General features: G+C 42.8%; 2 protein-coding genes and 1 long non-coding RNA gene across 6 annotated transcripts; all 3 read right to left on the bottom strand.

The window, feature by feature from the left end:
- Positions 1-15207: 15207 nt before the first annotated feature.
- Positions 15208-63784, bottom strand: LOC147465181 (uncharacterized). 3 transcript variants are annotated; one of them, XR_015188969.1, is made up of 3 exons: positions 63454-63784; positions 63226-63320; positions 15208-15432 (listed from the first exon to the last, which is right to left on the bottom strand). It is a non-coding gene; the product is annotated as an uncharacterized LOC147465181 (long non-coding RNA). The 3 variants fall into 3 exon arrangements; XR_015188974.1 differs by lacking the exon at positions 15208-15432 and adding an exon at positions 15439-17903; XR_015188975.1 differs by lacking the exon at positions 15208-15432 and adding an exon at positions 17943-18180.
- A 155-nt stretch (positions 63785-63939) lies between these two features.
- LOC147465182 (pentatricopeptide repeat-containing protein At1g11290, chloroplastic-like) lies at positions 63940-66390 on the bottom strand. The gene has a single exon (XM_086518723.1). It carries the CDS (start codon positions 66189-66191, stop codon positions 64161-64163), a length of 2031 nt encoding a protein of 676 aa, XP_086374849.1. The 5' UTR covers positions 66192-66390; the 3' UTR covers positions 63940-64160.
- Positions 66391-89870: 23480 nt separating this feature from the next.
- Positions 89871-101980, bottom strand: LOC147465183 (uncharacterized). Of its 2 annotated transcripts, XM_086518742.1 has the most exons (17): positions 101686-101980; positions 101515-101553; positions 97826-97830; positions 97744-97766; positions 97605-97649; positions 97254-97524; positions 97057-97153; positions 96813-96890; positions 96600-96662; positions 96284-96337; positions 95971-96039; positions 94408-95897; positions 91843-94331; positions 91724-91746; positions 91597-91656; positions 91053-91361; positions 89871-90856 (listed from the first exon to the last, which is right to left on the bottom strand). In XM_086518742.1, exons 1-17 carry the CDS (start codon positions 101963-101965, stop codon positions 90807-90809), a joined length of 5445 nt encoding a protein of 1814 aa, XP_086374868.1. In that variant the 5' UTR covers positions 101966-101980; the 3' UTR covers positions 89871-90806. The 2 variants fall into 2 exon arrangements, with proteins under 2 accessions (XP_086374868.1, XP_086374867.1); XM_086518741.1 differs by lacking the exon at positions 89871-90856 and having other exon boundaries at positions 91261-94331; positions 94408-95888; positions 97744-97830; positions 101686-101825.
- Between the last annotated feature and the right edge of the window lie 42199 nt (positions 101981-144179).

Genomic DNA, 144179 nt, shown 5'->3' on the forward strand with positions numbered 1-144179 from the left:
ATTTTCCATGTGCATGTGGATCCTTTTGGTGGTGGTGGGGGGGGGGCTATTTTGGCTCAATAAAATGGAAGAACCAATTACCCTGTGTGCTTTGCGAGTCGAAGATTCAGTAAGGCAAAACAAGGGTATTCAAAAAAGTAAAGAGAGGCAATGGGAATAGTGTTCAGTGCCACAAAATTCATACATTATTTACTTGAAAAGATCTTTCACTTCTATATTGATCATCAGGCTTTGCTTTTATAAGGTTTTCATGAGAGGAAGCTTAATCAAATGGATTATGTTCCATTTGGAATTTGACTTTAAGATATTTCATAAGCCGAGCAAGACTCACTATGGTGCAGACTTTCTATCAAGAAGCATGGAAGGTATCTCATTGGCTTCATTTAGAAATGAACCAGTGGATGCTGAATTATTTTAGCTAATGACTATGGAGAATCATGTCAGATTGAGAGTGACAACATGTGTACAATTTCTTGCAATATGGTGCAATGCTAGATGACTAGTCATAGTTGAGTAAGAAGGCCCTCATTCTAAGAAGCCTGAAGTTTACTTTCATAGTGGGATCTTTTTATAGGTTAGGTATTAATGGAGTTCTAAGAAGCTGTGTACCAATGCAAGGTAGGATGCAAGTATTTACTAAAGCTCCACTGGAGCTCAAGATGACACTTTCCCACTGACATTTTATAAAAGAAGATTCTTGAAGCCAGTTTAGGGTGGCAATGTAAGATATCAAATGCGAGAGCCTTTTGCAAGGCATGTGACATTTGCTAGGTAGAGAATGGGTAGGCCAACATAGCAGGCATGACACCTCTGACCACTATTCAACCCTTAAGAATATTTATGAAGTTGGGTTTGAATTTCATGGGGCCCGCTTTCAAGAAAGTTACACCCAAAAAGAATAAGTATATAGTCAAGGCAACATGCTATGTCAATGAATGTGTGGAAGTGAAAGCACTCTCGAACAATACAGCCAAGTTCACAACCTTGTTCATATATGAGCATATCACATGTCGATATAGTTGTCCTATCAAGATAGTTTTGATTTTGAAGAAAAGACTGGATGAATTTCTACAGCTAGATGAAATCAAGCAGAGAGAGATGTTGGAATAGGAGGTAGTCCAACAAATAAGAAAATACTAGCATGACAACAAGTGCTAGGTGAAAACGTTCTAGAAAGGAGATCTTTTTTGTTATATCAGTTTAATTTAGGATACAAATAACTCAACCTGAATATAGTATGGTGAGGACCCTATGAGATTGATTGGGTGTTTTCCACTGAACATTGAGATTGAAGGAATTAATTGCTACGTAGGACATTATAATTATGTGCACCTTCAAAGATTTTTTATCGTTGTAAAAACAACCCATAAATATCCATGCAAAAATACAGGAGTCTGCAACAAAGTCCATTCTGGCATGTAGTAAAGCTTCCTATATACAATTTTTTATGTGTAAGATGACCCATGCATTGAATCATTACAAATTGAGATAGTAATTATGTGTATCTTGAAATATTTTCATGTTATTATAGTTGCCAAAGTAGCTTATAAATTTCCACGCAAAGATACAAGGATTTGAAACTCATCCCATTCTCGCCTACATTACTATCTGTAAAATCTCCTTGCATACCATAATTTGGATAACAAGAGATCCATGACTTGAAACATGTATCAACCTACATTGTTGCATTGTTCTTTGCATACACCTTTAAATCTCACTCCCCATAAAAATAAATATATAAGTAGTTATGCGAGAATATATAAGTATGCGGGAAACAATGCTAGAGAGAATATATGCTACTAGAGAGATTAAAATTGGAGAGAAAGTGACCAAAAATGTTAGTCTTATGGCTAATGCACAAAAACTGATGATTCAAGGGTGGGCAACCCCCCCTTGAGTTGCTTGACCTCCCTTGAAAATCCCTTAACCAAGAAAATTGGAGAAAAAGTGAAAAAATAAGGCACCCAGCTTGTAAGTGAAAACCAGTGGCTTGGCGCATCATACAAGAATACCCTAGACCAAGCGCCACCAAGATACACACTATATGACATAACAAAAAAGACACGTGTCCTTCTACAATCCCACAAGCCAAGATACATCAACATAGCTACCATCATATGGAGTCTTTGGTTTACTCAAAAACCCTGAAGTTTTGCCTAGCTAACAATGGGCTTTTGGTAAGATAAAGATAAAGCAAATCTTGATGATCAACATAGAAGTGAAAGAGATTTTCTAGCAAATAATGTCTGAACTTTGTGACATTGAACACCATTCCCAGTGCCTCTCTTTCCATTGTTGAGTACCTTGGTTTTGCCTTACTGAATCTCTGATTGGCAAAGTACACATGATAATCAGTTCTTCCATTTGGTTGAGCCAAAATAGCCCCCGTCTCCATACCATAAAATCTATAGGCACATGGAAAATGATATCCCAGTTTCAGTATCAAAGAATCAACTTTATGCTATGGCTCAAAGACTGGAAATTGGCTTGACATTCAGGAGTCTAGATAAATTTGACTCCTTTTTGGGTTAGTTCAAATAATGAAATGGCCTTCCTTGCAAACATATGAATAAACTTCCTAAAATTTGATGTATCCTAGAAATGATTTGAGTTTGGACACATTCATTTTTGAGCTAGTTCATATAACTGAATGGCCTTCATTGCAAACATATGCATCTTTAAGAATTGATATCCTAGAAACAAATTAATTCTAGACACATTCGGTGGCACTAGCGTGCTTGACACTTCAAATATTATCTTCAACCATCTTGATACCATTTTTGGATACAACATGTCCCCGTAGTAGTTGCCCCTTCTAGACCATGAATACTAACTTAAACGGTTTCATATAGATCCTCTTCTCTCTGCATCTTTGGAATATCATCTCCAAAAATATGAGATGGATCTCTTTGGACGAGAAGATTGTGAAATCATCCAGAGAATTTACTAGGAACTTGTGCAAGGACTCACTAAGAAGGTTTCCATCATTCATCGCTAAAAAGGTTGCTGGAGCATCACACACACACACACACACACACACCCCAAATGGCACTACCAGATACATGAATGCTTCCCATTCAATAATGAACGTTGTTTTTTATTGATATTTAGGTGCCATCTTCAATTGATTATATCGACAACACCCATCCAGAAATCTATTCATCTTATGTCCAACTATCTCATCCAACATCATGCCTGTAAAGGGTAGTCAAAATGGGTCTTTAATTGTCTCTTTAATCACTCTTTAGTTCATAAATTTTGTTTCTAAATTTGATTTATTTGATAAATTGAGTCGGTTGTTTGGGGTTCAAATGCTCAATAATAAAGCTTTATCTTGGCCCCATTATACACACTAATTATTTATGATCTTAGGGATGGATCAACTATTATCCAAAATATTTTGCACAAGAATTTTCACACATAGCAATGTAGGCTACATTGGGAAAGTTATATGTTGCATTGATCATGGTGAGATCATCTCAATCTTTGAAGGTTCATGTAATCAATGATATAATGGTGAAAAATTGATCACAATATAAGGTATGAATCAATTGTGATATAAAACACTATCTATAGAGAGTTTGTGAGATGCACGCTCTGATTGGGCTAGAAGTTTTTCTTATTTTATAACGTGGAAGCTGTTTTCTTTTTGTCACCATACAAAAAAAAAACCCTCACCTATTTAGCCAATAGGAACATTCTTAAGCAAAAATTTGTGAAGTTTGCATAGCTAATAATATGGAACAAAGACCAATATTGACACATGTTTCTGTATTAAAAATTAAAAGGTTTTCTAATGGCTTCCAAAAAATTAAAAGGTATTTCGAAGATTCCCTCAATAACAAAAACAATGCGCTAGTCTATAGCACATAGTAATGAGCAATGACGAAGCACGTAGATTTGCAACAGTATTAGCTAGGAAGGATGGATACACCATTGAGAAAGAGAGAGAGAGAGAGAGAGAGAGAGAGAGAGAGAGAGAGAGAGAGAGAGAGAGAGGACACTTTAAAGAGAAAAAATGCTAAAGGGAAAATAAAAGAGAAGAGAAACACCTCTTTATATGGACACAAAAGTCTTTTGACTTTCCGATTTCATTTGTCTTTTCATTTCCTAAACTCACCCTTCATTTATGCACTTAATATGTTTCGAAAGAATTTTATTTTTTTGAGATTGGGGAGACCTAATAACACATGTTTGTGTATTAAATATTACTTAAAGCATTGCAATTGATAGTTTATAGTAATATGCTCTTGATGAAAAAATAACAGCTTATCTTAGATTTTTATAAAGTACTTTGATAAGTAATCAATGATTTCCATAAGATATCATTGATGAGATCTTGTTTTGGTTAAATTTTTGTTCATAGACAATTGTACTCTCCTTAACTTAAAATTTATCTGTGCTTCAATGTATGGCTCATATGTATGTGAGAAATAATTTTATTAATGGATTTTGAAATATAAGCTGTTCTAGAAGCAATCATTACACAATGATGAGAAGCTGAGAGAGAGAGAGAGAGAGAGAGAGGATAATGGTCTTGGTTTTTTCAATCTCAAGATTTACCATTAAAGCAAACAAGGATTTGAAGGAACGCACTTAAAACCATCATTACCTTATCTTCAAAGCTAAAAAACCAACAAACACTAAGGCCTTTGCCATTGGCAGGCTAAAAATGTGGATTAGTTGTGATGAAAACTACTCAAGATAAGAAGGTTCTACAAATCACACATAGCTATATATAGATGATGATAGGCTTGCTAGATGACCATACTTTTTTATGTTCCATGCACCATTCTACATTTTTTTGAAGCCAAGAAGCATAAGAAATTTTATATCGCTTTCACTGACATACATTATTATTTTCTAATGTTATGCTTTCAAGAGTAACAAATTAGCTTTAAAAAATATTTCATGAATATTTATAGTTTCTAAAAATTGGATGGACCTTACATACCATGCCAAATAGTATCAAGTGGATTAAAGGTAAGATAAGTATAACATATATAATCCAATTTATTTAAGTATTTCATTGTTTAAATTTATATATCTTATCATTATTTAATAAAAATGTTATTTTAGCAATCAAGCTACAACTCAAATTATGTATTATGTGGATTGCTATGTTATTTACCCATTTGTTGTGTATTTGTACAACACCAAAGAAACAACAAAATTTCGTGATAGATAACATATGTAAATATAGCGAGCTTGAAGTTGGGATAAGTTGTGAGAGCTACAAACATTTTTTTCTCATTCAAGTTTTCATTTGTTGAAAAATGTGGTGTCACAAATATACCTTATCTATCGCATCTATACCACAAAATCATCTTTTGGTTTCCTCTTATGATGCTTTTTATTGTAGCATTTCATTACTAAGCTTAGATTTGATTACTAAGTTTTTATTAGTTCATTTACGTTGGTAGATGAAGATTTTGGATCAAATAGTTTTTTAGATTACGCGATGACTTTCATTTTGAACTATTTATCTTACCAAAATAAAACTTTTTCCGTAATGTATAGTAGAGACACATGTCAAAAAGTAAAATTTAAAATGACTTTTTAATAGAAACATAACTCATAGACTTAATCTACTAAGGAATAAATATCTTTTTTGTAATTTGTACATTATGTTTTTGTAACCTTTCTTCCTCCTTTGTATTCATCCCTTTAGTTGTAGCTTGATAAAAACTCTCAGACTTGAAAGATACCAACAAAGGGTTTTCTAGCTTACACACAAATACATTATGATTATGTTTCTTCGGTTCTTTATTTTGTCTATCTACGGATAAAAGAGAGAGAGATGAAGTAAATGTAACAATATCATATTTATGTGCACATTAGGTACCCTTTTGTTGACATATCTCAAGTTATAGAGTTTGTATCTAGATGACTCATGCAAAGAGGTAAAAATGCTTGGAAAATTATGAGACCAAAATTACAAGAACATTTCTTAGTAAATTAAGTCCATGAATCTATGGCCCTACTAAAAATTCACATTATATTGTATCTTGCTGTTAAATTTGTGGATGACAGATTAACAACTCATGATCTCAGTTCTGGCGATGTTGTGGACTGTATAAGCTCACTTTGTATGACAAGTGTGGGTAGAATTTTTCAAATGCAGTTGTGGATTCAAAAATTGTTTCAGATGCAAAACTTGACATGCATGTTTTAGGCATCTGAATTTTGCCAGTTTACTAGCGTTTAGAAAAATTTGATATGGTTGCTTCTTTGCCGCCTATTGAAACACCTTCTAAGAATGCTTGTGAAGTATGTATTTTGGGTAAGATGCGACATCCAAAGTTTCCAAAGGATGGTTCAGTAAGGGCTACATGCAGGTTACAACTTGTACATAATGATGTTTGTGGGCATATGCAAACTCATCCTTGGGTAATTACGTATAATTTGTGACTTTTATTGGTGACTACTCTAGGCATACATAGATGTATCCACTTAAAGCTAAGCCCGAGAAATTCATGTGCTTCAAGAATGTAAGGTCTCTCGCACCCTTGCAAAGGGGTTTCCCATGTAAAAGATTAATATCAGTCCATTTTGTTCATAAATAAAAAGTTTTTCTTTTTGGCAGTTTTTCCACCCTTGATGTACTAATGATGAATATATTGATGTGAGCTTTTCAAAAATGAAATTTTTACTTTTTTGTCACTTTTATCCAAATATAGTAAGTTTTGAGGTGCTTACACCCACCTAGACACGACCGTCTTGTCAAAATCTACCTTGTCTTGAATTTCCATAAAATAGCTACCTCCTCTAACACTACTAAATATAGCAGGTATGTGCATTTGACACCTTAACTTGTCATCCTCAAGCTTGTCTTTTAATAACAACTTTCAAAATTAAATTCTGATAAGCTAAGCTCACTCTAGATAATTAATTTTCATCGTAGTGTTAATAAATTAATTCCTAAGTCTAAGGTATGTATGTGTATGCATGTGCATGGGTATGTATGTGCATGTGTATGTATGTCCATGGATACCCAAAAATGACCCATAGCCATCTCTTATAGAATAAATGACTATGAGCATGGGGGCACTACATGAGGTGTATCACACAAAAGAATAAAGAGGGACACCTCTAATGACTAAGTGGGAGCTTGTGACACCTCTACACATGCTTCAAGAGGGGCCGAGCTAGGGAGGGATGGGGCTGATTTGGGCAACAAGACACCTCCGAATCTCTATATAAAGGGCATTCCCACTTAGTTTTACACACACTTGAACACATGCCCTTGGGAGAAGGGAGCTCTGCTGTCTGTGGCAAACAACTTGGTGACTACCGCATCGAAGCTTTGAGAGATCAATAACTCCAAAGCACATTTAAGTCATGTAAATCTATTATTTAATCAAGTTATTATCAATCTCTTTTCTCAATTGGAATCCTTTCCAATTGCTACCATATTAATATTCGATTGGAATCTTTTCCAATTACTACCATATTATTATTCAATTGGAATCCTTTCCAATTGCTACTCTATTATCAAATGCTATACTCTTATTTACCTATCCTCAAGTGGAAATCAACCGTCATTATACCTATTTTATGGTAATCTCTACATTACAAAGAACAAAAAGTGGTGACATTGAATTCTGAAAGTTGTTGTGAGTTGCTTGTGAGGTGGAAGATCTTTGGAGTGAGTTTCACTTCAGCTTGACCAGCTAGACATCATACGCATATGATGTCTAAAGGAAATGATATCACAACATATCAACGTGTTTATCATCACAAAACAATCTTAGAGACCGAGTTTCATCCAATTTGGAGCACCGCGTATGATGTCTCAAGTCAAGATCTGAAAGTCCAATTGCATATTTGACCACACAAAAGGTTTGGAAATAATAATTTAAGCCTGTTTGCAAAATCTCATCTCATTCGGACACATATCTTTGAATTTAAGAAGATTTTGCAATTCCAAGAAGGTAAAAGAAGTGGTGAATTTGTGCAATTTTGACATCCAATTTTTTGAGCACATATTCTTGTTGTAGTCATCAAGGAACACCTTGGGTAGAAGCAGAAGTGAAATCTGAGCCAAAAGACATCATACGTGTATGAAGACTTTTAGGCTAGATCTTGACCAAATCAGACATCTGAGTATACCACAATGTCCTAAGGCATAAAAGAAGTCCCTAGCCAAAATTTCATTGCATTTGGAGCACATTTGAGCTAAAAAGTGCCAAAAGACAAAAATTGGGCAAGGTTCATGCTTATATTGATCATAACTTGCACAGAAAGTGTTGAAATTGAATTCTGGAAGTTGTTGAGAGTTGCTTGAGTGATAAGGAGTCTTTGGGATAGAAGTCACTTCATTTTGCCACAAAAGACATCATACGCGTATGATGTCTCAAGTGTCAAATTAAAGACCAAAACTCACATCTATGCTTACAAAAGTGTTTTCCATCACAAAATAGGCCTAGAGACCAAGTTTCATTCAATTTGAATCACTTTTAGCTCAGTTAACCTCCCAGGGAAGTGGCAAGCAACCAAATAGAAAAAGGAGTGATAGACCTGACTGTTTTGACCATAACTTGAGCTCCCGATATCGAATTAAAATTTTTCTTTTTCCCAAAAAGAAACTCAAGAGTAGCTCTACAACATTAAGTGTGACACCTGAACAACAATCAAAGACCTTTTGAGTCATTCATTGTTGGTCAGTGCTCAAAAAAATGTCGCTTAAGGCCTTAAAATGCATCCAGAAGTTAGGGGTGTCTAAAAGTGACAATTTGAGAGAATCGTAAGGAAATGGTCGCGGTTTTGGACATAGTTTTGATTCTTTCCTAATCAAAGCACTTGAACGCATTGGAATAAGACTGCTTACATCAAGCTAGAGCTGTTAAGCTCAAAAATCATGTCTACTTTAGATTCAAACTCAGCTTATGCAAGCTTCGGGATCCCAACGATAGAGGAGCATCCGCCCATAATGGATCTTTCAAACTTGCAGTTTATAAAGACCAATTTTGTTGAGAGAGTTTGGATTACAGATCATGAGAGTGAAGGACTGTATAAATATATTGTTGGCTATGAGGTCAACCTTAATAAGTACTTAGAGCCATACCCAGAGGAGTTGACGGATTACAAGCTCTTACATATCTATACATACGGAGTCGACTGTCAATGGAAATCTATAGTTGTTGACAAGTATGGAAGAGAATACAAAGTTGTAGGAAGCACAAATATTGCATTAGAAACATGTGGATATTTGGTCAATGAAGGACCACAGATATCCCCACCAAACACGAGGATTCCTATAAGAGTTCCAAAAAGGGAGCCACCTGGATTTCCTCCTAGAGTGATAATGAGAGATGGAATGATCACAGAGATGGCAAACATGCCTCCTCAAGTGAATCTCCCTAATGGACCAATCTCCAACAAAAATGACCAATCCCTTTGAAGTAGAACCTACGCATAGTAGAAGGCCTGAAATGAGAGAAGGATTGGGAGAGTCTATGGTTAGACTTGTAGACAATCAGCGAGTTAGACCGTCCCAAGTCTAGAATTGGGTAAACACGTTATACTCCAGAGATAAAGATCCAAGAGATCACGTAGCGGCTTTCAAAAGAGTAATTAGAGCAAAGGAAGTTTCAGATTTTGCGACACAGTTTGCGGGATTTGGACTGACTCTGGAAGATGATGCAGCTACATGGTTTCACTTAGTGGAAAGACGCAATTTTGAGACTCTAGACGAGCTGTTTGAGGAATTCATCAAAAATTCTTGCAGAAAGACATAGCTCACAATACGGTCTCACAAATTCACAGATTTAAGCAGAAAGAGGGTGAATTAGTACGCAAGGTGACATTACGGCTGAAGAGATGTGTCAAGTTCTATCCAAGAATAGAACTACTTACGTAGTCGCAATTGATGCCGATCTTTATCCATGAGACATGAGGGTCTTCAGAAGGATCTGCATATGATAAGGAACTTGACACTAAACGAATTGATGAAAGAAGTTCTTTATTTGGTGGATAACTGTGAGGAATATAAAGAAAAATATTGTAAGAGTCAAGAGAATAATACATCCTCTCAACACAGTGATTCACAGATGATCGAGTCCATTGCAAATCCAACGGCACCTATCGATCAAGAAAAGTTTATCGACAACTTGGACAAGAGGTTAACTCCTCTTGTAAGGTCTGATTCACAGGATCCTAAGTGGTGCAAAATTGAGATAAAATGTACAGATCATACGAGCTAAGAGTGCTACTATAGCATGGAATATGCTAGGGAGAGATATGTACAACCTATTCTAGTAGCACCTACTCCACTTAGATACGTTATGGGGAATACGCCAGGTCTAGTAGGAGTTTTGAGACCATAGCCTATCTTAGGACAATAACCTCCACTGTCAGGTACTAGAATGCCAGTAGACACGAGATACACGTCCATGATGGAAGCATCTAATAAAAAAGTGCTAGTACCAACTACAATGTATTATATCAACCAAAGCAAGTACTGCCCTTCGAAGCGACAGAGACGAGAGAAACACATGGAGTGGTGAGACCAGTGCGACCTCCACCTTTGTGTTTCGACTTGAAGAAAGAAGGTATGAGATGGACAAAAGGACATTACCATTCATTGTGGATAGAGTCTTAGCTAGGTTAGAGTCTGTTTATAACCAAGAGGAAATGCAAGAAGAAGCTCCTCAACCAAAGAAAGATTGTCACAAAAGCCGTGACAACCAATTGGTCAAACAATGTCCTTAGACGGAGATTACTCAAGTAAATGCCTATTGTCTTGAATGTGGCATGATCACTTGATCCCCAACTTTCCAAAAAATCCAAATCAAGTCATGAAGATCACAACAAATGTCTCAGGAATTGTTCAACTAACCGGTAGCTCAGAAAACAAAAATGCCGTACCAATTCAAGTAGTTACGCGAGCGCAGGCTCAAAAGGAAGCTGATGAGAATCCACTGACAAAGAAAACAGAAATCGATGTGAAGAAATGTTCTAGAAAATGACTCCAACAGCCCAAGCTTTACTAGAACCACCAGTTGAAAAAACTGAGGATGTGATCCTTGTCCCACCTAGACCAGTAATCCCACCAAACTACAGGAACAAATAGAGCCAGATTCCAGTCACGAGCACGAACCATTGCTCAAGGATCCAACATCAAAACCAAGGATAGTATTGAATACCATGGATAACTCTCATGAGGGATTTCACCTAGCTATATCAGAGGGTTGTGAATAAAATAGATGGTCTTGACGAGCTGTGGAAACAAGTCAAAGAGGCCAATGATGCCAGTGAGCTAAGCAGACGAGCAAACAAGTCTGGTGATGGAAGTGGAGTGTTTCTTCCAACAATAGAGGACTTTAAGGCTAGTTCTCAAGTGAATCTAGAAGTGCAATCGTATTGGGGAGATAAAGGATATGTAAAGTCTATGGACAGTCAACCCCATTCGTTAAGAAAACTACTATCCTATACGGGAGAGCACGAGGCCAAGTTAGATGTTATTACAATCCCATCACAGAGACTGTCTTCCAACAAGGTCATTGATTCAAAAGGGTTAATAGATATTCTATCTACCCCAGTCACCTGTATGATAACGTTAGCCGAGTTACTCAAAATAAGACCAAACATGTGGACTACTATGAAAAAATGCATAGAGAAATTTGGTATAAAAAACCCAATGACTCAAATCAAGGAAGGATTCAAAGAGCTTGAAATGCCTCAGCTAAACACTAGGCCAGTTCCATTAAACAAGGTAGGTGAGTACTATGAGGGAGAAGATAGGAACACCACTCCTCCTGTGGAATTTCAAGGTGTAAAAATCATGGCAATCCTTGAGAGTGGAGCTGGTGTTGCCATCACAAGAAAAGAGATCTGAAAACAATGGGAAAAATCATCATTGAGATCCATATAAATGAAATTACAACTAGCTGATGGATATATGAAGAAACCCCTAGGGATCCTAGAGAAGTTAGTTGTCACTTCTTGCAGCATTGAGTCTGAGCATACCTTTACTATTGTTGATTTCGGCATGAAGAATAATTACGACATAATATTGGTAAGACCATTCATGCGGCAACTGAATATGGTCCAAGATTGGGACTACGACCACATTTACCTGAGGCACATGGAAACCACAACAAGGATAAACTTGCAAGGCCATAGTTACAAGAACGTGAACCAAACCTTGTAGAAGAGTTCGATTCAGCTACTTTAGCTGCATCAAAAATTCCATCATGGTTGGGTAAGCCAAAAGAACTATGGATGTTTGGAGCTTCGCACTGCGAAAGCTTAAAGCAAGAGGAATGCATCCTAGAAAGGGCATCCAAGATAAGAATTATATCGTCGAACCATTTCTTGAAGAAACATTAGAGCCACTAGAATGGGAACACATCTTGGCTATTTTGGATGTGTGCACTATGATTGATGGTCCCACAACAAAGTTTTGCGATAAAGATGGCTTTGATGTCGCTCCTTACTTTGTAGTGAGTGTGATCCAGGAAAACAAAGAGAACCAGGCATCAACAAGTTCTCAAGATAAAAAGCAAACAAAGGAATGTCATGAATCAAAAGATGAGTTCTATGACTCCATAGAACACTTGGAGCTTCAAGAAGATGGCGACAACGAAAATCCGGACACTAATGCACGGTTTTATGATTATCCAGATCAAAGACCCAAGAACTAATGTCACCGCTACAAGACTAAAGTGCATCCGAAGAGGATTCCAAAAATCCTCGATGGTGACGCAACCGCAACAAGCATCCTCATACATGGCTCCTATATAGGAAGAAAAGACTCAACCAAGAATAAGACAGCCATGGCAACGGGGTAACAATGCACTAATCCATTGGCTAGAAAATTCCTTCTAGAAATTGCCATCCAAGAGCAAACAAACATTAACTTTCCAATGTATAAATGGTTGGTTTTCTTGATTCAATTAGAGGTTTCCATTTGATTTCCCCCTTTTTTGTGAAATTCAAAGATCTATCTAAAAGTTCTCCTTACTAGTATAAAAGACAGTTATGAGTCATTTTTCAACTGCCTGATACGCATGTATTTGATCACCAAGTAGGTTCCATCACCATCACTATAGTATCAAATTTATCATAGGAGACCTCTTTAGTATCTATAAAACATCATAAAGCTAGATGAAAATCAAGACCTTGAATTTCATTCCTTCAAAAAATGATAGTACGCGAGCCCGTTATTAAAAACAGGCATTGTGCCCCACCACAAGAACCAATACCATTCATCATCAAGTCTATCACCGTAATGCTTATGATGAGTTGGTTCGAATAAGTTCAATTTTTCCAAATTTTCACCAATCTTTACATATTGGCAACAAAAAGCTTTGTCAATCTAATCATGATTTTCTGGATATCAAGTAAATATTCATAAGTTGTTGAGACAGGCTTTCTTTGAAGAGAAACATTCTAATGTAAAAACCTTCTAGATTTATCTATGCAGACTACCCTGGAGTAGGAATGTTCCTCATCAATGAAAAATGGTCCTATAAGAATGTGAGCTAGGGAAAATAATTTGAAATCCCATCTCACAAGTCAAATAGCTATGCATGGTTGAAAAGGCCTATAACCTCCATAGGGATAACCAAGTGAAATATCACCAGAAAACTACCACAATGGGAGCCTCTAAATCATCCAATTTTTTTCAAAGTCTGTAGTGGCAAACCATCTTCCGACGTATCAATGCTCAAATAGAAAGAAGTCAGCTTTCATCCACCTCTAGAGCAGGAGTTCTAAATACTATGCAGGATGTAATTAACACTAGTTTGGTACTAAAAAGAACACTAAGTGTCCTTTTTTCACGAATTTGAATAAAATGGTACATGAAATCGAAAAAAAAAATCTCAAAAAATGCTTTTGCAAACTTATAAAATGTTATTAAAAGTACTCATAAAAATTATAATCGCTCACTTTCGATCACAACCTCAATTGTAACTACTCATGAAAAGAACCTACGCAAAATAGCACTCAATATTTCACTAAAACTTGTACTCTAGACTAAGAAAAAAATGAGCAAGGTGCATGCAATAATATGTAGTAACTACTTATAAATGTGTTTCATATTTTTGCAATTTTCATGTGATAAAAATATCGTTTGCGACTAGAATTAAATGAAAATCGTGTGGGTCAAATATGCAACGTTTACAAATTCAATTATTCACACAAAACATTTAGTTAATCTAAATTTACAATGTCTTCGGATGCATATATACTTGATCTATGACTCCATTAGATATGGTGATACTTTTTGATGGTTATGCAAGCTACATGTGGTGATTTATGTCATATCCCAAAACCTGTGCATGTTGTAATTTTGACTTTTTATTTATCAAAGATAGACCTTAAAATAAAGTCCACTTTTGGATTTTGGTCCATATTGGGGGATTTATATACACACTTACATTAGTTTTTCATAACAATGGTTTTTTGCAAGAAATTATGCAGTATGATTTTTTTTAGATGAGCTTAAATCACAAGATACCTATGAGTTTGAAACCTTGAAATGCTTAGTTGATGGGTATTAACCGATAGACACGTTATAGAATTTAGGTTTTTCTCCATAACCTTATCATCTTAATGAAAGAGGTCTTGAAATATCAAAATTTCCCTCTTTGTCATCATTTTTAAGATTTTGGTTTTTTTTATTATAACAAAAATCTAATCCCATAACTAAGTTAAGAAAGCTCAATTTCTTGCTATAGCAAGTTTTTTCTTATCCATACACCTTGAAATCTATGCAAAATCTTCTTTGGATGAGAACTTATATCGAATTTATGAAAATTTTATTAAAACTCCACTAAATTTCTATGAGTTTTTCATCTTAAAACTTATCATCATAATCTTAATTTGGTATTAATTTTGACAAAAGTAAAATTTGGCTATGTTCTTCACCTCATAACTGACCTAAGGTATGAACGTGACCTATAAATGTTTTTTCTAGATTCACCAAATAATTATGACAACTTGCAAGAAAAACAGGACACTTCAATGTCTCAAGACACTTGAGTGTCCGATTACATAACTAGTGTTAAGATATACAAGTTAGGAGAAAGCATCTTCAAGCAATGTTGTGAGATACCATCCAAGTGATGAACTAATCATCGACTTACAAAAAAAAAAGGGTCTAATAGGCACTAGCCTTTCCCATGCAAAACGTGACAAGGGAGATCTCGTTATTTGTGCAATCCCATATTATGTAACTCACAAAAAAATGTCAAATCAGAAAGAATCAATCGAGTGAAATTCATCACAACACAATAACCCAGAGTATAAACCAATGTCATCCATACATTACAACCCACGAAAGAGCTTCAGAAAAAAAATTTAACCAGAGATTTGGATATCAGATTTAATACATCATTAAAGTCTTTGAAACAATTTATATAATAGTAATGGTAAAAAGAACCAGTAAATGTATCAGTTCAGGGCCCACTGTTTGTTCAGATTCTGCCAACCAAGAAAAAGCAATCTCATAGTTAGAACTGACTGTTGAGCAGTAATTCAAAAAAAAGTGAAAAGTCATGCAATGTACACACCAAGTAATGCTCCGTTAGCTATTAAATAACCCTAAGTTTCAGCCAAAGACTACCATAAATTGCACTATATAGCCCATCATTTCGTGAAAAGCCTCAGCAAGTCGTTGTATGTCAGGGCTTAAGAAGATAGAAAAATATCTTTTGCCAGAGATTTGTAAAAGATGGGCATATGGCATCTTGTAACAGCATTAAGCATTGGGAGAATCATCCTTTCAAATCTTACTATGAGTTGTTTTAGAATCAGACTAAATTTTTCAAAAATAGCTTAACCCAATCCCAGAATCGAACTTTACCAATGACAATCTTGTAACCATTAGCCAATAATCAGTTTTCAAAAAATAGAACAGGAGGTCAAAAAATCAACCTAAGATGAGGAAGCTTCCATATCAACAGTTACCGTGTTTGTCTAGTAGAATCGGCAATAGATGGTAGACCACCACAAACTCTTACCTTTTTGTCAAGAACTCAATAGCACACTGTTTGTGAGAGAACAGTCCCAACGCGGGACTTTTCCAAGTGCAAGTCGTCAGAGATTAAGACTCAGTGCCCTGATACTAAAGCACCCCTTCCCAATAAAGGTAGGTAATGACAAAGGCAACAAAGTCTAAGGTGAGGTTCCCATAAAAAGAGGGTAAGCACCTATCGCAAGCTAAACTCCATAATGTTTATCAAATAGTAGAGGAGTTTTTCATAAGCCAAATAACCAAATAAGGTCAGAGTAACGCCCAGATAAGCCAATATCAAGTCGATGAGAGTATTACAATCATACATGAGACCATGCCAACTACTATACTTAAGAGCTCTAGTGCTGGTAAAGCTTATGTCAAGCCTTTTGAGTCCGTTAAGACAAAACGTGTTGGTTAAGATATGAATTTCCTCAAAGGCTAAGACGATATCTAGGAAGAATATAAGATTAGATAAAGTATGCCAAACTAGATATTAATTGCTGCTTTGGCACATCTTTTACTTTTCTTCTGTACGAATGTTGCGGGTACAATGTTTACCTTGTCCCTTTTTCAAATAAAATTAAAGTTTAAAACCCCAAGAAAGGGATTAAGTAAAGTGACGGAGAAGTTATGAAATTAAGCCAAAGAACATAAAAATCTCCGTTCTTGCTCAAATCTTGAACCATGGGTTGGTTCATTTTTTAGAAAGTTGGGATAAATGGATGGAAGTTTATTTTAAAAACCCCTATTTTGTTACCGCTTAATGGGTCATCTATGTATCTAGAAGTATGTAAAAGAAGCCGAGTTTTTGGAGAGAATATTTATCAGCCATAATCTTTATAAATCTATCATACTCAAAATAAGCGAGGTAAGATTGCACATAGTGGGAGAGCAAGAGAACCCCATTGGGATACAATTACATTGTCTAAAACAACGACCACCAAATTGCACAAAGCAATCCCAAGATATACTCCCACCAAGTCCCTTCTTCATGAAAGTGTTTCGGAGGTTACTGATTCGATCTTTTTATCCATTTGGATTTCTTAACAAGTGAAATTTTGGAATATCCTTAGAGCCTGACCTTATCAAAGGTCATTCTGATAATCTCTAATAGGATGATAATCTCTAATAGGATGTTATAAGTCCCCCATAAGGAAAATGTTCACATAGCATTGGGTAATGCCGGCAGTAAAAAGATAAAAGATTTGTTTTAGGAGATTAAAAGTCACTTCATTAAAGTTTTTGATAAGCCAAAAGAAAATGGTATCACTTTCAGAAAATCTTTGCATATTTTTTATTTCTCAGCTCAAAAGTAGTTCGAACTCAAAAAGAATGAGACTAAGGCAATATGTGATATCCTCTGTTATTTTGTGTAAATCCCATTACACGCATCCGAAATCCATTGAACTTGTGTATGGATTTTGAGGGTTGGAAAGCAGACAAGTAGTTTTGTAGTGTCCAAATAGTGACCACTCTTTTTGCAGAAATTGGTGATTAAAATTGACATCATTGTTGGCTGTGGTGAAAGAGAGACAAATTTTAGACCCAAGAGTCTATCATGAGCACCTAACCAAGTAAGTTTTTTACACATAATAGTAGGGCCATTGGAAGCCTTATCAAATCTCACACTAAACCTTTTCAATGAAAGGTTTTGTAAAAAGCTACAACTCTGAATCAACCCAAGAACTATTGGCAGAAAGCCAATGTGGAGAAAGTGAAGTAACTTTGTAAAGAAAATATTTTCTACAACTTTAGACGAGTCAGTAGGACTGCAGACTCCAGTAAAATTATCCAATCGGTTATTGCAAAGAGGTGCAGATTCTTTGGAAAATTTGAAATATGACTTAAATTATTTAGCAATAATCCTTCTTGCCTTCACATTATCGACAGTCGTAAATTACAAGAGCAGACATGTTCACCAAAGCTTTCAAACTTTCTGCAAAAAAATATATACTTTATGCGAGTGCACTCAAGAATAACACCTTTTCTCAAAAATCAATGTTATTAACAAAGTTTTTAATAGGATTGAGATAGGTCCATCCCATCAAAATATTGTTGCAAAGATCATGGTTACCAAAGAAACTTTCCCACAATATACGACTAGAACGAGATAAATGCAAAAGATCGTTCTACTAGCAACAATGTACAAAAACCATATTTTTGTTGCTTGTAGCTTTAGATATACTTCTTTTTCTGCATGGCTCAAAATGTACCTACAATCATATCAAAATCACATGTTCTAACTAAATGACTCCTCCCTCTTCCTCTAGTGAAGCTCCTAGTTTTTCCTCTATTGCTACCAGAAGAAGATCCTAGGATTAAAGAAGAAGTGAAAGTGTTGCCGGGTGAGGTGAGAGAGCTAGGCCTTTTCAAGGAGGGAGTGGCCTCTTTTTTAATGTAGCCGGCTTGGACACTCCAAGTGAGAAATCAATAGCAACACACGAACAAAAACTTCAAAATCACTGAACTTTAATAGAAAGAGAGCGAGAGAGTCGACACGGCCCGGCGGAGTATTGGCCCCAAAGATTGGCGCCCCTTTCGGTATTTCTTTTTATATTTGAGCAAAGTACAACTTCCCGCGGGCGCTCGCTCTCAGACTCTGCGTCCAGATGCTTTGAGAAGTGAGCCCCCTCGAGTCACTTATAAACATTACAAGGGGAGCTAAAAGCAGAGCCCCAAAAGCATGAAACTCAAAAGCAATTGAGTCCCAAAAGCAACTGTTCCCAAAATCTGCCAGTAAAAGCATCCAACGCAAAAAGCGGAAATCCGTACAGTTCTGCCACGTCAGCATGTCAACGCGAACAGCGAAAATCCGTATTGTCTACCATGTCTGCATGTCAACGCAAACTACGGAGTTCCGTATTGCTGCCACGTCAGCATGTCAGCGCAAATTGCGAGTTCCGTATTGCTGCCCCGTCAGCATGTCAATGCGAACTGCGGAATTCTATATCGTTGACACAAGGCACTCTGCCACGTCAACTTGTCCATGCCCGCGGGTGGTCATGCCACGTCATCAGTTTGTGACATTCAACACAAGACACTAGTAGAAAGTTTCACTCCTTTGTAGTTAGCATAAGTGGTCAGGAAGATGCTAAGCTCCTCATATTTTGGCTCTTCAAAAATATCTAGCATAAGCTTCTGAAATAATTAAAGGCAATATGTGCAACTATCAAGGTATGGGCTTGTCCACCAAGCCATGAGCAGAAGAGTGAGAGCTCAAACTCACTAGGTTTATCTGAAAGAGGAGTTCCAAGTGGTTAAGAATGTACCACATTGCGTGGTCAAACCACATAATGCTCGACTTACATCTAGCTTTAGGGTCCAAGAGCTTGTAGACACATTTCAAGTAAGCCCTGAATACATTCCAAATTGATTTCATATAGTAGTTAGGGTTGCTTTTTGCAAATTCCATCATTTTCTTTGTTCTAATGTAGAGTATTGCATTAGAGGCACATTAGAGTTTTTCAAGTAGAGATTAAAGGGTGCCTTAATAAGTTTGCCCTTATCAAAAAATAATCCTCTTTTCAACACTTAAGTCTGCATTCTTCAACAGTCACGGTAGGAAGAGTGGCAAGAAACACATAGGTTTCACTAAGGATCAGAGCGGAGTAGGCTTTATTAGGTAAAATTTGAGTTGGTGATCAACTTCAAAGGATTCCATCTCAATTTGCCTTCCATGTAGAAACGGGAAAACTTTAGAAACCTTTGGAACCATTTCCAACAAAAGTAAACTCATTAAGAGTACAAAGATTGTTTGGAATCCTTTGACGACCTCCAAGGCCACTGTATCCCTGCAAAAGAGTCCTCTTATTTTGAGACAATGGGGGTGGCCGATGTAGAAACAAAAGCCGGATTAAGTCCACAGTTTTTTCAAGAAATTTGCCAATTTAGTAAGGGAAGACTCTCCCAACGAAAAAACCAGCATAGTACAATGAGGCTACATCAAGAGATGGGAGGAGGGAAAAGCCACACAGGTGGACGGTAGTGCCATCTGAGCACACCCTGGACCATGGTGAAGAAAGGCCCAGAGCGCCAGAGTCAAAGGAAAGCCTCTCTACGCTCTCGCATGCGGTTGGAGCTGCCCTGGAGTCTCTCAAACTGTCCCCTGAGAGTATGGATCAGCTCTAGCCAAAGATCTCGAACTGTCTCTACTTGTGGTACAGGGTGAGCCTCAAAGATGCTGAATCAGCGGGCCCGCCACATGAACCAGAGTGTCAGGCCGCAGACGAGCTCCCAACACTCCTCTCTCACTGCACCACTCCTGTGGAGTAAGCGCTGTAGCAGGCTGGAGTGTAGGTCGACCCCCTTGCATCACTATCATCCTGTTGGTGGAGGATTGCTCAAACTGTAGTGTCGGGCCCATGAGAGTGGACCAAGCAACTGCCCCCCAAGTGTATTGCCGTGCTGTAGAAGAGCTGGCATCAGCAGAAGGACACGAAGCCAAACCTGTTGTGCCATAGGACAGTCCCAAAGACAATGACGTTGACTCTCCACACGATGGTCACAAGCTGCGCATGCTGCCGAGAGACCACTATGTATAAGCCAGCTCCCCACTGTTGTAGCTCTATGTGCAACCAGCCACTGGAAAAAAGTGACTCGCCGCGGTTGTCTGGCGTCCCACAACCTCGCCCAAATAGCTGACAAGAACTCAACTATGAGACCCTCCTCCTGTCAATGAGGTGCTACAGCAAGACGAGCCTCTCTCCGTGCTGCCAATATGTGACGCCTCAGTCGAACAGTGTCCTGAAAGAAAGGGACACCTGGATGGTCGGCTGAGGCGAAAGGGTCCCTCCAAAACCACTCTACAAGATCCCACTGCACTCGTGCCAGTGGACAGCTCTCCCAAGCCCACAGCCTCCAGTGGCTAGTCTCAAGAGCTGCTGGGTCAAGATCTATGACACAAGTCCTCCCACAGATGCCCACAACTCGGATCTTCTAAAAACAGCACTCTGCCACCTGTGAGGCCTCTACTGAAACTCGATGTAAATGACCCTCACCCTGTAGCTCGAAAAACAGGGAGGATACAGTCTCTGAGCAAGCCCAAACTGCGATGAGGACCTCCAGTTGCGTGAAGGCTCCCATCCATTTGGGCCCTCCAGACTTGAGAGGTGTGAGCCACTCAGCTGGTACTGCCTCTATGATGTCCCGACACATGCTCTGCACCCCTCTCATGCCCTGTAGATGGATGCTCTGAAGCTCCTCTGACAAGCCTGAGAACTGTAGCCAGTCACCTAAAGTGCGTGTTGGACCCTCTGTCATGGGACCCCAAGAAACATGAGGCCTACTACCAACCAAGTGGCCTCTCAGAGTGCTAACCATGGGGTTCCAAACAAGGGCTCTCTCAGGCGCTCCTCCGTCCAAGTAGGCTGGTGCTGCTCCAGGCCTCTCTGCAGCTGCTCCCAAGAGCGGAGCAGACTCACAGCAAAACGGTCCTCTAGTCTCCTGCTCAGGCCAACTCTGCGTATCTCTGTGAAAATCCATCTGGTCGAAGGTCTCCAAGAGCCTCCAACCTGAGGCACTCTAGCACTAAGCCACTGAAGCAAAAACTCCTTCCAAGGCTCCTCCCCTAGAAGCAATCCTTTGATAACAAACTTCCCAAGAAGGGCTTTGTTCTGCTGTGTTGGGTCTATGATCCCCAACCCCCCCTAAGAAGAAGGTAGAGTGATGACCTGCCAGGCAACTTTGGCCCAGGCTATCTAAGTGTCGCGCCCTGACCAAAAGGAAATTCCTGATCAGTCTCTCTACCTGGCTGATGCAGGAACTCGAAAAGATCCAACAAGATGTGATGTAGCACATAGTAGCTAACACCTGGTTGGCCACTACAACTCTGCCTGCCAGAGAAAGTCGTGCGGAGCTCCAATGTAACAGCTTCCTCCTGATGGTCAGGAGGAGGGGAGCAATCTGCTGCTCAGGAGACAAGTCCAAGCCAACCTGACAGCCCAAGTATTGAATTGTAGTCCCTGGGAGAATCCATTTGAAACCCTCACCTGGCAGCCAATCAGGCACAGGAGCACTACCAACCGAGAAAGGCATTGTCTTTCTCCAGTTGATCAGTACGTTGATGCACAACAAAAAGTCTCAAGAACCTGCTCACACCTGTGAAGGTTGGCCTCCTGGCCCTCCAAGTACAAAGCTGAGTCGTTTGCAAACTCAGCATCCAGTAGCTCGTCGCCTCGAATAGGGAGCGCTAAGCCATGTAGACCAACCTGCTGTGAAACCAAAAATCTGCTCATCGCCTCAGCATAGGACAGAAAGAGGAAGGGGGCAAGAGGGCAGCCCTGTTTGACCGAACGTGTGAGCATGAAACGATCACCTCTACCACCTGCCAAAAGTACCTAACTGTGTGTCCGTCTGTAAAGAGCTGACACACCTCTAATCCAGGCATCTGAGAAGCCCATCCTACGTAGAGTGCCCTCCAAAAAGTCCCAATCAACTCTATCGTAGGCCTTCTCAAAAACGAGAAGAAGTATCACCAGATCCTCACCACGGAGGCGCGCGAGCGCAGATGCCTCCCAAAAAGTAAAGATGTTGTCAAGGATACTACGCTCCTTGACAAAATCTGTCCGTGTCCCATGTATAATGCTCTCTAGAAGTGGCTCAATCCTCAAACTCAGAGCCTTGGCAAGAATTTTGTAGGCTCACTTGAGGATGATGATGGGCCGCCATTGTCGAATCTCATCCAAGGAGCCACCCTCCTTGGGAATGAGGTAAATTAGGCCCTCACTGATGTTGTAAAGCATCTCTCCTATATGTAGAATGTACTGAAAAGCGTTGCAGAGATCTGAGCCAAGCAAGTCCCAAGTTGTCAGGCATCTCTCCTGTGTGTCGGATGTACTGAAAAGCGATACAGAGATCTAAGCCAAGCAAGTCCCAGTACTCTAAGAAAAAGTTGGGAGTCAAACCATCCTCACCTGGACAGCTACCAGGGCAAAGTGCTCTGAAGGCCGCGTGGAGCTCCTCTAGCTGAAGAGGCACCTCAAGCCTCTGGCACATCTCCTCAGTCACAAGACAAGGCATCTGTGTCCAAACCTGCTCTCTGCATGCATCCTAACGCTCTGACTGAGGCTCTGTTGACAGCAGGTCACGGTAATAGTCAGTAGCAACTGCACGCATGTCCTCTGGCTCTGAAGCAACTGACTTGTCAGGCCTCCTCAATTGGCGGACCCTGGCACGCGCATGTCGGGGTCCCACTGTCTCAAAGAAATCCCCTGTCACTCTCTCACCCACCTAGGTCCACTCAGATGCCTGTCGATAAAAAGCAAACTCATGGCGCCTCTCCTCTGTGTTGGTGAGCTCCTAGCGAGCTTGCTGCAACTGCTCCTCCAACCAGGGACTGTCTAGATGCTGCTCCTGCATCCTCTGCAAGGAAGAAATGCCCCGTCGGAGACACTGCCCCTCCTCTCTCGCTGCAGCCAGGCAAGCCGTAGACTCCTGAAGAAATAGCCGACTAAGTTGAGCAAGTCCAAAGGCCACTCTGTCAGCAAGAGAGTCCTGCATGTCTAAGCACTCTGTCCAAAGAGCCACCACTCGCTCTCTGAGCGCAGAGTCCAGCAAGACCCTCTCGAGGATGCGTAGCATCGTGCTCCCCCTCCTCTCTCTATCTGTCACTATGAGGATCACTGGTGCATGGTCCGAAAAAGAAGTCCCAGCCAGAATATAAATCGTCCCACCCAAGTCACAGAAGTGGTCACTAGTGAAGAAGCGATCTATCCAAGATAGATTCACTCCTCCCACTCCGCAGTCCGAACAAGAGAAGGCCAAGCTGTCTAGGGGCCTCACAAAGCTAGAATGATGCCACACATCTGAAACACGTAGTCCTACATAACCTCTCCCAAGCTGCCAACTCAACTCCATGCACAGTAGTATGGCTACCTCCAATCCTGTATGAGGAGTCCTCCAACATGTTGAAGTCACCCCCAATGCACCATTGCTCTGCCTACGGCAGAGACTCTACAATGTGAGACCAAAACTCTGCACGTCCACTTGCCACATTGGGCACATAGATGTTCAAGAAGCCCAAGAGACAACCTTGAACCTGCATAGTGATCCACTGAGCCCTGCCATGCACAATAATCCCTCTGTCCAAAATGGCCTCTTGCCAAGAGTCCGCAATAGTCATACATACCCCTCCCTGGATGCCACCAAGTCCAAATGCAGCTGACCAAAATGTCTCATACCGCCCACGCAAAAGCTAACTACAGCGTCTAATGCGGCTCTCACACAAATGATGCTCCTGTAGCATAAGAAGGTCAATCTCTCCTCCAACAAGGCATAGCTGAAGCTCCTGATGCAGCCAGCCCCTCTTGCGCTAAAACTGGGTCCACCTAATCCCTGCACATTCCATGAGACGATCCTCGTGGGGAGCGAGAGAGAACTGATGCCGTAGCAACAGCTAACCGTGCTATCTTTGAGACAGGCTTGGATGGGCAGTAATCCGCATCCGAGCGTCCCCGAGATAGGCGTGACTGCAAAGAGTGTCTAGCCCAAGCCCAAGAACAAGCCGTGCGCAAGGTAACCTCCTCTATCCAGAAGTCCTCATGTATGTGTACATAGCATGGCAGGCTCTGCGTGTCAGCAAAGAAGTGAACCACAATGTGTCTACATCCTACTGAGTCTAGAGGTGTCAATGAAAACTTGGCCAACGGCCACAACCAAGTTTGTAACCCCTAGGTCTCCCATGGGATGTATGAACTCAAGGGCCTGTGTTTGCAGCCACTCCAGCCACAACCAAGTTTGTAACCCCTAGGTCTCCCATGGGATGTATGAACTCAAGGGCCTGTGTTTGCAGCCACTCCAACACTAAGTCTAAAGTCCACTCAGGCTGGTCCCTGCAACATAGGGGAAAAGAGAAGCCAACCGCTGAGTCCAGGGCCTCTATCCCTCTAGCTGCAAGGAACAGTACATGAACTCTGAAGCAAGCTGCCTCAAAGTCTAGTGAGGGATCACCAAGAAACCGTGTAAAGTCGTAGACAAAGAAATCCCGACGACGACGAATGTCGAAGCTTGTCAGTGCACGAGTAACTATTGCAAAGGGGGACGTCTGCACCAGACGGGGGGTTCACAAGAAAGGTTGTCCCTCTCTCGCCAAGCAACTCGTGGCAAAAGCGCTGCCAGAGATCTCCTGGCAGCCAAGGATGGTCTTGCCCCCTGGGACGGCTGCGGGGAAGGAGCGGGAGGAGATGTGGAAGCAGGGGGGCTCGTGAGAGAAAGAGGAGAGGGGGGTTGGGGAGCGGCAGAGGGAGGGCGGCGAGGTGGAGGGAGGAGGCGGGGGGGAGGAGCGGAGGGGAACTCGGGAGGAGGAGGGACTGTCGGAGGTGAGACTGAGGTGGAGGGTGGAGCAGGGACCTCGTCCTGCTGAAGAGGGTCGAATCGGTTCCCTGTGGGAACCGACTGCTGCTGGACTGGAGCCTGGAGACCACTCTGAGTGCTAGGCTGGCGTGGTGGCCCCTGTCGACGTCAAGCACAAACCTGCTGCCATCCCTCCTCTGCTTGAGCCCCAGGCTCGGAGGGTAGCTCTACCTGCGTACCCTGTGACTGTCTGCTACTGTTGGCCAGCCCTTGAAGGCTGGGGCGGAGCCTGCAGTGTAGGTCAGCGCCTCCTCCGTGGACAGGCCTTCGCAAGATGGCCCATCTTGCGAAGGCCCATCTGACAACAAATAAAACACTGATTCGGAAGGCCCGAATACTCCACGCTCTAAGGGAACCAACCTCCACTCTCTCGAGGTAGTAGCATGACCTTCGAGAGAGCGTGGGTGTCCTGAACCAGAACACGTACTATGGGGATGCCGGCTGCCTTAGCAACAACAAAGGCTATCGTGCAAGGTGTCTCCAGGACAGTCCCAATCGCTGAGCCTATCCTGGAAAGGAGCGGAAGATACTCCCTCCACAAGCCGGGGAAGCAGACTGAGATGGGCAGGTCTGCCTCCTCGACAAGAACGTCAGTAGCTGGGTGGAGACCGTGGCACCACTGTCGAAAGTGTGCTCAAACTGCTCAGATGGCCAGGGGGCTCATCACGATGACCTTGGACACCATCTCGCGAGTCTCAAACTTTATCTGGTAGTAGCCACGTCCAAGAAGCTGAACATCGAGGATCTTGCCCATCTCTGCGAGAAGGCGGGCCTGAAGGAGATAGCGAACCTCCCTTCTGTTGGGTCTGGTGCCAAGAATCTTGCAGATAACATAGGTGGCCTGAAGGCACGCCACCTCTGCATCTAAGCTCGCTTGCTCTGTCGGCGAGAGAGCAAGTCGGATGGTGGGTTCTCTGGGGTCGGGCGAGGGGGTTGCTGTGGAGTCCCTCTATGGTGGAGCATAATCCTCCATCTATGTCTGTTGCTGCAAGGGCGAACGCAGGGGAGTCGAAGGCGTCGAAGCGAACGAAGTGAGTCGGTGCTGCTCTGAACCAGCTCCGACAAAGACACGAGGTGGAGGTGGGGGAATGTGGGCAGGCTGCGGACAGTGCGAGGAGGGGAAAGTGAGAAGCGGGCGGTCAACTCAGGCAACACGCGCGAAGGGCTGGCAACTCAGGGCAGCGAGGGGCTGAGGCGGGACAGGGCAGCGCGAGGGGGAGTTGAAGGCGATGGCGAGAGCACGCCTGAGCAGCAACAACGAGCGTTTGTGTTTCCTTTCGGTATTTCTTTATCATTAATCATTGCAAAGTACAACTCTCGAGGAACCTCTGCTCTCAAACTATGCGTCCAAATGCTCTCAGAATGAGGTCCCAAGGGCTCTTATAAACACTACATGGGATATCCAAGAGCAGAGCCCCAAAAGTAATCAGTTCAAAAGCACTTTAACCCAAAAGCTATGGTCCTTAAAAGCTAGTGCTGGAGATTCCCAAAAGGAGCCAGCGTAATTCGCGGAAATCCCTACAGCTTGTCACGTGGCACCTGCAACGTAAATCACAAAAATTATGTACGGCTCTGCCACGTTAGCATCCGTACGATCTGCCACGTCAACATGTCAACGCATTTTACGAAAATCCCTTTCAAGGTTCAAGCTTCTGTCTTTTAGGGTTTTGGACCCCACGACCGGTGCTTCATAAATCCAGTCCATTCCTCTTGTCCACTTGGCCATTTCTCTACTAAATGGTCATGCCACATCATCACTTTGTGACATATCCCCCTCTTGAAAGAATTGTTATCACCCTCGATTATGCATGCAAAATCAGACATGAGCCATAAAGCAGTTCAATAGACGCTGACTCTAAGTACCGACGCACTAGACGACACAAATCCAGCACTTGCACAAAGACGGCAATCACTAAACATCAAATCACATAGAATCCATCGAGATCTAGGGCAATGACTCCTAGCAACATGTTTAGCAATTGCATCTAGATCCACACCGGACCTCATTGATGTTGGATTAACTAATTCTTTTTGCAATCATGTCCATAGAATCTCAAGATCAAAATGCTGCAGTCGTTTCGTCTTTCAAACCTGCAACATGTTTAGCAATCGCATCTAGATCCACACCGGACCTTATTGATGTCGGATTAACTAATTCTTATTGCGATCATGTCCATAGAATCTCAAGACCAAAATGCTGCAGTCATTTCGTCTTTCAAACCTGCACTCAACACAATCACATGAGTGAGCACACAAAAATGAAATTCATTTTCGAAAATTCTCATATCGAAGTACTTCTTTCATAAAGTCATCCAACAGTATATTGTCAACCCATCAGTATCCCTAAAATCCAAAGGAAAATCAGCGACTTTATTCCATTTGGGTAACTTGTGACAAAGGAACGGAGTGACTCCCCTCTTGTGCAGTCCCGTCTGCACCACATTCAACCCTGCTGATCTCCGGGGATCTCTCGGAATAGTCAATTCGTCGGAACCTTCAAATGTGCTACCATCTGATTTTTTTTCCAGAATCTCGTGATGTGTTGTCATCCGGTTCCCCTAATTCATTCTTTTAGCACTGAATTTTGATGAGTATGGAAGCATGTGTGTGCCAAATGGAATTTGAGCCACTCGACAAGTCACTTACAACTTTATAAGTTGGTCGGAACTAGGGAATTAACTCAAAAGAGGCAAACTGGACACATGGCAGTAGGAGAGCAACGTGCAGGTCAACACACACACTCCAGACTCTCATCCCAAGAGGGGGCGCCCAAAAATGAGAGAGGAGGCTGAAATTTACTCATAAGTGACCTACAGAGTGTGTGTGAGTAGTGGGTACAGGTTCACAGCTGCAATGAAAAGCTTGCCTTCTCCTTTGTCTCATGTAGCGCTATGATTTGCTCTCGCGCATCTCTCTCTCCCCTTTTCACATATCGTAATGCCCCACTAGTTGGGCTACTCACATGATCATGTACAGTTTTGGGGGTTTATGCGCGTTTGCCAAGGCAGCTGAACAGAAACCAAACGCGTGTACAGGGTTTTAGACACCCAACAGTGAAAAAACAGAGAATTACAGCACAATGAAATTATGAAATTGACTTGCACCTCACCGAAAAGCTTCCAATATGCAAGGGAAAGTGTGTACTTTTTGACCTACTGAGGTTTTGGCGCCGCTAGAATTTTGTAGGGTGAGTTGAGAATGGTGATGGGTCGCCACTCCCGAATCTCTTCCTACTCTCCGGTCAAAGCGAGAGAAAGACAAGTTGTCTGGGAGCCGCACAAAGCCTGTATGCTACCAAACATCAAAAACCCTCAAGGTCATACATAGACGCTCCCAAGCTGCCAACTCAGCCCCGTGCACAGTAGCATGACTACCTCTGATCCTGTCTGAGGGGTCCTCTAATATATTGAAGTCTCCCCCAACACTCTACATGCGGCAAAGACTCTATGATATGTGACCAAAACTCTGCTCGTGCATTTGCCACATTGGACGCATATATGTTCAGGAAACCCATGAGGCAACCCTGGACCTGCATAGTAATTCATTGAGCCTTGCCTGGCACAATAATATCTCTATCCACAATGGCCTGCTGCCATGAGTCCGCAATAATCATACATATCCCTCCTTGGATACCACTAGGTCCAAATGCAGCTGACCAAAATGTCTCATAGCGACCACGCAAAATCTGACCACATCGTCTAATGCAGCTCTCACAGAGATGATGCTCCTGAAGAATAAGAATATCAGGAAACCCATGTATGTTCAGAAAACCCATGAGGCAACCCTGGACCTGCATAGTAATTCATTGAGCCTTGCCTGGCACAGTAATATCTCTGTCCACAATGGCCTGCTGCCATGAGTCCGCAATAATCATACATATCCCTCCCTGGATACCACTAGGTCCAAATGCAACTGACCAAAATGTCTCATAGCGACCACGCACAATCTGACCACATTGTCTAATGCGGCTCTCACAGAGATGATGCTCCTGAAGAATAAGAATATCAATCATACCACCCACAAGGCATCGCTAAAGCTTTTGACCCAAGCGACCCCGGTGACGCTGAAACTGGGGTTCACCTAATCCCTGCAGATTCCATGAGACAATCCTCATGGAATCAGTGAGAGAAAACTGATGCTGCAACCGTAGCCAACCTCGCTATCTTCGAGGCCAGCTTGGATGGGGAGTAATCCGCATCCGAGCGACCCCGAGATAGTCGTGACTGTAGAGACTGTCCAACCCAGGCCCAAGAAGAGCATGCCATTCTCCGGGCTACCTCCTCTGCCCAAGAGTCCTTATGTACATATACATAGCATGGTGGACTCTACGTGTCAGCAAAAAAGTGTACCACAATGTGCCTACATCCAGCTGTGTCCAGAGGTGTCACCGAGAACTCAGCCAACCGCCGCAGAGTCTGTACCAAATCTGTCACCCCCAAGTCTCTCGTGTGATGAGAGAACTAGAGAGCCTGACCCTGAAGCCAGTCCATCACTAAGTCTAGAGTCCACTCAGACTAGTCCCTGCCACACAAAGGAAAAGAGAAACCAACCGTTGTGTCCAAGAACACATGGACTCTGAAGCAAGCCGCCTCAAAGTTTGAAGAGGAGTCGCCGACGAAGCGTGTGAAGTCGTAGGCGAAGAAGTCCCACCGGCGACAGATGTCGAAGCTCGTCAGTCCTCACGACAAAAGGTGACGTCTGCACCAAAAGGGTGGTCCACAGGAAAGTCTGCTCTTCTCTCGCCACGCGGCTCGTGGCAAACACCTTACCAAGAGACCTCCTAGCAGACGATGAAGGTCATGTCCCCTGAGCGAGCAGTGAGGCAGGAGCAAGAGGGTGATGGAGCAAGGGGTCTAGTGGGTGGAATGGGTAGGGAGGGGGTGGTAACGGGGGAGGGGGGGGGGGGGGGGGGGGGGGGGGGGGGGGGGAGATGGAGGCTGGAGGAAGGGGCGGGGCGATGGGTAGCAAGGGGGGAGGAGGGTTTGTCAGTGGCGAAGCTGAGGTGGAGGGGATATCTGTGGGATCGTCCTGCTGTAAGGGGTCGAAACAGTTTTCTGTGGGAACCCACTACTGCTGGTCTGGTGTAGGACGACCACCAAGGGAACCAAACTGGTGTGGTGGCCCCTCGCAACGCCGACCACGGACCTGCTGCCAGCCCTCCTCTGCCTGGGCACCAGGCTCGGAAGGGCAACCTACTTGAGCTCCTTGTGTCTCTCAGAGGCCTGCTGTGTTTGGCCTGCCTTAGGGGGTCTATGTCGAAGGTCTGGGCCTCCTCCGTGGACATGCCTTCGCTAGATGGCCCATCTGTCGACAAATGAAGCACTGATTCAGGAGGCCGGAATACTCCACATTCTGACGGAGCCAACCACCACTCACCCGAGGTAGTAAAACGACCTTCGGGAGGGTGTGGGTATCTCGAACCAAAACACGTACTGTAGGTATGCCAACTGCCTTGGCAGCTATAGAAGCTGTCGTGCGAGGTGTCATCTCTAAACAAATCCTAGAAAGGAGCGGGAGGTACTCTCTCCTCAGGCCTAGGAAGCATACTGAGATGGGAAGGTCTGCCTCCTCGACAAGAACATCGGTAGCCAGATCAAATCTATGGCGCCACTGCCGAAAATGAGTTGCCAATGACCTCATGTTTGGTAGTGGTGCCATACATCTGATCCGGCTACCGATGTTCTTGTCGAGGAGGCAGACCTCCTTATTTTAGTCTGCTTCCCAGGCCTGAGGAGAGAGTACCTCCCGCTCCTTTCCAGCATTGGTTCAGAGATTGGGACTGTCTTTGAGACACCTCGCACGACAGCTTCTGTAGCTGCCAAGGCAACTGGCACACCTACAGTACGCGTTCTGGTTCGAGACACCCATACCCTCCCAAAGGTCTCTTAACTACCTCGAGTGAGTGGTGGTTGGCTTCGTCAGAATGTGGAGTATTCGGGCCTCCCAAATCAGTACTTCATTTGTCGACAGATGGGCCATCTAGCAAGGCCTATCCACGGAGGAGGCCCAGAACTTCGGCACATACCCCCTAAGGCAGGCTAGACACAGCAAGCCTCTGAGAGCTCAGGCAAGTTGCTCTTCCGAGCCTGGTGCCCAGGCAGAGGAGGGCTAGCAACAGGTCTGTGGTCGGCGTCGCCAGGGACCACGCCAATTTGGCTCCCCTGGTGGTCGTCCTACACCAGGCCAGCAAACAATGGGTTCCCACAAGAAACCGTTTCAATACCTTACAACGGGAGGAGCCCACAGATACCCCCTCCACCTCAGCTTCGCCACCAACAGCCCCTCCTCTCCCCATGCCACCCACTGCCCCGTCCCCTCCCCCCCCCCCCCCCTTCTCCGTTACCGCCCCTCCCCTCCCATTCCACCCACTGCTCCATCACCCTCTCCCACTCCTGCCTCACAGCCCGCTCAGGAGACAGGACCTTCATCGTCTGCTAGAAAGTCCCTTGGCAGCACTTTTGCCATGTGCCGCCTGGCGAAAGAGGAGCAAACTTTCTTGCAGACCCCCCTTCTAGTGCAGACGTCACCTTTTGTCGCAATCCCCCAAGGACCGACGAGCTTCGACAGCCGTCGCCGGTGGGACTTCTTTGCCTACGACTTCGCACGCTTCCTCAGTGACTCCTCTCCAAACTTTGAGGCAGCTTGCTTCAGAGTCCATGTGTTGGTCCTTGCAACTAGAGGGACAGAGGCCTTGGACACAGCAATTGGTTTCTCTTTCCCACTATGTGGCAGGGACCAATCTGAGTGGACTCTGGACTCAGTGATGGACTGCCTTCAGGGTCAGGCTCTCGAGTTCTCTTATCACACGGGAGACTTGGGACTGACAGATTTGATACACATTTCGTGACCGTTGGCCGAGTTCTCATTAACACCTCCAGACACAGCAGGATGTAGGCACACTGTGGTACACTTTTTTGTTGACACACAGAGTCCACCATGCTATGTATATGTACATGAGGACTCTGGGGCAGAGGATGTAGCCCGACGAACGACACGCTCTTCTTGGGCCTGGGTTGGACAGTCTCTACAGTCACGACTATCTCAGGGTCACTCAAATGCAGATTACTCTCCATCCAAGCCGGTCTCGAAGATAGCGCGGTTGGCTCCTGTTGTAACATCAGTTTTCTCTCACTGATTCCATGAGGATCGTCTCATGAAATATGAAGAGATTAGGTGGACCCCAGTTTCAGCGTCACCGGGATCGCTTGCGTCAGGAGCTTCAGCGATGTCTTGTGAATGGTATGATTGATATTCTTATTCTTCAGGAGCATCAGCTCTGTGAGAGCCGCATTAGACGATGTGGTCAAATTTTGCGTGGTCGTTATGAGACATTTTGTTCAGTTGCATTTGGGCCTAGAGGCATTCAGGGAGGGGTAACTATTGCACTCATGGCAGCACGCCATTGTGGGCAGAGGTACTAATGTGCCAGGCAGGGCCCAGTGGATTATTATGCAGGTTCAGGGTTGCCTTATGGGCTTCCTGAACATCTATGCGCCCAATGTGGCAAATGCACAAGCTGAATTTTGGTCACATATTGTAGAGTCCTTGTGCATGCAGAGCAGTGCTTTGTTGGGAGAGACTTCAACATGTTGGAGGACCCCTCAAACAAGATTGGAGATAGCCATGCTACTGTACACGGTGTTGAGTTGGCTGCTTGGGAGCGTCTATGTATCACATTGACAGTTTCTGATGTTTTGCAGCATACAGATTTTGTGCGCCCCCAAACAGCTTGTCCTTCTCTCGCTCTGACCGTAGAGTAGGAGGAGTGAATCTATCTCAGATAGATCACTTCTATGCCAGTGATCACATCTATGATATAGGTGGATCTGTTTGCATTCTGGCAGGGACTACATTTTCTGACCATGCGCCAATGATTCTCACCGAGACAAAGAGACAGAGGAGTGGGAGTATGTCACCAGCGTGTGACTACTATCTATCGTTTTTGTTGATTTCTTTCTTATTATTTATTTACTTTCACTTTTTGGAAACACCCCTCGGGAAATCTAACTGCCCTGCATTGCATAGCTAGTGTGGAACTGTTCAGAGGAGTCCAGGCCTCAGGGCAAGAGAGCACTAAGGTTGGACAAGGACTATGGTTAGCCAAAGTGGAATCCTTTGCTACAGAGGCTACATTTCAATTCTGGGTGTGGCTGCAATGTACAAAGGGGGTCAGATGACCTAGAAAGATACAATGGCAGCATCTCCTAAAATTTAGGGAACTGCTATTTTGGGACCTGAAAATGTGTTTGCGTCATTACCTCCGGAATGACGAGGGGAACATTTTATTACTCTACCGTGAAGTCAACTGGGCAACCGGTCGGGAGATTTTTAGGCGGCAACCCCGAAACGGGAAATAGGCTATAAATGTGCCTAGTGGCACATTTCTGTGCACTTTCCTCATGCATGAAGAAGTGGCGCTGAATTTGAAGGAGGGAGGGGCTCATTTGCAGTTTTTTGCCACAGGTTAAGAGCTATGGAGTGCTTCCTTTCCCTCTTATGTACAGTGTGGTGCCAGGAGTGATGCCCTGTACGCTACGCACTGCCCTCTCTCTCCCCTATGGCGGTATGTTATGCCCCTCTAGTGGGCTTTTCAATTGACCAATGTACAGTTGCGTGGGTTCCTGCACGATTGCCGAGGCAAGAGCCTCTTGCACAGGTACTAGATTAGCTAGCGGCTAATCCCCCGCAGGTACAGGTGATTCGGAGAGGTTTCACGTCCGAAATCTCGTCCGATTCAAAGGGCAAGTAGCCCTACAGGTGCGGGAGCTCGAGGACTTGCTATGGATGCGACCAGCACGCAAAACGGAGCTCGAAACAGTAAATTACAGCCTGCTGCAGGTTTAGGGTTTTGGCCTTAAACGGACCCTAATACCCCCAGAAGGTTCGGGGACGCGAGGGGACCGTTGTACAGGTGATCTGGCGCATTTTCGGGGGTGAAAACACAGAATTCAGCGTGCTGCAGATTCTCGCCAGGTTTTGCAAAGTGCCTATATGCGTCGGGAAAGTCATTCAATGCGTGGGAATACTGACTGTGAAGGGTCCTAGTACCGTTATGCTGCCGAAATCGGGCCGGAACAATTGAAATTCACCCAAGCATGTGCGGGGCAGCTTGTAGGGAACCATAGCTTTTATTCCCTCTTTTACACAATAAAGAAATACCGAAAGGGGCGCCTAAGTTAGGGGCCAATCTGGTGCGGTCTTCTCATACAGGTGCATTCTAGCAGCCTGTATCCCTTTCCCCTTTGTTGTGTTTTGAAAGTACAGGTAAAGTGGGCGACAAATTAAATGGGTGAAAGCAAATAAGGTTTAAGTCTAAGGTCTACCGCCCTTTTTGAAAGTAAAGGCCAGTTTCATGGTTCCATCGCCGGGATTAAATCACTTTTTCCCATAGAAGTGAGCCTTGGTCAGGTTGGGCTTGAAGACACAGGGGATCATAGACCAGACACAAGGAATTGCAATTATGGCTAACAGACCAGATGATGTGACTGAAGAGGTTTCTTCTTCACAGGGTCAACAGACACATGAAGTGGGTGAGTCTTCAAGACCACCACAGACGGATGATGATATATTCAAGACCCAATTGGCTACGCTGTGGCTATGTTCACACAAGTAATGCAGAACCCGAGGTTTTTAGCCTTTCTGCAACCTTCTCTTCCGTCTCAGCAAATTGGGTCACTGGATCATATTCAAAAGCCTATTAAGGCTCGAGCACAGGTGATTCATACTGCAGAGTCAATGGAAACACCTGTACACTTGACGGAGAACATGCAGTCTCCACAACCTGCGCCTAAGGTGTAAGAACAGGTGGCTGAGATGCCAGTCTTTCAAGCTGTACCAGTTCAGCCAGCCACTTTTCAGCAGTCTATAGCTGGTTCTAATGGGCAGGGAAGCAACCTACAGGCTATGCAACAAGTCTTCCCACCACCTTCAGTACACCCTGGCTATTTTGGAGGTGGATCGGTATTCTAGAGCATGGCTGGTCATGCACCTAGAAATCAGTTTTACACGCCAAGAACAGTGTTCGGGGGTGCTCAAACGATGATGCCTAACCCCATGTATGGTGTCACAGGCATGCTACCAGGGTTTCAAAGCACTCACGGCCAATTTGGGATGCCACCAGCAAATTTTGGTATGGCTGGAATTACAAATCAGCAGCCAAATATGGCATTTCCAGGTCAACTTAATTGCCGTCAGGGATCACAAATGAACCCTAACAGTGTTCCCATGTTTCAGTCACTTCCATATGACAACTTAACGCCGCTGGAGAGGCCAACTCCGTACAAAGAAGGTGGCAAAGGTGTGACATTCACGACCTTTACAGGGTTTGATGACAGGAAGAAGGCTCTCTCATTTCTCCAGCAGTTTGACAAGGCCTATGCCGGGGGAAACTTTACAGAGGCTTCAAAGGTCCGCAAGGCAGCCACTTTCTTGACAGGGAATGCGGGACAATGGTGGACAACTTTATTGCTTCAAGGGCAAGCTCCGTCCACATGGATTTACTTCAAGCAGATTTTTGCAGCAGCATGGTTATCTGATGACTTTGAAGCAGATGTCATGACAGAATGGCACCAGCTTAATGCTGCCACTTGCAAGAATCTAGATGACTACAATCGGAAGTTTTGGAAAGCTCTACTTCCAGTAACTTCCTATAGGTTTGTGCCATTGACAGAACAGATTGAAAAATACTGTTGTGGCCTACCCAAAGGATTGAGAAAGTACTGTACGAAGACCAAAGTCACTACTTTGACGCAGCTCATCGAGGTAGCAAACACTGACAATGGTTTGCTCAAGGGAGAAGATTTTGAATTCAATACTGGCGTCAAGGAAGGATCAGCGAAGAAGCACGTTCCCAATGAGGTTCCTAAAGGGACTCGAGAGCCAGCCAATGCAGGGAAAGGCAAAGCTACGGCTGAATCAGAAAAGGAACCAGCAAAGAAATGGAAAAGACGTTTTCCTCGCAAGTCGGAAGAGCAAAAGAAGGTCTTGAGGTCAGAGAACAAATGCTTTATCTGTGAGCAGCCTGGCCACATTGCTTACAATTGTCCTACAAAGAAAAGGCCAGCTGATTCTGAATACAAGGAGGACAAGAAAGGAAAGAAGCCCATGGCTAGTCTAGTGCCAGATATGGTGGGCGACAAGCCAAATTCAGATGCAAGTGAGCTTTGCAGAGCATGGGGAAAGGTCAGGGATCAAACAGTGCTTATCGTCTTTGATCCAAGTGCCAAAGCCAACTTCATTTCCCCAGAATTGGCTTCAAAGTTGGAAATAAGACCTGAAGAGATGGGGTATACAGCAGAGGCAGGTTTGGCATGTCCTGGCCATACAGAGGCGGTGACACCCATCATCGGAAAGTTGTGCCTACATATCCAGTCCTATGTAGATGCTGAAGAATTTTACATCATGCCACTGGACAGATGTGATGTGTTGGTAGGTATTCCTTGGTTGTTTCGTGTACAGGGAATCATGGATGCCTACGACAAAAAGATCACTGTACAGAGCAGGGGAAAGACTCACATTCTGGATGTAAATCTTAAAGGAGAGTCTATTACCACTGTATCAGCTTCTGCTATTACTTCTGTAATGAAAAGGCATCTTTCTGCGTACTTGGTTTTTGCAAGTGAAGTGTTAGATTGTGATGAATCAAATTTATATGTGTTAGATAAGGAAAGGTCAATGTTTTTACAACAGTATTGTGACTGTTTTTCCGATTCATTACCGTCTCAATTACCGCCAGAGAGACCCGAGGACCATGCGATAGATTTGGTGCCAGGCAATAGCCCACCAAATAAGCCTCCGTACAGGGTTAGTGCGGCTCAACAAAAAGAGATAATGGGCCGAGTACAGGACCTGTTAGAAAAGGGGCTGATTCAACCCAGTTCATCTCCATTCTGTTCTCCAGTGTTGTTGGTGCAGAAAAAGGATGGCTCATGGCGTATGTGCATCGACTACCGTGCACTGAACAAGAATACCATCAAGAATAGGTTTCCTATACCTAGAATTGATGATATTCTAGACAAATTAGGAGCAGCTATGTTTAGCAGGATAGATCTAAAGAGTGGGTACCATCAAATCCGCATTAGATCAGAGGATGTACACAAGACTGCTTTTAGAACAACGTTTGGCCTTTATGAATTTTTAGTGATGCCCTTTGGTCTCACAAATGCTCCTGCTACGTTCAATAGGATGATGGACAGAATTTTCCGTCCACACCAGCAGTTTGTTGGTACATTCTTTGATGACATGATAGTCTCCTCAAAGAATGAAGAGGAGCATAGGCATCACTTGACCATTGTGTTCAAAGAGCTACGCAGTCATAGGTTGCTCATCAATGCAAAGAAAAGTGAATTTTTTTATGGAAGAGATTCACTTTCTGGGACACATTGTCTCAAAGGATGGTGTCAGAATGGATCCTGCTAAAGTTGAAGTGATCAAGTCATGGCCAGATTTGAAGACGGTGCACGATGTCCGAAGTTTCTTGGGACTATGCTCCTATTACAGAAGGTTTATCCGAAATTTCGCTGAGATTGCTTCACCTTTACATGCTCTTCAATAGAAGGCAGTCACCTTTAGATGGACACAGAAAGAGATTTCAGCTTTTAATCTCTTAAAGGAAAAGATGACTTCAGATCCAATCATTGTGTTGCCAGATCTTAGGAAGTCATTTGTGGTCCAGTGTGACGCCTGCGGTAGTAGCATTGGTGCAGTGCTAATGCAAGATGGCAGGGTAGTAGCCTATGAGAGTAGAATCTTGCAAGGGCCAGAAAAGACTATGCAAGTCTATGAAAAAGGACTGCAGACCGTGATTCATGCGCTCTTAAGTTAGAAACACTACCTGCTAGGTGCAGACTTTGTTGTCCAAATGGACCATCAGACCTTGCGACACTTCTTGACACAAGCAAAGTTATCTGAGAAGCATATGCGATGGGCAAATATCTTGTCCATGTTGCACTTTCAGATTGTGCATGTGAAAGGCAAGAAGAACGTTGTGGCTGATGCCTTGTCAAGGAAGCCACAAATTTCAGCTGTGTCAATTCCTTATCATCATGAACTTGATGATATGAGGGAACAGTATGCAAATGATGAAGATTTTGCAAGGGTCTTCGAGCAGCTAATGGATGGACAACGTCATGAACACTATCTTCTCAAAGATGGGTTCATGATGATGCATGGCAGATTGTGTGTCACAAAACCATTGCGACGCAAAGTTATGGAAGAGAGTCATGTCCCACCGTATGCAGGGCATCGTGGTATCGATGCTACAGTTAAAGCGGTTGAGACATTCTTCTACTGGCCTACATTGAGAAGAGATGTGGATGCCTTTGTGCGAGAATGCCTAATATGCTATAAGGTCAATTTTGACAGGCAAAAGGCACCAGGGTTATTGCAACCACTACCTATTCCAGATAAACCATGGGAAAGTATTGCTATGGATTTTATCTTTGATCTTCCGAAAACGCAGACAGGAAACGATGGTATTTGGACCATCATTTGCAGATTCAGCAAGCAGGCTCATTTTATTCCTGTCAGGAAGAAGATAAAGCCAGATCAGATGGCACGCTTGTTTATGAGCAATATTTTCAAGTATCATGGCATCCCACAGTCGATTGTTAGCGACCGTGATCCACGAATGACAAGTTTGTTCTGGAGAGGCTTGTTTGAGAATATGGGCACAACGCTCAAATTCTCTTCGTCATTTCATCCTCAAACAGATGGGTAGTCAGAAGAGGCAAATTCTAATGTCCTAGATCTACTGAAGTGCTATGTGTCAGAGCATAAAGGAAAGTGGGAGCAATATTTGCCATTGGTGGAGTATGCATACAATAATACAGTGCATTCATCAACTTGCAAGGCACCTTTTGAGATAGTTGAAGGTGGCAAGAAAGTTCCTCCCATACTGCATACAAAGGACAAGATATTTGAAGCAGATAAGTATGTTCAGGACATGGATGAAATGTACAAGAAGGTCAAAGTGGCCTTAGAAAAGACTCAGGCAAAGCAAAAGAAAGCAGCTGATCGTCACCGTCGTGAAGTGGTATTTTCACTTGGTGATTGGGTGCTTCTACGCTTTGAAAAGGCAAGGTTAAAGAAGATGAAGGGCAACGAAAGACTATTTCCAAAGCTCAGTATGCGTTACTATGGGCCTTTTCAAGTGTGCGACACAATCAGTGATGTTGCATATAGGCTGAAATTGCCTGACAGTTGCAAGATTCACAATGCATTTCATGTGAGTCTTCTCAGACCCTACGTGGGTGATGTGCCAGAGGATATGCCAGTTGAAGATCAGCCAGAAGTCGAGGAACTTGACGAGATCTTGGTCCCGGAACAGATTTTGGCACATAAAGAAAGAAAAGTGAAAGGCAAGGTTGCTAGGCGTTACTTGGTAAAGTTCAGAAACTATCCACCAATGGATGCTAAGTGGATGGAAGAAGGTGAACATGCAGAGTCACCAACTGTGTTATCACTTTACCTTGAAGCCTTCGATTTGCAACCTACCTTGACCCCTTGAGTTTCAAAGCTACATGGATTGTCAATGTGCCAATGGCTTCTGAAACAAATGATGTACATGGTATTTAAAGTGAGCTCAAATCAAGTACATGTTACATGAATGTTAGAGCTGTACAGATTGTCAGTTTGGCAATTGCTCTTATGGAATGTCCAAAAGTTTGGTTAGTGCTATAGAAGTGAGTATTTCTTGTCAGTTTGTCAAGGATACAGTAATTGCTTCTATTAAAGGGTACATGTGTAACTGCATTCTTAAACTGTCGGTTTGGGTATGCTCAAAAGTGTTATTGGGCGCAACGTGTACTATAAGATCGTGGCAAAAGTGTAGCTACCATTTTGTCATTGGAAAGTTAGTGACTCAAAGCAATGGCAGAGTGCGAATCTACCACTATGTCATTGGGACAGGGTTCACACGCAGGCAATACATGTGTCGACAAGGTGTTGAATACACCAGGGTTGACAATGAGCATGTATGTGTCGTACATGTGTCGATAGGTGTTGAATACATCAGTGTTGACTATGAGCATGTACGACATAGATGCAAACGAGGACGTTTGAGATTTCAAGAGGGGGGTATGTCACCAGCGTGTGACTACTATCTATCCTTTTTGTTGATTTCTTTCTTATTATTTATTTACTTTCACTTTTTGGAAACACCCCTCGGGAAATCTAACTGCCCTGCATTGCATAGCTAGTGTGGAACTGTTCAGAGGAGTCCAGGCCTCAGGGCAAGAGAGCACTAAGGTTGGACAAGGACTATGGTTAGCCAGAGTGGGGTCATTAACTAGCCAAAGTGGAATCCTTTGCTACAGAGGCTACATTTCAATTCTGGGTGTGGCTGCAGTGTACAAAGGGGGTCAGATGACCTAGAAAGATACAATGGCAGCATCTCCTAAAATTTAGGGAACTGCTATTTTGGGACTTGAAAATGTGTTTGCGTCATTACCTCCGGAATGACAAGGGGAACATTTTATTACTCTGCCGTGAAGTCAACTGGGCAACCGGTTGGGAGATTTTTAGGCGGCAACCCCGAAACGGGAAATAGGCTGTAAATGTGCCAAGTGGCACATTTCTGTGCACTTTCCTCATGCATGAAGAAGTGGCGCTGAATTTGAAGGAGGGAGGGGCTCATTTGCAGTTTTTTGTCACAGGTTAAGAGCTATGGAGTGCTTCCTTTCCCTCTTATATACAGTGCGGTGCCAAGAGTGATGCCCTGCACGCTACGAACTACCCTCTCTCTCCCCTATGGCAGTATGTTATGCCCCTCTAGTGGGCTTTTCAATTCACCAATGTATAGTTGTGTGGGTTCATGCGCGATTTCCGAGGCAAGAGCCTCTTGCACAGGTACTGGATTAGCTAGCGGCTAATCCCCTGCAGGTACAGGTGATTCGGAGAGGTTTCACGTCCAAAATCTCGTCCGATTCAAAGGGCAAGTAGCCCTACAGGTGCGGGAGCTCGAGGACTTGCTACGAATGCGACCAGCACGCAAAACGGAGCTCGAAACAGTAAATTACAGCCTGCTGCAGGTTTAGGGTTTTGGCCTTAAACGGACCCTAATACCCCCAGGAGGTTCGGGGACGCGAGGGGACCGCTGTACAGAAGATCTGGCGCATTTTCGGGGCTGAAAACACAGAATTCAGCGTGCTGCAGATTCTCGCCAGGTTTTGCAAAGTGCCCGTATGCGTCGGGAAAGTCGTTCAATGCGTGGGAATACTGACTGTGAAGGGTCCTAATACCGTTATGCTGCCGAAATCGGGCCGGAACAGTTGAAATTCAGCCAAGCTTGTGCGGGGCAGCTTGTAGGGAACCACAGCATTTATTCCCTCTTTTAAAAAATAAAGAAATACCGAAAGGGGCGCCTAAGTTAGGGGCCAATCTGGTGTCGGTCTTCTCATACAGGTGCATTCTAGCAGCCTGTATCCCTTTCCCCTTTGTTGTGTCTTGAAAGTACAAGTAAAGTGGGCGACAAATTAAATGGGTGAAAGCAAATAAGGTTTAAGTCTAAGGTCTACCGCCCTTTTTGAAAGTACAGGCCGCTTTCAGAGTACAATGCTACGCATCCCTGAGAAGGTCTTGCTGGATCCAGAGCTCAACGAGCGGGTGGTAGCACTTTAGACAGAGAGTTTGGACACCAGGACACCTCTGTTGGTAGAGTGGCCTCTGGACTCGCTGTGCTTAGTCCCTTCTTCCTCCAGGAGTCTGCAGCTCGTTTGGCTGTAGCCAGGGATGAGGAGAAGCGTCTCGGACACGGCATTGTTTCCTTGTAGAGGTTGTAGGAGCACCACCCAAACAGTCCTTGGTTGGAGGAGCAAATGCAGCAAACTTGACAGGAGTTGGCTAGCATTGAGAAGCAGCGTCATGAGTTTGCCTTCCATTAGCAGGCATCTCAATGGACGCAGGTGGGTGACAGAGTTACTGGGAGTTCTTTGAGTCGATGTGGCCCCGCCATGCGCACATCAGTGTCAGCCAGTTGAGGAGACCCGACGGGTCAGTTGCTTTAGAGACTAAGGATATGCATGCAGTTCGTACTGACTTTTATCGTGATCTGTTGTCAGTTGAGCCTCAATCAGAGAATCAAGATACATGCAGAGAACAGGTTTGGACGCAGATGCCTAGCCTTGTTACGGAGGAGATGCGTCAAAGACTAGAGCTTCCTCTCCAGCTAGAGGAGCTCCATGAGGCCCTCACAGCACTCCCCAAAGGTAGTTGTCCAAGGGAGGATGGTTCGCATCTTTGCAGCGCCTATCAGTACATCTTGCATACTAGCGAGATGCCTGATAGCATGAGTGAGGGCTTGATCTACCTTATTCCCAAGGAAGAAGGTAGATGTCAAAAATAGGGAAAATAGGTCTATGCACTGGAAACTGATCCTGATGGAATCTGATGGATTCTGATGGTAATGCTGATGATCATGTTGTGTGCAACCAGAGGATATGCATCTACTCTTAAGTGTCTGGACATGCACGATCTGCGAACAGACTCACAAAAGTGCCAGAACACTTCCTATTTTAGACTGGTTGAAACTGAATTGAACCCATGTCATGAAGTAGCTTGTCCACGTACACATAGGGTTAGATGTGTCACGTGACAATGGTACTCCAGCCATGTCTTTTTCTAGCCGTGTTTTGCAGCTTGGCACCCAATTACGCAAATCGGATGCGAAGCGCAAAGAGGCTTTTATTTTCTGGTTGGACAACTATATCAAGTTTGATGTCAAAGTCCTCGATCCCATCGATCTCAACAAGGCGATAGCGATTGCTCTTGCACAAGAGATGAAGCACAATAAGGGAAAGCCTAAGGAGAACAAGACTCCGTAAAGTACCTCTCAGACCTCTCAAAACCCTCAGAACGGTAAGAACGGTAAGAATGGTAACTCTTCTAACCAATCTTCCTCTAGTCCAACTCACACAATGAATCTAAGGGTAAAGCTAACACAATTGCTAAACCTAAGCTCACTCCAGATGAAAAAGAAGCACAAGGAATTTAAGGAGGATACATCACGTCAAAAGAACAAGGCATTTATTCTAAGGAAGGTCAATGTTATCATTGTCACGTCAAGGGTCACATAAAAAGAACATGTCCTAAGATTGAATCTAATGAATCTAAAGAACCCACAGAACCCACATCCTCTGTTAGTGCCATAAATGAGAACACTAGTGTGACCCAAGTTTCTCATGATCCTCCCATTGATGAGTCTCTCATTAAGTGTTATGGTCATGTGAAGGGTCAACGTTTTGTCATATTGTTTGATCCAGGGAGTATGCATGATGTGATTAGTGAGACTCTTGTAGAAAGAGCCCGCTTGGAGGTTAGCAAGACATCTCCTTTCGAGGTGTCGGGCTTCGCTCCCAGTATGGACTCTCTCATCACGCAAGAGTGCCTTGATGTGTTGTTCACTGTTCAACAGGCGTCCTTCCGCGGAAAATTTGTAGTATCTCCTCTTTCAGGATGTGATATGCTTTTAGGCATTCAATGGTTTTGTGAGCATAACCCTCTCATTGATTGGGCAGCCAATACTTTCACTTTCAATGCCAGAATTGACTCTCCCATTGTCATTCATGGGAAGGAAGTTGTTCATTCTTCATCTCTCATTTCTAATGTGCACGCGAAGCTTGAAAAGAATCAGGAGAAGGAGACTCTCTCAATCTTGTCTTCTCCAAAGCACGACACGCATGATTTGCATGATATAGATATGATTATTCACAAGCATGATGATTTGCAGGATAAAGATGTGATTGTTCACAAGGATGATGGTTTAATTGATGCTTTTGCTAGTGACGCTAACCTCATTGCAGATTCAATCAATCATGAAGAACCAATCTTGGCTCGAGTCAAGATCTAAGGAACCCTCTCAGGAAGTATTGTGTATGCGCATGATTAGTCAGTACGCATTGTTGGAGTGTTTCATTCATGACAGTTTCCTGTATTTTAGTCACCGTCTCCCTTTTCATAGGCATGCCATATTGTACGATGAACACGATTCACTCATGAATGAGCACGGATGTATTCGGATTACTCATGAAAAGATGAAATGTTTGCATTCAAGGAATTCACATTCCATGACTCTTCCTTGGCATGACACAATATCCGAAAGAGTACAAGAAGGATTGAGCATCAAGCATTGGCATTTCCATTGTGATTTGCCAAAGTTGATAGATTTAGATCTGAAAGGACAAGTTTCAATTCTAATTTTTGTGTGATGAACGGTTTGGCACTCGGTCACTTTGTTCATCTGCATTGCATGCACAGTTTTTTCGAAAGGATAGTCTTTTTCCAGTCACTCTACATAGAATGGGTATGTTCATGTTTTTGTGTTGGCACTGGTTTCAGGAATTTTCCTCCTGGGAGATTCTTGATGAAGGTGGACCTACGTCCATAACGCAGTTGAACCATTGAAGCAACCTCAGATGACTTTGTGTCGCTTTCGGCGTGGCCCAAAGAAGCAAGCGTGGCAGACCTTTATGAAGTTCAAGTATCGCACGACCCACACATCAGAGTGGGCCGGCGAAGAGTCCTTCCCAAGATTCATCTTGACGCTGTTGGCGATCTCCCTCGACACCATACAGTTCGGCACCAATACCTCACTTTAAAAAGGAGGGTATGTCACGTGCACATCTAATCCTATGTGCATGTGGACAAGCTACTTCATGACAAGGGTTCAGTTAGCTTAGGAAGTGTTCTGGCACCTTTGTGAGTCTGTTCGTAGACCGTGTATGTCCAAACACTTAAGAGTAGTTGCATTTCCTCTGGTAGCACACAGCATGATCATCAGATTATAGTCAGTACCCATCAGGAGCATTTTACAGTGCATAGAACCCATTTTCCCTATTTTAGCCATTTTTCACTTATTATTAAGTGACTTTGTAGGGCAATTTTGCAAGTGACTATATAAGGAAAGCTAGCGCTAGCACTTTCTGGCAGAAGAGGCAGCAGAGACCAAGTGTCTGAATGTGCACCTTCTCAGCAAGACCCGACAGGAACTCCTAGCGTTTTTCAGCCACCAAGACAGCCTAAAGTTTTCAGCAACTGCAGATCAGCCCCAGCGTTTTGCAGATTGCAAATCAGCCTGGCGCTAGCAAATTGCAGCAGAATCCCTAGCGTTTTTGCAGCGGACAACAGATCAGCCTAGCGTTTTTGCAACTTGCAGATCACCTAGCGTTTTGCAGATTCCCGGCGATAGAATATCCATTTGCATCAGCGTTTCCAATTTTCAGCAGTCAGACTCCGCACCACAGCCCCCAAACCTTGTAGATCTCACCTTCCTGCAGATCCTCGCCGCACGGTTAGATCAGCCAGCATTTGCAGATTCAGCCCGCTATTTGCAGATTTCAGCATCTGCGTTTTCAGCGCATCGTCTTCGCGTCGTCATCACCGCCGTCGTCACCGACATAGAGTCAAAATTCAATAGATACAAGATTTGCAGATTTCAGCCCTTAGCGTTTTCAAATTTCAGCCTGTCGCCGTCCTCATTGTCGTCGACATCGTCGGCAAATCCATTGCATTTAGACCATTGTACCAGATTTGTGCAATCAATAGCATAGACCTCTCTCGCCACAGAGAGTCGGGCCTTGGAGGAGGGTTTGACAACATTCTGGTGTCGTATTCTCTTCTCTCTCTATCTCTCAGTCTCAACACCTTCATTCACAGTGTTTGTCCACTTTGTTTGTGATCATTTGCACTCTCTCACTAAGAAACGGAAGGCTCTCCCTTCCGTAAGTAAAAGGAAACCTTGAGCACAGTTCGAAGCACTCATCTTGAGCAAAGTTCAACATTCACTTCCGCTGCACCTTACATCTAGAGTTAGAATCGACACGGCCCGGCGTAGTTCCATGGCCAAAGAGATTGGCCCCGAAGACTGGCGCCCTTTTCGGTATTTCTTTATTATATTAATGCTTGAGCAAAGTACAACACCCGAGGGGTCCTCTACTACCACGTGGCATCTGTCAGCGTGAAATCGGGGTGCAATCTGCCACGTCATCTTGCTATGTCCACGGGTGGTTATGCCACGTCATCATTTTGTGGCATACCCCCCTCTTGAAAGAATTGTGATCGCCCTCGATTACACCTGTAAAATCAAACATAAGCCATAAACTAGTTCGGTAGACACTGAACTCTAAGTACCGATGCACTAGACGACACAAATCCAACACTTGTACAAAGATGACAGTCACATCACATCACATTCTAATCATATCACATAGAGTCTAGGACCGTGATTCCTAGCAACGTATTAAGCAATCGCATCTAGATCCGCACCGTACCTCACCGATGTCGAATTTACTAATCGCATATTGCGATCACGTCCATAAATTTCGTTATGATCTAGGACCATGATTCCTGGCAACGTATTTAGCAATCGCATCTAGATCTATCCAAGATCTCACTGATGTCGGATTAACTAATCCCATATTGCGATCATGTCCATAGATTTCTCGAGACCGAAATGCTGTACTCATTTGGTCAATCATTCCATGTGCACTCAAGCACTGTTGTGTGCGAGTAATCATTTCTGGAGATCCCAATCCATCAATCACACACTGAGTTCATACTGAACAGAGTGGTTCAATCATTCAGTTCTAGCTGTGTGGTCATCTCATCCCGCAGGAACTCTTGATGCGTTCAATTCCATTGAATCATTCGTGATTCAAAATTCATGATTCGTTATCAGGTTCATTCGGGAGCTGTCATTGCTCCAAAATCATCATCATCATTGATTTCACCTGTTATCTACACACAAATAGCAAGTTCTTCCAAAAAACATTAAGTTCATATATAATTCAGATTCATCTTCGGAAATCCCTATTTCAAAGCTCTTCATTCACACACTTAGTTCATATTGAACACTGTTTCAATCATCTAGTCATCTCATCTATCCAGAAGTCTTGATCCACCTACATCCCCGTGTAGCCATCTCATCCCGTAGTAACTCTTGATGCGCTCACAAAAGTATCTAGTCATCTCATTCATGTGAGAATCTTTATGCACTAAAATCATCATCATTCATTCAAAGTTCTCAAATCGTGATGGGTTCATTACGGAGCTGTCATCGCTCCCAATTTGTCATTATCTTATTTTTTATTTCACCTGCAAAACAGGTAAAATGTTAAGCCAATGGTTCACCTCGTTGCAAAAGAGTCGAGGTCAAGTTCCATGTTTCCAAATGCTTTCATATACATGTTCCTCGCTCCTACTAGTTATCTGCACACAGACAACAAGATATCAGTATCCCTTTCAGTTTCCTTTCCAAAATCTGTTTTGGAGTGAGTATCTCCTCGCCTTGTAATATCTCCTCTGAGAGGTGTTATCTCTGTCAGATTTTCCACGAGAACCCATGTGTAATCTGGGATTCTTTACGGCTTATGTCTTGTAAGACAAAGCGATGAAGACGGGAGTGTGCCCAGTGCGAAGTAAGGTGGGAGTGGCTACTAAGTCCGGGGTCGGGGCACAAAGATTATATATATACCTAGATGAATCTAGGATAAGCCCACATTCACCCTTAAAGAACTTTCCAAAGTGCCCAAGTGCTATATCTGCTCTTTGATAGGACCAATATGCTTTGAGAAAAGCACACCCTGATGCTCTGATACCACTATCATAGGCTTGGGCATCCCAAGTCGAGAATCTCGCACGACACACAAGAGAATCACTTAAAATACTTCACAACTTTAGCGTTAGAATCGACACGGCCCAGCGTAGTTTTGTGCCCAAAGAGATTGGCCCCAAAGACTGGCGCCCCTTTTGGTATTTCTTTATTATATTAATGCTTGAGCAAAGTACAACACCCGAGGGGTCCTCGGCTCTCAGACTCTACGTCCAGATGCTCTGAAGAGTGAGGCCCCAATGGGTTTATTTATTCATACGAGGGATGCCCAAAAGCAGAGCCCCAAAAGCTTCCAAACTTAAAAGCAAAAAGTCCCAAAAGCATCTCGTCAAAAACCTGCCAGAAAAAGCACTCAACGCAATTTACAAAAATCCGTACTGGCTGCCACGTCAGACCTGTCAGCGCAAATCCAGGAATTTCGTACTTGTGCCATCTGTCAGCGTGAAATCCACGTGCAATCTGCCACGTCATCCTGCTTTGTCCACGGGTGGTCATGCCACGTCATCATTTTGTGACAGAATCTCTTACAAAGGACATTTCTCCAGCTATTCAGACTCTGAAGACTACCAACGATCTATGGTTCAAGCTCGTTGGAATGTTCGATCGGGATTATACAATGCGACAAGTCACCCTTCTTGGACAGTTATTTGCCATCCAGTTTCCACGAGGAAGTTCCATGCAATCGTTTCTTATGAGGGCTAAAGTTATTCATGATCAACTATCAGCTATGAAAAGTGCACTGACGAGTACTCAGTTAGCTGCTTTGGTTCTCACAAAGTTACATGAGGCGTATGAAACAGTGTCTAGGACACTTTGGCTAATAGTCACAAAGGAAAAGCTCGAATTTGAAAATCTCAGCTCTTTTCTCATTGAGGAGGAAGTCATGTTGATAACTCAATGCATTTCAGATTTCTCAGAAAGGTAAGAAAGCACTTGCTACTTCAGATTCCAGAAAGAAGACCAAGAATAGTTGTTACAATTGTGGAAAGCGTGATCATTTGGCTAAGGATTGCAGACTCAAAGGCAAAGACAAAGATTCTACAAAGAACAAAGGTAAAAGCAAGCATCATGAGAAAAGCAATGATAGTGACTCATGGAAGGACAGCAAAGAGGTTGTTGGTGTAGTGGAGTCTACATTGGCAAGGTCTCCCGCCTTTGAGTCACATGGAGATAGGTGTCGCCATCAACTTCAGCCAAAGAGAGGCTTGTGAGTAGCAGAGAGGGGCAAGAAGTGCTCCATATAATTAATTTCGACCCTTGTGTTGGAGTTCAAGTTATCGGTGCTTGAACCCGTAGGTTGGAGTTCAAAGCACATACATCTGGCAGGGAACTAATCAGACATATCTAAAACACTGTGGATGAGTGCACCAATCCATTGTTGTTGGTCGGATCATGGATAGGATGTGTTCCACAGTTCATTATCTTAGAGTATTACTTTTGGACGTGATGTGTTCACAATTCACGAATGGGAATTCTTGGATGTAGTGTGGTCTACAGTTCAAATTTTCTAAAAAGGCAACCAATGCTCAAGATGGCATTATTCTAAGGTACAAAGTTGAGGGTTCCGAGGTGTATCTAGTATGACCGGTGTTGCTGGGGTGTCCATGGTAGCTTCTTCATCAACTTGGTTTCACTATGTATGTCCACTATGAGCTGCACAGAGGGTGTTAGAGAGTTTTGGCATCTCAAGTGAACTGCCCAGGCCCCAATGTGAACCCATTATTTATTTTGGCTTTAAGGTATTTATTTTACTTATTTGTCAAAGTCTCAGTAGGGCAATTTACTAAGGTTGCTATATATGCAACCCCTTGCCTCCATTGTACTACACACTCAGTTATTCATTGCCAAGATTGATTGGTTCAGGAGACTCTCTCTCTCTCTCTCTCTCTCTCTCTCTCTCTCTCTCTCTCTCTCTCTCTCTCTCTCTCTCTCTCTCTGTGTGTGTCTGTGTGTGTGTGTGTGTGTGTGTGTTATGTCCCGCTCACAGGAGAGGGGATCTAGCAGAGATGCCGTCAGGATGGGCATCCAGTGTCCGGGCGGACGTAGTGTAAACACGGCCAGTGTGGCCGGCCATTATTATAAAAGGGAGGCCAAGGCCTCATTTGCACTTATCGACCCCCACTGGCAAAGTGCCAGCGGTTAGCCCGCGAGGCTAGGAGTGCGCGAGGTCACCTCGAGGAGGTGAGGCTGGGTGGTATGGGACGCTCGGTCTTACAGGTGCACGCCTACGTCCTCGGACGTTGGCCCCAGCACGGGGGAGCCGCCGGATGGTGGCTATGGTCGGGTGGTTCGTCCGACGCGTGTCTGTAGGCGGTCCGTGTGGTCGGGAGATCCTATCTCCTCGTTCATTTCATGGTATCAGAGCCGGCTTGGCTGCACGAAGGACTGTGTGCTGTAATAGGACTAATTTTTGAAGTTCTAAAAGTCGAAAAAAAATGGAGTAGGGTATATCTTTTGTTTAGCACGATTTGGAAGATTGTTGAATAGTCTATTAAATAGAGCTTATATAAATGAGTTTGAGATATTAAGAGAAAACATATATTATTTTTTTAAATAATACACTAAAGACGTATTTGATAAAGATTAATGAATAACAGATAGTCTATCTATGAACAGTAAAATTGAGATTTTTATTAATATCAATGTTTTATATTTATGTGTTTTAGCTTAAAATGCATGGATAGGCTTAAAATAAGTTGTAAAAGTAGTGGAGACCCAAAAATAGAGGTTTTAAGAGTCGCGACCTAAAAGTTGCGTTTTTAGCCAAACAGAGACGTTTTTCGAAATTCTGTTCGCGTTGCCTTGTAGACCAGACCTATTCCCGTCATTTTGAGTACCTCGATTGCTTTGTTCTGAGTTCGTTTGTAAAAGTTATGATGAAAACAAACAGAAGGCAGCAGCAGTGTAGTATACACAGGGACAGACAGACATACAACATTATACAGTTCTCCCTGCTATCAACCAGGAAGTGGATTGTTTTTTCATGGTAGAGTATTGCAATTGAGATTATGAAGATATATAATTATGTTTTTTTACTTTGATTATCATGTTGAATTGGTTGCACGAGTATGTTCTTTTGGCTATTTTGTAAGCGATGCATAAATCAGTGTTTGAAACAGGATCTGTGCAAAGTGTCATGATAGAAATCTAACCTTTACGGATCGCTTAGCGATCACGTTCTTGTATTATTCTCGCAGGTATACTTGGTGCGAAAATCGTGCAGGCTTTTCGAGGAAAAGAAGGATAAAAGCACGACGGGTGGTGCGTTTGGGGATCATTCACCGATCTCCTCTTCTGCGAGTGCGAGTGCGAGTGAGACGTTGCATGCAAGCGAACTAAAGCTCGGGGGTGGTCGAGAGGTTCGAGTTCCGTACAACGGAGTGCGCCCATATTCAATTGCTCTTCTGTTGTATCAAAACTCTACAAAAATCCATCAATACAAAGATCTCTTTCTCTATCTTTTGCTGCCTATCTCTATTATTATGTTCCTGTGACATGTGCACACCTACAGACTGATTTAAGTCGGATAATTACCATCTCATGCAATTTTTTATGAATTAACCGTTTACTCGATTGTTTTCTTCTCATGAACATGTTTGCAGGCGAAATTTGATGTGCTTTTTGCTGATTTTTGATAAAATTCGGTAATTCGGCAAGCAGGAATGCTGAAAAATGGAATTTTTCAATGAATTCTATTGATTTTTGACATAAATTGGAGGATTACCTATTAAATCGCTGGTTTTAGATTAAAACTCGGCATACTGTATCCTTTTGAACTACCTCTCTCTGTAAGTCTCTCTGTGCGAAGCATAGAGAGAGAGAGAGAGAGAGAGAGAGAGAGAGAGAGAGAGAGAGAGAGAGAAGTACCTCTCTCTCTGTAGCAGTGACTTTCTCTGTGAGCATGGGAGATAGTGGTGGCGATTTTTTTTGCCCAAGCGTAAGGGTCCGAGTTGGCTCCAGCAAGGCACAAAATCGCAGGCTTGGCACACGCCCGCACACGCTTGTGAGTAAGCGGCAGATTTGCCACGCGTCAAACTCTCTTTTTTTCCTCCACGCATGCCCTCTGCTCGTTCTCGTTATTCTAGCGCTGGGCGTTTTTTTTTTCTTTTTTACGCTACCAAGTGACTTATTAACTTATTAAAAGGCCAGGCCATTTTTAAGTGGAGACACCTTGATTTTTTTTAAAGGTCAATGTGAAACCTGTGTTGTATTAAACTCACTTACAGAGACTGGGTTTTCTTGTAGAGAAACTCATTTTGAGCTCTTTACTTCTCTCTACTGCTCCTCCCTCTCACTTGCTCGCGCTCCCACCATCCCCTGCTCGCGTTCAGAAGCTCACGCCAACGAGTGGAGCTCCTCGAACTTCACTTTTTCGCAACCGAAAAGTGTCACCAGCCAGTGGCAATTCCATTTTTGTTTATTTTCTCTTTCTTTGGGGAATTTCGTTTGTTTTACCTTTTGGAAACACCCTCTGGAAATCTAACTACCCTGCATTGTATAGCCAGTGTGGAACTGTTGAGAGAGAGTCCAGGCCTGAGGGCTAAAGAGCACTAAGGTTGGACAAGGACTATGGTTAGCCAAAGTGGGGTCATTGGCCAGCCAAAGCGGAATCCTTTGCTACATAGGCTACATTTCAGTTCTAGGTGTGGCTGCAGTGTACAAAGAGGGTCAGATGACCTAGAAGAATGTAATGGCAGAAACTCCTAAATTTTAGGGACTGCTATTTTTGGACGGCAAAATGTCTTCGCGTCATTACGTGCAGTTTGACATGGGGATCATTTTGTTACTCTGTGGCCAAGTCAACAAAGGCTGCAGGTAATACTTCAAGAGAAGGCAAAAACGTGATTTTCAGCTGTGAGCTCGTTTTTGAGTGCTGTCACAGGTGGGAGAGCTTCAATGGAGTGCTGGCTTACCCTCTATGTACAGTGACATGACTTGCACACCTCTCACTGCTCTCTCTCTCCCCTATTCTTTATGGTGATGCCCCTCTAGTGGACTCATCAGATTGACCATGTACAGTCTTGTGGTTTGATGCTCTATTGTTGAGGCAAGAGCCCCTTGAACAGGAACAGGAGTAGCTAACTGCTACTCCAAAGCAGGGAAACGAGAGGGTGATAACCTCTCAAGTAAACACACAAAAATCAGCACTGTTTTATTGCTGATTTTGGGTTGTTTTGGGACTGTTTTGTGCTCGGAATCATGCCAGAATCAAGGGGCACGTAGTCCAAGGCATTGGGAACAGTGCAGGGACAGTTGACAGCTGAAATTAGGTCAAAAACAGGTCCTAACCAGCCAGATGCATTGGGAACAGTGCCCAATTGTCACAGAACACTTCTGGGAAGTGTTGGGGCTCAAAACAAGTGAAAAACCAGAAATTCCAGCGAGCTGAAATTGCTCTTTTTGAGTTGGAATCAGAGGGTTTTTGTCAGTTGAATCAAGTTCCAGTGTTGGGAATTGTTTGGGGTCAATTTTGGAGCCGTTGTGCTGCCAAAATTTAGCCAAAACAGGTGTTGTATTGCTTGATATAGATTAGGATTCCCGGAACTCTGATTTTTGCAGGTTTGGGGCTGTTTCGATGCCCTAAATCCTTCCAGATTCAAGGGGCAACTAGTCCAAGGTGCATGGAACAGTGCAGGGGCTACAGGGAGCTAAAAACAGAGAAAAACCAGTCAATAACCAGAAATTACAGAGGCTCGTTATGCTCTGTTTTGGTCAATTAAAGGTGGATTCCCTACTTGCAGACTGTTTTGGGCAGGGTTCTGCACAGTTATGCTGCCCAAATTCCTCCAAACAGGATAGAAACTGCGGGATACAGGTTAAGAACTGCGGGATACAGGTTTAGTGCTATAAGCACTCTTTGTACTTCCTCTTAACTGTAAAAGAATAAAGAAATACCGAAAGGGCCGCCTATTTAGGGGCCAATCTAGTGTCTGACTCGCATACAGATGCATTCTAGCATCTGTATCCCATTCCCCTCTCTTGTGTCATTATAGCACAAGTAGAATAGACGACTAATAATGGGTGAAAGCCCTTTTTGAAGTTAACAGAAGTGCAAAAAAGGTCCGGTTTTGCATGAAAATTCCAGTTTTTCACACTTCGCCATGGATGTCTCCAGCTCAGATGTGCAGCGTGACGATGCACCAGGTAATATCCAAATTCCATTCACGCATGCTCTTTATACATGGATTACAAGTACTTTGCAAAGTTTCGACCGGCGTGTCACCGCTTTGGAAAACGCGAATGTTCAGACGAATCTTCGCTTGGCCTCTCTCGAAGGGGTCGTATAGGGACTCAGTTCCCGACTTTCTACTCTCGAAAATATGGCTCAGCGACGACTGCGCGTATTTCCGAGGTAGAAACCCATCTCCAGCAATTACGGATGCAGATTACTGCTTTTGGGCGTTCGCAAGGTGGTCCGACTGCCACAATTCCGTACAAAGCGAAAGAGTGTACAGAACTAGCCATAAATAACTGGCTACACCAGTGGACCACATACTTTGATCTCCATGGGGAGCATGATGATCGGAGGATTCAGACAATTCCTCTCTATCTGCGCAGTAAGGCGCTTACCTGGTGGCGTGACATGACAGAGAAGCCTACGACATGGGCTGATTTTTGTGTGAAATTCAAGAGGGATTTCGCCAAAATGGACCCTTTGAAAGCGTATGCCAAACTGCAGAGTCTTTCGATGAAAACTCTGTCTTTTGATAAATATACGACAGCTTTCAAAGAGGCGCTCACCTTCTGTAAGGTGGATTCTACGCACGCCGTGCACATGTACTTGCTGGGCTTACATGTAGATTACCGTTGGGCCTTAATTAAGGATAAAGCCCCGACTGATGTCGAGGATGTAGTGGCAAAGGCCAGGACGTTCCATTTGATAAATGGAGCGCATTATGAGAAGAAAAGAATTGTAGACCATCAATCCGGTGAGGGTGCTTCGAGGAAGCGACCCCGATTCCAGCATAAGTCCAAATCACCGCCGAGATCTTCTCAGGAGAAGAAGAAAGCCAGAAATGCTTCAGTTGCTGATGCAGTGAAGAAAGGGGCTTGCTTCAGATGTGGCCAGACGGGTCACCAAATCACGCATTGCCCCAAGAAGAAGAAGACGCGGAAACCGCAAGGCCGTCCGGTTCAAATCCACGAGATCTCAAGTAACTCTGATGTTGTTCAAGTTGAAATCCATCATTTAGCGCACAGTTCATGCACTAATTGTACTTTTAGCACCAAAGTGTTTGATAAGCACGATCTTCTCCGTTTCCCAGGGAAGATCAATGGTCACGACGTGACCGTACTCCTTGATAATGGAAGCTCACACAATTTTGTGGATGCAAAATTGGTGCAGAAACTAAGCCTGCGGCCGCGGGACAGTGACCATGAGTATCGCGTAAAGATGACTCGTGGCGTGGATACGGATGTATGGAATCGGATGGTTCCAGACTTGTCACTCGAGCTGGCTGATTACAAAGAGAACCTGGATTTCCACATCATGCGCCTGGACAGAGCAGATGTTATTTTAGGAATTCCATGGTTTTATGATAAACGAGACTCATTGTATATAGACTATGTACATCACTCTCTTGTTTTTGTCAAGCAGAACATGCCTCATGTATCTATGTCGCTTTGTAATCAGAAGTCTGTAAATAATGGTTTTGCAATACCAGTTGTTACTGCTTTGGAAATGTATAAAGAAATAAAGTCTTTTGATGTTGACTTTTATCAATGTGTACCATCTGCCTGGTTTGATTCATTAGTGCTTGGTACTTCTGTCACTGAATTTCGTAAAAATGTTTCATGTTCTTCTGTTGAACTTGGGGATTCCGACGAATCCAACCTTATCCGAGAAATCATGACTGATTTCAAGGATGTTTTTCCTGATGATCTACCTCTTGGCTTGCCGCCTTCGAGAGGAGTAGATCATGGCATTGAGTTGGTGGCCGGTAGTCAGCCCTTCTCAAAACAACCCTATCGGTTTAGTAAAACCGAGGAGGAGGACGAGATTCAGCGACAGCTGAAGGATTATCTCGACAGGGGTTTTGTTCGGCCTAGCAAATCTCCGTGGGGAGCGCCAGTGTTACTTTCTCGAAAGAAGGATAACACTATGCGCTTCTGCGTGGATTACAAGGGGTTGAATAAGCTCACTGTCAAGAACAAGTATCCGCTCCCGCGCATGGACGATCTGATAGATCGGCTCCATGGAGTGTTGTATTTTACGAAGATAGACCTGCGATCAGGCTATCATCAGATACGGATCAAACTGGAAGATATTCCTAAGACAGGCTTCCATACGCGTTATGGTCACTATGAGTTTTTGGTCTTGCCTTTTGGTTTGACCAATGCTCCAGCTACGTTCCAGCAGATGATGAATGATCTGCTGAGACCATTTTTAGGCAACTTCGTTGTTCTATTTCTCGATGATATCTTGATCTACAGCCGAAGTTTGTCTGAGCACCTAGTGCATATACGCACTGTTCTCGAAGTACTGAGAACTGAGAAGCTTTACGCTAAGGCTTCGAAATGTGAGTTCTTTAAAAAAGAGCTTCTGTACTTGGGTCACATCATTACTAGCGATGGAATTCGCGTTGACCCTGAAAAATTGGATTATGTGCAAAATTGGCCCATTCTGAAGAATGTACGCCAAGTAAAGTCCTTTTTAGTCTTTACTGGATTCTTTCGCAAGTTTATCAAGGATTACTCTAAAGTTGCTGCTCCGCTTACGCAACTTTTAAAAGGAGGGGTGAAAGGGCCGAAGACTTCGGGTCCTCATCGTAAAGGTAATCCCCCTGTTGTCTAGAATGAGCGTCTCGACGAGAGCTTTCGGACATTAAAGCACTTGGTGACTACTACGCCAATATTACACATTGCGGATCCTAGCAAACCGTTTGTGGTTGAAACGGATGCTAGTGATTATGCTATTGGTGCGGCGTTATACCAGGATGGACGTCCTGTTGCGTTTGAAAGTAAGAAGCTTTCTGACGCTGAGATGCGTTATCCAACGCACGAGAAGGAGCTTTACGCCGTAGTCCACGCCCTAAGGAAATGGCGGCACTACTTGTATGACTCTACGTTTGTTGCATGGACAGATCATCATTCCTTGCGCTATATCTGTGATCAGGGTGATCTCAGAGGCCGGAAGGCTAGATGGGTTGAGCTTATGCAAGAGTTTTGACTTTGAGATCCGTTATAGAAAAGGATCCAGCAATCGAGTTGCCGATGCGCTCAGCAGGATTCCCGAGGTCAATGCCTTGTCTATGGCTGAAATCTCGACGGATTTCTATCTCTCTCCGAGGGCTATGTCGTTCTGATGGCCATTTTGGCAAGATATGGAACGAGGTCGAAGCAGGGCATGACTAGCATACAGGCTTGGGTGGTCCGGAGACCCAAGTGAGTCGTGCTGGAGAGACGAGACAGCGACAATATTCCATTAGAGGTGGACTATTGTTCAGAAATGGTAAAGTCTATGTGCCGGAAATCGATGAGATTCGACAAAGGATTTTGTGCGAATGCCACGATGTTCCTAGCGTTGGGCACCCAGGCATCCAAAGAACTTTGGCTTTGGTCCAGCGATATTTCTATTGGCCAAGAATGCGCTCTTACATAAAGAGCTATGTGAAGAGATGCGCTCAGTGTCAAGTCAATAAGGCAGAGCGCCTTAGGAAAGCTGGCCTGCTACACCCATTGGAAATCCCAGATGCCAAGTGGCAGAGTATTTCCATGGATTTCATCGTTGGTTTGCCAAATACTAGTCGGGGCAATGACGCTATTTGGGTTGTGGTCGACAGACTCACAAAAATGGCGAAGTTTATACCAACGAAGTCGACAGTAAAAAGCCATGAGTTGGCGGTTTTATTTGTCGATCAGCTTTATAAGTTGTATGGTCTCCCAGAAGATATCGTCAGTGATCGAGATACTAAGTTCACTGGCCGATTTTGGCGAGATGTCTTTGCTCATCTTCAGACGAAGTTGAGTATGTCGTCTTCTGACCATCCCGAGTCCGACGGACAAACTGAGAGGATGAATCAGACGTTAGAAGACATGTTGAGAGCCTATGTCTCTCACAGGCAATCTGACTGGGAAAGGTATCTTCCACCGTTAGAGTTTGCCTATAATAGTAGCAAGCATTCTGCTACTGGATTTAGCCCATTCATGCTGATGTATGGATTCGAGCCTAAATCCCCAATTGCTATTGGCTTAGAGAAAGTCAAGGAACGCCAAGCTCGTGATTTCCTGTATGACATGCAGGAGATGCTCGAATTGGCTAAGGATAGTATAAGAACGGCTCGTGATCGAGTCACTACTTATGCTAATCAAAAGAGATCTCCAAGGACTCTAGATGTGGGACAATGGGTCTATCTGAAGATACCCAAGGATTCCAAGACTATGCGAACAGGAAAGCCTTATAAGCTTTCAGCTAGATATTGTGGTCCATTCTTGATCACAAAGAAAATTGGCCAAGTTGCCTACAAACTGGCTCTTCCTTCGGATGTTAGTGTACATCCAGTGTTTCATGTCAGCCGCCTTAAAGCAAAATTGGGCGAAGCCGACGTTGTGGTGCCTATCGAGGAAAATGTCTGGGAAGATATGCAAACTGAGTATATTCCTCGAGAACCAGAAGCAGTTTTGGATCATTGTACCCGTCATTCGCGCCAAAAGGCTTATGACGAGTATTTAATTAAATGGAAGGGTCAATCTGAAAGGTTTGCTACTTGGGAACCTGTTAGAGCTTTAAAGGCTCAGTATCCCCACTTCATTGATGAGAACATCAATGGTTCTTAAGGGGGGAAGTATTTTATGTCCCGCTCACAGGAGAGGGGATCTAGCAGAGATGCCGTCGAGATGGGCGTCCAGTGTCCGGGCGGACGTAGTGTGAACACGGCCAGTGTGGCCGGCCATTATTATAAAAGGGAGGCCAAGGCCTCATTTGCAGTCATCAACCCCCACTGGCAGAGTGCCAGTGGTTAGCCCGCGAGGCTAGGAGTGCGCGAGGTCACCTCGAGGAGGTGAGGCCGGGTGGTATGGGACGCTCGATCTTACAGGTGCACACCTACGTCCTCGGACGCTGGCCCCAGCACGGGGGAGCAGCCGGATGGTGGCTATGGTTGGGTGGTTCGTCCGACGCATGTCTGTAGGCGGTCCGTGTGGTCGGGAGATCCTATCTCCTCGTTCGTCTCTCTCTCTCTCTCTCTCTCTCTCTCTCTCTCTCTCTCTCTCTCTCTCTCTCTCTCTCCTTGGTCTCTACACTTCCGTATCGTCAACTTTGACAACTCAACCATTGCGTTTTAAAAATTAAAACGCTCTAAAAAATTGTTGGCGAAGGAGCCCTGTTTTTCCCTCCGCCTCAAAACGCTCTAGAAAACTGTTGCAGAAGGATCCCCGTTCTCTCAACACACACTGCGAAACAGCTTCCAAAGGAGCACCTTCTTCATTGAGTGTCTCAAAACGCTACTATAACTACACCTTTTTGAGTAGCTTCTCAAAACGTAGTAGAAAAACGTTGTCACCAGGAGTCCTCTTTGCATTGCGTTTCAAAATGCAGCTCTTTTGGGCAGGAAATGCAACCAATTTTCCACAACGTTTCGAAACGCACATTGCACCTCCTCACGTTGCTAAGCTCAAGCCTCCTTTCCTTGCCATGCCACTACTCTCCCACGATCAAAGAGCCAAGGGCTTTGATACCACGTCAAAGTCGATGCAGAAGCATAGAGAGAGAATGCACAAGAGAAAGAGAGATTGCTCGAACCAACCCACCACAAAGTAGATGATTATACAATGAGAGTAGGTGCTACCATTATACTACCTTGGGGACCTTAAGTTACCCACCACAAAGTAGATGATTATACAATGAGAGTAGGTGCTACCTTTATACTACCTTGGGGACCTTAAGTTACCCACCACAAAGTAGATGATTATACAATGAGAGTAGGTCTACCTTTATACTACCTTGGGACCTTAAGTTTACCCCCTCAGGATTTTCCAACCCAATACCATGTCATTTAAGTAAAACAAGACCATCCGAGAGATTTGACTACGACATGAACAGTCCAGAGGGAAATAGAGCGGGCTTCTCATACCCTACTGCTAGACTTTTCACTCTCTACCCACTTATGCATGCCATACTACAACCCCGGTTTGGTAAGGGATGAAGTAGCTAGTCTTTTGCATAAAATGGTTGTTACCCCTCCGCATATAGCTCCCACACCCTTTAGAGCTCCATCCCACACATATTTACACACCCACAAGTTACTCTATTTGATTTTGTATCAGATTTATTTTCAACCGCATTTGTCCTTTTTTCTAGGTTCCTAGAGCGCACACATCTACATTGTTCTATTTCATATTGGCCTCTTGAAGCCATTAATATCAACACAAAAGGTAAGCTCCAATAGTTTTTCTTTTTTTTGATATCCAGAGTGGAATGTAACCACAAATGAACCAAACTTATCCCATAGCTCAGTTTCGGCCACCATGTGATGTTAATAAAATCTCTCTCTCTCTCTCTCTCTCTCTCTCTCTCTCTCTCTCTCTCTCTCTCTCTCTCTCTCTCTCTCTCTGTGTGTGTGTGTGTGTGTGTGTGTGTGTGTGTGTGTGTGTGTAACAGACTTGGACACTCCAAGTCAAGAATCTACCGCAACAGCACAAATAACCACTTCAAAACAATTCACAGTTCACAATTGATTCGACACTGGCCCGGCGGGGTTCCGTGCCTAGAGTTATTGGCCCCAAAGACTGGCGCCCCTTTCGGTATTTCTTTTTGCATGGCTTTGCTTTTATCTACGCAATTGGAGAGTGAGAAAGAGCTCTCTTGCTTTATTTTCATAAAAGCATAAAGAGAGAGAGAGAGAGAGAGAGAGAGAGAGAGAGAGAGAGAGAGAAAGAACCTTTTGGCTTTATTTTCAAAGCTTTTAAATTTTCAGCTTTTGAAGCTTTTGGGGCTCTCCTTTTAGCACCCCTTGTACTCTTTAAATATGCGAGCAGGGCTCTCACAACTCAGAGCATCCGGACGCAGAGTCTGAGTGTGAGCGCCTGCCCGCACTCTTGTACTTCGAACTCAGATTAATACAAAAAGAAATACCGAAAGGGGCGCCAGTCTTTGGGGCCAATAACTCTAGGCACAGAACTCCGCCAGGCCAATGTTGAATCAATTGTGAACTGTGAACTGTTTTGAAGTGGTTATTTGTGCTGTCGCGGTAGATTCTCGACTTGGAGTGTCCAAGTCTGTTACACTCTGCCCCCCTTCCAGTACTCACTGGATGCACCCTCTCTGACTCTTACACAGTCCGAGATCACCACGCTCATCCGCCAGGACTTGACTCAGCTAGACACCAGGAGGACATGGATACAACCAGTACAGGAGCTGGGCACGAAGATGGCTTCCTACAGAGAGCATCTTCTCCAGCTTACGAAGGACGGTTTTGTGACGAGGCCTAGATACATGGACACCCACTTGTCTCATGGGATACGATGTGCTATTGGCCAAATACACACATCTTCACACCAGCTGCGAATCGAGACTGGGAGATACAACGGAGTACCACCCAAGGCCAGGACATGCCCCCTGTGTGACATGGAGCCTGAGACAAAGTTGCACTACACATGCCACTGTCCCGTCTACTACGAGATACGAGGCCGCTTCCACTGCTTGTTCAGAGAGGGATTTGAACCACTCTCCAGAGTCATGCGGTACGAGGATCAGAGATGCCTGGGTTTGTTTTTGCTCGAGGTGTGCAGACACAGCGAGAGCCTGACGAGAGGACAGGCTAGGCAGTCTCAGAGGCAGATCACAGACTTCCTCAGAGCAGACATTGGACACCCGGAGGAGCTACCAACACAACAGAGCTCGTCGCCTTACACCACAGGCACACTAATCGATCGAGCGACGGAGATGGGGAGATCCAGACGCCCACGACTACGGAGGACTACACAGCATCGGCGGAGGCTGCATAAGAGGATCCGGATCACTTTGGCCTAACATGCACAACACCTGGTCAGACTACTGACCATGGAGGAGATTGATGAGATCCGCCAACGACCAATGCTGGATCTCTTGTGATTTAGATTTTAGCTATCCCAGCTAGCTGCATAGTTCACACCTAGCAATTTAGGATTCCATAGCATAGTATTTTTATTTTGTCATTTTTGTTACTTTTCTACTCTGACTTTGTATCAATCCACCACATTGTAACTTTGTGGTCTCATAGATCACTTTGGCCTCTTGAAGACGTTAATATAACATTTCATTTTCATTTCTCTCTCATGTGTCATTTCTATATTACTGGATACAAAAATCCCTAGAGATGCTAGAAAATGCCTGCCATGTGCCTCAACACTATCTGTTTTGTGTGCTTTGGATGCTCTATCCTCCTAGTGCATCCAACTGCCATATGTCCTACTCAACTGGTAACCCAATCGAAATACTATGTTGTATATCACCTCCATGGATGCTAAGGAGAGAGGAGGATTCTTCACAAGAGGGGTGAAGAATCAATATGAAGTGGGAGTGTATACACCATCGGGCGGTGCACCACGCTCACCCAACACAACACCAAGGCTACTACCAATCTCTATGATACACAGATGAAATTCTAACAATAGGCCTAGAAATCTAATTGTAACTGCAAGACCCTGGCCGAGGCTAGCTAGATCCATCCCTACCTCCACCTATACAAGTAACAGTAAGCTCTACTAAAGCGAAGGGGATTTTGTGCCAATTCTAGGCTAGCCTCATCTGATGTCTAAAAAAGAACCATGTAGCACTCTCTGCCAAGGGAGAGACCATCACAATCCTAGGAATAGGTGGCGTAAGGCAGCCCTAAGGAAGGTTCACACAAATTCAACACCACCGTTTCCCGTTTCGATGTGCCAATGTTTCCAAGAATTTTCTCATAAAGTGACGAGCAAAGTATGTCTTGCAACTCAACTTCCCTTCCACAAGAGATCTATTGGCCGTCTACCCTTGTTCCCCTTGGTTTACACCCACAAAACACACAAGCAAAGCACAAAACCAAGCGCTAATACGCCCATTTTTAGAGGCAAAAATCCTAGACATAACCATTTGGAACAAGTAAAATTTGTTGTAGCATCAACCCCTCGAGTTTCATCAGGTTTTGCATGATGATACAGACACATGTCCATAGAGAATCAGCCTTGTAAGTTGTTGAGTTTCATAGCAAACTCAAGCACGACCAGTATTACCAAGTGAAAACTAGGCTCATAGAACTTAGCACAAACATAGAACACCTGAATAAGAGCTCTAAGTCTTGGGTATTACTTGAACTAAAAACAAACATCAACCAATGTGAGTGACTACCTGGAGAACAATCAAGTCAAGAAATCTTCCCAAAAAGCTCTTTTGAGTTTCCACCCTTTGCCCTCAAATTCAAAAGAGGGAAAGCTTGCTCCTTCCTAAAAGCAATAAAGTAACTATGTTACACTTTATTACAAAAATATATGTGTAAACAGAGAAACAAGACAAACTACCTTAAAAGAAATAAGAATCGTAAGAAGAGTCAATTATTAAGATGACCAAGAGACATACCATAAGTTGTGTTGACGACGCCCAATTTGGCAACAAGCCGACATCTCTAGCGCGATAGCCTCAAACAGCACCTTGCAGAAAAAGTCCAGCATACTCATGTTCATGGTTCGTAGGGATTGCACCCAAAGTAGGATTCAAAGAGAAGTGGTTCATCATTTCTCTTTGAATCCTACTTTGGAAAACCTTTGTGACATTTTTGGAGCATCGTGAATTTATGCCTTATTGCGACCAAAGTCCAGCATACTCATGTTCATGATTCATAGAGATTGCACCCAAAGTAGGATTCAAAGAGAAGTGGTTCATCATGTCTCTTTGAATCCTACTGTGGAAAACCTTTGTGACATTTTTGGAGCATGGTGAATTTATGTGTTATTTGCGGCCAAGAAGCATTTGACACCGGAATTGATGGGACTCTATGAGTTAGGCAGTGCTCAAGTTGTCAAATTCTTTGAAGTTCATGAGCAAGTTTCAAAATGGGAGTTTACCCACAAAGCTTTCCTGTGTCACCCTCATCTTACCTGCTCATATTTTAAATCCGATTGAACCTTTTGAAAGCTGCTCTTTTGCATGGAACTATTTAAGCATTGCCTGCTTCCACATGAACTCATGAGAAAATTAGAATGATCAAATGTATGAACTCAAGATTCAGCTACTGCAAAAAATCCTTCGTTCTTCCCTACCACACCTTCACTAGAATCATGAACAAACTAGAGTAGCACCCAAGCCTCTGCCATTTGTTCAACTTCAGACAACTTCTCTGCCACACGCTTCGCCCGCTCAAGATCCTTATGCAGTCTGCATCCACTGAGTAATGTAGACCATACCGAGCTTGTGGCCTTATAAGGCATTACTTGTACAAGATCCTCTGCCACATCTAGCCAACCTGCCCTCCCAAAAAGATCTATAAGACAAATATAATGCCCTAGTAATGGTGTGAGGTCGTGCATGTCACCCATTGAAGTGAAATAGCCATAGCCTAGATCGACAAGTCCTGCATGGCTGCAAGCAGAGAGAAGGCTAACAAAAGTCACTTCATCCGGTCTCACATTTTTGCACAGCATTTCCTCATACAGTTCAATAGCCTGAATTCCATGCCCCTGTTGTGAATAAGCAGTGATCATGGCATTCCAGGATGTCAGCTCCTTTGGGTTGAGCTTGTCAAACAGCACTCTCGACTCACTCAGATTTCCACACTTGCCATACATATGAATGAGAGCATGTACAATAACAATATCTGAATCGAACCTATTCTCCACAATGTAAGCATGAATCACCTTGCCTCTTGACAAATATTCTAAGTCTGTGCACGCACTTAGAATGCTACTGAGGGTCATCTTATCAGGATGCAAGCCAATTTGCAGCATCTTTTGAAACAGCTTTACTGCCTGCATGCTTTGCCCTTGCTGTGCATAGGAAGCAATGATGGCATTCCAACAGATCACGTCGGCCCCGTCGATGTTGTCGAAAACATTGCGTGCATCTTCCACACCTCCACACTTTCCATACATTTCCACAAGTGCCGTTGCAACCAACATATCTGAATCAAATTTGGCTTGTGAGATATGGGCATGGATGCTCTTTCCTACTGATAAAGCTTCCGGAGCAGTGCATGTACTCAACATGTTTAGGTAGGTGGCTCGAGTTGGTTGGACATGTTCATTTTGCATTTGCTGAAAGAGACCATATGCTTCTCTGAAAAAGCCCTCTGGGGCGCAAGCAGCAATCATAGAGTTCCACGAAACCACATCCAGGTGCTGTATGTGTCGAAATACACAATCTGCCTCCTCTAAAGCATTACACATGCCATACATGTGGATAAGAGCATTAGCCACCTCAGTGTCAGAATCCAATCCGCCCTTCAAAGTGTCATCGTGAATGAGTCTGCCTTTATTGATTGCCCCTGTGCTGGCATAGGCAGCTAGTGTACTAAGGATGGTGCTTCTGTTTGGCTGTACTTCTCTCTCTTGCATAAGCTCAAACAAAAATCCAGCACTGAGGTTATCTTCGTTGTGCTTAGACGCAGCTATCATAGCATTCCAAGAGATTATATCATGTTCAGGCATGCTGTTAAACACCTGTCTTGCAGCCTCAAGTTCCCAACACTTACCATACATCGTGAGAAGAGCTGTCCCCAATACAGTGTCTATGTTAGTACCATGCTCTATGAGTAGAGCATGAGTAAATCTTCCATCTTCTAACACGCATTGGTTTGCACAAGCTGTCAGGATTCTGACAAAGGTGATATTGTTGGGTTTCAAACCTGCCTGATGCATTTCATGGAAGAGAGCTATGGCTTTCTGGAAATGGCCATGTTCTGTGTAAGCAGAAATGATAGCACTCCATGACACAATGGAGCGGCATGGTATAGCTTCAAACACCCAGCCAGCTTCCTCGACAAGCCCAAATCTTCCGTACATGCTAACAAGCAAATTAGCCAAGAATATGTCCTCATCAAGCCCATTTTCGACAATGTGACCATGAAGAAGCTCGCCCTCTGTGAGAGAGATGTTATCTTGCAAGAGGGAGGCAATGACGTTCTTGTCGCTAACCAACGAGCGTTCTGCTTGAAATTTCCGTTGTTTTACCTGGAGCTCCTGCGCAAAGTGTGGGTAAGTATTCATCTCCATCGCAACCTCTGCAAAAGCAGACGAGCTATTGGAGGGGGATGACTTCGAGGGTGCTGTGCTGTGAGGACATGACTGTACACCTGATATATTTGGCTCCTGCAAAGCAACCATCTATGATCTCAGTCAATGATTGACAGGCAAATATTATTTGTCAACTGAAGCGCTAGACTGCAGAGAGAGAGAGAGAGAGAGAGAGAGAGAGAGAGAGAGAGAGTGTGTGTGTGTGTGTGTGTGTGAGTGAGAGAGAGAGAGGGGGGAGAGGAGAGAGTATGAGCCGCATTCGGGATCCGGCCCTCTTTGGCGGACAAAAATCGACACCGTGTGTGTGTGTGTGTGTGTGTGTGTGTGAGAGAGAGAGAGAGAGAGGGGGGAGAGGAGAGTCTTGAGGGAGAGAGTATGGCCACATTCGGGATCTGGCCGTCTTTGGCGGACAAAAATCGATACCAGTAGCATTTCCTTTGGCACTTCTAAAGGTTGCACCTTTTTGTCTGCTTGTGGATTGTGGTGGGAAAATGGTGTAACTTTTGAGTTGTCGATGTAAAGTTGTCGATGGTGGACATGTGCCCTCTTTCTTTAAAAAGTAAGGTTTTGACAAAATTATATCTTTTTTTAATAATGTAAATGGACCTTTTCATCATTGTCATTTGGTTTCTTTTTTTAAAGCTCACTTGATTTTTTTGTTTTTTTTTTTTTAATTACAAAGATTATATTTTTATTTTATAATATAAATGGATATTTTCATAATGTTCACTTGATTTTTTTTATTTGGTCTTTGTTTAATTTGTAAACTAGTATGTGATCCGTGTGTTGTTGCGGTCAAGAAAAGCATGGTAATTGGATCTCTCTCTCTCTCTCTCTCTTTCTCTTTCATACATACACGTACACACAATGGAAACGTAATCTTTGGAATCACTATAGAAAGATAACAATGCGTATGTACGTCTTCTTTCTATCTTTATATCTCTCTAAAAAAGCATGGCAATTGGATCTCTCTCTCTCTCTCTCTCTCTCTCTCTCTCTCTCTCACTCATATACACACACACAATGGAATAGTAGTCCTAGGAATCACAAGTAGGTCTTTGATATCTCTTTTATCAACTTATTTCCTCCATTTCTCAATTCTTTTAAGTTGAAGACTTGTTCAATAGCACTCTCTCTCTCTCTCTCTCTCTCTCTCTCTCTCTCTCAAGAAGATGCACGAAGCTCGCAAGTAAGATAAATGGGCAGTCTATCGAGGTGGTAAAGCCATCATTCAGGAATTTCGAACCCCTAAAAAAGCTCTATCCAACCCCCCCTAGATCTTGTTTCCTTTTATCCCTCTTTTTTCTTTTACCCCGATGATTGGACCCTCAGTCCTTAACTGATATGTATCCGATGGCTTCACTTAGAAGCAATGAGTCGATGTAATGTCTTTTGTGACGGTCCCATGGGTCATATATGACCTACGTGGACGATAAATCAATCAATCAATCAATCAATCTCTCTCTCTCTCTCCATGGAGTGCTTAAGGCCGATTGGTTGCCATCAACTCATCCTTCACACGACTTCTAACAAATTTGAGTTGTTCATATCTCCCCACTCATCAATCAATGACAATGTACCACATTTCTACCAACTTGCTACTATTGCACCATGCTATCAAAACCATGGCTTGCCAATATACGGGCTTCTCATGACTCTCACTTGGTTGGAGGTAGACAGATTTTGATGCTTCATAGTCATTTTGGTGGGCTACCAAGTTGCCAAGGAAAGACTCTCTCTCTCTCTCTCTCTCTCTCTCTCTCACACACACACACACACACACACACACACATTGTAACATTGACACGCCCACGCACACACAGAGCGTGTACACACACATACAAACTATCAGGTGCACAATTTTGGTTACTACAATCTGTATGTTGTTGAAAAATGTTGGATCTGCATATTCTACATTCTCTCTCTCTCTCTCTCTCTCTCTCTCTCTCTCTCTCTCTCTCTCTCACACACACACACACACACACAGATTGACAACAACTTGTCAGACTCACAAATTTGACTATTGCAAGTCGTTGGGAAAGGATGGAGTTGCAATTTGAACTTCTTTATGCAATTTTTTAAAGCTGGGACTCAACATCTTAATATCGATATTGATCCAACGGGCCATGCAAATCAACCAAAAATGAGACATGTGGAGGCCGTCTCCTTCCTCTAAATTTTTGAGGTCCATTATAAAGAGTATAGATAATGGACTATTGAGTAATAGTAGAAAACTATTATGTACCAAAGTGCTCTAGAAAAACCTAGGTTTAGTGCAATCCCACCTACAAATTTCTCAACTATATCTTATGCACCTTGGAGGCCCTTGCCATGTGACATAAGGAAAGGGCTTTGGGGGGGGGGTGTGGAAGCCAAGGCAAAGAAAGAGAGAGAATGGATTTGGTGCCAAGGAAAGGGGCATCTCTCTCTCTCTCTCTCTCTCTCTCTCTCTCTCACGGGCCACACACTTGTAATATGTAATTTGAAGGTTAGGACACCCACAACATTGCAAAAAAAACATAGGTTTAGTGTAATTCCACCTACAAATTTCAAGATTTATCTCTAATTTTTTAAATTTTTTGTTTTCAACAGCACTCACTCAATGATACTGAATTAGAAACATAAAAAATACAACATCGCCATGCTCTAACTGAACCATGGATGCAAAAAGAATGACACTTAGCATCACAACCTTAACTTTTAAATTGAAATACCACCTCCAAAGTTCAAAGAAACTACAAAGTTAAGAAAACCTAAATCAAAGTTTAGAGAATCTACAAAGTGCAAAGAAGTTTAGTGCAAAAACCTTCAAATTTTATAGTAAGTTTGTCTCTAATTTTTTTGGGAAAAATCATAGTATAGACAAATGCTCGAAAAAACCTAGATCTAATGTAATCTCACCTACAGATTTAGAAAATTATGTTTTTGGGAAAAAACATTGCGCTTCAACTCGATTTAGTATAACCCCTCTTACAAATTTTTATGATTTGCCTCAAAAATTCTAATTTGCCTTTAAGCGGTTGAAAAAATATAGGCTATGTGTAATCCCACCTACAAATTTTGAGATTAACTTTTAAATTCTAAGTCAACCAGAAGGAAACCCACAAAGCTTACAAAAATGTAGCGTAAAAACCTTCAAAAATATCGAAGAGTTGTTGGAGTTGCCTCCCATTGTCCGCCTTTGCCATTTGTTGAGGTCCGCTCCTGCCTTGGGTATGCACGCTTTTTGCCTTGGATTCATTGGATCAAACTTTTTATTACGTCAATTCTCGATTCTGTAGATGTCAATTGTCAATTTTCGATTCTCGATTGCAAATTTCATCGATTGTTGATGTAAGACCAATGTTTATTCTCCCTTCCCTTTGACTCTAGTTCTGGTGTGAGAGCCCTCTCTCTCTCTCTCTCTCTCTCTCTCTCTCTCTCTCTCTCTCTCTCTCTCTCTCTCACACACACACACACACACACACACACACAGAATGATTCGCATGGACCATTCTCTATTTTTCAGCACACTCATCCACACATAAAAGTATAGAATGGTTCTCTCTCTCTCTCTCTCTCTCTCTCTCTCTCTCTCTCACACACACACACACACACACACACACACACACACACACTCACACACACACACACGCACTCACACACACGCACGCACGCACACGCACATGTACATGTACACACACAATGTGTCTAAGACATCCACAACAAATTATTAGACTCCCATGGATGAATTGTCGAGCTCATTGCACTTCATTAATGCAATGCAAATGTGGAAGACCTCCGCAATGCTCCAATACCACAACAAATGGCACGCCAACTCTATCTCTCATACACACCTAAAACGGGTCTCTCTCTCTCTCTCTCTCTCTCTCTCTCTCTCTCTCTCACACACACACACACACACACACACACACACACACAAACACGGATGTGCCAAGATCGAAGATCATTTACCGCATGGAAGGTTCATTGTGAAAGCGTGTTGAGAGAGGTTCATTGTGCAAGCGTGTTGAGAGAGGTTAATTGGGCGACACGTAGAGGGGAGTTCGTTATGGCCTTCAAAATGCAAAGTAGAGCTACTCTTCAAATGGCTTTCAGAAAAGAAGTAGTTAGTGGTCGCCCTTGACATTTGAGGACAGAAGTGAAATTCCATGGCCTTCCTAAGAACTGTAAATAGAGTACTACTTTTTTGAGTTTGAATTACCAAGACTAAGTTCTAATCTTTTGACTTTACATTGTCAATCAATCGGAAAGTCTTTTCATTTTTTATCATCTAAGTACTTAACTCTTCACTTTTGCATTTCAAATGAAATGTTTTGCAAAGATTTTCTTTGAAATGAACCAGAGAGTGTGACGGCTCTCTCCTTCCTTCAAAATTTTAAGGTGGAGGCTCTCTCCTTCCTTCAAAATTTTAAGCTGCATTATAAAAAGTATAGAATAGATGAGTCCTTCATTTAGAGAATCTAACTACTTTCTTTTCAGTCTTTTGATTTAGAAGATACTTTTTTGGTTGTAATTTTTTTTTTCATTTTCAAATAATTTATAACTAAAAATTTATAAGTTGTCTTTGAACGAAAAAATTTAAGATTTTTTTAACTTTTGGTTTTAATATTCAAACGTCACTTTGTTACTTTAGTGTAATAAGTATTATTATTAAGGATTAAAAATTCATATATACATGTCACAATTAACACTTCTAATTCGTGTCATTTTCATGAAATATTATTAATAATAATTTAAATTTTCACACAAAATTACTTAAACCCATTATTTATTAGAGATATTTCTATAATTCAATGATCTATGTCATTTGATCATACTTCAATGTCATTTAAATGTCGATATTAACTCTAAAATCCCAACCCATATTGAAATAGTGACATTGGTTTCTTTATGTAGTTCACTACAACATTTATCTCAAAAAAGCAACAAACTAAACTTTCAATTTTGGCCAACTTTGGTCAACGAGTAACTTCTCCAAGTTTACCATTGAAATAACTTATTCTATTACTCACCTTTTGTCACATATCTATTACTCCCTTTATAATATATCCTCTCTAGAATCTTTCAAAATATTTGTTGTGCAAAAATAAATTCTACAAACACAACCCTCATCTACTTTTGCATTACGTTTCCTTAACAGGCCACCGTGATTCTTCACCTTGTTGCCATCAGACATGGTTTAAAACCACCATCGTAGTTAGCATATATTTTTTGCAGTAAGTAACAAAGCCTACTTAGTACTTGGGCAGAATAACTATTGTAAGTATGTGCCCTTTTGTATACATATACTTTGGAACATTTGAAATATGAATGAAGAGCATTTAGACAAACAAGGTCAAACAAGTGAAACCTTTTCCTTCATTTTCTTTTGTGTAATGAAAATGGCCTATGAACTTTGAGAGTAGCGGAATTAGGAAATTAGATAAAGGACTTTTGTGCGATTACTTTGTGAGTATAGCAATGAACTTAATTGATGGTAGCAACATAAACATGGTACTTAGTTAACTTGGCATGAACAATACTTTTGCAAGAGAGAGAGTTTAGAGAACATGGCAACCATTGAGGACCGGATTAATGCGAAGCCGGTCCCCCCTCCAATAGACATTTGTATTATAGTTTCTCCCATTAAGAGAGACTTCGTACAATACAATCATTGTGTTCCTTGTGACCAAGGTGATGCAATGAAGATGGAAAGCTTCATGCATCACAAGCATAACATAAACTTTGTAAAAAGCATTAACTATCCCAAGCCTAAGTCCCAAGGCCTCAAACACCTTCGAAGGTGGAGAGAGCTAGCGGGGAATGAGGGTAGGGAAGAGGAAGAAGAAATATTCCATAGGAGAAAGAAATAGTTCCTCACTTATCATTACTCTTCTTGCTAGCATACATAATAGCATAGTAATGAATATGGAGAAGATGGCAAGCTTAAGCATTGAATCATGGCTCTTGGTTGGATTTGCATTCCATAGCCAAGAGAGTTGACATAGGCACTAAACTTCTCAACAAGCTTGGAGAAGGAGGTGGAGTTCCTCCACTTTCACCAAGTGAGAATACCTCAAACAAATAAGTGCGTGAGAGGTGTATACCGCCCAAGCATACCCCTTGCTTGCTTTGGGCGAGCCCCCCCTTTTTGCTCAAGCTTGCTCTCCCCCTAGCCAATCACATGCACCATGCATTTCAAGCACATGGGTTGTCTTTGGACAAGTGTCCTCCTTACCTCTGAGAGAGAGAGAGCTTGAAAATATCTAGATATTTGTTAAATTGAACTAGAAGCTCATTGGACCCCTCTTTAGCCCAGCGAATAGGATTCAAGCACACCATGTGGCTAAGCAGAGGGAGAGTCTAACATGTGTCCATGTGCCAGAAAGGGGGTGCGCTTTTGGTGAGTAGAAAGTTAAGTCAAAGATTCCTCTAACTTTGGGGCTTTCCCCCTCCTTTGTAGGGTCTCTTTTTTACTCAAGCACCTTACCCACCATGCTTGGGAAGCTTCTCAAACACCTTCCTCATAAAGCATGACAAGTATCTTAGTCATCAAGCACGACAAGCACCTCAAGCTTAGGTCGGGTTCCCACCTCAAGCTTAGCCCTAGCTTGCCTAAGATCAAAGGACTTTTAACACTAACCATTGGAGGTCTTTAATGAAGCTAACCCTAAGGTCTTTTAAGCTCTATTAGCTAGCCTTGCTCTTTGACAGACCATCTCTCATTTGGACCCCTTTACCATTGGCCCCGTGTTGAGATAGATCCGTAAGCACATGTCTATATTCTAACCCTTGTTCCCGTTTATTATCCCACACTAAATGATCAATTTAATATGAGAAAATCATTTGGGTTGGTTAAATATAAACTTTTATGACATTTTGCAACATTTCATTTGATGATTACCTTTCATGCAATTCATTGTAAGCATTAACTACGTAAATTTAATCCTTTAACTATGGCTTAGCACCCATTTAGCAACTTGAAAAGGACAGTTTTTTTACTTAATTGAATACTTAACCAAGACCTTACCATTATAAAGCGTTATGTCTTCATTGTTGATGGAGGAAACTTTTCAATTATCTTCTCTTCTCCTTCAAACTTAGGAGGAGAATTTGCTAGTACATAACCTTGATGGGAGCATTTCCATTGCCATAGCCAAAAAAAAGCGAGCGAAGTAGAATCTCGAGTGAAGATGAACAAAACTCTAATATTGTACCATCATAAAATAAATAAAGACAATCATGATTAAAACATCCCAAGAGATGCGAGACTGTGTTATACCTACAAAAATGTTAACAACTTGTTCCATCACAAAATTGCTATTGACCACAAGATTCCTACAATGTGCCCACACAAAATATGAAAGATGAATTACTTTTGGTAGCTATCTATTCTTGATTTCTACAAATAAGAGCATACTAGAAACACCAATAGACAACTTGATAGTGTCACATGGTTTCATTACAAGAACATGTATAGAAAACATAAGTCTGAGTTAAAAACCAAATAATTTACTTAAAATAAAGCTTCCATGTGTCTCATATATCACCCAAATAAGAGATGTTCGACTTAAAAATGATATAATCCCCTCCTGAAATATTTATATTTACACACAATAAATTCATTGAACATTTTTATACATGACAATGTGAGAGATATTTAATTTAATCATTTTGACTATATCATTGTTTTAAAATATCCCAAAATCATACGTCTCATTATGAGTTTAGAGACGGAGTTTTGACCTCAGAATGAAGTAAAAATCTTCAAAAGGCTTTGATCCAATCTAAATTTTTATAGGTGTCAAAATATGAAAATTTTGACCACACCATTGCGTTCAAAGCGTAACGGTGTGAACCCTAGAAACGACTACCCATATGTCTCATTTTGACAAAGGGAGATGGGGTTTTGGACCAAAAAAGGTCCCAAAACTACACTGAAAGGTCTCGCGCCAACATGGGATCCTTTCAAGGACTTTATATGGAAATTCACAATTTTGGTTACATGGTTGCATCCGGAATGGCCTAAAACCTAGAAATAATTATCCATACACAATGGCTTGCCATTACAGATGGATAGTCATTTCTAGGGTTTTAGGCCATTTCAAAAATAACTATCCTTACACAATGGATTGCCATTGCATATGGATAGTTATTTCTAGGTTTGTAGGACATTTCGAATGCAACCATGTGGCCAATTCTATCTGGAAACTACCAAAGGGGATTCCGCATCAATGTGAGACTCGTTCAAGCAATTTTAAGGATCTTTTTTTGTCCAAAACCCCATCTCTTGGTGTCAGAATGAGACATTGGGTAGTTGTTTCTATGGTTTTTGGGTGTTACGGACACAGTAATGTAGTCAAAGTTGTCAAATTATAGTAACTATAAAAATTTAGATTAGTCCAAAGCTTTTTTCTTCATAATAAAATATATGGATATCAAGGTTTTCAAGACATCTCAATGCCACAATCTTTTCTAGGATGTATGGGCATTTAAACACAGTGACACATCAAAATTATCAATATTTATCTCTCTCACATGATATTGTAAGGATAAATCTATAATTTGACACAAAATACCTTGCAAGATTTAAGGTCACGTCCACGTTTCTTTCGTTATAAGTGTTAGAACGATCCACAAAAGTATAAAGTGAGATCAAGGTAGTAATTTTCTATTGTTAATTTATATTTCATTAAAAATCAAAGTAAGTTATTTTTAAAATATACTTTATTCCAAATTGGATTCTATATTGCAGACTTTATTGTATCTAGAGAGATGGCTTATAAGTCATTATGCAAGAAAATCTCTTCAATGGTAGTATGAGCATAAATTAAAATTGTGTTATATACACCATCTTTCTTTTGTAAACAAATGGACAAGTCACGTTTTTTAATCAATCTTTTTCTTGATTAGATGTATAACTTGCTTGATATTTTGTGTAACATTTAATGGCCTCGTAACTTGTGTGTAGCGGAAAATAGCATGAACATAGTGAGCATTTCATTAGAATAAATTCCTAATGAGAATAACAAGAGTTCTTGACTGGAGAGAGCAACAAAAATCATAACACCTAGTTAGATAGCATGAACAATACTTCAAAAGAGAGAGAATTAAGCAATTGACAACAGTTGGGGACCGGATTTGCATGGAGTCGGCCCCCCTCCAAAAGGCTTTGTATTATGGTTTCTCCCATCAAGATAGACATTTTACAATACAATTCTTTATGTTCCTTCAATACAAGCTAGTGCAATGAAGATGGAAACTTCAAGCCTAAGCAAAACACTTATCAAACACAACATCAATTCCCTCACGGTCTCAGACCCAAGACCTCACACACCTTCGAAGATGGTGAGAGCTAGCGAGGTATGAGAGTAGATTGAGAGGAAGAAGGAGTACTCTTACGAGAAAGATGTACATCTCCTCACATAATCACTCTTATTAGCATAGCTTAATTATAGCTTACTAATTATCATGGTAGAGGAGATGAGCATGCATTGACGCTTGGCTCTTGGTTGGATTTGCATCACAAAGCCAAGAGTTGTTGGTGTAGGCCTCCCTTCTCACAAGCTTGGAGTAGGTGATAAGCTTTTCATTAAAGCTTGAGAAGAGAGAGAGAGAGAGAGAGAGAGAGAGAGAGAGAGAGAGAGAGAGAGAGAGAGAGAGAGAGTCTTCTTACTCCACACATAGACTAGTGTGCACGTGTAATGCAATAATGCCTTGAGAAAATCAGCCCCCTCTCTCTCTTGGTCGACCCCTCTTGCTATTTTCTCATGCAGACACCCCATTGGACCTCCCCAGGCTTAGCCAATAGGATTTCAGGAGCATAAGATACAGCCTTCTGACATGTGTCCCCCTTTCCCCTTTTGTCAGAGCTTTAGGTAAATAATTAATGCAACTAAACCCTCATTGGACCCCTTTGTCTCCTGGCCAATAGGTATCAGGCAAGCCATTGGGCTGTTGAATGCTCATTGGACCCCTTTGGAGACTGTCCAATAGTCTTCTAGAGAGCTTAATTCTTATTGTCTCTTTTAATGAGTGTTTTTGAATTAATTAAACTAGATTTACTCTAGCCTAATTCTCATTGGTCCACCTCCAAGGCCATCCAATAGGATTTGAGTACACCTTGTGGGCATCTGGGCTAGGGAGCCAACATGTGTCCCTCATTCCCTTTGTGTAATGGGAGCTTGTGTGTGTGTGTGTGTGTGTGTGTGTGTGTGTGTGTGTGTGTGTGTGTGTGTGTGTGTGTGTGTGTGTGTGAGTGAGTGAGTTTCTCTCTCATCTCCCACGACTAGGGCTCGCCCCCTCCTATGTAGGGATGCATGAAGACTTTTTGGGACACACACAAAGTATCCAATTTCCCTAATGTTTGACCTTTTGACACATCCTTTGAATTTTAGCATTTTGGAAGTTTTAATGGGCCGAACCTTAGGGTCTTTTAAGCCCATTGTTGCACATTGCTCTTTTGCAGATGGCCCCCCCTTTGGATCCCTATTTTCCCTCCTTTGGATCCCTATTGTGGCCGGTCTGCCAACTTAACCAATATTCTAGCTTTTTCTCCCCTGGCACTTCCCCATATTAAATGATCAGTTTAACATGAGAAAATCATTTAGAAGAATTAGATATTAGTTATTATGACATCACCTCTCTCTTGAAATCATAGTCGTCCTTGACTATGGGGTAGAGAAGATAAAGCATATTCATTAGTCCTTTTCCTAGCGGGTAGAGGATTCCTACGTTACCCTACGACATCGTTCCAGAATGGATGACTAGTCCATTTGGCGCTTGAGAGCCTAAGTTGCCGCAAGCATGTCTGCACATTAGTCATCAATCTTCCATAGTAGAGTGACAAGCTCTACTTGGCGTTCGGGAGACGTCGTCTCCGCAAACTTGATCTAAGCATGCATACTACTTCATTTTTGTGCACAATAAAAGAGAGTCTTATAAGACAAAAAAACTTTGCTCATTTTTAATATTTGTACATTTGCTTACTCTTGGGAAGCATTGTAAGCATTGACAAGGTTGAGGTTATCCTTTAGTTGTATGCCTTGTATCCATCTAGCATCTTCAAAAGGATAATTATTAAACTTAATAAGATATCATCGGATAGTCTTACCGCCTCTTAGTACCTTGTCTTCATGTCGGAGGATGGACTCGGGGTGCAGCACCTCTCCTTGGTCCTCAATCTCCGGTGGGTCTTCAACAGTAGGTTCTTGAGGTGGCGCTCCTTTGTAAGGCTTTAATAGGCTCACGTGAAAAGCATTGTGTATGAGCCAATGGCTGGGCAACTTGAGTTGATAGGCCATCTCATTGATTGGCCTAAGAATCTGGAAGGGACCATAGTACCTTTTTGCTAACTTAGCATAGTACTTTTGGTGTCCCATAGGATTCTTGCCCGTCGTGTGCCTTAATCGAGCCTTGGGAAATTTGAGTAAGACCCAATCATTTTCTTTAAAGGCTTGGGCTCTTTTGTGCTTGTCAGGAGTAGCCTTCTGCCTTTGATGTGAGATAGAGATAGCATCCTTAATCTTTTGGAAAGATTCTTGTAGGTCTTGGCTATACTCATCTGCAGTGAAGATCTTCCCGTGTACCTTAAGTAGCAGGGGACTTTTTGATCTCCCCTCAATTACCTCGAAAGGTGCTTTTCTCGTGGAAGTATGTATAGTGTTATTGTAGGCATACTCCATTGAGGGTAAGTACTTCTCCCATTGGGATCTTTGATCTACTTCCGTTACATAGGCTTTTAGTGTCATGCCAAGGGTAGGACCAGGCACAGCCAAGGGCCAGGACGGACATGCAGTTAAGGGGGTCCCTATATTTAGAAGGCCAAGGGTCTATATAGGGCATGGTTGGGTGGTGATGAGCATGTTCAGTTCCCTTGTCCTTTCACTGGTATCAGAGCTCAAGGGAGAGGGGAGTGATGGAGGAGAAGCAACGGAGATGGTTTTTGCATGGCGAGGCATGGCTTTGCATGCCTTCACGGATTCTCTCTCTCTCTCTCTCTCTCTCTCTCTCTCTCTCTCTCTCTCTCTATATATATATATATATATATATATATATATATATATATATATATATATATATATATATATATATATATATATATATATATCGACTTCAGCCGAGGCATGGCCTCTCAAGCGCGCTCTCTCTCTCTCTCTCTCACGATTATGGAGGGGCGTGGTCCTCAAGATTGGGGGGGGGGGGGGGGGGGGGGGGGGTTGCATGTTGCATGGTGGAGAAGAAGAAGCCCAGGCTTGGCTGTGCGGGCATGACCGCTTAGTAGAAGTGGAAGCACGAGCCTCTAACAGGCCGCGGGCACAGTCCCTAACGATGGGAGGAGCAATTGGCGCACCCACACCGATTCGACTGCTGAGGAGCTCGATGTGAGCACGAGGCCGAGGGGCACATATGACGTCACAGGCTCGAAGGCCATGGCGCAGCAGGGCTTTTGCCCTCTCACGTTCTCTCTCGAGCGGCATCACCTGTACACCATTGCTGCTGCAATAGGCGTTAATTTCATATTGGGGCGCCCAAAATTGCATCAACGAAAATGCCTTCACGGATTCTGTAGGAATTTCTGCCAGGGCCACGCTGCTTTTGAAGATTGCTTTCGGCATGCGTATTGACCTTAAAGCAATCTTCTCCATCTCTCTAACAAGGCTCGATTTTGGCGGTTTTTGATGAAGAGTAATCCTATCGGCAAAGCTTGCATTAGCGCGATACAACAAGAGATCCAATTCACCAGGACACTAGGGAAACAAGGTTTCTAACTTCGACATGGATTGGAACTCACATGCAAGGCATCACTAGCGGACGCCAATTGTTTTTGAAAGGCATCCGACAGTTTTTCAAATTCAAGCAATACCAAGTATGATACAAATTTGGTGACGCCAGAGTCGAGAATTTACGGCTCCCATGAGAGGGATCAAGCACCATGCACAACAAGGTCTAGGTGCATCCACTAACGTTCCAGGTACTTTGGCATTACTTTTTGAAAAAAATTTATGCAATCATCTACACTTTGTTTGGTTTTGTGAAGTTCGACTTGTGCAATGGTTGTCACCCAAGAGATAGGTAGAATTTATCAAGCAAGGCTTGAATGATTTTACGACAATGCTCTTGTTCAAGTTAGTCACTTCCATTTCTTTACATAGTTTGGCGAGTGTGCTTGATCATTCATTTACAAATTTGCACGATTTCTAAATCTGCAGCAACCTTATCATTTGCATCATTTGTTTAATGCATGCCATGCTGCATTAAAATTTTGACGATTGCCGACAAGCAAGGCTTGTATTGCCTTTTCAAATGATAAGTATTTGTTGAATGTATGTGTTTAGTATGATGCTATTGGCATACATTGTTGACATAGCGATTAGACTCATGCATGGCTTGAATCTCTATCGCCTTGACTTGAACCACATCTCATCAGCAGTTCAATTTGATGCAACTGCATAGCCAATTTGCAGTGTTTTTGGACTCTCAAGGAGATTGGCACATCCTGCTACTCGCCTTGATGTAGGGGGCAAGTTGCTCGGCACGGCCGACTTCTTCTCACTATTTCTAGCAGCTGTTAGCGAATGCTTGCCGCACAGTATTAGTTTTTCCCAATTGAAATTTCTCGACAAAGTCGATTCTTTTTCTCATGCTCTCTATATGTCAAAATCTATTAGAACTAACAGATTTTGGTGAAGCAAGGCTTCCATTTTGGGATCTTGCATTGCACCTTCTCCCGTATGCTATGAGCATATGGATTTGGGAGGGATTAGGCAATGGGCTTGCAAGTTATTTTATTTTCTGCCCGACAGGCATATATGGTGCAAGAGGGCGAGTTGTGTATACCACAACTTTCACTTGTTGTGTATATGACCACTCCCACTTGCACAGCAGATATGGCTATGAGCCATCTATGGGCCCGCAGATATGGCTATGAGCCATCTGTCCGACAGCCAAATATGGCTATGAGCCATCTGTGAGCAAGTTTCTCCTATGAACTCTCGGGACAACTGGTTAGCAACGGCTAGTTTTACACAAAGCACGGCTTCTCCCTTGTGCCAAGGTACTGTCCAATGACTTGGAATCATGGGCAGTGGCACACAAGTTTGAAAAACTGGCAAAAGAGGGGATATCACCTCACAGAATCACCAGTTTAGACTGTGCAAGGTACTAATGGTTTTGGCTCTCACATTTGAGGCCATCACTCTCGCCAAGGGCTTAAAAATCTGTATGCAAGGCATGTTAACCAGGTGGCATAAATTCCACCGCTTTAGAGGTTACGCTTCCGCTATCACACCAGACACTCTGTCAACACGGACAAACTAAGTTCTGGGTTGTTGGTTGTTGTTACCGCGCAATACCACTAAATGGAACCTAGATCTAGGACTCATTTCACATGCAAAAGTGCCATATTAAGTCATTTTTGTAAAGTCACGACCCCATACATGGTAAGTGGGTCAAGCTTGGCTTGTGTTTTCTGTTCCCTCTCTTGATGTGAGCGTCATATAGGCAGGTTGTTGCATGCTTATAGGATAAACTGCAAGTCAGGCATAAGATACGTCACAGCACAAGATCGGGCACAACATATACAAAGTCGTCACTTAAGGAAAATTCCTCAGCCCAGCATTTTCTCTCTCTCTCTCTCTCTCTTTCTTATTTCTCTCCATGAATAATGAAAACTTTCTACGCAGTGTTTGATACATGTTTTTTTTGGGAGTCAGCTTGAGCTAAGGTGCTCTAACTCTCAAGTAGAAATTGGGCAAGACGCCCTCTCCATTAGTCTTCATCATTTCGTCGATTGAACACTAATTGCCATAAGGGCTATAAGCCACACACGTTGGCTAAGTGTCATTGTCAGATCTCGGGTATGACCCAATTGTTGGCATTACTTGGGTGATTGTTCTTAAGCTCGAACAGATCTACCCACTAAACTACACAACGACGTTAATGGACAAGCAAGAGTCCTGTCATTACGGATATTTACGGTGTCACTTTTTCAGGACATGGTTTCACTGCGACAATTGAGTTGAGTTTTTGATAACCATAAACTCAACTCAACTGATTTCTACCACGGATTTTAGATACAACATACCGTTGCGACAGCATGGCTATCCATAAGAGCTAGGCTTTCCACTGGTGTGGATCTCTTGCTCTCTCTATAGCACTACGAGTGTCTATGGACGCCAATTGTTTTGGGGTAAGACCCCGCGGGTGCTTACTAAATCACTACAAACTCCCATCACTCTAGGGCTATTGTATCTTGTATTCGCACATTAAGTAATACATTTTCCATTGCATGTTTTGAGTTTCTCCTCGATCTCCAAGTTGTCTGTGCATCCTGCAACTCTAACTCCAATAGTGTTTTGAGTTCCATCTAACTCTAGGGGAGGTTCATGAAATGGACGTTGTTGAACAGAATTATGATGCACATGATTGGAGCAAACCTCAAACATTACATTTTCCGAAGTATGTCACAAAAGCCAATGTGTAGGTGGCGTGAAATGTCTCAACAAGCTTATCCAAAGCTATCCATTTTGTGTTGATAGAATGTCACACACTTCAATGGTAGCCTACTTAAATTTCCGACCATGGTCAAGTTGTGTGATGGTATTGGGGGGGATTTTACTTTTCTCTATTGTGAATAGCCATACATTTGATTGTGTACCTGGGATTGTTTGATATATCATGATTATGTTGATGGTGCATCAAGGGGACTCACTAATGAAACCTAAGAAATGATTGCTCAACAAGTGGACACATTGAAGGTACAAATGTGTGTGACAGCCATGACAACCTTGATGCAAGAAGGGGTTTGAATCATGTCATTAGCAAGTTTTTAAAAAAATTATGTTGACAAGGTAATGGATCCCCTAGTGGAGGACAATTGGTGAGTATACTTCTTTGGAACTTCTAGACTTATTACTTCTTTGTAAGGTATTGATTCCTCTAGTGCAGTTTTTGTAGATCAGTAGGTTGTGACAAGAAGTGGGCCAGAAAGGACAAATTTAGAGTAGATGCCCTATTGAGAGTAAAAAGAGATTGCACGTACCACAAGAGCAAAAGGGAGACATTGTTTTGTATTTCAGATATCTACAATTTTCCCCATATCTAAATTGGATCTAGTAAATTAGATTAGAAAGAGTGATACAAGGGATTTTTGACGTGTAGTTGTGATTTGATCGCACACATAGGGTGGCGAATTAGGTGACGACGGCATGTCATGTCGACAATCCTAGGTTTCATTCTTTAAAATGTATTTTTTAAGCTAGCACATTGATGATATGTACTTTTAATCTGGTCTATTATCCATATGTTCTTTCTAACATGCAAGAAATATTCACCATTGACACTTGTGATATGAAAGAGGAGGACATTAAAGCTCAAATCCTCTTTTGGGAGGGCATCAATGAAGTAATGGAGTGGCATGGATGTGAGAGAGTGGATCTACGACTACATGGCCAACGAAGCGTAGGCCCATTGGAATGCAATCCACATTGTGTTCAATGGACAGAATGATAATGTTTTTCTTGGTTGAGATCGATCATTTATTTTCCTTTGGAAGAGATACTGGTTGTTCACACAACCAGTACATTGTGTCATCATCTCAAGAAACTCGAAAGAGAAGTGGCATCTAGTCCCCCTTCAAAGAAGCAATAGCATCAAAGCCTCATCTTCTTTGATAATGGTGGTAGGTAAGAATAGAAGTGTGTGTATCTCATTAGAGGAGCATCATGATAGCAATGGAAAAAAGTGACATGTACAAACACTCCAAGGAACAACTTGGATGCTTATGCTTCCGATATGGAAAATTTCAAATTCAAAGCACAAAGCGTTTCCTACACTCAAGATAAGCATAATGGGAAAGGTGAGTGGCTTAAGGATGAAATTTCTCCTAGGCGAGCGCAAGTGCCATATCAAGAATGCGCACAATGCTCATGCGCCATTTCAAGGAGACAGAGAAACACTTTAACAAAAGCTAACATCGTTGCATAATGTTGATGTTGAGGATAACTCCACCATAAACTGGAGTAAAATACAAAAACATACAACCTTCAATTTCTCAAAAGGCGAAGGAAGATTAATTTCAAGAAGATGTAGATAGCATATTGTGGGATGTAGCAAAGATATTTGTGCACCACATTTGAGGGCATTGAAAACATCCAAGCAACAATGGTTTTAAATTTTTGTGACCGTGTACTTCATTCCTATGTGGCAGATCATGACATAGAGCCTAAACCCGCTCTTCCACCTACGATTGGCTAATCGACTTGGGAAATTAGCCAAATTGTAGGTGGAGACAGCTGGGATAAACTAAATGCCTTCTATCCTTTGTTTTAAATCCCCGTTATCAAATGACAAGAACCAACAAGATAAGATAAAAGAGAGGTTAAGTCAACAAGAGTAGCCTTGGAATTAGCTATCAAAACACAAAAAACCACCATCCTTTTTGTTTGGAAGTAAGAAAACTCTTAGGAGCATTCCAGCAATCAAGTAAGCCAATGCCCAAAATTTGTATCAAAATCAGCAAGGTATTACGCCAATTTGGATTGTGAAAATCACATGAGGTCCACATCAAGATAAGAAAAGGGACTCAAGGACACTCTCAGAAGCAACCCCATTAGAGATAATACCAATGAAACCCAAAATGCAAAGGACAAGAGTCCAAAACCCACCACTAGAAGGCCTACCAATCTTAGAAATGTCTTTCCAAAACTCAAAGAAGAACTTTTCCTTTTGTTTATAGAAAACAAGTAATCTGACCAAGAGTCCGACACTCTAATGCTACAAAATTTTAGATGTTACCCCACACAGAAGCCTCTTAGGGCAAGAGATATTTTTTGCAAAAGTTTTGAATCAGACAAATATTGTCATTGCCCAAAAACAAAAGAAGAGATTAACTTGGGATGAAGAAAAAGCATGATACATCTCCATCTTTGCAAGGAAAATTAAAAGAGGCCCCTCCTTTACACGAATTCTCCTTCAAGTGCAAGTCTTCAATGTAGTGTGCATACAGATTTCAATGAGAGAGATAGTATCCAAAGCTAAGTGAGGGTGAAGTGAGCAAGGGCAGTCACGTCCCTTCATGTTATCCTTAAGCATGCCAAGCTATTACATCAAACCTCTCCAATCAATGTGAACCTATAGATACAATGTGAAAGAAAGACCCAAAGTACGCATGGGCTATGTAAAGCCTCATCAAGAAAACCAGGATGATGGAAGAGGAAACCATCATTGGATTTGAGTGAAGAAACAATCTCTTACCCTTTCCATGAGGAGGAAGTGTTAATTACAATAATCAATATGGCAAACAAGAGCATCCATGGGGATGATGATGCATAAGGAGCAGTGTTAAAAAACAAGAGAGAGAAGACTCCAAAAATTCATCACATTAGATTGAGAGCCATATCACGAAGCTATAGCATGGACAACAAGTTTAGCACTCCCAGTCCACTTCGATATAGCAGCGTAGTACCCATGGGCAGGGCATCGAGCAAGACTCAAGAGCCCTGTAAATGTACTATCTCAAAACCCAAGGAAAAAGTAAGTGGTAACCACCAAAAATACAAAGGGAAGTTTCCACAAAGAAGAGCCCCTCCAAGTGAGGAGGAGTTCCCTCTAGGGAAAATAAGTGAGATGAATAACTCTTTGATGAATCACTATCACATGATTCATCATCAAGTTTTTTGTGTGAGAGAAAATGAAATGGAGATAGTTGGAGAGAGAAATGAAATGAAATGTTATATTCAAAAGGCCAAAGTGACCTATGAGACCAGAAAGTTACAATGTGGTGGATCTGATACAAAGTCAGAGTAACAAAATAACAACAAAACAAAACAAAAATACTATGGAATCCTAAGCTGCTCGATGTGAACTAAGCAAAGTAAGCAGCTGACTGGGATAGCTAATTAGCTAAATCACAGGAGATCCAGCATCGGTCACTGACGAATCTCATCAATATCCTCCATGATCGGTAGTCTGACCGAGCGTCATGCATGCCTGGCTACAGTGATCCGAATCTTCTGATGCAGCCTCCGTCGAGCTCTGCTGTGGGAGTAGCTCCTCCGGCTGTCCAATGTCTGCTCTAAAGAAATCTGTGATCCGTCTCTAAGACTGGCTAGCCTCTCCACTGATCAGGCTATCTCTGTGTCTGTGCAGCTCGGACAAGAACAAACCCAGGCAACTTTGATCCTCGTATCCCATGACTCTGGAGAGTGGTCCAAAACCCTCTCTAAACAAGCAATGGAAGCAGCATGGTATCTCGTAGTAGACGGGGCAGCAGCATGTGTAATGCAACTCTATCTCAGGCTCCATGTCATAGAAGGGGCATGTCCTGGTGAGAAGATATGCGTATCTGGCCAATAGTACATCATATCCCATGAGAGAGGTGGGTGTCCATGTATCTGGGTATCTTCACAAAACCGTCCTCCATAAGCTGGAGAAGATGCTCTCTGTAGAAAGCCATCTTCGTGCCAGCTCCTGTGTTGGCTGTATCCATGTCCTCTTGGTGTCTAGCTGAGTCAAGTCTTGGCAGCCTGGTGATCTCAGACTGTGTAAGAGTGAGCGATGGTGCCTCCAGTGAGTACTAGAAGGGTGGCAACCTGTCTATGTTGAACCCATGCGCCTGAAACCATGATTTCATCTCCCCATACCAGCATGTTGTATCTCCCTGCATGGCTAACTGTCGAGAGGACTCAAGTGCAAGGCGGGCATATCTATCTCTGGTAAGTTCCCACATGTTGGAGACTGATCCAGTGACCGCCTCAACCACTAGTGGGGGGGGCGCTAGCTCTGCTCGGATAATGGAACATGGTACTGAAGCCTTGGCTCTAAGAGCCACGAGATCATAGAGACCAGAGGTTTCTCTATGTTCCCCCATCCATCAGTGCGACTCAGCCTCCCGTGATGATCCAATGAAGGTCCCCATATCTCAGCTCCATAGAGCAATGCAAAAGCCACCAAAGTGTCAAAGAGCCAGAGCTTCGTCCGAGGCTCCTGAAACTGAACCTACGAACACATCCTCTCCAATCTACCCAATGCTACATGGGCTCTAGTCAATCTCGTCTCGGCTGCTCTCCTCAGCGAAAATGCAGGTTCGCTAAAAACCACTCCAAGGTAAGTGTAAGCATCTGTATAGTCCACACTCTCCTGGCCATATGTGAATGTAGGTGTTGACCTCCTGATCCACTATGGGGTGGTATTAAACACCATAACCTTGGTTTTACCAAGGTTGACAGACAAACCACTTTCGTGGGCAAACCTATGCAAAGCATCCAAGTGACGCTGCATCCCCTCCGGACAGTCGGAGATCACACAATATCATCAGCATATAACAATAGTGGAATCCATGTCCCTGCCAGTTGTGCACCTCTATCACCGTCGCTCTCAATGTAGTCAGAAACTTCATCCACATACATACCGAATAGAGTAGGAGAGAGCGGGCAGCCCTGCTTCACCCCAATAGTGGAGTGAACCGGTGTAGATACACCCTCAGAGGTGTGTACATGCCCTACTACTGATCTATACAATGCCATGATCCCCCTCATGAGCTCTGTGGGTACTCCCATCTTGTGTAATCTGCGCATCAACCTAGTTATGGGTACTGTGTCAAAGGCTTTGCGGAAGTCCACAAAGCTACAATAGATCCGTCTCCCATGGGATCTGCCCTCCTCAATAATGGCCCTGAGTGTCAAGATATGGTCAAGAGTAGAAATACCTCTTGAACCCTGCATGTCCAGCTGCACGCATTCCTTCCCTCTCTGCCCATCTACTCAGTTATTGCTCAAGAATGGATGCGCACGACCGTGCCAATGTGTGTCCAATCATGATAGTGCAATAATTTCCATGCTCCATAGGGTCTCTTGACTTGAAGATAGGTACAATTGTAGATAGGCTGGGTGTGTGGGTATGCCTCTGTTTCTGCATTCATGTAATGTCTGTGTCAGTATAGTAGCAAGCTCCTCCAGAGGTCGCCCTGGCTCCTCAGTGCATAGGCGTCTGTAGATCCCGTATAAGTATACAGTATCCGTCTCCAACGTAAAGGTGTAGCGAGTAGGGGCTGCTACCCGTGGCCTGTGTGCTACATTGAACTGGAAAGAGATGGTCAACAACACAAGAGCATGATCCACTACCACCCCAACAGATATGGGCCCAACTATGAGATCATGGATACTAGAGATGAGACTCAGTTGTGCCATGACATAATCTATTGTGCTGGCTCCATGTATGTTTCTGCATTCATGTAATGTCTGTGTCAGTATAGTAGCAAGCTCCTCCAGAGGTCGCCCTGGCTCCTCAGTGCATAGGCGTCTGTAGATCCCGTATAAGTATACAGTATCCGTCTCCAACGTAAAGGTGTAGCGAGTAGGGGCTGCTACCCGTGGCCTGTGTGCTACATTGAACTGGAAAGAGATGGTCAACAACACAAGAGCATGATCCACTACCACCCCAACAGATATGGGCCCAACTATGAGATCATGGATACTAGAGATGAGACTCAGTTGTGCCATGACATAATCTATTGTGCTGGCTCCATGTATGTGTGGAAAGCATGTGAAACCTCCTGTAGCGGGAAATCTCTGTAGGCCATTCAAGATGGCCAGTCCATGTGCAGCTCCCATGTCTATCAAGTGTCGCCCATACTCAGTATATTCTACATCCTGTGATAGTCTGGACACACCCGTCTTTACAACATTTAGCTCTCTCAGCATCTCCTCTAAAGTATCATAAAATACTGTCTGGCGATGGGCATTCCTAGCATTGAGGTCCCCTAGAATGATAATGTCACCATCTCTAGAGAACTCCCATATGTCATCATCCAAAATAGAAAAAGGGGACTGTCCTCTGGGTGATGCATAGACCGACGTACTCGGGGGAAAGAGCAAATAGCAATGTAAAGATATATGCCTGTCTCTGCTCTCAATCTCACCCACATGTACCTAGCATACTCATCCCTGAGGACTATATGTATCAATGGCTGCAATTCCTTTCTAAGTAACATTGCCACTCCCCCTGAGCCCCACCCTCTGTGCTCTGATCGTGTCTCCTGTCTGCAAGCTGTCTTTCATCTATATCCACTGATGTGAGACATAGATTGCCCAGAAGCCTGATGTGTCTCAAAGTAGAAGATGATGTCTCTTCCAGTAAAACTATCCTCAAAAGCACCCACATCAAAGCGCATAGATCCATTACAATTCTAGGCGATAAGTCTTGCACCGTTATGTGGAGCATTGCTCCAGTATTACCACTCTTCCATCTCGATAAAAGGCAATCTTGGCTTTTCCCCTTGTTTCTCTAATCCCCGGTATTACCTCCTGCATATGAGCGATCTACGAGAGGGTAAGATCATCCCCAAGAAGGATGCCCGTCTTTTTAAGAGTTTGCCTTTTCTTCAAAAAGACCTTCGCTTCCATGGAGTGAAAATAAAGGATGAGTGCCCTTTCTTTTGAGGTTTTCCCATTGCTTCCATTTTTCTTGTTGCCCACTCTCCAAGCTCTTGTGTTCATCAACTCATGAACCCCTATCAAAACCTTTCACCTCTTCGTCCACATATCTTTGTCTTTGAGGCCGCAAATCCTGACATGTAAAGTATGCACACATCTTCTTTGCTCCTCCTCTAGTGTCAGAGTAATAATAGAGGGTGTGGACGTGGAGAGAGAGGGGGGGGGGGGAGTATGGAAGAAAAGTATTACAATCTTTGTGATGTGCAATCTTTGAGAGAGAGAATCTTTTAAGAATCTTCTCGCCGGAATCCAAAAGTGCTCATCAAGTTTTTCCCCCAAAAAAAAAGTCCCTTAGTTGACTTAAAGCAGATATTTTACTCCAACTTTTCAATCTCAATGAATCTTTCAAGATTTTTTTCCTTACATTAAGCTTAAACGAGATGAAGATGCTTGCCAATGTGGGGCTTGTTTTTCTCGTCATAGATGCAGCTAGCTCTGGGTACTCATGTGGGGATCCAGGGGGATAGGTGGATGCAAGCCACCACACTTTGCCTGGCATGGCACGCAACAGGTGGCAGCCTTGCACAAGTTTTCAATCTTAGAGCGTATCATTCAGTTGCATGCTGACATTTCAACACAACACTTCATCTCAATAGACACTGAATTTGGTGCCCTCCACTACGATGGTGCAGAAAATTGTGTTGTAGCTGTAAGAAATTCTGAGCAAAGGCTTTCTGGTGTCATAGCTAATGGCTCTGTTCGAGCCAAGGGAGGTGGGTGTCCTCCACACCATCTTGGGATCAATGGTGCGTGCAGATAAACCCATGGTGAAGCATTAAGCAGGGCTATAACAAATGTCATATTAGAGTAGTAGAATATGCATGATAAAATATGCCAAACAGTGGGATAGCATTCAAAGAGAGAGAGGACTAACTCATTGCTGCAAACAATAGAGATGATAAGGCTCTTTCATGGTGAGTTTCCCAACTCATATTCTTCAAGAGAGAATTGAAATATAGAACATAGTATACTGCCCTACAGAATGAAAAAATAGAAATAAGCCAGGAATATTTGGAGATGCTCTGAGTCTACTTTCTCCTCAACAATTTAATGGCGCTCACTAACTGTCATATTTTCCAGAAAGGAGCATGTTGGAGCAGCTTTGAGAGCTTCGAGAACGCAAACAGGTAAAGTAATGGAATTTAATTTCCCACTTGCCAATATGTACAGTATATTAAAGAATACAGGACGTCCCACTCAAGTGCTGCATAAACTTTTGCAAAATTGAATGTGAAATAGTACTCTTTCCTTCCTCCACCATGAAACATAAAAATAACAACCGCCAACACTGAAAAGACCTAATGTGAGTTTTTAAAACCATTGTGTGAGATCCTCTCACTAGATTGATTTGAGTGAGTACAAGGCACAAAAGAGAGCGCTCTATATAGGCTTAGGTGTTGTTGAGTACCATGCGACTGTCTTTCAACACTCAAAAACTCTTCTCCAAATAGCACATGATCAACTCGATACATTGGACTCATACATGGGATGCGTCTTTGTAGAGAAGAACTCCTTCAAAATCATCTTCTCTAAGAGTCTCTGACATAATCGAAGTATTAACTTGAGTTATAATTTGCTCCTGCACAAATCCCATTAACTCTGCAACGTAACTCAAAAAGATCAAACATTCGAGGCCATTTGTGATACAAGTTGAATTACAAACTACCTACTGTGTAAAACATTGAAGTTTTTTCTGCTTTGTGAGAACTACTTTCATATCCTGCACGGGCTCCAAATCCCAAGGCTTCCGAGCTATGGACATTTTTAAGCCGTTAGGAATTATTTGGAACTTAGTAGGCCCCTTTGGATTGGCGTAAGGTTAAGAATGGTCCAAAAAGAGCACAGCCTGAAGACCCCAGTAATAATCACTCTAGATCATTTTCCAAAAAATCCCCATGTCGCAACCAGTCAACTAACTCTCATTCAGTACATTGTCGATGTCAAAAAATGTCATTTTCTAGATATTAATTAAAATTAGGAGCAGTTCCCAAACCAGGAATTAAGGCTAATCAAGCTCATAATTGATCAAATGGATTGTCATTAGAATCTTTTGATCACTAACTGACCAAAGTCAATACAATTAGTAATCAATTAGGCACTAATTGAGTGAAATTCTTTCTATTAAGCTCAAGATTAAGAGACCAATCATCAAGATGATGCAATATTGTCAAATCCCAGGTCCGATCGCATCAGAAATCATTTACCCTTCCGAGAAACATGTGCTGACGCCTCAGCACAAAATTGCCAAATGATTTACTTTTGGAGGCATCCATACAAATTCTGACCAAAAAGCAAGAATAAAAAACAATTTCAAGGCATTTCATTAGCAGAGAGACTCAACAGGCGTCTGGAGACGCGAATGTTGGCAGAGAGAGGAAGGACTGCGCGGCAGGGCCGCGCAGGAGGGGGGGGGGGGGGGGGGGGGGGGGGGGGGTATAGAGACCATGTATTAAAGAGGGAGAAATATAAAACGTACCTTTAAAAATTTGAAGGGTAATCCGGTGTACACAGGCTGAAACTCCCTCGGCATACACCCCTCCCTTCATGCCGAAAGGGAGTGCTATAAACAGCACAGCCCACAAAGCAACCACAAGTAACTGCTTAGAAACACAACCAACGCTAAAGGCGGCTCGTATGAGATTGAAGCACCATTCACGTCTCCTCTCACAAACACTATCAAGAAATACATTCAAAACTGGCCAGCTTTGCTTGGATTTGCATTGGGCAACAAATACAATGGAATAAATGATGGAAGGGAGAATTTCTCTCCAGGTGACCTCCGAGACTGGACAGATTGAGAGATTTTCAATAAGGTGCCTTAAAATATTATGGCACTTGAATGCTTCTATCTGTCACGTTCAAAGACTGGCATTGAACGAGGCTAAACTTTCCACTGGTTACAATTTTTTTAATATAGTATCGAGCTACTCTAGGCTGAACAAAAAGCTCCAGCACTTTGGGTTGCAAGGATAAGACCCTCAAAACTTTTTGTTAATTGAACAACGAAATGAAGGCCATACCTTGAGTATTCACTAGAAACTGACGTGGAAATGTATCCATTTTTATAGCATTGTACAGAACTGGAAAGGGCAAAGGTTACAATACAACCACTTTGCTCAGGGCAACAAACACCAAAAAAATCCTTACTTGCCAGATCCATCATCATCTTCCTTGTTCAAGTCATGTCACTTGAATCCATATGCTCTCCTGCTCGATAACCATAACCATGGCCCCGACCTCGTCTTGGCCCTTCACGTCTCTCATACCTCTGGTGACCCTGGTCCACTTGTTTGTTATTTGGTCTTTGTGCATTTGATTCTTCCGCTTGTGGCTTGACAGTTTGCTGTTGTTGAGCCACAGGCTGATAGTGATAATGCCTTCTTTGGTATTGCCTTGGTTTAGCTACCTCCGCATTTTCGAAACTTGAATTCTCTGCTGTCAGATCGCCATTCCCTGGTAGTGACCCCAACTTTTGAGGAAAGGGATACTCTTGATCCTTCTTATGGTCTTTAATACTCCCATTTACCCTTAATGCATGAACACTATCTTCTTGTGTTGGCTGAGTGTCATTTCTGTCCTCTAATTGTGGCATATTCCTTTTGGATGAGCGATGAACAGATGCATACTTGAATGCCTTCGTTGAAAAGCTCCGATTTTTGTAAGACTGATCAGATCCTTGGGTTCTCTCTTCCTTTTCATTCCTCACCAGATCAAGGTGCTCTTGTAAAGACAGCACTTCCTCGGCTACTTTTGCATCTGATGTCACTGAGGTCTCTTCTTGTCTAGCAGGTTTTGGAGTATATAGCTTCATCCCTTCCTTTCGCCTGCTTGATTCTGTGGCAGACGTCCGATGAGACCTTTGCCACTTCTCCTCTCTCACAGGAGCTTCTTCGTCTGCATTCCATTGTTGCTGCCCACCAGACTTCACAATATAATGCTTAACCTCTTTCTTGCTTTGAATAGACTCGGATGATTCGCTGTGCCCCATTGCACGAGGTTGTGATTCATCGCCTTTTCCTGTTAAATCAGTTCTATGAGCTGACTCGCTTCCAACATGATCAGAGGAGGCTCGAATAGCTTGTGCTCCTGTCCGGTCAGCAATTCTCTGCCCACGGTGGCCGTGTGCCGAATCACCAGTTGGTGGTGCTCTGCCCATGCTGTGCCCCATTGCTCGAGGTTGTGATTCATCACCTTTTCCTGCTGAATCAGTTATCTGAGCTGGCTCGCTCCCACCATGACCAGAGGCGGCTTGAATAGCTTGCGCTCCTGTCAAGTCGGCAGTCCTCTGCCCACGCTGGCCTCGTGCAGCTGATTGCTGCCCCTGCATGTATGGCTGTCTTGCAGGCAATGGAGTGTACCGCTCCATATCATTTTTTCTAACAGGAGTACCTGAAGGTGGTGACCATTGGCCTTCATACTGGCCTTTCTCATTTGATGAGTGAACCTCTTGAATCATCTGACCTTGTGGACCAGTTGCCTCACTTTCTTGCTGCAAGTTAAGCTTTCTTGCCTGCTTTGGGACATACAATTTTTTCTCAGTCCTATTTGTAGAAGATTCACAACTAATAGTATCTGCCTTGAGCTCCTGTCCAAAGTGTCTATGCTCGCCCATTGCAGACTGTTTAACATGTGTTTCCTGCTGCCTCCCAAGCTTTTGATTATGAGGCCTTTCCTCTTTATCCTTCACCACCTTCGCTTCAACTGCAAAGTAAGGCACAGAAGTCTCGGCTCTAACCTCAACTTGTGATCTGTCCCCACTCAGCACACTTCCCTCTCCTGAGGCTAAGCTTGCTGCAGATTCATGAAGCTCTACTTTATGCTGCTTGGAAATCCTCAAGCTACGAGATTTGACCTCCCTTTGGTTCTTTTTTGACTCGGTAGCATAAGGTGCTGAAGTCATAGCTGCAGGATTCTCTAAGTCCTCTGCCACAGACTTTTCGTCTTTAGAGTAGAAACGCTGGCCATGGTGATTGTTCACTTTCACTCCTTCATATTCTTGCTCTCGTTGTTGCTGACGATGCTGGTTCCTGGCTGGCTTACGCACATAGGCACTGTTTGGTTTTTTCCCGTCAGACTTCTCAAGGACTGGAGTGCCAATGACTTCACCAGCCTTTTCTGCCTCCTCAAATGGAAAAAGCTGCTTCACCTGTGCCTCCCTTTCATCGATAGCAATGGCCTGACCCCCCAGTGGCTCTGATTCTACACGGCTACTTGTTACCAACTGCTGATGCTTGGTGTGCAAGCTCTGGTTCTTGCAGCTAATAGATTGCTCATCTTGTGCAGATTGCTCGAAAATATTTGATCTGGCTTGCTGCTGCTGCTGCATCCTGTGTCCCTGCTTCTTGGAGATTCGTTCCCCTTTTTGATGCTGAACATGTTGAGCTGATCTTTTGCTGCTTACAACAGACTGCTCCTGAACTTGCTGTTCTTGGCCTTGCTGACTACTTGCAGCAGACTGCATCAGTTGCACCTGACTCTCACCCTTATTTTCATGCTCCAGTGCAGGCTGCATTCGTCTCTTCTTGACAAGATCAGTAGATATTTTTTGCGACAACTCATGCATATCACCAGCATCTCCTGATGGTACCTGAACCTCTTCTTTTGTAGCACCCACAGCCGTCGGTTTTGGTGCCCAAACCATGCCATGATTTACATGTTGCCTGTCAACAGAATGTGACTCCTGGATGGAGCGACCATGTGCACGCCTTACAGAATGGCCATTTCTCTTTGGCTTCAAACCCTCATCAAGCGGTGCCTTCACACAAAATAAAAAGAAAGATCTTAGATTTCAGGCCTTAAAAAGGTAATGAGAGTAAACATGTAGGGTTTACCTTTTCCTGCTCAGAACTAAGTGGCGACACAGAATTTTCCATAGAAGGTACTTTGAAATCTTTTGTGGCGCCTTCAAGTTGTATATTCTCAGCAGTCTTAGAAAAACTATCTGTACAAGCATCCTTGAGGACATCTTTATCAGAAGTTGCCGATAGGGCAGCACTTGACCAATTGTTGCAATTTATCAAGTTTCCATCAGACGCTTTGAGAAGCGACATCCTTTCCTCCCTTTCATGAGACGAATCTGTTTCTTCCATACCTTTAATCGATTGTTGCAAATTCATGGTTTTCTTTTTTGAACTACCTTTCACATCATCCCCCAACCCATTGTTGTCCTTTGGAACAAAACGATCTAGATGAAAACCCTGCAGGTTTCCATGGCAGTTGTTCTCCTGCCTCTGCGAAGTCATGTCGGACATCAAGCTCATCTTTTTAGGTTCCCTCTTTTGTTCAGCCTTTGTCCCTTCATCCTCTTGTTTACCTTTTGACGGTTGGTTTCCGACCAGCGGACCTTGACTGACCTGCATATTGTTCTTATTCCTGACGGTATCAGGACTACCAGCTAATATTTTAACGGAAGATGTCTTGATTGTCTCTTCCTGCTTCAGATATTGCATATCTAGCCCAACCATGTGAGTATTGCCAAGGGCAGCAGCCTGGCGCCCTCCTAAAGAACTGGAGTGCACTACCTCATCAATACGTACAGGACCTTTCTCAGTGCTTTCTGGGATGTCGGAAGCACTTTCACTAACTGACCCTTGAGGCGTCTCGATCGATTTAGTCTGCTGGCGCATCACAGATGAGGGCATATCTTGGTACATTCCCATGGTTCTATCAGCACCGTACATATTATTACCCCAACCAGCATGCATAGGCTGATGTCCCCATGGTGGCCGGAACATGTCTGGTCTTGGAAACTCTTGGCCACTTCCAGTCATGGGGATTGACGATTCACGAGCATCCATAGCAGAGCCGATATAAACCACATTTGCCCCAGACCAGCCACCCCTTTGTTCTCCAAAAGCTTTGTCACCAATGCCAAAACCATCTCTTCTATTACCTGCAACTTGCTCATGCAGCACAGCAGTTTCCATGCGACGAGGGGGCGGGCGCATGATATGAAAATGTTCAGAGGGCCCAGATTGAAGAAATGGGCCTTGAGGAATGCCTGACCTGTCGAGATGGTTAGGTCCCCAGCTTGGTCGAGGATGATGGACCCTGGAAATATCAGGATGGTTAGGCCTCGAGTCAAATGCGTAGCTGCCATAAACTTCAGGCCTCGCATCCATTGGAACCACAACCACATCGTTACCGTGGGGACCTCCAGGCCTGTTATAATACAGATCATGCTGTGGAGCACCTGGAAACGCGAATTCTCGTCCTTGTGCGGCAATGCCATGCTGTACAGGGATTGGAGGACCACTAAAGTTCTCTACAGGTCGATCAAGAGTCCCAGGTCCAGGCCCAGCTGTTCCATGCCCTACAACGCCTGCATATGACAAACAATGTATTTCCAGATATGCAAAAAGTTCTACACAAGACATTGGAAATTGCTTACAAACCTGTATAAACTGGCTGTCTTTGATCTGGTAGAGTCCCATCTGGAAATGGAGGGTGAGTAAACAAAAGGGCTGCAAATTTGGCATGTACATGAAGTTAATAGGAGAAAACACGGAGAGAACACTAGTACACTCCATCACCCCCCGCCCCCCCCCCCAAAAAAAAAAGCATTTGGTTATCATAGTGTCAGCCACATATTTCTCTCATTACAAGTCTTATAAAGCTACACTGCTCAGTAGGAGAGCAGAATGGTGGAAAAGCCAATAAAACTTGAAAATTCGAAACCTTCTAAAGTGCACAAGGTGGAGTAATAACCTGGCTTTTGCCTTCCCTTGTCTGTGTGCATTCCATCAGCAGATGTAGGCCAGTCTGCATGTGGCACCGCCATTCAAATAATATAAAATTCCATTCAGCTAACATAAGTAAACAAAGCAAGATTCAAGCAAAGAAGCAAAAAAATAGTCGACTTAGCATGCAGAAACATTGCTACGTGATACAAAGGCTCCTATCTGAGCATAATTGATTCTATTCATCTGATTTATAGATCTTATCTTGTGAGTACATATCTAACGTGTCTTAGATACAACTTAATAGTGACATCACTATCCCAAAAAAAACTTGACATAATTACCTGTGTAAACAGGTTTCCTCTCCTTGGTGCCATCAGCAGATGTTGGGCGATCAACTAGCGATCCTAACAAAGAAAAACTGTGTCATTGCATATAACAAACCAGATGTCCATCATAGCATTGCAAGAAACCGAAAGAACAGTCCTAAATAATATCATAGGTCAGCGGAAGCTCCTCAGTTACCAAAAGCCCAAGACCCCAGAAGCATTAATCACCTGATTGATAATGATCTGCACATGCTAAATGCCGTTCTTTCATTGCATCCGCTGATGTGGGCCGGTTGGAAGCTGCCGCTGTGTTAAAAGTAAAATGGACACGATATATTCAAACACAACCGATGCTAACAGTTCAAATACATTCAAAAATCATGTCGTTTCAGCAAGTGCACCACAAAAACAGGATTTGCATAAGCAAAGCATGACAAAAGGAAAGACGTTTCGGGAGAAAGCCAACACTCACTTTGTTGAGGCCGCAGATTAAGATTTTTGTCGGAGCCCAGGGTTGGAAATTCTGCAGTGGTCAAGTTAAACCGGCTTGGTTGAAGTTGTTCTTCCAGCTACAAACATAAATGCGCCCGTCAGAACACTAGAACAGCATAGATATCACAAATTCAACAAGACCTTCATCCACTTAAGGACTTGTAATAGCTCCCATACCTTTGCAGCACCACCCCAAGCCCTACCACTAGCTGTGGAAGCCGACAGAGGGCGTGCGTTTCCAGCAGATGAAGGGCGAGCGCTTCCAGCAGACAAGGGCCTTGAAGGATTCTGAGATCCAGAATTGTTGTTGGAACTGGGAGAAGATGTGCTCATTGATGCAGTATTCCAAGCTCCAGAACCTACTGGAGGTGAAGATGAAAGCCCAACAGTTCCCCATGAGCTGCTACTTGTAGGGGGGGAGCGCCCAGTTCCCCAGCTAAACGTGCCACTGCATAGAGATCATAAAGAAGGCCAATTATTATTTCTTGAATTGAAAAAGAAAGACCTCCGCTAGCATAACAGACATACCGAGGTACGATTTCCACACTGGGGTCAAGGCCACGGTTTTCTAATCTGAAATCAAGACGAGACATTTTTTAATCTTGGAGTCTTAGCATAAGGGCACACCTCAAATTTTCATGCCATTCAAGAAATAACTTGCTCTAACCTTTGGCTTGGCAAATTAATCGGCTTGGGAACGGCAGGAATCTTTCCTAGCACAGTCATCCCTCTCCGTAATGATGATGAACCCAACCTATATGTCAAACAGTGTCCATGATTAATACTGAAAATGGGAGACAATACGGACTGCCCAAAACTTTGGGAAAAAAAGAAATTTTCGCTGAACTTTTGCTTCTTGTAATGTGTACAGATCCTAATAAATTCTAGGCCTTGGAGCAAACCTTTGGACTTTAGGGAGCTCAAGCAAGAGGAGAAACAAAAGCACAAAAGATCATGTGGGGACATTTAATGCCAAAAGTTGCAAAAAACAGAATCTCTAAGCTATACATAGAATAAAGGGAAAACTACCAAAATGCCCCTCTAATTTGTGGAATTTCCCAAGATATCCCTCTAATGTTCAAAAAGCTCAAATACCAAATCAACAGACATATTAGAAATCCTCGTCAAAATCTAGCCGGTATTTGAGGAAGTTTCAAAATTAGATATACCTAGATGAATCCAGGATAAGCCCAGATTCACCCTTAAAGGAAAGTGCAAGGTATAGACCCATGGTAGTCACCCACAAGACAATATAACCATCAGCTCCATCATGCATAGTATTGACTAAATACCACGACGTCCCCACAAACGTCGTTAGTGCCCAACAGTGGGTGTAGAACTCGGTACTAAGTTTCAAAATTAGATGGGTATCTCGGTAATTTCACGAATTTCAGAAGCATTTTGATAATCTTTCCTTAAGTCAAACTTGGCAAACAACAGGTTTCTAGAAACAGCTTTTCAGCCCAAGGTTTGGACACTAAAACCGCATTTTTAAAACTTGGGACACTTATCAAAACCATAGTTCTAAAGCTGCCATCTAGAAACACCATCACTAAGCACCAAGCTTTCCACCCGACCATTGCTACATGGAAGACAACTTACCTCATCTCACATGTTCTTACAGAGCTCTCTTCTTATTATGTGACCTATAGAAGCATACAGCGATTTAACTAGTGATCCTTGAGCAATCAGGACAAGTGGGATTTACTTTGACGACAAACCTCGATGTAGGATTTTGTCTGTCCTCATTGCTATAGAAAATATTATCAGATCATGCAAGAGGTCAGACAAAGGGGTTATAAGCCTTAGAACCAATGCGTACAATGGAAAATTTAGGCAGAAGGCACAATAAATCGCATGTACAATAAAATACCAAAAGAGGATCAAAAGTTGAAACTATCATCAAACTCATCTTGTTCCTTTTTGAGCTAGGGTTCATTTCACTTGTTTGGAGTCTGTACGCCATCTCCTCTAATAAAAATATTGTGATCGATCCACAATGTCTAGGTGGTGCGTACCTTCATAAGGTCAAAACACTATCATAACCTTGGTTAGCATAATTATCTTGGAAGTATAATTACCTTGGTTAGAATAATTACCTTGAAAGTATGATTAACTAAGAGTACCTACCTAAGGTATAAACATGCCGATACAAAGCACCCTTCAGTAAAATCTAACCCATTGATACATTATATCGGTTTCAACTTCAAGGTCCACATTTAGTGCCTTTGTAGAGTGACCAACCACTATCTACGCACCATCAGCTACCTGGAAGTTGTTCTACCTACAAGTTAATGAATCCGACTTGAAGCCTACCTCATTGAAAACAACTCCATTACTATTCTTATCTCGGTGCACTTTGAGATATCAACCTCATAGTTTTCCCGTGTTGATTCGAACACCATTCCTAATATTGGATAACACAAACATCATACTATGAAATCGGCAAGATCAACATCATTGCTGATCCAAGTAGATCCCTAGTGAATGAAGATAAAATAAACATTCTACAACACCTAAGCACACAACAGTACTCATGTATGTGTTCAGGCCATATGATCTTATTGCCTTTCAACTCTGTATTATTGCAAAGCCACTTAAGCTTTCTTGATCAAATAGTGTTGAAATCGCCAGATTTAATAACTATACTCTTCACTGTTTAACTTGACCCTGTGATGTCATATTAGGAGCCTTGAATGCTTGTCCAACAACGGCTACACAGCCTTATGGTCATTGAGCTGCTGAGTAGTAAAAACCAGTGAGAACTCAACCTTCCTAAAAAGTAAAGAGAGTTATAATCCACCACTCTATTCGTGAAGCTATTGCTTACATCCTCCTCCTGGGAAATTGGTAGTGCCCCTAGAAACTAGTGACACTCCTTTGCATAAAACAAACCTGCTTAGCCAATGTTGAAACTTACCCCTTGCACACAACGCTTACCCACATGCTTTGATTTTATCAACATTAGCAACACTAACATTATGATTTAAAGCATTTCAGGGAACCGAAGCATATAAATTTATCGATATGAAAACTTGTCAAAGGTCCTTCACAAGAAACAAACCATTTTAACAATTTCAATGCCTAAGATTTTAAGCCAACTCTAGGAGAATTACATTGTGGAAAATTAAACAAAGCAAGCAAAATCATCATTATATAGCTATAATGAGAACAAGCAAGCAAATTATAAATGTAACCCTAGAGCACATGTTCTATTCTTTCTCTCACAATGTGACTTAGTGCATGCATATGGCGTTATTGAAGCATAAAGATTGTAAGCCTTCTTAGGTTTGAGGCTTTGGTTGAACCTAAACTAACAACACCAATTGTAAAAGCCAGAGTCAATTGAAAAACTCTACATGTAATATGCCACAAAACAAAGAGAATACACAAGTTTGCTTGAACATTCCCTAAAAAAGACTATTGGCAACACATCAGTATAGTAAAGAAAAATGAATAGATGTAATCACCATCAAAGTTGACACAAGATAGTAGGGAATCTTCGGCTGATAAGGAATTATGAATAGAACCAAAATCAAAGCATGGGGTATGAACTTTGATGTTCTTTGCCACAATTTCCACAAAGGAAAACGACTCAATGAAATTGATTACAAATGGTCCCCATGTTCATACAAGAACTCCAAAAAACAAATTTTCTGAGTAAAGTTTTCAAAGTCGACGAGATCATCCCTTAAAGTTGAAAAATATGACTCCCAACTTTAAATATGAGGTCATGCATCATTCATTGAAGTATCACCCGACCATACAAATATGGCAGGGACCCTACCTAGAACTTGGTATTCAGCACCCTCGAAGAAAGGCCACATACTCTCTAGGAAACCTAAATGGCTGCTTATAATTCCTTGAGCATATCATTCAGTCCAGCAAGAAACTTGGCCTTACTCGCAGCCAAGTATAACTTTTGCATCAAAGATCCATTGGAAGAGTAAGTCATTTGAATATACCAATGCTGCTTTTCTATAGGCCACATGCAACAGGATATCGCAAAGGTCATAGGCAGTGTACAAAGCGTTCTTCTACAAAAAGGAACTTGTCGCCATTGATTAACAAAAGACACAAAAATGATTTGGTACCTTGATATACTACAACACACCAACGTTATACCGTTCTTCTCCATCTATGCCATGGCAGTCATCAGACAGTAAGTGCATAAACAGTCTCAATATTCATACTCAGATTGCTTGAGGTAGTTTAAGAGTCTGGGTATGATTAAAAACAGGATGATCTGATCACCGGGCTTTGACTTGGCAAGCAAATTCTGTAAGTGCACAGATAGGTATGATCTTGCCCCCAGGGAGAGCAAATCTACGTTTTCTTCCAACAAGCACACAACTCGTAAACAGAGACGAGCAAAAAAAGTATACACATCTTGCCATCACTTGAAAACAACTAATCAATGGGCTGCAGAAACAGGTACCTTCTGTCTCCCGTAGCCATTGACGTGAAGTGTTAATTTCTGCAGATGAAACACAAGGACCTGAAGGTAAGCAATAAAAAAACACGATCCTCTTCTAGGGTTTGACCGAGACGAAACCCTCTATATGGGCACTTGATGGAGCGCTCTCGAACCGGAAGTATCCCTGCTTACCGCTCAGATGATACGTTACGGCACGAAAGGAAGAAGGAAGCTCCGGTTGAGGCGATGGGGGCCTTCTGAACAGCAGATCAACGACGAAGAAATTAATCCAGGAGAGAAGGAGACGGAGGGAAAGTCTGAGACAGGGAGAGAAATTAGCACAATTAATTAATTTACTTGGAACTCGGTGCACCTCATTATTATTCAAAATTGCTCCCGATTCGAGTTTAACTTCGTATGAGTATGGAATATGAATGTCATGGGAATGCCTTAAACATGATTGTAAAAGCATACAATTTTTTCGTCCATCGGTGAGAGAGGAGCAAAAGTTGAGATAGAGCTCCTATTGAGCTACCCATCCGGACTCGAAAAAAGGTCGGTTCGCTTTATCCAAAACCTGTTCAATCAAAATATGGCCGCCTCAAATTTTAGCAACTCAAATTCCAAGATTTTCATTTGAAAAGTTAAGGTTTATGTAGAATTTTCCTTCTCAATATATGGTTTTCACCTTCTCATATAGGAATGAAAAGGATCCAAAGCCAGCTCCATAAAATCATTTTCTCGAGCCCTGCTCCCCATGCAATGAAGGAGAACCTAGAGGTTGCCTAAGGGGACAGAGGTAAACAGGGTCCAAGCCCTCCTCAAGAACCATTACCTTTTTGTTTTTAAGATCTCTGAGATGGCTTTTGATGTTCTTAGTGCATACCACTTGGATGACGCAAAACTCTCCACTACGCCTCTTCGTGTGGTCCATGGACTATAACCTTGAGGCTTGCCGCCTTCCCCTATTTGGGTAGAGCTTGCCAACCTACCCCTCAATATCACTCATCACTTGAACGTGGTTAGGAAAATCCTTAAATGGCAAGCACTTCAAGAACTGCAACCCATCCCAACACTTGCAAGCTTTCATAGATATAATCTCAATCCTCCTCGACCTGACAAAATGGATATTGGCACTGGTAATGGGGATGATTGTTGCTGGAGGAGCGACTCACACACCCATGAAGTGCATGCAAACACTACCTAGATCAACATAATGTCAATCGAGGACACAGATGACACGATAGACACACGGAGGAAATCTCTTTAGCTTGTTAGGCTGAGACCATCCTACACATACAACACTCTGGAAGGCCAACTAAACCACTATCAAGAACCTCACTGCTCTCAACTACACCACCTAGCCACATACACACATACGGAAGGTAACTCACCAAATCATGCCAGATTCATACGAAACTTAAGGAACACCATCCCCTCACTAGGATACACCTGTCCCTACGCTTCTACACTCAAAACCCTCACTCTAAACCCGTCTGCAAAAAACGCGTAGGATGACAGAGCAAAATTTTGAAAGTGCCCGAAACTGAAATTTATGAGTACCTATGAGTAGCTTATGTCGCCACGATTCTATTGACTACTAGCACGCAGAAAACAGACATCGTTTGATACACTTACGGCCACAAATAGCTCGTAGATGTGTCGGTGTGTGCGCTTCGTCTCGCGTGGAATGCTTGGCGTTGTCACGTAGCTCTCCTCGAGCCTACAGCAATGGTGCAGTCGGATCTCCAATGTGTTGAGCGAGCCGTGCGTAGCAAGAGTATAAAGCTCACGCTCACTCTCTTTCTCTCTCTCACACAGTAGACGGCAGCGCTAAAGTTTTGATTATGATAAAAGTCCTTCTTTACAAAATGACCTAGGTACCTTATATACTAAGGCTACCTTAGGTTTAACCAAAAATGGGGTTGAAAGGGTCGAATGGCTTTGTATTTACAATCTGGAAGTGCCATTGCACCTCGGCTTCTGAAACTAGAATAACTACTCATTCCAAATGACGTTTATAGCCATAATCCGCAGCATTTCATAACTCGCAAAAGATAAGACTTTGGTACGAAACTTGAGTTATGTTGTGTTGTTGACCCGGCAGTCAACACACCCCCCTTCCGCGTTCATGTCGTCCCCGACATGACCTGACTATCGATGGCGATGTGGTCTTTGCAGTCGTTTTGGCTTCATCTGTTGCACTGCTGATAACTTTGTCGAACCACAACAAGGACTATGATCCATTAGAGCGGACATCTAGCATCATAACCATTCATCTTTTGAGATCCTCTTATTACTTTTATGTATGCTCTTGTTCATTGGGGACTTCTTTGTTCCTATGCAATCATGTTGTTAGTGTTGTCTGCAACTTTGTCATCGTAGGCCATTCTTCGACTCGCCATTGAGGAGAAGTATGCTATGATCTGAAATTGGTGCTCCAATTCATTTGTCAATTGATTTGAGTAGCATTTCCTTATTGTTGATGTAGAAGGAATATGTACAAGAGGATGGTGATAGGTGTCTTTAGATTAGGGTCTAAAACCTGGATGACCAAAGGGAAAAAACCCGGTGGGAAACAAAATGTCTTTGATATACGCTCTTATTGGAGTTGAGCAGTTGAACGTGAAGTACATGTTCATGAAAGGTGAGTGCTTGGGTGAAACACGGAAAGAGTGCCTGATGCAAGTGCCAATTATGGGACACTCTATATGCATATGAGAAATTTGTCACCAAAAGCATGCAATGTGAAAGAAGGAGATGATGGGTGTTTCAAGGAATAAATGTAGCACATGTGACATCAAATGATGTCTCAATAGCTTCCACCTTTCCAAGAAGGGTTGTCGATGTAGAAGTTTCTCCACTCGTATCTCACTGTGCTCAGTACGTGAGTGTCTTTTGGACCTTCTCCTTCACTTCACCAGACTTAAGTACTTAGTCTTCGACTCTTTTGCTCACCTATACCTGCATGAGCGACACAACGTAAATATGCTCAACTCTTCCAGCTTGAGCAGTACCTAGAATAGCTAAGACGCTTAGACCACAGAGAATATTACTTGAAGGTTTGGGACTAACACCTCACTCATTTTGTGGCTTAGCTACTCGTCTCTGACTTGTATGACTTGTCGGTTGCATGTTGACACTGCTTTGTGACAAGTTCTTCGGCTGTTGTAGTGGCTGCTGAGACATACTTCGTGAAGTTTCATCGTTTTCCTGTACCTTCTTCTCTTTGTAGTGCTCAGGCCTCTCATCAGTCTTTTCTTCATGTGGATTATGGATTTTTAAAATTTTTTTCTTAATAATAAACAAAGAAAATCTGAAAACAACTAACAAAAGAAAAATCATTCAAATAGAAATCTAAATGCTATGTACACTATACACATGTCCCTAGGGGCTCTTATATGGATTTTGTCCCCATACTCCTCTGTAACACTACTATGAGGGCATATACTCTAAATTTCGTCAAAAAATTATCACAATAAAACGCAAAAATTCAATGCATCTCACAAAACATTGCCCTCTAATAGTCATAATGTTAGGCCCGAATTCAGAATGCCTCCCCCCTTCCTATTTGGAGTCATCCTTTACGACAGGGTATCGCAAAGGGTATGTGTTGTGCTTGGGCAATTAAAAGTTGTGCCTATGCAGGCCTTGTAATGTAGCCCTATTATGCATACACAGTCAATGCATGGAAAAGATTTATGTTGTGCAAGATGTGGGTATAAGCAATTTGCTTATTGGCATTTGTTGGCAAGGCTTCCTATTCTAAGCAATGTAATGGTCTTTGAAGCTCCTGTATCGTTGCTTGATTGAAGCGACTTGCTCTCTTCTAATTGTACTGTAATTGTAGGAAGAATTGTAAGAATTCAAGCGGCGATGCACTAACATCAGTTTTGTTGTTCTTCTTTGGGATCCATTTCTTTGCGATTATTGGTTGTTTTGTTGCTGGCTCTCGTTTGGGAACCCATACTTGCACTTGCTTCGTTTGTGTTTGAAGAGACTTCTTTGGGATCCACCTTTTTGTTGTGTGAGTCAGCAGTGGTCTTTGCTTCAACCCTTGTACACTTGGTTGGGGACGGGATTTAGGCTTTGAAAGTTGATACTGTGGTTGTTTTGGAATCCAAATGAATTCCTGACTTTTTTGTGCTTGAATCAACTTATTTGGAGCCCAAACCTGAGTTGTGAAAGCTTGCGACTTTGTGATATTCGTACCCGTTCGTGCACGCTTTCCTTGTTTTTGTTTTGGTGTTGGATCTTGTGATTTGTCATTAGAGATCTTTGTCTTCTTGATCCATATTTGTTTTTGGCTGATCTTGTTTTTTGGTATCCAGATTTATTGAGCTTTTTGGCTTTGACTTGTTGTCCTGTTCTTTTGACCTGTCATGGTTGTTGCTGAAGGGGTTGGTGATAGTGATGGCTTGAGTTGATGATAGGGGATGTCGTAAGATTCATCACTATTGCTACTATCCTTAGCAAGGTTGACTTCTTGTACTTTCCCTTTATTTTTTGGCTGGTAGTGGAAAGTTACTGTCTGTTTGCTCGTGGGTGGTAGTTTCTTGGAGGACTTTTCTAGACCATTGATTAGAGCATTGTTAGCTCGTTGCTCTGGTCGTATTCCTCCTAGCTGAGTCTTTGCATCCTTATTAGGAGCCATGTATGAGGATGCATGTGGTGGATGTGTCTTCACCAAGGACTTTGGAATCCACTTTTGATGCACTTTATTCATGTAGCGATGACTTTGATTCCCGGGTCGTTGATCTTCTTGAAGCTCGAAGTGTTCTAAGAGTCATAGAACTCGTCGTCTTCTTCTTTTTTTGATTCTCCACATTTCTTTGTTTGCTCCTTATGTCACGAGCTTGTTGATGTCTGGTTCTCTTCGTTTTCCTGGATTACACTCATTGCAAAATAAGGAACGACATCGTAGCCATTTTCATCACAAAACTTTGTTGTGGGAGCATCCTCCATGGCGCACACATCCAGAGTAGCCAAGATGTGTTCCCATCCAAAAGGCTCTAACTCTTCTTCAGGAAATGGATAGTCCCTATCCGCTATAACCTGTTCTAGGATACATTCCTCGCGTTTCAAGCTACCACATTGTGAAGCTCCACACATCCACAGTTCTTTAGGCTTACCTAACCAAGCTGGAAGTTCTGATCCTGCTACCGTGGCGGAATCAAACTCCTCAACCGGTGTTCTCGTCACATCCCTATAGCTATGGTCCCTCAAGTTTATCTTTGTTATGGTTTCCATATATCTCAGGTATATATGGTCATAACCCCAATCTTGGACCATTTTCAATTGTCGCATGAATGGTCTTCCCAGAATGATGTCATAGTTGTTCTTCTTGCCAAAGTTAACAACAGCAGAAGTGTGTTCATATTCAATGTTACAAGAAGTAACAAGTAATTTTTCTAGCAGTCCTAGGGGCTTTTCCTTGTGTCCATCTGCAAGCTGCAAGGTCATTCGTGTGGATATCAAGGCAGGTTTTCCCCATTTTTTCCAAACCTCTTTGGTTGCAATGGCCATACCAGCTCCACTGTCAAGGATTGCCATGGTTTTTACATTATTGAATTCCACAGGAAGGGTGGTGTTTCCATCTTCTCCCTCGTAATACTCGCCTACCTTGTTTAATGGCACTGGCCTAGTATTTAGTTGAGGCATTTCAAGCTCTTTGATGCCTTCCTCGATTCGAGTCATTGGGGTTTTTACACCAAATTTCTCTAGACATTTACCCACATGTTTGGTCTTATTCTTAGCAACTCAGCTAACATTATTGTAGAGGTGACTGGGGTAGATAGAATATCTACTAGACCCTTTGAATCAATGGCCTTGTTGGGAGACAGTCTCTGTGATGGGACTGCAACCACATCTGACTTGGTCTCGTACTCTCCCACGTAGGACGGTAGTGTTCTTAGTGAATGGGGTTGACTATCCATAGATTGTACAGATCCTTTGTCGCCCCAATACGATCGCACGTCTAGATTCATTTGAGATCCAGTCTCAAATTCCTCTATTGGTGGTAGAAACACTCCTCGTTCATCACCAGTCTTGTCTACTCGTCTTCTTAGGTCATCGGCTTCATTGGCCTCTCTGACTTGTTTCCACAATTCGTCAAGACCATCTATCTCTTTACAATCCTCAGGCATAGCTTGGTGAAATCCTTCGGAAGATTTATCCGTGGTATTCAGTACTATCCTTGGTTCTAATGCCAGGTCTTTGAGGTTTGGTATGTGCTCATGACTAGAATCTGGCTCTTTTAGTTCCTGGTTTGGTGGGATTACTTGTGTAGGCATGACATGGATCACATCCTCAGGTTTTGCAACTAGTGGTTCTAGTAAAGCTTGGGCTATTTGAATCATTTTCTGGCACATTTCAAACCATTGCTTTTCTAGTTCCGCATAGGGATATGTCATCCACCTGTGTTCTTGGGTTTGGTTGTTTTTGAGCCTCACATCATAGGCTTTCAAGAGGGCATCTAATGTCTCATTAACCTTATCTATCAACACAGATCCTCCTGAACTAGCACTTCTTGGTTTCTCATCCGTGGATGGTTCTTCTAGAGGTTTAACCATCTGTGTAAGAGAAGGTGCCTCCTTTTCCTCATGTTGTTTTATCTTCTCCTCAGCTTCGGTAAGCTTCTCAGCTAGGGATTTTTGCTCTCGTTCCCTACGTGCTTTCATCCTAGTCTTTCTAGATTTCCAACTATTTCGTTTGCTCTTGGTTTTCTTACTAGGTGCGTCTGTCTTTGGTCCATCATGTGTCTTTGGACTCGTGTCACTTTCCGTGTTCTTTGTCTCTGGATTCTCATCAGCTTTCTTTTGAGCTTGTGCTCTCGTAACCACTTGAACTGGTACGACATTTTCATTTTTTGAGCTACTAGGTAGCTGAACAATCCCTAATACATTTGTCGTGATTTTCCTGATTTGGTTTGGGTTTTTCGGGCAATCGGGGATCAAGTGAGTGATGCCACGCTCAAGACAATAGGCATTTACTTCAGTGATCTCCGTATGAGGACATTGTTTGACCAAGTGGTTGTCACGACTCTTGTGACAATCTGTCTCTGGTTGAGGAGATTCTTTTAGCATTTCCTCTTGGCTATAAGCAAGCTTTGACCTAGATAAGCCACTATTTGCAATGAATCGCAATGTCCTTTCGTCCATTTCATACCTTCTTTCTTTCGACTGAAACCCAGGAGGTGGAGGTTGTACCGGCCTCACCACTCCATGTGTTTCTCTCACATTTTGTTGCTCCGAGGGTAGTACTCACTTTGGTTGCTATACCACATTGTAGCTGGTACTGGCGTTGGTTTATTTGATGCTTCCATCATTGGCATGTATCTCATGTCTACCTGCATTCTAGCACCTGGCAGCGGAGGTTGTTGTCCTAAGACAAGCTGTGGCCTTAAAACTCCTACTGGTCTTGGCGCATTCCCCGTAATGTATCTAGGTGGAGTAGGTGCTTCTGGAACAGGTTGTACATACCTCTCCCTAGCATTTTCCATGCTATAATAGCACTCTTCCTCCGTATGGTTCGTCCATTTTCTCTCAATTTCACACCACTTCGGCTTTCCCGAATCAGACCTTACAAGAGGAATCAAACTTTTGACCAAGTCGTCAATAAGCTTTTCTTGATCAATAAGTGTCGTTGGCTTGGCAATGGACTCACTTATCTGTGAAACATTGTGCTGAGAGGGTGTGTCATCTCCTTAACTCTTAAGTCCTTTCTTTGTATGCCTCACAATTATCCACTAGATAAAGAGCTTCTTTGGTCAACTCGTTTAGCGTCATCCTCCTTATCATATGCAGATCTTTCTGAAGGCCCGCATGTCTCATTCCCTGGATAAAGATCAACATCAGTCGTGCTTGCGTAAGTAATTCCGCTCTCGGACAAAGCTTAACATATCTCTTGAGCCGTAATGATGCTTTGCGTATTGATTCATTCTCTTTCTATTTGAATCTATGGATTTGCGAGACCGTGTTGTGAGCAATGCCTTTTGGCGATAATTCTTCAATAAACTCCTCAAACAGCTCATCTAGGGTCTCAAAATCCCTTTTTTTCCACCGAGTCGAACCATGTAGCTGCATCATCTTCTAGAGTCAATCCAAATCCCGCAAACTGTGTCGCAAAATCTGAAACTTCCTCTGCTCTAATCACTCTTCTAAAAGCCGTTACGCGATCTCTCGGATCTTTATCCCCGGAGTAGTTTCTGTTTACCCATTTCTGGACTTGGGATGGTCTAACTCGTCGATTGTCTACAAGTCTAACCAGAGACTCTCCCAATCCTTCTCTCGTTATTTCTCTTGAAGGGAATCCTGGTGGCTCTCTTCTTGGAATTCCTATAGGAATTCTTGTGTTTGGTGGAGGCATTTATGGTCCTTCATTGACCAAATATCCACCTCTTTCTAGTACAGTCTGTGGATTTGTGCTTTCTACAACTTTGTATTCTCGTCCATACTTGTCGACAACTATAGATCTCCATTGACAGTCGACTCCGTATGTGTAGACATATAAAAGCTTGTAATCCGTTATCTCTTCTAGGTATGGATCTGAGCACCTATAAAGATTGACCTCATTGTCGTCAATGTATCTATATAGTCCTTCACTCTCATGACCAATCATCCAAACTCTCTCAACAAGATGGATCTTTATCAATTGCAAGTTTGGAAGATCCATTGTGGGAGGATATTCCTCTATCGTCGGGATCTCCAAGCTTGTGTAAGCTGCGTTTGAATCTAGGGTAGACATGATTTATGGGCTTAAGAGCTTTTTCTTGGTTCAAGTAGACTTATTCCATTGTGTTCAAGTGCTTTGATTAGGGAAAAGTCGAAACTATGTCCAAAACCGCAACAGTTTCGTCACAATTCTCGCAAATTGTTGCTTTCAGACACCCCTAACTTGCGGATGTATTTTGAGGCCTCAAACGACGTTTTTTTCAAAGACGAACTAAGTGGTTACCATTTGCATACATTTAGTTCGCGTTTTGCTCTAAGATCTGTAGAGCCACTCTCAAGCTACGTTTTGATATAAAAACTTTTCCGATCCGATACCGTTTGTGAAACTTATGGCCAAAACAATGAAATGTAGTTTAGAATGGTCAAAATGAATCCAAATTCAATTTTGAAAAAAATATTTGGGATCTCTGTGACACTGTGAACACTCCTGTATGGTCAAAAGTACAGTTGGACCCTAAAACTGGCCTAGAGACATCCTATGCGTAGGATGTCTATATGCTCAGAATTTAACAAAATTTGGTCCAGAGACTCCTCTTAAGTCCGGCAACATAATGGTATGCTTATAATTTTATTTGGACCTAAAAATGGCCTTGAGACATCCTACGCGTAGGATGTCTTTTTGCTCAGAATGACTTGAAATTTTCACCCCAGCTTCTCCTTGATGTGCTGATCATAGTGGTGTGCTCATAGGTTGGTTTGGAGTCCTAAATCAAGCTAGAGACATCCTACGCGTAGGACGTCTAACTGCTCAGATTTTGTCCAAAATTGATCCCAAGATTCTCCTAGTGCTCAACAACCCAATGGTATGCTCAAAATTGAATTTGGATGCCAATAGGTCAAGATTTGGGTTGCATAAGCTTCTAGTGCACTCCAAGAGTAGGATGTCTGACAATTCTTGTCTTTGCTTGTTAAATAGGCCAAACAAGGTCCAAATTCACTTTTGAAAAAAGTTCTGGAATCCTTGAGACACTTAGAACCTGCCTATATGGCCAAAGTAGAATTTTGACCACTTTATGACTCTGGAGACATTCTACGCGTAGGATGTCTTTTTGCTCTGTTTCAGCTCAAACTTGCACTGTAGCTTCCCCTTGATGTGATAAACTCACAACTATTTTTACTTTTTGATTCTGACACTTATAGGTTGGTCAAATGATCAAGAATCTGTTCCAAAAGCCTGATGTCTGTTCTGATGAATTCCCAAGTCAAATCAACTCCAAATTGGACCAAATTTGCCTAGGAGGCTTGCCTAAGGCTATACAACACCCTGCTATGTCCACAGTTTGAATTTGGCCTCTAAATCATGCCTTAGACATCCTACGCGTAAGATGTCTAACTTCTTAGAATTGCCCCAAATTTGAATCACAGACTCTCCTTAAGGTGTTGATCACTGTGGTATGCTCAAACGTTGATTTGGAGTGCTAAATCATGGTGAAGACATCCTACGCGTAGGATGTCTAAGTGCTTAGAATTGCCCCAAACTTGAGCCACAGCTTCCCCTTGATGTCAGCAACCCAATGCTATGCTTAGATTTTAATTTGGATGTCAAAAGACCCCAAAACTAGCTATCCTTGCCTTTTTCAGTCAAAAATGCTAAAGTCTGTTCAATCTGCCTTTCACTGACCCAAATGAGATGAAATTTATCACATGCACTCAATACAACATTTAGATCATGCCTATGGAGTCATTCTATGGTTTGGTCTCAAAATTAGACCTTGGACACAATTTGGGTAGGACGTCTGGCAATTCTTGTCTTTTGGCTTTGATCTGTCAAAATTTGGTCAAATTTTCACTTTCCAGGTAAAAATAGGGTAAAACCTACCTTCTGGACACACTGGTCAAATCAGAATTTCAAAATTTCCACCAGATCACCCTGTAGACATCCTACGCGTCACCAACAACTACTCTAATCCACAGATCCTAACTAAACCTATCTAGTCGCAGACCCTCGGTAAGACACACGCTTCCTGGCTATCCACTTGATCACGGAATATCCTCTTTCGGATCCACTTAAGAAAAACGCTTTCTTTAGCCAAAACTAAATCAAGCAACCATAACATGAGTGTTAGTAGGAAACCTACTTAGGTCCTTGTGTCCTCGGCAACGATGCCAATGTTGGAGGAGCGACACACACCCATGAAGTGTATGCAAACACTACCTAGATAAACATAATGTCAATCGAGGACACAGATGACACGATAGGCACACGGAGGAAATCTCTTTGGCTTGTCAGGCTGAGACCATCCTACACATACAACACTCTGGAAGGCCAACTAAACCACTATCAAGAACCTCATTGCTCTCAACTACACCACCTAGCCACATACACACATACGGACGGTAACTCACCTAATCATGCCAGATTCGTACGAAACTTAAGGAACACCATCCCCTCACTAGGATACACATGTCCCTACGCTTCTACACTCTAAACCCGTCTGTGGAAAACACGTAGGATGACATAGCAGAATTTTGAAAGTGCCCGAAACTGAAATTTATGAGTACCTATGCGTAGCTTATGTCGCCACGATTCTATTGACTACTAGCACGAAGAAAATAGACATCGTTTGATACACTTACGGCCACAAATAGCTCGTAGATGCGTCGGCGTGTGCGCTTCGTCTCGCGTGAAATGCTTGGCGTTGTCGCGTAGCTCTGCTCGAGCCTACAGCAATGGTGCACTCGGATCTCCAATGTGTTGAGCGAGCCGGGCGTAGCAAGAGGATAAAGCTCACGCTCACTCTCTTTCTCTCTCACACACAGTAGACGGCAGCGCTAAAGTTTTGATTATGATAAAAGTCCTTCTTTACAAAATGACCTAGGTACCTTATATACTAAGGCTACCTTAGGTTTAACCAAAAATGGGGTTGAAAGGGTCAAATGGCTTTGTATTTACAATCTGGAAGTGCCATTGCACCCCGGCTTTTGAAACTAGAATAACTACTCATTACAAATGACGTTTATAGCCATAATCCGCAACATTTCATAACTCGCAAAAGATAAGACTTTGGTACGAAACTTGAGTTATGTTGTGTTGTTGACCTGACGGTCAACAATTGCATAAAGAATATATATTCTTCATTTTCTTTGTTTGGATTTAAGAGCAATGTTGTGAACCTCATCTTTAAACAAAGATTCATATTCAATAGGACAATATTCACTTTAACTTTTATTGGCAAGTTCTATTGTTTACATCCAAGCACAAGGACCTACACTAAGGTATGTTGTTTGCGACACATTTATGTTAATACAACTCATTGATTGTTCTCTTTCTCATCAAATTTATGTTAATACAATGCAGTGATTGTTCTCTTTAACTTTTATTGGCAAGTTCTATTGTTTACATCCAAGCACGAGGACCTACACTAAGGTATGCCATTTGCGATACATTTATGTCAATACAACGCAGTGATTGTTCTCTTTCTCATCAAATTTATGTTAATACATTGCAATGATTGTTCTCTTTTCCATCATTTTCGCTAATTTTGACTCTTATTAGTGGCCCAATGCAAACATTATTTCTTTGCATACATGAGTTATCAGATGGTGGTTTTTTATTTTTACCAGCTAGTATTCTCCTGTTTCAAAAGACTTAAATATGACTTGCTTACTGAATCGTCTATTTTTGTTTCCTTTGGCTACATCTCCTAGAACTTAAAAGTGTGTTGATTTACTGATAATTCTAATTTTGTGCATCTAAAAGGGTCATTCTTGTTATTAATTGCTTTATTCAAATGAGCAGAATAATATGTGACAATGTTAAACAATACGTACATATGTCCTCTCTCGCGCAAATTTTGGAGTCAAATTGTTAGCATGTATATTAAAGTAGCTTATGCTCGTATGGAGTCCATTGGTCACATCTACAAGATTCATCGGTTTAGGTAATGTACAAAGTTCTTCCTGTTGTCGATTCATCAGTTTAGGCAACACCAATCTTATAGTGTAGATTTGTTGATTGAAGTAGCACGACCTTAGTATAATAGAACCTTAATGCAAATCAGTTGGTTTAGGCAACACCTCCAATTGGTATTGATTTTTTGGTTTAGGCATCACTAAGTACAAAATCATATTGCAATGCTTGACCACAAGTGCTATTAGTGTGATTTTGTTAACCCACTTGTATGATGGGACTGATTTAGATTATATTGATATGGATTTGGTTATGATCATGATGATGATATGTTGATGACACTGTTTATGGATTTGGATTTGGTATTATTGAAGGGTACTCACACTTGGATGCAAAACTATGTTGGAAGGGCTTGAAGCAGATTGCCCTTGAGAGACACTGTTGACATAGCCTCCAAAAGTCTACTTGTTTTTCTAATTTGGCCAACTTCCATCTTCCAAAATTCAACCAAAATCTGGTCCTAAGATATGCCCTCATGATGCTGCATTAATGCAACCGCGAGACTACCACGTGTGCCTTGATGGGACATTTCCTTGATGCTTGCATAACTTACATCACATATACTTGAAACAAGTCTTTGTAAATAGATCAAGTAGATCTAAAAGCATTTAAAGGGACTTGCTACACTTACATTCTGAACTCATTCTAACTTTTGCCTTTATTAAGACTAGGTGTGCTGATTATAATTATACGTTTGCTAAGAGTTATGTGGTTTCTCTTGAAAATGCTATTTGTGAAGAGTTTGAATTGATCGATGATGCAACACTGCCACACATCCTTGTGAAGTTGCCATAAAATGAGGTAAAGGAAAAAATAGAAGAGACAAAGAGATACATAAATGGAAAATCTTATGGACTTTGAAGGGCACCATAATCAAGTTAACATTCAAGGCTAAGGAGACAAAAACCAAAATGTTCAAGTCCAAAATGAAGCCCATGAAGATGCTCAAAATTAGGGTCCATAGATCATCGTGATGTTTCCTAGAGAGGCTAGTCTAGTTATTTTTCCATATATTGTGCAGCCTGAGATTCCTTTGGGTTTTGATGCTCGAGGTGAGCATAGTCTATACAAGGATCGAGGAGAAGATACCTTGAAAGACACGAGATTACTTATCTTCTATGAATGCCCTCCAGTCCCATTGTGTAGGTTAATTCCATATTATTTGTCCTCACTATGATGAAAAATTTATATGTTTTAACCCTCACGCACATTCCTATCACCTAAGACGGATGCTGTATTATTTATTTGGTAGAGTCAGGTACCGGGCTTGTCGGTCCAATAGGAAAAGGGTAAGAGTGATCGCCGATGAGAGGCGCACTCTAACTGGAACATTCAAGGGATTAGTTGGCTAAGCATGGGCACCCAAGTGTGAATGGGGCGAGCTCATATAAAAGTCAACTAAACCTAAAATTCACTCATTCTCTCATTTGTGCAATTGAAGAGTGCTCTTGTTCCATATCCATCTTCTTCTTCTTCATCTCCTTGTGTGTGTGTGTGTGTGTGTGTGTGTGTGTGTGCGTGAGAGAGAGAGAGAGAGAGAGAGAGAGAGAGAGAGAGAGTGTGTGCGATCGAGCATTGCGGCAGCACGACGGTGGTTGAGCACGGCATAGCGGCGTCTCCCTCTTCTTCGCGGCGAGGAATCCTCCACGACAGCAAGCGTAGAGCGGTGAGTGACACACCATCGTCTTCTTTGAGCTTACTAGTTTAGGCTAGTTGCGTGCTTGGAACCATCTGTGGCTACCACAGTGTATTGGCAAGTTCCTTGCATTGACACGTGCGACATACGCGCATATTTTTGGCGCCGTTGCTGAGGAATGCCATACACTAAGCTTGAATGGCACTCTGTGCTTTTTTTGTGGTGCAATTTCAATTGTAGGAAAGGTGGGGATGGAAGGTGTGTGTGTTGAGAAGAAGGATTTTTTTTTTGCTACTGTGTATTTCTTTGTTAATGAAGTTTTGAAAGGTACTGTGTTTTTTTTTCTTTGTGATAAGGTGTTAGTATTAAGGTTGTTAGTTCTGTGTAATGTAAAGTACAGTAAGTAGGAAGTAGATCTATTAGAGCTAATGAAGTGGGTTAGTATGTAACAATAGGTGTATTAATTGTAAGTAGGTAGGTAGAGTGTGTGTGTGCTTGCACGTAGGCCGCGGCGACCTTATCCCCAAAAAAAAGAAAAAGAAATAAAAAAGAAATTCAAAAGTAGGATCGGGATCGAGAATATCTCCCAAACCCAAGCCCAAACTCACGCTTAGGCTCAGGCCTCGGTCGCTCTTTAAAATTACTTATTTTAGCTTCACACGTCGCTAAAAATTGACTTTTTTGAGGACCAACGGAGCTTCAGGTGACCGAACGTTGTGCTGTAAAGCACACCGCGACTCTCTGAGTGATATGCTCGTTTTGAGCTATCACACACTTTAATAAAAAAACCGATCATCAAAAAATAAAAAATAAAAGAGTGAAAACGGACGCCTAAAAAAGTAAGCGGTTAACCTTCGAGGTTATTCGCCGACGCTTGTAGGGTGCCAAAGGCACATGCATTTGCGCTCTGGTCGTGTGCTAGAGACGGAGCAACTAGAGAGAATTTCGACTTACGCGAGTTCTCAATATCCACCTACCTTAGGTTCCGGGCCCTCAGCGGGGACCCAAGGTAGTACGACCCAAACATAGCGGCTAGTGACTCTTCCTCTGACTACGACGTCATGTAGGGTTTTCCAATGCCTAATCCCGATAGCTCAAGCCAAGACATGCATGCCATGGATCCACGGTCCGGGCCGAGCCTGCTTAGCCGCTTGAAGGAAACCTTTAGTAGAGCCACTCGCTCCGAACATGGAGCTAATGATGTAAATGAGGGGGGTGGGGAAGTAAATTCTCCATTCATGACCAACGTAGACCCTATGCCCTTAGAGAATGTGCACGTGAATACTTCATTCACTGCACCCCCTGACTCTTCAGAGCTATTCCCCTCCGAGTTTATATCACCCTGATGGTAGAAGCCTTGCCGAAGTGCAAGAGGTTGAGCGGTATATCCTTGCAGCGAGGGCAAAGGAAATCAAGAGCTTACATAAGGCAGAGCAACGAAGAGAGTTAAAATCGAAAGCTCCTATGTCAATATCCTTGCTAGGAGAGCCATCGAGGGCCAACCCCTAGAAAGCAACATTGCATCTAGCTCAAAGGACACCCCTAGCACCTCAATCCTAGATGGAGCGTTTCTAAATGAGAACTGGGAGTACGAACTACAAACTCTAACTCTAACCGATCTATACACAGCTCACACCTATCATGTGGGTTGGTTAGATGTCCTACAATCCACAATGGGTGCTACTAGTGTGGAGGATCAACAACAAAGAGTTTGTGAGGTCATCCATAGGGTCATTGAGTTAGAGAGACAGAACAAGGGGATCCACATGCCTTCAACGGGTCTCACGAGATTCTTGGATACAGGAAAGGCTAAACAACCGACCTTATCGCAAATAAAGACTCCCTCGGTAAGTCCAATGGATCCTCCATATACTGTTTCTCCAGGGGTCTCAGTGCAATCTGAGCGCACAAGTGATAGATTTACCTTTCCAAGTCTAGCTCATCTTTCCCTCAATGAAACCACGGCTACCATGCCTACCTCAATGATGGGCATGCCGAGAAACACGCCATGGACCTCATTTGTTAGTAAAGAACCACTACATGGTAGCTCAATGCCTGCAACAGTACCTACAAGTGTGTACCAATCGTATATAGATCCTTGTACTCATGTAGTCGCTACCCCTCTCATTGTTTCAACAACCTATGCTCCACAACCACAACACCCAAGTTCTTATTTCCATGGGACTATACCGGCTAGCATTAGCATGTCACATACGACGTCTGCTATGCCTAAGGCCACACAAATGAACTTTGGGCCACCGCATGGCACAACATCTTACCCAACAAGGAACCCAAGGGCTTCCTATGTGCCAAGCTCAATGCCAATACCTACTCCACATGTAGTCTCTGGAGCACCTCCACCCACGGTGCCTGCTCACGTAGGTGACTTGGCAACATTTGCTCAAGCTATTGGTCGATCTATTGCTGAGAATATGCGTAACAGGCCTGATAGAGAGCCTAGAAGTAAGGTAGTACAAATAGCCAAGCTCACACAAAAATTTAGTTGAGACGGGGATGTGAGAAAGCATATCGAAGTGTTTGAACAAATATGCGATTCTCTAGGAGAACACAATGACCTACATAAGAGCGATGCTTTTAAGCCTAACCTTAAGTGGGAAGGCTGGGGATTGGTATAGAACCCTAAGGGTGGAAGAAAAAACGATTTACCCTACTTTTGGGAGACTGTCCTTGAAAGAATACATACGAGAGGGAGTGCTTTGGGGAGTAGCCTCTCAACTCCATAAAGCCCAACGAGAGGAAGGAGAGTCGGTGAGAGACTTTATTAATTGGCTTGAAGCATTTGAATTCTTGTTGTAATCCAAATGAACCCTTCAATAATAATCAATTGCTTGATAGATTCATTAGGGGATTACGACATGAGGATATCTACAATGGCCTAGTCATTAGAGGTATCACCACTTGGGAAGCAGTCACCACCAATGCGATCCAATTTAATGATTCAAGGAGAAAGAGTGTCTGTTGAGCCTAAATCTATTAGCTCGCAAGCATTAGGGCATCAACCAATGACCCTAAAGCCTATTGCCAAGGAGCCAAAGATATATGAGATGACTTTAGCAGATCTCACCAAGGCTATTCAAGAGAGTCTTAGAGATAATCGTGCTCCGCAAAACAATCATATGTATCCAAGAAGGGAGCAACACTGGTGCTCAGTATGCTATGGACCGCATAGTACCAGTGAATGCCCTACTTTTAGAGTAAAATTCAATGGGAATTGCAATGCCTATGGAAGGTATGGTCATCAAGCTAAGGATTGCATAGTATTTAAGCGTGCGATGGCCAATAGACCAACCTTAGCATGGACAAAAACACCTTGAGTGCTTGCATTGATGCCGGCCCCACCTCTTGAACAAACAGCACAACACATGGTCCCTAGGGCCCAAAATGTTGTTCAAACAACACCCTTACCACCTCCAGTGCTAGGACCGCAACCACCACATCCGAGAATCACTTCTGTGAATCAAGTGGGTTGTGAGCATCTATTGCTTGTTTGGAAGGCTGTGAGGAAGATATAGACCCTAATATTGCCTATGGGATGGATGTGCTTGAAGAAAGTCCACAATACTACATGGAGGACTATTGGGGACAAGTCAAACCTGTCTATCAAGTGGCTGCTCTTGCGGCAAGAGGCCAAAATATCAATTATATTGCTAAGAGACCACCTCTTCAATGCTATGAGTGTGGAGGTCCACATCGTGTAGCCGAGTGTCCTATTAGGCTACAAAAGAATGCCACACTAATGCAAACCAATCAAGCGAGCACGTCTACAATGCCGATACTCATGTGTAATCGATGTGGCATAGATCATTTGATTGCCCAATGTCCAAATAATCCAAATGCACCGAAGATCATGCCATTAAACTTGATTGAAGTTACCGAGGAGCCATCACAAAATACACATGTGGTACCAGTAAACGTACTCACACGATTGATGCTCCAAAAACAAAATTATATTTTGAGGAAAGAGACACGACATCAATTGTTTAATCTTAGAAAAAGAAGAAAACACTAAGGAAGAGATCGCAAAAAGCAGTGAAGTCAGACCCTAGTTCAAAGACCACATAGGGACTGATGACGACCCCGTATATATGAACGACGCTAAAGAGGATTCTGATTCAGGTGAAACCATGGAGACCAAAATGACCACTAAGATAGAAACCAATAAGGAAGATCTTCATGAGCCACAATGGCCAGGATCCAAGAAGAAGATAGGAACTTATCCAAACCCTACAGAGGAGATTGAGCGAGTCAAGCAATTAAGGACTTTGGTAGAAGATACCCAAAGGGATCTAGAACCAGCACCTAGGCAGATCCAGATTACAGACATTGTGTTCCCTACGCAACAACAACCTCACCAAGTCCATAGACCCTTAGCCATACCTAGTGTCATCCAAGAAGAAAGTGACTTAAAGTCATGGGAAAGTGGGCGTACTCACTTCTTGATGGAAAGAATGTTTACAGAGGGACTACTTGATCCTATCGAAGAAATGGAGATCCCATCTTCCCCACGTCAAGGGATTGAAGACCAAGGGGTGCCGTTAAACATTGCCAAATTGATGGATTTCATGTCTTCAGAAGTTAGAACCACCATCATGTCCAAACTATATAAAGACCCTGAGCTCGTCTCAACTCTTCGAGCCTTCCTCAATGGAGAACTAAAGTTTGGACTACCACAATTTGCACAGATGGATGGAGCTGGGGGAGATGCTAATAGAGGAGGAACACTTAGATCCACAACCCAACCTAGATGAGAACCTTGTTATAGAAATACCTGTTAACAAGTTGGGACAATACTTTGAGGGTGATGAATCCAATGCGACCATACCAATCACTACTAAGGGATTAACTGTGAAGGGAATCCTTGATGGTGGCGCTAGGGTTTTGTGACTAAAAATTGCTAGGAAACTATGGGAAGAACTCACCTTGCGACCACAACCATAGTAGTGAAGATGCCAATGGGCCTATTGTTAAACCTATTGGGATGCTAGAAGATCTCAAGATCAAGGTCTTTGGACATAAAATAAGGATTACCTTCATTGTTATGGATTTCTCCAAACACACTATGGCATTGGAGATGATCTTAGGATGTCCTTTCATGAGGGAAGCAAAAATGGTGCATGACTGGTCTAAAAACCACGTCTACATGCAGTTCCAAGATTCTGTCATTAGAGTGGATCTTGTAGCTGGTCGAGCACATCCCCTAGGAAACAGGTTTATAATTGATCATAGATCTGACACCACAATTCACTCGGCCCCATTGCAGTATTGTTACATGTGTAAAGGAGACACTAATGTTGGGGAAGATTCTCTTTTTATGGATGTACTACCTGGGATGACTGAGTCGGACAATGTGGATTGGGTCCACCTAGCAACAACCATAGACACTTGGGGAAACAGGGGGATGACCTGGGTAACACCTGAGGGGGATGAAATCCCCATACCCTTAAATATGTTACAAGCAATGCATATAGCTTCTGAAAAGACTCATCCTAATATAACAAAGAAAACATACAAGTGGTCCCTAAAGCTTGTTTAGCGGCCATAGCTAGTGCTAAAAAACAAAAGCCTTGTAAGAAATGTCCCACTCGCCCCAAAAAATGTAAGGAAACGTGGCGGTGGATACCTAAACGACTATTGGAAGCCCAAGGCTACTATGAAGGAAATGATCAAATCTGGGTGCCAAAACATAAATTGTGCTCTTACTTGTCACCTAACCCATGTGAGCCCAATATCGTAGCTCCAAAACGAATCAACGATCGTGGAAAGAAAAAAATCACAGAATGCTACACACCCGCTCCAGAGCTAGTTTGGGTACCGAAGAAAGAACGATTTGTTCCACCTAGCTCAGGAAGGGGGGAGTCCCATGAAGCTTCTAGCTCCTCATGTAATGCATCCATAGAGGTAAAAGTTTCTCCACAGCCTCCACCTACAATAGTGGACCTCCATGAAGCTACAAAGGAATCCACACCTCTCAGTGTTCAAGAATCACCTGATGAACCACTTCAAGATCGATCCTGGGAGAGTACCTTACCACCCTTGCAACTCGACGAGGCACCTAAGGTAATAGAAAACTAATGGTAAAAATCTTCACCTATTACCAACTGGAACAATTGGTTTCAAAGGGTGACTAGCACATTTCAAACAGTATGACCTACCTAAGGAAGGGGGGAAGTCTTCATTCACTTCAGCCTATTGAATTATTTCCCTCTTACCCTTCTTTCCCTGACCTCTCAATCATCAATCTTAGGGAATGTATATACAAAGCCTTATACTCACAAAAAAAATTAAAAATAAAGAGCAAGAGCAATTAGCAAATGAGTATGCACAATAAAAGTCAAAACATTGACCCAGACCTACACATTCACATCCGGTACACTGAAACAGAAACCTATTTCATAAAACACCTTTGATCCTCATCACTCAAGTGATGGAGGGTAGGTAGGATTAGTACGATAGAAGTGTTTCTGTTTTAGAGTTTAGTGATTAGCAAAGTTCTTTCTTCCCACTGATGTGCCTCCTAGAGGTATTTTTTGTGTTTCCTCGTGTGTACAGGAACGTGTTGCTGTTGTTAGGATTTGGACCTTCATGGAATCTTTCTCTCGTTCATACTTCAAATCAAGCACGATCATCAACACAAACAGGTGTTTCTTGTCCATTAGCATTGCCCCTTATCTTTTTGCATCCATGTTTGTCTGCTTTAATTGTGATTGGTAGCATAATATTCAACACATTTGCTTAGTATCAAACATTAAATTCAATGTAATTTTTTGTCATAATGACTTGTCTAGGTTTAAACATCAAGTAGTCTGACTAAGCTAGTTTGACCAAGCTAGGCGTTAGAGATCTTCTCTTAGTACCATGGGGAATGCCTTCCTAATTATCAATGGTTACTTAGGTTCTTAAGCCGATTTAGGCAGCATTGTGTAAAATGTACTAGGGCTTTCTAGTGGGCTTAGTCCCTATTGACCTTTAGCTTAAGTATTATAAAGGGAGTTTACTAGTGTGATGAGCCTGGGGAGGGTAACAGTGTTATATGACCCCCCAAAGTTACAAAATTAAAATGCTGAAAACGAACAAACAAAAAATCAAGGTGCCACAATGTAAAATCTTAAGCTGGAAGAGAAACCTCAACTTGATTTGGTACTCCACTCACATGTGTCGCCTATGGTACTAGAGCCCTAGAGGTTCCCAGTGTGGGCGCTTTTCCTTGAAAAGCAAAAAACCCAAGGCATACAAAATAAGCACACACATCAAAATAAAATCACCGTGAAAAGACTTTGCGGGGTCAAAGAAAAGGTAATCAGCCAGGCGATGATTTCATGAGAAATTCCTTTTATCGTAGCATAACTACAAGGTCTTCTAGGTATAGCCTCTAGTCAGCCCTCGGACATGAAATACTTGGCTCTTGCGATTAAACAACTTAATTGACCAGAGAAAATTGAGAAGCTTGCCCATGGTATTAATAGTCGATCTTTAGTGCCTTTCAATCGTTAAATTAGCGATCCCGAACTTGTTTACTTTTTTACCTTCCCAACTGTTTATGCGTTTGATTATATTGCAATTTATGTTATTGCTGAAAATGGTTTAAATATCTGTTACCAATCAAATTGTCTGCCTACAACTGCATATGCTTTTTAATTGTATATGAGAATGCAATTACTGTGTCAATGTTGTTTGATTTTGTAGTGATTGAAGAAGGCTAAGGACATTCAATTCAAATGCTCTTCCACCTCGACGAACGAGCTTCAACTCAATAGCTTCCGAGGACGGAATCTACATCAAGAAGGGGGGCATGTTAACCCTCATGCACATTCCTATCACCTAAGACGGACTCCGTATTATTTATTTGGTAAAGTCAGGTACCGGGCTTGTTGGTCCAATAGGAAAAGGGTAAGAGTGATCGCCGATGAGAGACGCACTCTAACTGGAACATTCAAGGGATTAGTTGGCTAAGCGTGGGCGTCCAAGTGTGAATGGGGCGAGCTCATATAAAATTCAACTAAACCTAAAATTCACTCATTCTCTCATTTGTGCAATTGAAGAGTGCTCTTGCTCCATCTCCATCTTCTTCTTCTTCATCTCCTTGTGTGTGTGTGTGTGTGTGTGTGTGTGTGTGTGTGTGTGTGTGTGTGTATGTATGCGTGAGAGAGAGAGAGAGAGAGTGTGTGTGTGTGCGATCGAGCATTACGGCAGCACGGCGGCGGTTGAGTGCGACGTAGCGGCGTCTCCCTCTTCTTTGCAGCGAGTAATCTTCCACGACAGCAAGCGTAGAGCGGTGAGTGACACATCATCGTCTTCTTTGAGCTTACTAGTTTAGGCTAGTTGCGTGCTTGGAGCCATATGTGGCTCACACACAGTGTATCGGCAAGTTCCTTGCATTGACACGTGCGACATATGCGCACAATTTGTGTGTATTCTTTCTAGTTTGAAAGAGAAACTCATCGTTGCTTCACTACCTGTTAGGGCCAAGTAATGGGTTGCTTTCAAAAATGAGAAGTGAACCATGTATCCTCCTCCTTTGCATGGCTTCTCAAGTTGGGAGCTGCAAAATTATCCAAGGTGGTTGGATATGGAGAAAGGACACGTTCTTGAGAGAGAAAAGGAGATTTATGCAAAAGAGAGAGATGAAGATTCTAATAGATTACACCATCAATGACAAGAATCACCAAAAAAGGTAAGATCATGTTAAACTTGTTGTTAGTTGTTGTGATATCTTGAGCTTTCATCTCATTCAATGTGCTTCGCTTTTGTTAGTTGTAGCGAGAGGATGATGCGGAAAATCATAGTGAGGATGATATTCAAAGAGAGCAACATGGTGAGCATATGTATTTGGCATTATCTTTGGTCGTGATACGTGGATTTTTTATTTCAAAGTTTACAAATTTACCAGGTATTTGTGGTCATTAATAAAACTAATGACCTAAACGCAAAATTAGTGGAAATAAGCATGTGCGCATTTTTTTAAAAAAAGGGCCTAATTGATGAAAGTTGGGAGCCATGCTCAACCAAGAAGGGACAAAGCAACCAATTATACATTCAGTTAGAGATTAAAGAAAACCAAAAACATCTAAAATTTATGATAATTCTAATGCAAAATTAGCGAGTTAAAATCTACTCTAATCATCGAAGAAGGCTCCACTAACATAGGTGCTCAATTCCCCCATAACGACACCAAAAAGGTTTGCAAAAGGTTGTGCAATCATAACATACTAAAAACCACAAGATCAACACAACTAGGGCTTGGAGGCATCTCACAAGAGTGACAAAGCTCTCTATATTGGTGATAGAGAAGAGGCCCTAATGGAAGAGTAGAAGTTCAAGATAAAATCCATGGAAGGGCCAATCTCTTGCCTCTTCTCCTTTACCCCTCTTAACCACACACACACACATCCATATTCATTCTTCTACCATTCCTACTACACACACTTCTCTCAAAAAATGCACTCACATATGGAGCTAACTAAGAAGAATGCAAATACATGGTCTCACAATGCAAACTCTTAGAAAGAGTGACCATGGCATGCATAAAAGGAGAGAGCTGTCATGGTCAAGGCTGTAGATTAAAAGAGTGTAGCGTGCAAAAATCACTAAACAAATTGGCAAGGAAATAGCTAAAAGGGCAATGGGTTTGAGCAGCATCATTTTATATTTTGAACCAACCAAGAAGGAGGATGTTTCCTTTGTTTATTACTCAGATCTAATAGATTTATTTGCCAATCTATATGTTCTTATTATTGCCTGCCTCTTATCCAAGGACACCATAGATTTCATTGAGAAAGATACACTTAATGCCTTGGGACCAATGGGAACACTCATCAAAATTATTAGGGACCCGGTTGTCAATGAGCTTGAGCTTACCAAGGAACTCATGGAGAAATGGCTTGGAGTTGCTACTCTTGACGTGTTTGAGAATAATTTTTTTCATTTGCGATGAGTTGATGTGTGCAGAATGTGGTGCTCAACCTCCATGCAAGTTCTAGCACATGGGAAACTACAATAATTGTGGTGCAAGTTTTTGGTGGATAATTTGAATGCATTCTTTACATGGAAGCCATTGTCATCTATAGGTAGCTCAAAGACAAAAAGGCTCACAAAAATCCACCTCATTCATTATCATCAATAACTTGTTATTAGAGACACTTGCTGACTACCAAAAACTCACACCAACATGAATGCACATCAACATATTAGGAATTTTTTTTCAATGCTTTGAACAAGAGGTTACAAATAGCCTAATATATAGAGTGCAGTAATGAAGTGTATTATTGATTTTGAAACCACTAATGTTGCTCACTACTAGTGTGGGATAGTATGCTAGTGGGAGTATCTACATAATATTCTCATTGACCAACGTGAAGGTGCCTAATTGACTAATGGACATGGGTTGTTGAAATTTTTCGAGCAAATAGTGCCTATATGGCACTAGTAAATGCCCTTGAAGATTTAACATCTCTAGAATCAAGGGCATGTTCTAGTGCTACATGGCATTAGAGCTCAAATTATAACTACATGAGTGGACTTGACCTTTGTCCACAACAAGTTGTAGAGTTGGAGCCATCTTCTCTATTGGTGGGCCCTCTACTTGTTATCCATGGGGACATCTATGCACGAAGCTTGCTCTTCTTTGTGCAATCTTTGGCACTTCATCTATCTTGAGCGAGTCTTGCTTGACTGTCTTGGGTCTTTAAAGTTCTCAAGGTTGCTTGTTCAATCTTCAGGACAAAGACTTGGAGAAAGTACAGGAGAAGATTAAAGGAGAATCTATTATTTTGGAAAGAACAAACTCAAAATTAGAGTTTGGAAGCTAAGGAATATCTTACCACTTAAACAACTCTCTCCATTAAAAAAAACACAAATCACATCTAGGTACAAATAATGAAACATGTCCATTAACAGGACATAACCTTGCTATATGCATAATAGGAATGTAATATTGCAACCTAAAAAGCTAAAAAATAAATTCGTTAATGTTGTTTAAAGTACTCATTACATTAACAAGTCTTACTAGATATCTGACAATTTTTTGCTACTAAAATTGTTTCTAATACCACGTGCTCAAAATGGTCTAACAAACAAAGTTGACAAGCATGTAGGGACTCTATCATGACAACAAATAGGAAAATAGGCACAGTCTCAGTCCGAGAGACTCATATTCTTCACACGTGGAATATGTCTCTCATAATGGTACTTCCAGTTGCACACCAAAGCTAACAAGATTGGTTTGGATAGACAACAAGTGGCTATGTTGTTTATATTTGTATTCACCACAAGATCTCGACTGTAAACTGGCTCATAGGCATGGACTATGATACGCCTAGAGCCCAACCTATGTATTGATATAAGCCTCTTATCCTGGTACGTGCCAACTCTTTTGGGATAATCGGCCATATACACTTCTCTAAGTTTGTATGCTGACCGCACATCACAAACTTTGGAAGTGATGATGCTAGAGGCATAAAATAGGAAGCCTTGCTTCAAATTAGAATGTGTTCCTAAGCCTTACAACTTGACTTAGAGAGCCTTGCTCTTACCATTACAATGAAAAACTACATAATTTGCTCAAATAAAAAATCCATCTTAAAGATTGGAATCATAGTCACAACCTTTTCTTATAGATAGTTGTAGGATCCATGATTGCAATTAATAAGTGACTTGTAAGGTAATGATTATATTGCCTACTTTTTGGTCACCACAGCATAAGATTTAATCCAACAGAAATGGAACGGAATAAATAGCTCCTCGAGCAACTATATGCCATGCCATGCAAAAAATGTAATGAGAAATTTAGTAAAAGAGTATGCCTTTCAATGGGCCTACCCCTCCAAAAAGTGTAGATTGGTAGGGCACACAATGAAATATTTACAAAAGAGAAGCACCCAATAAGGGAAATCAAATTAGCAGGAAGAGATTCACCATACGTATATGCTAAAAAAAAACCTTTAAAAAGAAGCAAAAAGGAAAGCAACTCTTATAAATTCTCAACTACTTGTGTTGTTGGGGTTCAAGCCACCTGACTGATGGACACCCATTTCACTGACGTACTACTAAGTTTATCTCTATTCAATGGTAATATAGATCGATAAGGAGTAATGAGGAACTCGCATCCTCACTGAGAGCTCCACCCAACCTCTTTGCGTTCTCCTTCCGTGCACAACATGTCGAGCATGCATGTATCTATGCAAGAGCTTAGGTGTAGATGCTCATCCTCCTCTTGACGAGCTCCGGATTGCCTTGTTTGCAAGATCTTGAAGCTTTCATGTTGATGCAAGCGTAATGATGTTGGTGAGGAAGGAAGCGAGCTCAGGTGCCGATGAAAACATGCTTCGTTGACGAGGTGTGAACAAGAGCTTGTTAAAATTGAAAGCTTGATCACAACTTGAAAAGGGGACCACTAGTTCTATAAATTTCATTATAGGCACCTTGCAGTAGTGCTAAAGTAACCAAAGCTTGTAGCATATCTAAAAACTCATAGTTAAGTAAGGCTCTATAGCATTGAATAAAAGGCAAAAAATTGAGCACTTGTCATAAAATATACTATCTAACTTTACCAAATGATTTTCTCATATTAAATTGATCATTTAATGTGGGAGAATAAATGGGAACAAGAGTTAGAATAGAGACATTTGCTTCTAGACCTATCTCAACATGGGACCAAAAGGAGAGATGGTTGCATCTCGAAAGGGGTCCAAAAGGATATGGTCTATCAAAGAGCAATGTGCAATAAGTGTTTTAAACTTAACTCAGCAGGGGACCAAGAGGAGAGATGGTTACATCTCAATAAGGGTCTAAAAGGAGATAGTCTATCAAAGAGCAATGTGCATCTAATGGAGCTTAAAAGACCTTAGGGTTAGCTTCATTAAAGACCTCCAATGGTTAGTGTTAAAAGAGCCTTTGACCTTAGGCAAGCTAGGGTTGAGCTTGAGATAGGAACCCGACCTAAAATTACCTTTGACCTTAGGCAAGCTAGGGCTGAGCTTGAGGTGGGAACCCGACCTAAACTTTCCTTTGACCTCAGGCAAGCTAGGGCGAGCTTGAGGTGGGAGATCCACCTAAGGTGCTTGTCATGCTTGATGACTAAGGTACTTGAGGTACTTGTCATACTTAATGAAGAAGGTGCTTGAGAAGCTTCCTATGCATGGGGGGTAAGGTGCTTGAGTCAAAAAGAGACCCTACAAACTTAATGAGGAAATTACTTGAGAAGCTTCCTATGCATGGGGGGTAAGGTGCTTGAGTCAAAAAGACACTCTACAAACTTAATGAGGAAGTTGCTTGAGAAGCTTCCTATGCATGAAAGTCCCAAAGTTAGGGGAATCTTTGACCTAACCTTCCACTCACCCAAAGGGCACCCCTTTTTTAAAAGGGCACATGGGACACATGTCAGACTCTCACTAAGCTTAACCACATGGTGTGCTTGAATGCTATTGGTTGGGCTAAAGAGGGGTCCAATGAGCTTCTAGTTCCATCCAACAAATATCTAGATATTTTCAAGCTCTCTCTCTCTAAGGGGTAAGGAGGACACTTGTCAAAAGACTACCCATGTACTTGACTGCATGTTGCATGTGATTGGCTAGGGGAGAAGGGTCCAATGAGCTTGTAGCATGTGGAAAAGTTGCAACTCACCCCAAGCAAGCAAGGGGGGTGCTAGGGGGATATACACCACACACACACACTCATTTTGTGGATCCATTCTCACTTGGTGAAAGTTGAGGAACTCCGTCTCCTTCTCCAAGCTTGTGAGAAGTGAGAGCCTACACCAACACTCTTGGCTATGGAATGCACATCCAACCAAGAGCCATGCTTCAATGCTTAAGCTTACCATCTTCTCCATCTTCATTACTATGCTATTATGTATGCTAGCAAGAAGAGTGACGATAAGTGAGGAACTATTTCTTTCTCATATGGAATGTTTCTTCTTCCTCTTCCCTACCCTCATTCCCCGCTAGTTCTCTCCACCTTCGAAGGTGTTTGAGGCCTTGGGACTGAGGCTTGGGATAGTTAATGCTTTCTACAAAGTTTATGTTATGTTTGTGATGCATGAAGATTCCCATCTTCATTGCATCACCTAGGTCACAAGGACACAAAGATTGTATTGTACCAAGTCTCTCTTGATGCGAGAAACTATAATACAAATGCCTATTGGAGGGGGGACCGGCTCCGTATGAATCCGGTCCTCAACTATTATCATGTTCACTAAACTCTCTCTCTCTCTCTTGCAAAAGTATTGTTCATGCCAAGTTAACTAAGTACCATGTTTATGTTGCTACCATCAATTAAGTTCACCCGCTATGCTCACAAAGTAATCTCACAAAAGTGCTTGACCTAATTTCCTAATTCCGCTACTCTCAAAGTTCATAGGCCATTTCCGTTACAGCACTACTCACATGCAACACAAAAGGCATGAAAAGAGAGAGCAAGTGTTGATCTTGACAGTAACATATACAAGTAGAGGTTCTCAAATTAGCACTCAAGTTTAGGGAGCAAGATTGGGTGACGCAAGCAAGGGAGTACCTTTGTTGCAGTGTTGCAAATTATTACAGATAGCGCTACAATGGGAAAATTGGGCAGCGTAAAAAATCATTTAATGTGGGTAGAGTGGAGGTTTTCTTCGTAGCACAAGAGAGAGAGAGAGAGAGAGAGAGAGAGAGAGAGAGAGAGAGAGAGAGAGAGAGAGAGAGAGAGAGAGAGAAAGAGAGAGATTCTCGATTCAATTTTGGCATTGGCGAGCCCAAGGCTCTTGGCATTGACAACACCGCTTGACAATTTTTGGCTTATTGGCAAGCTTTCGTCCAACGGTGGATGACTTCATTGCTTTGACATAGTGAGAGTGAGAGAGAACCTTTTTAAGCTCTTCTCCGGCATAGCCTCAACATCGTCTATCTTCCTTCGACATAGCCCCACCATTGGCCCCTCCTACCACACTCATCCGGAGCAGTTTTTCTTTGACAAACTCTCTCCAAAATCCCGGCCTCGACATAGCAAGAGACAGATCAAGAGAGAGCAACATCGGATTTTCTCTAGTTCGCATCTAAAGCGGATTGTCTCCAATGTACCCTTGGCGACGAACATCGACCTAATTTCCTCCTTTGACACATACATAGATGACACATACGGCTCTGATAGACCATTCTAGAGTAGATTTTTCGACGAGCACCCCATACTCCCAGATGACGGCAGGTACAATCTGATCTTTTTAGGGATTTGTGAAACAAATAGCATTTTTTCCAAGCACAAATCTAGAAAATAATGTATGTTGATATGTGGTTATAGGTGGTTGATCACAAACTTTAGTGTGTTTGATTTTGTTTGATGTCCTTTATGATCAATGCGGTAGTGTGTTGATTACTTGCTTATGTGTTTTTTGGTCAACATACATTCTGAATGATATATTTTTCTCATAGATTTTGTGTGGACTATGAAGTGCACTTGCTAGTGCTCATGTATAACAGTGTGGGTCACTTCAGAGAGTATTTCCAATACGATTGTGTGAAGTTATTGCCATGTATGCATATGTAAATACAGAGTGAGCCAGTTACACCTGCAAGTGGTAGATTCATAGATTTAGAAAGATTTTGGACATATGCAGTTGTCCATAGAGCCGCTCAATCACGAGGGAGCTAAATTGCTAGGATTTTGGCAATTTATGTATACCATACGTGGATTTGCTACAAGACACTGAGTGTCTATTTATAGTCTACGTGCTTTTGGTGAGATTTTGCTCAAATTACAAGGGAAACTCTATTCATTTTTCCTCAGATTATCACCATGCTTTTTACGTATTTGCAGCTTACTCTCTGATTCTTTAGTGGTTGAGATTTATTCCCACTTTGATAGTGATTGAGTTTTGACTCTCAATTTGACAGGTTTTGTCAGCTTGGACACGGATTTAATGTTCTTGTATCCACTCTTATAGGAGGGAGATTCATGGTATTCTTGTACTGGCTACAAGTAGATTTGTGCATCAACAAACATTTTGATCATGAGTCTATTGTGCACAGTTTACTGGGATTTACTAGTCACTTGTTCTATAGGTTACAGATGCATGTTGCTTACAATTTTCAGATTGTGCATGTAGTTTTGTGGGATGTGTATCGAGCATTGTGTTTGCTCTCGACTTAAGCATATGGTTATGCATTTTTTAATATTTTGAGAGTTGTTTATCCCCGAATTTTCTATGTGTAGATTTTGCTTGGTATGGTAGAGGTTATTTTATTATAGTACGTCGAGCTTTTGACACTATTATTGTACATTGCTTTGGTAGAGCTACATTGTGCATATGCGAGTATTGGATTGATGTAGTGGTCGAGTGATCTCCCGATTTATTGCCATTTTGGCATGGTTTATGGTTGAGTTTTTTCTTAAGATTTTGCTCGATTTACAAGGGGGACTCTATCGGATATTTCCAAGATTTCTAACCATAGCTTTGTTTCTTAGGAATCTATATAGTAGACGTGTGTGACAGTTTGGAGTTGGTAGTGATGATTTGTGAGAGATGGCAGACTCGTAGTTTTGGATATATGCAATGCTGGCATTGTGGTCACATAAGGTGCATAATGGGTCGTTTCTTTTGATGTATGAGGCATCGACGGTGATGTATGTGAGGTATATAGATGGTTTTGACACATGCTAGAGAGGTGGCTATGTATGCCAGTGATGGTGATGTCATGTTTACCTCTAGCATTCCTCTTTCTTACATGTCTTTGAAGCACTACGCACATGAGGCCTACAATTACCCGTAGCGGCAAGACCGTATGACATGGCAAGAATCTTTCAATCACTGCGTCCAAGCCTTAAAAGTAGGACTTGCGACATAGTTGGATGCTGTGGCTAGCTTCGAAACTAAGGGAGAGAGAGAGAGAGAAATTTCTGTGGCTCAAGCTTTGTTATGTGCACGAAGAAGGCTGGGTGGGAACTCCCTTAATTTGCGGATGCGCATAACTTCATGTAGCGAAGCCCTCATGTGTGCAACCTTTGAGAGGTCACACTTCTTCCCCTTGGTTGCTAGATGAGAGTGTAGTTTTCCACATCACACCACATCATAAGTGGTTTAGTGGTTTCTCTAGTGGGAGCTTTGGTCATGTGCACTTGGCCAATGGTTTGGTGTGGACATTGCAAGAGCAGGAGATGTATGCTTGTCATTGGCCAGTTGTGCATCATATAAACTTTGTCATGTGGACTATATTCCTTAATTGAGACAGATTTTGATCTCAGATAGACAGTTAGCAGATTATGGATGTCGTATACTGCTTAGAGAGCGATCTTTACAAATGCATTGCAAATTGCTAGTTAATTGCTAGTGATTGTGCAGGGAGTTCAAAATGGTTTGGCCTACCCTATGCATTTATTTGAGGTACGAGACATCATGGTTTTGATTTTGTTACTGGCATGTAATGAGTGAGAGAGGAGACATGTCTCTTTCACGAGTGAGCTCCACCATGCTTACAAGATTGAGCCTATAGTTGTGCAAGACATGTCAATAGACTTTGCAAAGGCAAAGCTGGAGCGGGATTGCTCCAGCAAGACATTTCAAGCGTTGTCAGAGTCTGTGCAAAGAGAGGTAGAGTGGGTATGCTCCCTAAAGACACAACAAAGATAATAGACATAGATTTCTTTGATATGCTCATGCTAGAGGCTGATGAATTGATGCAAGGACATATAGTTTCACCTATGATGAGAGGGACGTAGCCATCCCACTATCGGCCATGACACATTTATAAATGATGAGTAGTCCTGATGATACAGTGCATGCAAATAGCACTGAGGAGACTAGCACAACCAGGTTTGTGCAGATTTCGTTAGCGTTTGAGCGTCTCATGTATGATCACCTAGTGTCGAGGCTTGACATAGGAGTTGCAGTGGGAGCATTTGCAACAAGGATTGTCAATTGTACGATGACTAGCACTAGCATTTGCATTGTGGAGGTATACAGACCATACACGGTTGTCTGGGGATTTACATGCAAGCTCTAGCATGGATACACACACTCACCTATCATAGAGCCTATACAACTACATGTAGATCCACTGAGCGAGCCAGTGGGTGTAGATTGAGAGAGGCTCACCTATTTCTTATACATACCAGTAGTTTAGCTAGTAGGACCAATATTTTCCACATTCACCTTGGAGGTTATTGGGGTTAAAGGTGAATATGCCTTTGCCTTGGATTAGACGTTCACCACCGGTGTCCGGCTGCACACCGACCTCACTGAACTACTCCCTTATTATTTATGTACATAAAGGTATAAAGAGTGAGGGCTTCTTGCCATTGTGCTCCACCCCACACATAGGGTCATCTCTCTCTTCTCCTTCTTGTATCCCACATGCACACACTACCCACTCACAACCATCTTGCTGACAGTGCTACTAACCTTATCTCTACTCATTGGTAATATGAATCAATAAGGAGTAGTAAGGAATTCACATCCTCACTAAGAGTTCCACCAACCTCTTTGCATTCTCCTTCCTCACAAGCATGCCAAGCACGCCCGCATTCACGCACGCACTCTTCACATGTGCTGTATCAATCAGTCTGATGCATCATATGCAAATAGCTTGAAAATTGGGTACCTTTTGTGCGACTTGCAGATCACAACTACAACTTATTAGTTGAACTAATAAGGGAATGGGGACGATTCTTTGTTTGATGCAGTCCCAAACAATTAAAATAGAGTTTTTGCACCTTTGTGCATTTAATATCTGTGATCGAAAGTCTCTTCTTGCCCACATTGGCACAGATCGTTACCAATAGCTGATGATTCCTCAATGGAGTTGGTTGTATGTCGGAGAACATACAAGCAACTCTAGAGTATTTTTTGCCTCGTTTGTGATAAAAAAGTTTAATAACCAAGTAAGTGTCTCCCCTGAGTGGCTAGAAATTGTACACGTACTGCCAACTTACAAAAACGGTTTTCATAAGTATTGAATCCATGCAAGCTTCAATAGTGAAGGGGATCGGGGAGCACCACAGACGGAGAGTGAGAGAGAGAAGGAGACACACGACACACAGATATGGGTGGAGAGACTCAAAGAATGAGCAGCCCCCTATACACTTATGCTATGTATAAGGTATACAAGTCAGTGGGCACCCAGACTCTGGGCGGCCGGGCAAGGCACAGACGCCTATACCCCAACAACCTCCCACTTAAAGGCGATTGTGCCTTTAAGCAAGGGAACCTAGTCTAAAGACTACAAAAGGTGAGAGAAAACCGCTCTCAACCGATGCCCACTGGCTGGCTGTGATCACGTGCATCCGGCTGTCCTGCTCCCGTGTAAGTCCATACACCACCAGACGTACCACACACGTACTGCAAGTATGTATGCAATACCTGCATATTGTTACCATATACATGTGGTAGTGATGTGTGTGAACACACTAGGACTGCCGGGGCATTTTTTCCCTCTTTAGGAGGTTTTTTCCCCCGTGCATTGTATATACGCCCATCACTCTAGGGCTATCTATCTTTCCATTGCACACTAAGTAACACACTCTCTATTGTGTGCCTTGAGCTTCCTTCGTCTTCTCCAAGCTGTGTGTGTTTCTCTGCAACCCTAATTCCAACAATTGGTATCAGAGCAGGTCACGTCCTCCCGGGCTTAGTCGCCAGCTACTCCAGCACACGCCTGCTCACTTTCTCCGATTTCAGTGAGCTTTGGCAAGCGTTCGCAGGTCGACAAATATTTTGGGAGAGCTCGAAGAGCTTGGTCTGCTCAGAATTTTGATTTGGGCTCATTTCGGCCTCCGTTTCCACTACGGGCACTACTGCACAGGTTATTTCGTCATTTTGTGCAGATTTTCTGTCAGTGCCGTTTTCTGCATAACAGGTACCTTATAGTCTTCTACGGTTTGTGCTATATAGCACAAGTTGTTCCCGCTCCATTTCTCCTATTTTCGGGCAGTTTTCACATCAGGTGCAGCATTTACCATGGTTGACAACAACAACACAGATGTGTTCAAGATGTTTGCTGCTGAGGACAGGTTGGATGGGGACAACTACCCTATGTGGGCTTATATGATGCAACACGTTCTTGTGTCAAAAGGTGTCTGGAACATTGTGCAGGGCATTGATGTACGTCCTGGTTCTGAAGATGTAGGCGATATTGAGGATGTTGCAGGTCTTGCTGCAAGGATTGCAGCTGTTAGAGTTGTTTTGCCTACAGCAGAACAAGCTCGTTGGGATGTTAAGGATGCGCAGGCTCATGCATTGATTGCGTTGTCTGTGAAGCGCACCATTATTCCTCACATCCGTTCAGCAAAATCTGCAAAACAGGCTTGGGATATTCTAGCAGGTCTTTATGCAAGCCGCAATGAGGCTAAAATTGCTTTGCTGCGTAAAGAGCTAGAGTCGAAGATTATGCATGAGGAAGATGATATGGACACTTTCCTTGCTAGTGTCAAGGATATCAATGAGCAACTCATTTCTGCAGGTGAAGTCATTTCTGACAGTTCCCTTGTGCAGACTGTTCTTGATGCCTTACCAGATTCCTACCAGACTTTTGCTAGTACTTGGAGACTGATGACCCAAGGAAATCCTGAAGTTGTCAAGTTTGATGCATTATGCACATTGCTGTTGCAAGAGTCACTTTCTAGAAAAAACAGGACTAGGCAGCGTGCAGTTGAACAGGCTTTTATTGCTTCTCAAAGAAAGGGTGGTAACAGTAATGCAGCCACTTCTTATGGTTCTGCTGCGAGTGGCAAAAATTCTGTTCCTAATGCTTCTGCTGGCAGAACTTCGTCTGGCAATTCTGGTGATAAGGGCAAAAAGAAGATGCGTTGCCATTATTGTAAAGCCAATGATCACTTGATCAAGTCGTGTCCTAAGTTGAAGGCCAAAGAGGCTAAGAAGAAAGAGGGTGGTTCCACTGCAAATGCTGGTTCCACTACAAATGCAGCCATTGTTGAGTCTTCTGTGAAAGGAGATTGTGATGCTGATGTTGATGCAGAATGGGCTTTTAGCGCAGAGTGCACTTACAATCCTGCTGTCCATGATGCATGCTTGTCAGTTGCTGCAGATTCACATGTGTGGTATTTCGACAGTGGTGCTACAAAGCACATTACCTCACATCGTGAATTGTTTACCTCTCTCGAGTCTGTCCCTCATGGGAATTCAGTCACTTGTGCCAACAACGCCTCTTATCCAGTTCAGGGAGTTGGAAAGATTGTGCTCACTGCTGCTAATGGCAGTTCCTTCACACTTGTTGATGCACTTTATGTACCTGGGATCAAGAAGAATCTCTTGTCTGTATCCGCACTTGCTAGACTTGGACTTGTAGTCAAATTTGTGGATGACAGATGTACAGTTCATGATCTCAGTTTTGGTGATGAAATTGTTGCATCTGGGCTTTTGTGCCGTGGGCTGTATAAGCTCACTTTGTATGACAAGTGTGGACAAAATTTTGCAAATGCTGTTGCAGATTCAAGGGCTATTTCAGATGCAAAACTTTGGCATGCACGTTTTGGTCATCTGAATTTTGCCAGTTTGCTGCGTTTGCAGAAATCTGATATGGTTGCTTCTTTGCCGCCTCTTGAAGCACCTATCAAACATGTTTGTGAAGGCTGTATTCTGGGTAAAATGCAGCGTTCTAAGTTTCCAAAGGATGGTTCAGTTAGGGCCACATGCAGGTTGCAGCTTGTGCATAGTGACGTTTGTGGGCCCATGCAAACTCCGTCCTTGGGGCAATTACCTGTACTTCGTGACTTTCATTGATGATTACTCCAGGCATGCGTGGGTATTTCCGCTTAAAGCGAAGTCCGAAGTTTTTATGTGCTTCAAACAATTTTTGGCTATGGCTGAAAATGTCTCAAAATGTACTATGGGCACCCTCCGTTCCGATCGAGGGGGGGAGTATATGTCTCATGAATTTAATGCATTTCTGGCTAGTCGTGGGATAAAACACCAATGTACAGTGCCTTATACACCTCAGCAAAATGGTGTTGCTGAGAGGAAAAACAGGTCACTAACGGAAATGGCACGATGTATGGTCAAAAGTCAAGCTTTGCCGCATTCTTTTTGGCTTGAGGCCATCATGTGTGCCACTTATGTACTTAACAGGTGTCCTACGAAAGCTTTGCAGTCTATTACTCCATATGAAGCATGGCATGATAGAAAACCTTCTATTGAGCACATGCGTGTTTTTGGCTGTTTGGCATATGCTTTGGTGCCACAAGTGCAGCGCATAAAATTGGATGATAAGGCTGTCAAATGTATTTTTGTTGGTTATAGTGCTGAAAGCAAAGGTTACAGGTTGTATCATCCGCAAACAAAACGTATTTTGGTTTCACGGGATGTAGTGTTTGTGGAAGATTCTGTTCAACCCTTGCTGTCATGTACTAGAGACAGTAATGTAAGCTCACAGGACATTTATGACACTTTGTTGCCTCTTTTCAGTGGTGGAAATACGAATGTAAGTTCCAATGAGGCAAATGTACAGCCTATGGGGGTTTCTGAAAATGTTTTAGAACAGCCTATTACTGATGCAGATGTACATGATGTACTTGATGAGGAAAGGGCTGAAAATGAGCAGGCTAGAGGTATGCCAAAATGGCTGGTGCACACTTTGCGTGACAGTAAATTGGATGCACCTTTATCTAGTCGTACTCGTTCAGGCTCTCGCCATGCATCTTATGCATCAGATTGTTATGCTTTGGCTGTGTCTAGTTTACATGATGTTGAGGAGCCTCTGTCTTTTGATGAAGCACAGAATTCAGAAAATTGGATTGCTGCCATGAAATCAGAATATGATGCACTTATAGAGAATGACACATGGACTTTATGTGATTTGCCTCCTGGCAAAAAGGCCATTGGTACAAAGTGGGTTTACAAGTTGAAACGCAAGCCGGATGGTGAGATCGATCGCCATAAGGCTCGACTTGTTGCAAAGGGTTATGCACAACAAAAAGGCATAGATTATGAAGAGACTTTTGCTCCCACTTGTCGTATGACTACTGTGCGTTCTCTATGTGCATTGGCAGCTCATTTTGGTTGGGATGTACATCAATCAGACATTGTTACTGCTTTCTTGAATGGTGACATATTTGAGGAAGTTTATGTAACGCAGCCTCGCGGTTTTGTCATAAAAGGACAAGAGGACAAAGTGTGCAAATGTAAGAAGGCTTTGTATGGGTTGAAGCAATCTCCTCGTGCTTGGTATGAGAAAGCTGACACTCATTTGGTTAAACGAGGCTTTCGTAACAGTCCAACAGAAAGCACATTGTATGTAAAGCGTGAGGATGATGTATTTCTCATTGTGGTTCTTTATGTTGATGATTTGCTGATCACTGGACCAAATGAGAGACATATTGCTGAATTTAAGGCTGATTTGAATGCTACTTTCAAGATGAAAGATTTGGGGTTGTTGCATCATTACTTGGGTATACAGTTTAAGCAGTGTGATGGTGGTATTGCCTTGTGTCAGAAAAGTTACATAGAGACATTGCTATGTAAGTTTGGACTTGAGGATTGCAAACCTATTGCCACTCCCATGGAAACAGGTTTGAAGTTGAGTCTACATGATGCTGACGATCCTGCTGATGTCACTCTTTACCAAACTGCTGTTGGCTGCCTCATTTATGTATGCAACACGAGGCCAGATATTCAGTTTGCAGTCTCGCAGGTCAGCAGATTTATGCATAGCCCAGGGTCTAAGCATTGGCAGGCTGTCAAGAGGATTTTCCGCTACCTTAGTGGCACTTTACATCTTGGCTTGTTTTATCCCAAGGGGGGATCATTGCCGCCAGACTTACATGCTTTTTCGGACTCAGATTGGGCTGGTTGTTTTGACACGCGAGTGTCCACAAGTGGTTTTTGTTTCATGCTTGGCAGTTCATGTATATCATGGTTGAGCAAGAAGCAACCTACTGTGGCCACTTCGAGTTGTGAGGCTGAGTACAGGGCAGTCTTCACAGCTACGGTTGAGTGTGTATGGCTCAGACGCCTTATGGCTGACTTGGGTGTTGGACAGGACACTGCCAACACTATCTACACTGACAGTCAGAGCGCATTGGCAGTTGCGAGGAACCCAGTTTTTCATGCTCGCACAAAGCACATTGAGGTGCATTACCACTATGTCAGGGAGAGGCTCTCAGCAGGAGAGATCAGCTTGGCTTATGTGCCAACACAGGACAACCTTGCAGATCTTTTCACAAAGGCATTGTCTCGTGAGAAGCTTGAAGCTTTCCGCAAAGCTTTGGGCTTACTCCCCTTTGTGGACTGATCCTGTCCTCAGGGCATGGCACTTCCCTTTACTCATGTGCCAGCTCTCGTTCACCGCATCACTCCAGGGGGGATTTGTTACCATATACATGTGGTAGTGATGTGTGTGAACACACTAGGACTGCCGGGGCATTTTTTCCCTCTTTAGGAGGTTTCTTCCCCCGTGCATTGTATATACGCCCATCACTCTAGGGCTATCTATCTTTCCATTGCACACTAAGTAACACACTCTCTATTGTGTGCCTTGAGCTTCCTTCGTCTTCTCCAAGCTGTGTGTGTTTCTCTGCAACCCTAATTCCAACACATATCTCCCTCGTGCACTATGCCATCATCAGTCAACAAACGACTGACAACCCCAATTGCAAATGCTCCCACTGCAACTGCGATATCCGGTCTCAAGATCAGCATCTCATACATGAGACCACCGAATGCCGATGCAATGCTAGCGGGCCCTACTAGCTCTACAGAGCATGCATCAACATATATATCCCTGGCAATAGGCATCTCTGACTGACAAGGCGTGTCAGCCACATGCATCTCCTGACTGTCCAAAAAAGACGCATCAACCTGTCGTGCAACCTCAGAGCAACGCAACTGCTATAGGTGTCTGCTGGAAGACATATCCTGCACAACTATATCCCCATGCTCACTGTCGAGCATAGAAAGGAATGACTGCATAATCGTTGACATCTCAGCATCCTCTGCAATCATCCACTACAAACATGACCACTCAATCTGCTGTGACTCACTAGAGCTCTCATGCTCTAACTCCGTATGCATAGACTCTTGCACAACATTCTCCTGTCGTGACTCACTAGAGAAAGACCGCTCTACCTGTCTATCCTGCATAGAAGTATCTCGCACAACTGACTCTCTGCTTTGCTTAGTCACTAGCAAAGCATGCATGTCTGACTCTGTCACCTCTCTGTGTGACTGCTCAAGTCGTGCCCCAACTGTGTGCACAACGAGCTCACTACTCTGCACTCCATGCAAAGCACCCTGCAACCCATGAGCAAAAGAGACTGTCCCGGTCTCTCGCTCTCTGCATGGCTGTAACAAGATTGAGACTCGACCATCTCGCACCAGTATTACGTGCAATGGGTACCATGTGCCAACTCTAGCACCTCTCGCAATCACTAGCGAACCCAAATGCATCACAAAATCTCGCTGTCGTAGCGAAATCTGACATCCACTATCCCGTAACTGTCTGACTGAGATCAAATCCCGTCTCAGATCTGGCACATAGCGCACATGACGCAGGGTAAATCTCATACCACTGGGCAAGGACAAACATACGTCTCCTGCATCCTCAATGTCATACACAACACCATCAGCCATGTGCACACAACCAAGTCTCCCACTAGAAAACATGCTAAACCACTCACGATGCGACGTGACATGGAAAGTAGCATCTGAATCTAGTAACCAATGTGAAGACAATGTGCAATCCGATATGCAATCCGTAGACATAAGATCGTCTGAAGACAAGCTAGATGTAAATGTGACATCGCCGTCACAAGCATACTCAGTAACCACCGTACTGATCTCACTAGCATCTGTCATGCCCAAATCTGCATCACGCATCTGTTGCCTCCGTTGTCTCAAACGCCTGAAAGATCGACGCCTAATGTGCCCTCTATGTCCACAATGCCAACATGTCAAGTCTTTATGCCGTCGAGACTTGTGTGTGGGATCAATCTCTCCCATGGACATAGAAGTGGGACTAGACTCCCCTGTAGACATGGATGTCGCGTAAATAGCATGTAAACTCTGCCATAAAGCATGAGTTGTAGTCTCGAGACCTGCCAGTAAACAGACTCAACCAGATGCAAACAAATCATAGACATGGCTAACTCATCAAGATCCTGCCAATCATCATCACTCATAGACTTGGGCTTCGCCGATAAACCACGCAAGGGTTTATCCTGCCCCAAATCTGACAATGCAACAAGCATATGTTCCTTCCAAGCAACAAAATCTGTACCATCAAACTGTGTTAGACCATAACGCTGGAAGTCAAATGAAAAATCAGCCATAATGCTCGCAAAAGAGCAATCAACAATGAGTAGCAAATGTCAACCAAATCAGCCCTAAACTGGCTCAAATCGCATCAACAAAAGTCTGCAAATATGGCTGCAAATCAGCCCCAAAATTCAGCTCTTAAATAGCTGCATAAACAAGTCACAAACGTGTCCCAGATCAGCCTACAACTGAGTCATACATGGACAGCTGCAAAGAGGAAACAATGGCTGAAAATTCAGCGCCGAAATAAACCCTCAAACTTGCCTGTAAACTTGTAAACCTATAGCTGAAACCTGCTGAAAAACCTCAAGCCATTAGTGCTCGAATCCGGCTACCTAGCTTGTAGCCACACAAGCATACATCACAATACTCACTCTTGTGAGTGTGCCAAGATAACTGTACGCCTGTCAAACCCGTGAGCTAATCACCAAGCCCACACTGTGCGGTATCGATGCATACACATGCACAAATCTCCCACCTGCAGAGAACACCGCACGCAAATGCTGAGTGCAACCCGCAATCTCTACCTAGATCGCATAAATGATGTGCATAAAAATCCTGGAAAAATTTCGCCAAAGTTTCGTCAGTAAAATGGCCACAAAACCAGTAACCAAACCGACTGCACACTCAAAACCATGAGCAACCAAAGCGCATCAAACCGTACTCCAAATGCATGCACCAATCTCCACACTTTGCATACATCATTGCAAACACCTGCAAATCTAGTACACAAATATTTGCTCTACCTGTGACTGCCAAAAAACATGCTCGAGGCATACATTGCCGAGCTCAAAATGCAATCACATTAGTCTCCCTGAGCATCAAACCACATAAGGCATACATCGTATCCTCCCACCTGTGAGGAAACTTGCAGCAAATATCACTCTCACATCTGAGAGCAAACCATGTGTGGAATCCTCGACACACAATAAACAATTACTGCTGCAAAAAATTCAGCGTTCAGAATTTTAAAATTCTGATATGAGGAGCACGTCCAAAGCGTGCCAAAACCCCAAGGTAGACTCTTGGATCACATGTATCCGAGTCCGGGTGTGAAAGCTATGCCAAAAACCTCCGTTTCGACCCAAAAACGCAACATAAACTGCCAAAAGAGGGCTGAAAAATGCAGCTCCTCAATTGTAGCTCCAATGAAGTTTTTGATTGCTCGAATGGCTTCGAAAAGGGGGTAAAACGCCAGGACGCCCGGTGGAAACGCTCTCGGAAAGCTGAATTTGCCGATGCCGAAGTAGAAACCCTGTTTGCACTCTTAAAAGTGCGCGCGCGCGGACGCGATTTCGGGAATGAAACTGGCTCTCCGCTGTCGTCGTGATTGTGCGCACACGCGCTCCCTCTGCACCTACGCTCTGATACCAATTGAAGGGGATCGGGGAGCACCACAGACGGAGAGTGAGAGAGAGAAGGAGACACACGACACACAGATATGGGTGGGGAGACTCAAAGAATGAGCAGCCCCCTATACACTTATGCTATGTATAAGGTATACAAGTCAGTGGGCGCCCAGACTCTGGGCGGTCGGGCAAGGCACAGACACCTATACCCCAACAAATAGTACAAACTTTCTTTGTGAGATGATGAAAATACAATGTTGAAAAATTTATATCCCACGTGTACAGAAAACAATTCAAGCACGTGACCTTCCCTTGGTTGTCTGCAATCTACAGCTGAAGCTTACCAAGGATAGACTTTTCAGCGAACAAGGTCTTCAAGAAAAACAATAACGTTTAATGTGTGCATATTTCTAAAAATCCATGTAGAAGAGCTGAGATTTTTAGACTTTCAAAAAATTGTTGCAATTCGCTTGCAAACTTCTTACTTGATGATAACCATGTGGAGAACTTGGAGTTGCCGAACTGGTTCTAAATTCTTCAGGAGTTTCGAAACCCCATATGGGTTGTATATCTTGCTCAATCACCACATCAGAACTATTGTGGCAGGATCAGCCCTTGGATAACATAAGGCCCTAAATATTTCATGCGAATACATGTAAGTGTAAAAAGAGCAAGGATCCAAGGCTATGGCATTGAGTAGCCGACTGCGTAGAGAGAAAGAGGAGGAGGGCGTCGCAAGGGCCAAATCGGGTACTCCAGAAGCGATAAGGGGGCCTCAAGCTGTTGCACACTCGTCAATGGTTTCCATGCGCGA

Source organism: Adiantum capillus-veneris, chromosome 1, assembly GCF_014529385.1.
Source record: "Adiantum capillus-veneris isolate H3 chromosome 1, ASM1452938v2, whole genome shotgun sequence".
Lineage (NCBI taxonomy): Eukaryota > Viridiplantae > Streptophyta > Polypodiopsida > Polypodiales > Pteridaceae > Adiantum > Adiantum capillus-veneris.

Bases quoted from the DNA above. Each gene is read 5' to 3' on its own strand.
- LOC147465182 (XM_086518723.1), bottom strand. From the start codon at position 66,191: ATGGTTGCTTTGCAGGAGCCAAATATATCAGGTGTACAGTCATGTCCT.
- LOC147465183 (XM_086518742.1), bottom strand. From the start codon at position 101,965: ATGCTTTTACAATCATGTTTAAGGCATTCCCATGACATTCATATTCCA. The intron at 101,554-101,685 runs GTAAGCAGGGAT...TTTCATCTGCAG, and splicing joins CGTAACGTATCATCTGAGCG to AAATTAACACTTCACGTCAA. The intron at 96,040-96,283 runs GTTATTACTCCA...CCAAATTTGCAG, and splicing joins CAAGGGAAGGCAAAAGCCAG to CCCTTTTGTTTACTCACCCT.